This window comes from Sebastes fasciatus, chromosome 13 (assembly GCF_043250625.1).
Source record: "Sebastes fasciatus isolate fSebFas1 chromosome 13, fSebFas1.pri, whole genome shotgun sequence".
Taxonomy (NCBI): Eukaryota; Metazoa; Chordata; class Actinopteri; order Perciformes; family Sebastidae; genus Sebastes; species Sebastes fasciatus.
The window spans coordinates 11,841,232-11,985,410 of record NC_133807.1 but is presented as its reverse complement, the minus strand read 5'-3'; the positions used below and the strand labels follow the sequence as shown (position 1 = coordinate 11,985,410).

The following is a 144,179-nucleotide window of genomic DNA, read 5'->3' as shown; positions in this document are numbered from 1 at the left end:
AGAGCTCTTGTGGTGCAGCGGTCTGCGTATCATGTGCAGAACCTGCAAACAGGTTCAAACCAAAGATGCACATCACAGCACACAGAGACAGAACAGACAACAGTTTCAGTAGTGTTTCTCATATCAATATCTGCATATTTTAGATGGAAAACACTGCTGAAGAGCAGCTCAGAAAAACAAAGACTCAAGTGTTAACAGGCAGAAACAGGAAATGTTTACTTCATCCGAACAGATGAGTTAATTTGCATGTTATGAAATTTGCAAATTGGAAAATCAACTCCACGCACTACCTCCCTCTGCAGCGCCTCATTGGCTGACTGGCTGGAAGACCGTGATCCCATTGGTGGTAAGGAGCTCATCTCCTTTAACGGCAAGCGTTCGAACTCAGCCCACTTTTTCTCTATTTCGTCCTCGGTGCGTAGCCTTTGGTTGGATCCTCCGCCGGTGCCCTTCCTGGACAGCACGGCCTCCCACTGGCTGCTGGTGTTCCTCTCCTCCTGCCACTGGCTGTGCTCCCTCCCCTGCCCCTCCGCTGCTTCTCTCTGGCTGGCCGGGAGAGGGCCGGACGAGGCCGGAACCGGGGACAGCTCCACATAGTCAAACCTGCGATGAGCAGGAGGAGCGGAGGTCGGGATGTCTGACTGGACGTCGGCATGACGCGATGACGGGCGACGAGACGACAGCAGATAGCGAGAATGGGAGTTTTCCTTGTCACTGCTGCCGTCGGGTAATCTAGAGAAGAGTAGAGACAAACAAATAAATTACACACCAACATCAAAATAAATAAATCCAGGCATTATTTCTTCTTCTTCTCCAATCTGATAACTTCATAACACCCTTTTCTAATCAAATAAAGAAGTAATTCATCACAAATAAGTAAATCAGCAGCATAAAAAGCCTCAACATGAACACTCGAGGCACAGCCGGCGGTGAGTCAGTATGAAAACAGAACATTAAATTAGTGCTCCAAGTAACTAATGAAATTCATGAGATTCATCTTCAACAGACAAAGTATACAGTGACTGAAACTCTTCGGGGGCAAAGTTGCTGGTGAGTAACAGAGCCTCTTATCTGACTGTATATTTAGCCAAGGCTGAGCTGCTGTAAGAACGCAAATGAGCCGTACAAGAATGCTGAGTCAACCAATCTTAAAATAATAGGAGTGCAAAAAAGTACTTAAAAACTACTTGTAGAATGAAGCATAAAACGTCCGTAGATGCTGATTATTAGGGCAGGAAGTTGCAAGTTACAATTAACAGATTTTTTTTAAATAAATAAATTCTTAAAGTTGCTAAATGTGAGATTGGGAGCATTTTAATTCCCTCCGCGCGGTTTTCAACATGGCAACGGTTGAGCTGGCGGCTCGCAGCTAACAGTGAAAACATTGGCAACACTGCTGACAGAGCTAACAGTGTTAACCTGGGGGGGGGGGGTGGATGCATTTAAGTATTTTGTTCGTGCTGGAGATGTTAGAACCTTCTTCCCACAACTGTTTCACGTTTACTGACAACCCTCTCTCCACGACTACAAACTATACGACTACACAAAACAATGTGCTACACTATAAAAAGGTAGCTGTGAAGCAGAACTAGTCAACTTTGGTACATTTAATTTGCAATGTAGGCCATTTTGTCGATGATATCAAGATCAAACTCGGTATCTGTGGATACTCAGTATTGAATATGTGATTGGTATTGTAGGAGTGACTCAGCCTGACCAACAGCCAGAGAACTCAGAACATTCAATGGACAATAATATGAAGCAGAGTAAAACAAGAAAACAAGACAAGAAAATGTCTCACATATAAGTGATGAAAATTAATCAGTTATAAAAAATGTAATTAGTTCATTGTCTGTCAATAAACCAACACTACTGAGCGTGAGAGGTCACAACTGACTGCCTTGTAACTAAAGTATGTGAGATATACTTCTTAATTTTAGTCTGAGCAAATTCTGAATTAGTCCAACTTTAAATTTTAGGCCAAAACAATATTTTTACCCTGATTATCCCCGATTGCTTATATTTATATTTAACAGTTCAACTGGTACTTACTGTGTGAGATCCGGAGAGCTGCTGGGCCGGATGCACTTCTTTAAAACCTCTATCCAGTTCCGCCTGATCCCTGCCGTCATGGCCGACAGTGTGTGCGCGGAATCACGCGTCTGGAGAACAAAAGAGGAAAAGCAGGTTAAGGAGACACAAAGATGTGACAGAACTGGGTGAGATGAGATGGAAACGATAAAGAAAAAAACTGAAAGAGAGAGATTGCAGAGAGAAAGGAGGAGGAGATACTGACAGAGATGTGAGTCGTGATAACGGAATAACAAGAAGATGCAGCAGAAATTGAGAACGGGTGTGGTTAACGCTGGTAAGACGGATGAGTAGGGATGAATATAAAGAAGAAAAATCAGTCGCATTGACCTGTAATAGAGATACCCACCTGTACCTGAAACCCATAGTTCTTCTCCACATCAAACTCGCACACCTTCACGCAGGATTTTAGGTCAATCTCTCCGTCGAGGTCATCTTTCTAAACAGAAAACACAGAAACAGGGTACATTTCTCTTACATTTTGTTATTGTCATAATTAATACAACGTGTTGGTTTATGCTTAAAGTACTAATCCAAGTTTTAATGCCATTACTAGGTTCATTGCAAAATTTCATATACACAACAAACACGATGAATTAAAATAACATACCTCCTCTGCACTCGAGTCTCTGTAGTACTTCAGTCCAGCATCAGTCAAAACAAACCAATGCTTCTTCCACTAAAGAAACACAGCGGATATCAATTAATTCCAAGACTGAACTGAGAACAGCAACTCACAGTGACAATATCTGACACTTTTACACCAAATAAAGCACTATTACCACTTGATTTTCAGAGTAAAAGCCTGGTTTGAATAAGAAATGACAACAGGAAGGCCCCATATTAAACAGCAGGCCTACAGTATGTAATGTGTGAAGCTAATTCACTCAAGCATATCATTCAAAGAGAGGAGACACACCTGCTGTGCCTCGAGCCACCAAGCTATTACTGTGATAACGAGGATAACCTGCCGCTATCGCCTTACACACAACCTTTCTAATTAGGAACGAGGGATTGGAAGGAAGGAAGAGGGTAGTGACGACGGAGGGAGAGGAAGATGTGACGTTTCTGAGCCGAGTACGACGTCTGTACCTTACCTCTCCACTGTCGGCCAGTTTGGACATCCATCCCTTCTTGAAGTTAAGGAGGTCCGGCTGTGAGGGAAAGAGTAACACAGCGTCACGTTCACTGACCCTCATCTGAGTGTTTTACAGAAATGTTACAAATACAAAACTTGAAGGAAAGAAGGTACTCTGCTGTCTGTGTCAGTCAAGGTAATTTATTTGTATGACCTGATCACAAGCAAGTCTCAAAGAATTTCACAGGGAGAAAATAACCAGAGAAAGTGAACGGGAACAGAAAAAAAAGTAACAAAAACAGTACAAACAACACTTCAAGCTATATCGAAGGGTGGGGCATACTCTATATAATTATATCTCTATACAAGAAATTAGCAGCTACCACACCCCCACGGGTTTATTTTCTATCATTGTACATGAAGACAACTGATACAATGCTGCGGACTTATTTTGCCACAAAGAACATAAACCAGTTTCTATAGTGTTTTTCTTAAAATGCAATGTTGAAACTGGTACCAATACATTTTTAGCCTATGCTTAAACTTCAAGGGTAAGTTTGGCATTTTTCAAGCTGGACCCTATTTCCTCATGTTTTTGTGTCTAACTCACTAATAGGAACGTCAACAATTTCTGAAATTGGTGCAATATTGAGGGAGAGTGCTGTAGACGGCAGCCGCTCACGGGCTGCAATGTAACTCTATTGGGGCAAGCTGGCACCGTCATGTAGGTCAACTAAAAGTGCTTGTTTTCGCCACTGAAGAGCTCTGATTGTCTGACATTATGGGAAGAGTCTCGCTCAAAGAGAAGTCTTGTTCTGAAAAATCTGGCGAGGTGACGAATACTGTAATACATCCATGGTGGAAAAGTGACAAGTTTCAAATATTGTTGTCTCCATTAGTCACTTAGACACAAAAACATAGGAAAATAGGTTACAGGTTAAAAAATACCAAAGTTACCCTTTAATGTATATACCTGAAACACATGAATACATTTAGATCATTCACTAAATTATCTATACTGCTTTAGCACTTGATATGTCACATGATGTTAATATGTATGCATTGCAATCAATCAACAAATCCCTATATTGTTAATATAGTATCTCAACAACAACGTCACAGGGTCCTGCTCTATTGCACCACAGCATACCACATACATGAATGATGCAATGGTTGCATAGAAAGACATGTGAGGAGTTAAAAATGACAGGAAACTACAAGTATGTCTGTAAAGAATGAGGACAGAAATATATGAAGACAACACAGACAGAAAGATTAGGAACTGGAGCAGCACATCTTTAGTGATGAGAGGAAAGATGTGGAAACTCATGAAATCTGCAGTGGGAACACTGAGTGTCTACAGTATCTTTACTTTTCTCAACACTGTTGCACACACTATCACATATTTTGCATGTCTCTCGCTCCAGCTGGGCGGTAGCAGAAGATGTATTCAAACATGTTTAGCTACTCTAAAACATTTCCAGGAACAGGAAGGTTTTTTCTTTTGACGTGATGACAGGAAGAGGAAAACACTTGCCAGGTACCTCAAGACGTGATGATCCCAGATTAAGATTAGGCAACTTTTTCCGCCGTGCATTCCTCACTTCGCTTATCTCTCTCTCTCTTTCACCAGAATGTACATTCCTCACCTTTAAATCTCTTTCTGCGTTCGTCATCTCATCTCCCACTGACTGGCGCCTCATACCCCATCTCTTTATTCTCTCAAGTGCAGCTACTTATTGTTCATTTATTCCCTAGCTACATCACTTTGCTCCGCTCCCTCTCAGTTTGCACTCTAATATAACTTCTCTGTCTGTTCTGTCATCTCTAACCACCCCCGTTTCTGTATTTATACTCCCTTTCTGGCGTCAGATGTGTTCTTGTAGGCCACAGTACCACACAGTTTTTCCTTGTGTAAGCCAGTTCATCTATGCTACTGATCTGGATGGTGACTTCCAATAGGCCGTGTAAATTAGCAACACCATGTTAAGAAGATATCGATGTATTATTAATTTTAGATAAGCCTGGTGTTCCATTTAAATTCCCTGTCATCATTAATAAATGATGTGGTAATGTCATAAAACACTTTAATTATTGTTGGGTATCCACAAATACATACTGTATATATGCACCAATCATAATAACAAATAACAGCTGAGGTACCAGCTAAACACATTAGGATGTTTTAGAGTTTTAGTTTTTAGAAATTCACAGCTGCATGCAAGCTATGATGTGTCAGACTTCATCATGGATTCATGTTATCATGCCAATATGCGAGGTCAGGGAGCGGCCACAGAAGGATCCAGCAAAGAGGGCAGCATCTGTTATGAATAACCCTGATGCCACAGTGCTTCTCCTTGTCATGTGCTCTCAGATCAGTGACAGAGGGAAGAGGGTCAAACACTGGTGACAGTTTGAGACAACGTCCATTCTTCCCGACTCCTGTCTCCCATCATCACTATAGACGAGTATTGTCTGGTGAGCCTCGTCCTTTAGGCTTATTACAACATGTATGCTTCTCTTCTTCACTTGTTTCTGTTTAGTTAAATAGATTACCTCTCTGAACAGTGTGAAGAAGAGAATACCTAATGCATACACTCATTGTAATGACAGTTCCTCCTGCATTACAATGGTTTAGAGCAGCTATTCTCAACCCCTGGGCCGGGGCCCACTAGTGGGCCTCAAAGAGCCACCTAGTGGGCCGCGAAGGTGCTGCCAATTGGTTAGATTAACCGCTAACCTGTATTTCAGAGGTTATAGCGGGCTCAGTTTTAAAGCTAGACTGAAGATACTGGCATCATATGAAACTAGAAAAACCTAATGAATCCATCGGTACCAACCATGTCATGCCAGCTTGTTGGGAAGGAGGCTAAATAACGCTCCAAAATTACGCTAAATTTTGGTGAGAAAAAACTGCCATGGCCATTTTTTTTTTTAAAGGGGTCCCTTGACATCTGACCTCCAGATATGTGAATGAAAATGGGTTCTATGGGTACCCACGAGTCTCCCCTTTACAGACAAATATGTTACAGATGCAGTGACACAAAATCAAGCAATTTAATTTTTGAAACCAGTAAAAGTGTGTGGTGAGGAAATATGACCCTGAATACTTTGGATTCATAATGGCAGGCAGTGATGAGGTGAGGGTAAGCTGAATATTTATGTGGGTCATTACACCTGACAGCGGCAATAACACATATTTATAGTCCAGTTTGTCAAAAGGTTAAGAAGCCCTGGTTTAGAGTAACTAAACCTCTAGCTTACTTTATAAAAACATGTGTAAGGTTTTCTTGGCAGTGTCTGTGTGCAAACAGGGGATGTGTGTCACAGCTGGCTGTAAAAACTGACAAATATACAGTACAAGCTGCTGGCTAATTACACTTCCTGCTACTGTAAACAACACAGATGAAACTACACCACACATGGAAACCAGCATTAACTTTTTAGACTTGTCACAGGAAGAGAAATGTATAAATATTGACTTAACTGGGTAGATGGCAATACAGACAACACAATAAAATATTTTTTAAGCTAGCTGCCCCACTTAGCTAGCTTTAGCTTTAAAGGTCCCATATTGTAAAAAGTGAGATTTTCAGGTCTTTTACATATATACTTTTATATAAAGTAAGTTTAAGTACTTTATAAATACTGTTAAACTATCAAAATGCTCAATATACGGAGAAATACACACAGCCCGTATTCAGAAATTGCGCGTTTGAAACAAGCCGATTTATGTCCATTTGTGATGTCACAAATATACCATTACACAATTTTAAATGTAAACATTCTAAATGTGTCCCAGTTCATTTCCTGTCGCAGTGAATGCAAATAACACCAGCTTACAGGAAGTAAACATGGACCCAAGCTGTTGCCTAGCAGTGCAATTAAGTTGCAATTCCATTGAAATGCACTAAAACGGAGCGTTTCAGACAGACGGTGAATACAGGTATATTCAGACAGACAGTATGAGGAAAATAAAGTGTTTTTTTAACATTACAGCATGTAAACATGTTCTAGTAGAAACACGAAATACAAGCATGAACCTGAAAATGAGCATTATATGGGACCTTTAACGTGGAGTCAAACAAACACTATAAAAGTCCATTAAAAACTAGCTAACTACATTAGCCTTAGCTTGGCTAGCTCCTGGGCCAGAGTCCATTTAAAAAACACAAGATTTAAGTTAGTTATGTGTAACTTAGCTGTATAACATACATTCAGGAAGGAGTGACAGGAAAAACAAAACAGCTAATAAAGGTGCAACTTACCGTCATGATGACAGGATCCAGAGAGGGGTAAAATAAAGACAAAAGAGAAGAACCGTCACAAAGTAGTCCCCTCTCTGCTCTAAAGTTCAGCACTCAGCTCGGCTACAAACGCTCACTTTCTGGCCGGACTCTGGCGTGACGCGTCACTAGATCAAACCCCGCCATTCATAGCCATGGTAACTGAATCAACCGTCCACCGCGGGCTCCCTAAACCCGGTAGATCCACCCGGGTAAACACGGAGGAACTGTGGGTGTTTAAACGTGATAATTTCACAACTTTGTGACTTCTTCCTCGGGCTGTGTCTCTCTCTGTCTGCTACTTCCTGGGCGGATCCAGTGAAGATCGTTTGAGAAAACAAGACTACCCCGCCTAACCGCTGGTGATGGGGAGTTCAGGCTCTTTTTAGTGATCCAGATCATTTGGCTCAGCTCACCAAGAAGAGCCGGCTCTTTCAGCTCCCATACGGCTCTTCATTTTACCACTTCTGTCTTTTTATAATTCAGCCAAATTTAGTACTGTTTTGACCTATGATTAGTATGTGTGCACCTATATCACTTAAAGGGACTGTTTGTAACTTCTTACACGTATAAATCACCCAGGTCGGTGTCCCATGCACGCTCGCGTGTGGCTTCGCTGTTCAGACGAGACTCCAACACAAACTACACGGAAGCACCAAAACCTCAAAGTTGTATCTAGTGAAGCACGTCTGTTAAACAGTGTTGGCCGCGGTCGGAGGACGCGGGGGAAACCATAGCTTTGGTCTCCAGGCCGGAGTCTCTGCTCCTCTGCTCCGCTGCTCCTCTGCTCCTCTGCTCCTCTGCCTGCCTTCACACAGCTTGCTCCACCTCACGTGCATTCGCGCACACTAAACACTGCAGAAGACTTAGTAGCTCTGAGAATAACTAGTGAATGTACAGTGGACATTTGTGCAGAAATAAATGCTGCAGCTCCACCAGACCAACAGAGGTTTCCCGTGTCTTGTTAAGTGACGAGGCTCCGCAGCGAGAAACGTTATCGTCTCCGACCGGGTGCCAGTGTCTCCCTCCGGCCGCAGTCGGGGGGCTGAAGCAGGAAAAGCCAACACTAGGATCAGCAGTGATTCATGGAGAGACCTTCGTCTGGTCGGCTAACATTACTGCCAAGCAGGTGAAATATAGAGTGATATTGTGGTTTTAGCTGACGTGTGTTGCCTCACTGTTTTGAGAGATGCTCGTTCATGTCTATTTAGAACGAGCACAAGCGCGAACCGGACGCTGACTTTCGTTGACTTAACGGCCACAGGTGTCGCTGTTAACAAACAATTCTGATTCTTACAAACAGTCCCTTTAACTTATTCAACATAATTATACTAAACCTTATAATTTCCAGAATACCATAATTTTATATGCTGCTTCGTTTCCGACTGTCACTCATCTTGTTTGCTATTCGCGTACCGCACTCCTCTTTCTCTCCTCCTCTCCCTCCTGCTCTGTTCCTGTAGACCGTCAGCGCGCCGTGCACCCCCCGCCCCTCCCTGCTTGATGGTATGATCCTTGTCTCTCATCACTTGATTGGTTGAACAGACGTCATTAACACAACATTCAGTCACAGTCAGTGCATGGAGTGCCCGTGGCGCGGAGAAGATCGTCCTATCATTCTGCCTTGAATTAAGTAAAGAAAAAAAAGTGAAAAACGGCTCTAGGACGGGAGCCGGCTCTAATCGTTCACTCAAAAGAGCCGGCTCTTTGAACTGGTTCGTTCGCGACCAACACATCACTACTAACCACACAGCACTGGGCTCTAAAACCCTGGTGTCCGGGGACCTCCAGGGGCTGAGGGGGATCCAGAGGGGGATCCAGAGGGGTCCCAAGCAACACGAGGAATAACATAGCTCATATTAATGACACCCACAACCAAGAAGAAAACGTACAAAAAATGGCTGTTTAATATGAGGTGTCACTCCTTCCCATTTTCTCGGGACCAAATTTGACAAGTTTGATAATCCAGAACTTTCCAAACACACAATTAACTTGCAATATTTATCTCTGACTTGAAATCGTTTGGGCTTGCAAACAAAGTGGCACTCCCCCCTCTAAAATCCTCTCTTTGGTAGCTATTGGTTTCAGTTCAGGAATTTCAACACATGCCCCAGCAGACCACAATTGACAAAGCTCAGTCAGTCTTATGAAATGCCTGCAGGGTGTAGATGAAGTCTGCAGACACACAGCAAGCAGCCGGTAACAGTTAAGATAGTGTAGATATACTACCAGAAGGTTAGGGTGCCAAGTGCATAAAATCTTTACAGTTACAAACAGGATCTGTGTCAACACTGGACAAACTGCCAGCATGTCTAGTAAATATGTAACAGAAAGATACCGTATATTCAAATAGACTGGAGGGCAATAAACTTGTATTGAACCATGTGTCCTATGGGTTTATTTTGTACAAATCAACTGAAACTTTGCCTCAAGGCACAGTGGGAGAGAGGTTATTTACACACACACACACACATAACATTTACTGTAAACACACTGACTGTATCACATACCTGCATTTGTTCTGATCTGTGGTGGTTACCTTTCCAACTACTGCCCTCATCTGCTGTGGGACTGCCAGACCTCTGGAAAGCAACAGCTTGTAGTTATGAATATAATCAACGTCCGACTGAGCGGAGTTTCGCATCCACAGACTTTTTCAAATGTGGTGTACTGTATGGTATGTGGAAGATGTGGTTAAGCATTAACATGTATGCAGGTGAAAGCCACACAGCCACAATTCACTGCTCAAATGCTCAATTCCCAGCCACTTCTATACTGTTGCCACTCTATCTATGCTTTGAAATCTCAAAAATCCAATAAGGGTCTTAGTTAGGCAGAGTGTTTTACCAGTTTTGATAAATGTAATATTCTCCCAGTAATGTTACTCTAATAAAATATGATTTAAGACAGCTACATTAAACAGCTAAGTAAAAAATTCAGCTTACTAATCTGTTTTTTCTTCCATAACATGTCTTCTTTCAGACTAGTGGAAAGAAAACATCCAAAATACACATTTAGGTTTTTATTTGACTACTTTGTCTATTTACGTCTGTAGATTTCTCCTAAATTCACCAAAAGTTAGCATTACATAACACCTCATTTGCATATTAACACATGAAATGCCAGAAAACTTGTAACACAAAAACTAATGGTCCTAATGTAAGCAATCAACTGGGGAACTTTCAAAGTGATATTTATTTGTTACATGTTTTACCCTATTCACCTGTAGTGTCTTGTAAAATTTATGGAATTTTACATTACTTAATTTATTCTCAAACTCTGAGCCAGAAATCTCCACTTAAGTAGCACTTATATACCAAACCTTCCAGTTTTATTCCTATACACTGTATATACTGTAGGTTTTTACAGAGGGGTTTGTTCATATATCATTAATTGCCTGATTAAAAGAACATTTTATTCCTAAAAACATGGCGAAAATTTATATTTTATGACTCAGATTTATGTTCTGGAAATGTATGCAATTTAGCACAATTTGATATTTGATAAGATAATGCCTCATTTGCATATTTAAACATACATTTTCAGAAAACTGTAATACAAAAAAAAATATTGTCTTAATGTAAGTAATCAAACTGGGGAAGTTTCATAGCGATATCTATTAGTTTATAGAATAATAAAACTCTCCTTCGGCCCAACCAGCCTACCTGCAGTGAGGTGGAGGAGTGAGCTCTGGATAGATACCCACTGCCACCGTAGTGCCAGTCTCTCTCAGTGTCCCCTGTATCGTCCCACTCTCTGGAGGGATGCTTGCTCAGGGAGTGGCTGAAATATCACCAACAGGTTATCATCAGTGTGTCTGATTTGGTCAAATGTATTCAAACTGATGAAGTGTAGAAGAGGCAAACGGCATCTAGATAGACAAGGAGTTTGCAATCTACACCCTTAAATACCATGAAAATACATGTAACACAACGGGCCTCATGCAGGAAGCAATATGAGAACAAATGTTTGTATCCACGATTTGTTCTTATTTTGTTAGTAGCTATTGATTTCTGGAATTCACCATTTTTTTCCTTTTCTCTTTGGTAAGCACTCTTACCAAGGTAAAAAAAACAACAAAAAAACATCTTTTCACAGTCTATAAATTGTTCGTCCAACGGAAGGAAAGTTTTACATTTAAGGAGCATAAAAAAACATGAATCAAAATTATATTATTACATGTTTATTAAATTTGGGGCTAAAGAGATACTATTGTTCCATTGATCACATTAAGACTATAAAAACCCTTGGATGATATTGTGCTTCTGAATAGCTAACATGTTGCTCTTTGATGCTTTTTGATTTTGCTGTAACGCTAGTACTGACACTCTCGTTTACTTTGTTTAAGTTTATTTAACAGTACCTGCTCAAGTTTTTCTGACAGCCTTTATTGGTGGCATCTCTCCAATTCTTGGGCATATGTAAGAGTGTTTTGCAAACACCTGCCCTTATATAGTGTTTAGGAGGCATTAACTATGCTAATAATAAACAATCAGCCACACGCCTCCAATTTATGATCAAATGGGATTCATCATCCAGCACACCTGGTATAAAGAGTATAGAAGCAAAGAGACGAAACAACTGCCGCTGCCGAGTTGACTTCTCTCATATTTTCTCTTAACAGAACAGGAACAGTGTGTAAAATTTCGGGGGATCTATTAGCAGAAATTAAATATAATATTCATAACTATGTTTCCATTAGTGTATAATCTCCTGAAACTAAGAATTGTTGTTGTCCGCCATGTTGCTCCGTTTCTACAGTAGCCCAGAACGGACAAACCAAACACTGGCTCCAGACAGAGCCTTTCATGTTTTTACGTTACCTGAAGGCCACCGTCGTTCTCCGACGTGCTTGTGAAACTGCAGTAACGTGAGGCGCAGATTGCAAAACCGTGGTACTGCCAGCCATCGTCTGTTGGTCCTAAAGTAGTGTTATTATTCCTCTGAGCGATGAGAACGGCGTTACCACGGTTTTGAACTCTGCGGCTCACGTTACCGCAGTTGGTTGCAATCTACAATCACACCACTAGATGCCATCAAATCCTACCCACTGTAACTTTAAGAGAAAATATAAGAGAAATGTAAGAGAATGTTGCTGCATGAGGCCCAGTGTAATGTTAACTAACGTGCATAGCATTTCAATATTTTTCCAACACCACTCTTAGTCATTCTTAGTGGTGTAATGCGAGTCTGACCTGGCCGGTTTAAAGAGCTCCTGTCTCCGAGGAGGAGACTGAGGCCGCCCCACGTGACCCGGCCCTTCTCTCTGATGGATCATTTTGACCTTTGGGACGTCGGCCAACAAGGCGTACTCCTCCCTGCTCCGTCCTGTGGACCCCACCGACTGTTGGCCCGACTCTGAAGACTCCATGGAGCTCTGGGAGGAGGTGTGCCTCCGCAGTTGAATCTGAGGTGAAGGAGAAGGTGAAGGGCTCCGTGTGCGGTGGGAGGGCCTCTTGTCGTTAGGTGAAGGGCTCCGTGTGCGGTGGGAGGGCCTCTTGTCGTTAGGTGAAGGGCAGCGATCCTCATGGCCGCGCCTACCAACCACAGATCTGATGCTGCCGGGGCTCCTGGGTGTTTCCAAGGTAACGAAAGCTGTTCTGCTGCCATTCTTGGTCTGTCTGGAGGGCGAAGCGGCTCGAGATAACGAGGAGCTGCGTTGGGAATGAGTCGACTCCCGCCAGGAGCGCGGTGAGCGGTTGGAGTCAGATTTTGCGTCATGGTGAGTGGTTTTTCTCTGAAAGGAATGGCTGGCATCTCCGTTAGTGGCATTTCTGAGGATTGAGTATCCCGGCGGCTCACTGTTACCTTTCCTAGCAGGAGAGGAGTTGCGGCTGTTGTGATTCTTGCTGTTAAGGGAGCTGCTAGTTTCTGTTTTCCGCAGCGAGCGCTGTTCAGGAGCGTCATAGCTTTTCCTTGAGGGCAACAAACTGTGGCTATCACGACTCCTAACAGAACTGTTTACTTCAGACTTGCGTAGCAGGGACTGAGAAGGAGCTTCGTGGCTTCTCCTGGAAGGGGAGGAGTTGCGACTTTCTCGACTACGGCCGTGTAAAGAGCCACTTGTGTCTGTTTTCCTAAGCTGATGCTGAGTAGGGGTTTCATAGCCTCTCCTCCCAGGAGAGGCACAACGGCTGTCACGACCTCGACTGCCACCGACGGGGCTTGATTCAGTCTTACGGAGCACAGACTGACTCGTGTCATAACCTCGTCTGGGTGGAGACGCGGCGATGCTTTCATGTTCCTCGTCATTCAGTCCGTTCTTAGCTGTTGAGTTACGTAGCAGAGCCTGGCTTTCAATATCATATCCTTCTCTTATGGGGGAGCCACAGCGTCCGTGGTGACTACGTCCGCTTAGAGACATAACTGATTCAGTTTTACGAAGGGGAGATTGGCTGGACGTGGAGCTGTAATTTCTCCTCGGCGGTGAGTGTCTGTGACTGTCAGAAGCTCTCCTAGACGGAGACGAACTGTCGCGTCCATGAGAAGAACTGTTGGTGATTTCAGTTTTGCGAAGAGACATTTGGCCTGAAGCGTTATAGTCCCTCTTCGAGGGAGATGAGCTTCTGCTGTCACGACCCCGACTGCTCAAAGATCCACTGACTTCAGTTTTGCGAAGAGACATTTGGCTTGAAGCGTTATAGTCCCTCTTCGAGGGAGATGAGCTTCTGCTGTCACGACCCCGACCGCTCAAAGACCCACTGTCTTCAGTTTTCCTCAAGGCACTCCTAAAATCAGAAACCGTGTTGGACTGGGATTTGACCGAACCAGCCGATGATTTAAAGTTTCTCGGCAGAGTTCCTGACTCGACATGTCGCCCCTGCGTGCCCTGTGAGGAGTTTCTGGATCCCAGCTCTGTCCCATGAGACCGCCCTCCGCCATCGAAGTTATGCCTGCTGAGGGTAGCGGTGGACTCGCTGCGTCTGAATGGTATGCTTCCACGCGATGGAGAAGAAGAACGAGATTGCAGAGCGGAACCTCGCGTTGAGGACTCAAAGCGTCCTGACTGTTGATAGGAGGAGACGTGAGAGGAAGCGTTTCCCCGGCCGTAAGAACCGCTGAGTCCTCTTCGCCCAGGCGAGGCCAGCGACTCCGCTATCTTAAAAGGAGTAGGACTCGGAGAGCGAGCGCCGACTTGTGCCTCAACCTCGACGGCAATTTCATAGGCGTCAGGAGGCGGGCTTTCCGCAGGCAGTTCCCCATTTAGATCATCCGGCGCCTGCCTCTCAGAGGCCACGCCAAGATTAGGGTTCCTGAAGGGGATGGTGTCTTTAGGCTCTACGCCTCTGCCGCTGAAGATGGGATGTCCTCTCTCAAAATGTCGGAAAGGAGCAGCCGGGCTGTTGTCATGGAGTGAACGGGCACCCGCCGCCCTCCCCATGGAGAAGTACCCACTTTCCCGCTTCTGTCTGTCGTCTTTGAACCCTGGAAGAAAAGAGAAGCGTGACAGAAATAGAAAGAAGGAATAAGAGATCATCAAAGATCAACTAGTGAGCAGGTTTCCTGACACAAACTGAGCTATATTGTATTACTGATAATTGCTCTTGGACACCTCAGCTGGTGACATCAAACAGCAATGCCAAGAATAGAACACCTCTGGCTGTAACTGGATATGGATCGGTCAAGTGCAGTAAGTCATAGGTGCACCGAAGGCTCGGTCTACTGGTGCGCAGGACTCACGCTTAGAACTACAAGTGTTCAAATAAGAGATCAGTCTGAACATTTCTCCTTATGTCGTGCATCTTTTCTGCCAAGAGATCAATGAAGCAAACGACAAACGAAACAATGCACGAGGTCGGCTTCCACGTACCCGATTGACCGCTGAAGTTGTCTCTGCTCCGAGCTTCGTCCATCCAGACCCGAGGGTCGGGCCGATGGGGCGGAGGGTCGAGCCGGGTCATGCCGAGCTTGTTCGAGCGGCGACGGATCGGCAGGTATTCGTCCTCAGCGCTGACGGAGCCGCCGAACTCTTGGTAGTCGCTCTGCTCCCACAGACAGCTGCGTGGAAGAGGAGATGGGAGAAGAATGATGAGAGGTGAGAGATTTAGGAGGCGAAAAGTAAGAGAGAGCACTATTAAATAAGTATGATATGAATTCCATAGAGCAACTATGCAAGTTTTAGGTCAGAAAACATGGTGAACAGAACTTATACAGCAGTGTGGTGACACTAGCTCACTAAAACACTAACATTATACATTAAAGTCTACTTTCTAGCTCTCCAAAAATGACTTCTTTTAACGCCTACCTGTCGGTGCTGTCGTCGTCGTCGCCGTCACAGATGTAAAGCTCACAGTCGGTGCTCAGGATGCAAAAAGAGCTCTCCCCATAACCCAGACGGCCTCCGTTGACATCACAATAGTTGCTGCTCACCACCGACAGACCGTCAGAATCCTCCTGATAGGACGACAAGGGAAGCCAATCACAACGTCGCAGCAAACCCTCATCTCTCTTTGATGGACTGAGGAAGAGGCACCGATGACTGTATCTGTAAACGAAGGCGACGCTCACCAAAATAGTAAATATGACTTAACAGATAACAGCTTTTACATTCACACTGTTGGAATGCACGTACATCAAAATCCTAGACGTGTCTGTCCGGCTCCTTGAGTAGAGGGTTTATAGCTGAATAGTATCCGTCCCCTCTGTCCTCTCTGACACACACTCACATGCTCAGTCTGCTGTTCGATTAGGGTTACACCTCTGTAACTCGACCCGGCTCGTGGCTTTCCTCATTAATATTTCATCACTTTTGTTTTCCTGCCATAAAGCCTCCTCTAAGTCTTAAGAAGATGTCTTAAAAAAGGATCTAAAACTGTGTCTGTAAATGTCAGAAACTGGCATACATCCCCCTGCAACCGCCAGGAAACTACAGGTGGAGCTACACTGGTAGAACTCGTGATCCACTGGGGTACTAGAGTACATTACTGTAACCAGACAACTGTGGTTGTGTCATGGAAGCAGAATAAATAGAAAAAAAAGCAGAGTTGTCACATACTGTATAGAAACATGTCTGTCTTTTCTGTACGTGGCCACTCTGTCTAATATTACAAGTGGTTCCCAAGAGGCCAGTAAGTGATCCAGCTTCGTTAATTTATAATAGGAGCCACTGCTTCCACCCTGCTCCTCGTCGTCGCCTCTCATTCTCCGTCTCTGACCTTTTCTTAATTTACACAAAAGCAACAAAGACTAATACATGATCTCATGAACTGTGTTTACACGTGGACTGTGTTAAATTAGAAGTCACTTGATTTCTTTATAGAGAAACACTGACAGTTTTTGAGTCAAGTGAGTCTCTGTTCTACGTAAATAGATCATTATCTATCCTGAATGACATCATGAAACTTTGTGCATTATTTCTGATCTGCAAGAAAATGTTGTTTCTTCTTGATTTAGCTTCTAACCTCTGTGTCTTGCTGGCTTCACCTTTGACTCCTAACGCTCTCACCTTTCTTCAGCTCCAGCTAATCTCATCACTCTGCACATATTCTACCCTGTTACCTAGCAGCTCTGTTCATCTCCCTCCCCCTCTTCTTCTTCTTTCTCACCTTGCTGCTGGTGTCTCTTTCCTCCGCCTGGGATGGAATCGGTGTTAACAGCAACCCTTTGCCCGATCCGATCCCAGCGTCCGTCCCAGTTTTAGCCTCAAAATGAGTCTCTGCTGTGGATTTCTGCTGCGGTGCTGATGCCTCAGCGCTCTCCCTTGCGCCGCCGGCGTGCAGGTGCTTCTGGCGCAGGCAGTCGTGGCAGCGGGAGGGGTCGAAGATGTTGGGCTGGAACTTGGGGCAGATGGGCTCCTCGTTGGTGAGGGGCATGGTGAGTCCGGAGGGGGCCCAATCATCACATCCCCTCTGGGAAAACTGGGAAAACAGCAGCAAGGGGTGGAATGAGCATTATTATCACAATGATATAAAACACTTCTATGAGTATAAATTGAACACTTCTGTGGTGACTTAACCATTAGAAAGATGTGTTGCACCTATGCAATGACTTAAAAAGTATAGTAGTGTTATGTGCTGATGCAAAAAGACATGATGAATGAAATATTTTCAGAGATTAAATAAGCAACTATAACAGTTTTTCTCCAAAATACCAAACCCTTTATGGTGTTGAGTCTGGTTGTGACACTGCATTACAGAAACAGGTGTAAGCACAGAGCAGAGGCTCTGAACGAATGCTTTTATTTCATGTAAGATCTAAAGAGGAACTGTTGAGGTAGGTGATAACTAATCACACTAGAGGACAGTGAAACACAATCCTGTCGGGACAGTGTCAAAGCTCCTCACAGAGTAGCATTACTACCAACCACAAAGCACATGCACTGTCATCTAACAGCATTTACAAGCACCACAGCCTCTTGAAATTTGAGTAAATGTACCTATAAAGATCATAAAAAGTAGGATAATTCAAATATTTTTTTGATATAAAAATGATAATTGATGTGCATTACCTGACAAAAGGCTCCCGCTGTCAGCTCCACTTTAATAGTCCGAGGATACACTGTCCATCAGACCCCCATCAGGCACATGCCTCCTCTTCCCCATGCTCTCTGTCCTCCCGAGCTGCCAAACCCTCAAATCAATCCTATTGGCTGATCTGACAATGAGTGAAACTGAAGCATCCGTGACGGCCATGACGGCTCTCGGTTAACACAGCGGAGACCCTGGAGAACACGCGGGGACCTCAGAGCCAACATGGAGCCAGTGGCCTGCCGGTTCCTCCATTGAGCGCTTGTATTAAATATCATGGGGCTTTAGAAAGCGAGATGAAACGCTCATGCTAGTGACAGCTGGCACACGCTGGCTCGGGTTAACGTAAATAAATAAACACTGGTGAGGTGGGGGTTTAACATACATTCAAACTACTGGCTGTGTGGTATAAGGTTCTCGACTGTGAGAGACATAAGAGGCCGGGTCTCCTTCAGATCACACTCACATAGGTAACACTGAGCTATGAGGAAACACAGAGCGAAGGGCTGATTTCCTGATGCTCTAGAGAGGATGTTGACAACAGCGTCAGGTTTCCTATTAGACAATAGCAAGAAAAAAATTCCACATGGAGGACACTGACAGTTTGTGTGATCACAAGGTCACTTATTAGCAAGGTTCATCTTTTATTTAATGAAAATGTAGGTAAATACAGTTCAGTTTAGAAATAACACAACAAAAAACAGTTTTGAGGACAAGATTTCAAAAGGCAGGTTTAGAGGAAATATTGAGCGATGTCATGATAGACTGAGCGTCCACATTCATTTTTACAGACGTCTCAGCATTTACACGTCCTGCTCAAACACAGAAGCATAAATACTCCAAAGTCCAATCTGTTCGCCTGTTGGATTCTGACACAAGGAGTCTCTTTGAACCCTCCATTATATCTTCTCCTCACATTCCCCCTTTCACTCCCGATGATGCACCTTTTTCCCCGTCAGTCGACGCCTCTGCCACTTGCTGGTCCTTCCGGCTCTGTTTTTACCCTCTGTGGCGCTCTGTTTCTTCTCTGTCTGGCGGCCTCCCTGCTTCCCCTTCCTCTTCTTCTGGCCGTTGAAATTGTTGAGCGACGCATTCAGGGAGCGGATCCTGTAGCAGCAGGGGAGAGAGAAAAAAAGAAATGCAGCTGTTACTGAGAGGAAGACAGGCAGACAAACTGAAGAAACATCTGAAGACAGCGATTACGTCACCAATGTGTTGTTGGGATGTATAGAACATTTAGCACCGCTCATTTAGCCTATAAAAAGGTCAAAAATTATGTCAGAACTAGGGTTGTCAATCGATTAAAATATTGAATCGTGATCGATTGCATGATTGTCCATAGTTACTCGAGATTAATCGCAAATTAATCACACATTTATCTGTTCAAAATGTACCTTAAAGGGGAGATTTGTCAAGTATTTAATACACTTATTAACATGGGAGTGGGCAAATATGCTGCTTTATGCAAATGTATGTATACATGTATTACTGGAAATCAATTATCAACACAAAACAATGACAAATATTGTCAAGAAACCCTCACAGGTACTGCATTTAGCATAAAAATATGCTCAAATCAGAACCTGGCAAATTTAAGGCCAACAGACAACAACAGCTGTCAGTGTGTCAGTGTGCTGACTTGACTATGACTTGCCCCAAACTGCATGTGATGATCATAAAGTGGGCATGTCTGTAAAGGGGAGACTCGTGGGTACCCATAGAACCCATTTTCATTCACATATCTTGAGGTCAGAGTTCAAAGGACCCCTTTGAAAATGACCATGACAGTTTTTCCACGTCAAAATTTAGCGCAAGTTTGGAGCGTTATTTAACCTTCTTTATGACAAGCTAGTATGACAGCTAGTTTGATATGATGCCAGTTATCTTCACTCTAGCCCGCTAAAAGATGAAAATCGCAAGTTGCATTAATGCGTTAAAAAAATTAGTGGCGTTAAAATGAATTTGCGTTAAAGCGTTATTATCGCGTTAACTTTGACGGCCCTAGTCAGAACCCAAAGTGACGTCTGACCAAAAGCCAAAATATCAAAAGTATTCAAGTTGTGACAAGAAAAACAGACCACTCTTATTGATGCTCATATCTAAAGACCTGCATGACGAACATCTTACTTTTTGTTCATGATTGGATTCCCAGCTTTTCTTGGCATTGATTTTGTTTTCTCCTGCTCCTGCTCCGGCTCTTCCCCCTTTTCTTCATCCTTGGACTCCGCATTAGCCTTGAAAGCAAAGATTCTCAGTGTTAAAGGAGTTTTATTGCCATCAGCATCCTTCTTCCTCAATAATTAAAGTATCAATTACTTTCAGGGCGAGCACACAGAGATATAAGGCATAAGTTAACCTGATCATAAATACACATGTAGGCTGTTAAGATCAATCGAGGCTGCACTGTTTACTTGATTTGCTGCGGGTTCAAGCAGGTGACCCATTGTGAGGTCAAGTTCACTGATGGTCGTCACGGTGACGGTGTGGTTGGGGTGATCGTACTGCACAGACTGTGTTGTAGCCGTTATCGCATCTTCCAGATCATCTTCATCCTCCTCTGATAGATGGGATCAAGAGAGGGAAAAAAACCCAATAAGCACAGATTCTCAAGTGGTACGAATCAGTGACAGACTTTTGCTTATAACTCACGGAGAGCGTCCGTCCTCTCCTTCAGCATCATCAAGTAGTCCTTATGCCTCTGAAAGCAGATAGTCAAACACATCATTGAGTACATCCTTTCCTTACGTGCTCACACCAAAACAGATCTTTAGTCTGCGCTCTTTTACTTTAAACTTACTTGTTCTCGGACTCGGATCTGCTCTTCCTTGATTTTCTTTTTAATTTCTGCCAGTGCTGTTTTCCTCCTTTCCACCTTCCGTTTATGGAAACCAGTTAAATATTCCCTACCAGGGCAGAAGAGGAAGAAACCAGTCACATTTTTTAAATCTAAGGTTTGTGTAGCATAAATTATACATATGACAACTATTATAATAAAATCTAACTTGACATTTCTTATATTGAAAACTCTTTGTTTACAATTCCCATTAATATCGTGGTCAGTGAGGATTTTTGAGGTTAGACAGATAGATAGATAGATGGATATAGATAGATGGATATAGATCGATTAATAGATAGATAGATACTGTAGATAGACTTTTTTGATCCCAAATTGGGAAATTATTTTGTTATAGCAGCAAGTTATCCAGGCAATGTACAGGAACAGTAAATACACAGTAAATATACTTTATCAACACTAGAGAAAATATCTATAGTATACACACAATATAAAGAATATATTAGAATACACTATAAATATACCAGACTACTACAACTAGCGTAGAAAAAATATTAAATATGAACATAAAACAGCAATAGCATACTATATACAATAGCATTGTCTGGTAAGTCACCCAAAGGGAACAAATCTAACACATAAACTCATAAGGGAAAAAGAACAAGACACCACAATGCTTCAATATTGTTTTGGAAAAGCAATTATAATTTACATACTGTTTAAACTGGTGATGTTTTAAAAATATCTGCACTTGTTTGGTTTTATTCGGTCATAATGTGGTATTTTGGAGGGATTTTTGAGCATTTTTTATCAATTCTCTGTGGCAAAAAAGGATTAAATTTAGCACTAAATCTGTGTAACAAATGGTATCAACCCAGAGACATAATAAAGCATGGGAATGGCCATCATATACTTCTATCCTAATGTTATAAGCCCTTATACACTCTAAACTTTCAATATTTGAATAGGCGCCTAGACAAAATTATAGATTTATGATTAGAACAACTTGACACACAGTACTGAACTGCATCCCAAATTAATCTTCAGGTTCCCAGCTTTCAGATGATATACACCACTCCTACGTGACATCTACTGTTGACCTGCTATCTCCTCCTAAAGACCCCCTGTACCCCCCTAAAAACAGACACAAATGGGTCTATAATTAAGGGAAAGAACAAGACAACACAATGCTTCAATGGTTCAGTGTTCTGGAAGAGCAATTATAATTTACAATACTGTTTAAACTGGTGATGTTTTAAAAAGATCTGCACTTGTTTTGGTTTTATTCGGTCCTAAACAAACCACGGATAACGTTACAATGTTCAACATACTACAGCTATGTGGTGGAAAGCTGATGCTAACCTGAAGAGCTAACCTGAAGAGCTAACCTCAGTGAGGGCTCGTTTCTGTATAATATATATAACACGTTGTTTATTAGTGGGGTAAAACTTACTCTCTGTCTCTGTCGTCGTACGTTACGATGCATTTGTTCTCTCGTTTCTTGGACCCGGGCTTAAATTTACCCTTTTTGGACACATTGTTGTGTTTTTTGTTATTTTTCATGTCGCACACGTGAGTTCACCAGGGAGTTTATCCAGACTACATCCGGCTTCCGGTCATGAGGAGCACGTCATTTAACTATGTCCGACTAGAAACAGGTAGATAAATAGGGACATAGAACAGGATGATGACTGAATTGTATTTTTTATTTTTTTTTAAAACAATATTAATATTATTGCCAGCACACTTTGCCAGATGTGTAACGTTATTACAAAAAGTGTTATATAGGTGAAGCTTGACTCATGCAGAATTGTATCAATACTTTAATGTTGTCTGCATACTTGTGGATCACCTTACACACGTTTTTGATTATTTGATTATATTGTTATCCAAAGCATCAGTCTGCCACATGGCCTGATTTAGCAGCTGTCATAAAGTCACAGTTTTTGTTTTGATTTGACTCTATAATTACCCAATAGCAATTACAGGTAATTCTAATACTACAACTTGTCATTATATTGATTTTGCTCATCTTACTTTACTGTTATTTTCCGGCAATTTCTGCACATTACTACGTCAAATGTTAAAAGGCCATGACGCTCCAACCTGATTCCACACAAGTTTTTATGAAATGTCAGGTTACATCCAGTATAACTGTTGTTTCAACAGCATTTAAATGACTATATTTCATCATCTGAATACGGTCATTTAATAACCCTGATTCTGGGTCAGAGCTATTCATGATATCATTAAATAATGTTTATGATGACGTTGAATAAACTATTGCATTTGGCCCACTGATTGGTTGATCGGAGATCATCGTCTGTGATGTCATGACTGACGTCATGACAACAGAGACGTCATGACTGACGTCAAAGTCCTCGCTCGAAAAGTTTACTTATAGAACCCGCGCTGCGATCAGGCTCAAATTTCCTACCTAGGAGATTGCTGAAAAGCTAGGTTGTCCGGAGCAGATCCGGCCGGAACCTCTGCTGTAGGCTGACTGGAAGGTCACTGACTGGAAGGTCAGCCTAGAGGACAGCTCCTTTCTGACAACGGGGTCAGTTCGGAGTAGAGGCTCGGACCGGCTCTCCTCTGAGCTACATGAGGACTATCAGCTTTTTCTAAAGGGGGAACCCGTGAAGGGGATTGGCTGGAAAGCTAGGTCGTCATCAGCCCTTCTCACAACAGGAGCCGCGGGGACCAGGTTCAGATCTCCTCTGGAGAGAGAGCATGGTTAGTCTCAGCACTAGTTGGCCGGAATATTGAGGACTCTGGTCCGCCTTTTTTATCCATAACGAGCCGCTCTCTCGTTCCCACTAACCGGGGTTCATCAGGTACCTCGGCCGGTTTGGTGTCAACACAGGACTCTGACACCGGTTCACTCTCCGGTTCTGTCTCTCCTGCAAAGATTATCATACAAACACTGTCAGACAACATGATGTCCTGCTGTTTCTGTGCCTGATCGCGCGTAATTACGCACGAAGGGTACAGCGGCCTGCCTGTAGATCCCTGTGATCGGATAGGGATTGGTGATACCACCGCCACTCCAAGGTAGCTTGTAATTTGTATCATTGCTGGAGCAGGATGGTTGTGAATAGGGAGATAGAATAGGATGATGACTGAATTGTATACAGATTTTTTTTTTAATTGATTATATGTGTTTTGTATGTATATGTACCTCGTGTGCGTATATGTATGTATGTGTGTATACAGTATATATATGTATATATAAATAGATTTAATTTTATTGTTTTTAATTATATATTTTTTTTACTTGTGTATATTCTTTTTACTTATTTATCTATTTTTATATGTATTTTTTCCCCCCGTATCTATACTGGCTTATTTTATATTAATATTAGGTTTGTTAGGTTTCTTTGTACCGAGAATGTTATTATTGAGGACGTTTGTGAATGTTTGTTCTGTTGTTTCAAAATGAACAAAAAAATAAATATAATATTGAAAAAAAAGAAACAAGTAGATAGAAGCCTGATAAGTTCTGCACCCCTTTTAACATTTCTGGTTCAAACTGTATAGTGAGTTTAATATAATCACATCTCACCTAAAATAAACACCCTTGTTTAAAATTGTGCTAATGTTTTTTTAAATTTTTTTTTTTTTTTTATATGTTAATTGGGTTTTCTTATTTTCACAAACACAATAAGAATAATAATAATAATAAAAAAAGACAAAAACAAACAAACAAACACTGGTACAGCTCAGATCAAAACATGTATATAGGAGGTCATAGGAAATAGTCCATAGTGCAGGGAAGTCACAGGATATATGAGTTCATGTTCAAGAGACTCCTTGTGAGATAATGGAGGAGAGATCAGGTCCAATATAATTCAGATAGGGCTGTCAAATATTGTGGAACTGATCTACTTTGGCATGTAGAATATTTGTGAGATATTCCAAAGGGACCATCTGAAATATCACTTTACGCCAGCCTTGAACAGAGGGTTTCTTATCACTAAAGAGGTACTATTGTTGCTGCTATGTACATTTAGACTGCATTATCTTTTGAAAGCACGATGTAAGATAATATTGATATTGTATGAATGAGAATGGATATGAATCCAGCTCAAATGAGGCCACATGTTCTGTATTTTCTGTTTCTCTTGAACTGGGAAAAAAGGGCGTTCAAGTATGCTGCTCCCTCTTCTTGGAATCAGCTACAAAATTACCTTTGCATTTGATATTTTCTATTTTGGTACCAACACTCCCCTGACACCTTTGAGGTGATCAGCTGTTTTCCACTCCCTCCAAGCAGCATTATGTACCCAGATATGCCACCTCTAGCTGGGAGTGTTTCATTTACACTGAGGTGTCCAGTGTTCATCACTGGGCCACATAGAGAGTGTGTGAAAGAGGACACCAATACACTTCACAGAGCCATCGTTATCAGATCTACACTGGCATTCACACCCAGCCAACACCCACGTTCACATGAAACACGCTCTCTCAGTTTTTCAGTGCCTTCCGCATCCACGACCAGCATGATACTTTTGCCACTGAAAGATCACAAACACTCCAATCACTGTCATGTGTTGTTTTATTACAAAACAAACATCAAAATGAACGCAGAAAGTCAGACAATAAAACACATCAAGGGGAAAGACAATTGTAACATAGTTATTGATAGCAAAAACTCCAGCAAGCCGATGGCCGGCTGAGCATTGCGTTCTTCTTTGCACACTTTTACCAGCCAGGAAAGATAATCTAAACTGATAAAAAAGTATTTTCAGGACTCTTTAGGTTGCTAACTTACACCCTGGAAGAATTCTGGACATTTCTAATAGCATACATGTGTCTTTGCCTGTATTTTAAAAACAGCAAAGAAAGTCTAAAATATCAGTGTTTAAATGCGGGCTTCAATAAAATACACATCTTCCTATTAGAGATTATCTCTCTGACCCTAGGCTGCTTTTATCAATATAAAACAATGACATAACTGCAAAACTGTTCCCTTCCACCTGCCCGGAAAAGCATTTATATTAATATTACATTACCATTAAATAAGAAACAGGAATGACAGAAGCGCCTTCTCATGTGTAAGTAAACAATTAAAAACAAAAATTGGACAAAGATTTTTACAAAGATACAACTCCTCCATCATTCCGAATGTGATGACAACATAATAAAATAACTCTTTACATTACATCAAGGCCATTTTGCTGGAGAGCTTTACATCATAGGTGGACATCACATCCGAGATTCCTCACTTTTATTTCACTTCGCTATATCTTAAAGTGACACGCCACCCAACATCTTTTGAGTATCTGACCCTCGCTGCCTCTAGGCTGGAAAAGGCGGCTTACAATGATGCACAGTAGGCACTTTTATGGGTGTTGTTTTTTCTGCTTTGAGGCCACCTTACCGAGGCCACAATAGAGTGTTTGATAGTAAAATGATTTTTGGTTGGAGTATCACTTTAAGCGTGAGGCGGCTGACCTTGCTCTCCTGGTCAGATATTCAGACTCTGACAGGAAACCATTAAACTTTGACGTGTTGCGGCGGTTCTTTGACGAGTGTCTCCTCTCAAGCAGAAGTCAGGGCTTCCTGTTTAAGCTACTTCTGTTTATCTGCCTATATACAACCTATATACAATCACATTGTGAGTTTGTATGCAATTAATTTAATATATATATGCATCTGTGTGAGTGTGTGTGTAGGTAGGCATTTTCAAAATGATCTGCTCCCCTCTGTTATTTAGATATCCCACAGATCCAATCATTGTTCCCCTGTTTCTTGTTCGACAGTAAGGAGCATGTCAGCAGTAGATGTCTGTCATTCTTGCATTCTGCAACAGCAAGTCAAATTCCTAAAGTACTACACTGCTGCATCCTAAAGTCTAAATAAAGCAGCTCAGTAAGGTTTTAGAATGACGCTCCATCACTTCAAATGGCCTCCTAATTCAAATTCATAACTGACGTGATGCTTAAGTATCCTATTTTGCTCCACAGTACAATGCTGGCATTGTACTGTGTATGAGGTAGATAAGAAGAGACACTACTCAGCACTGTATTGTTAAAAGCAAGCTAGTCTATCCGTCTGCATCCTACAGCGCAGCCATGCTTAAAAGAAACTCGGCTATCTGTTCTTGACGCCCTTAAATTGAAGCTTGCAAGTTTAATGAGACATTATTACACAGTTATTGTAGCACTCGCATTGCCGCGTGCCCATAATGATTGTACAGCGTGGTATCCTACAGCTAATCAATGCACTGCAGCATTGCATTCGTTTAAAAACAGCTATTAGATAATGGTCCCTTTTCCCTTTGGGGCCTATTTAACCTGATTTTCCTTGTTGTGTAGCATTGTTAAAAATGAGGCAATAAAGCCAGCGCGGTGCCATTAATGACCAGAAGGTGGCGTGATTGTGCTGCAACAATGAAACTAAGCGTCGAAGGAGCAAATGTGGAGCCTGCGGTGTGGATACAGTGAGCCGTCTGTGTGTGAATTTGAAGAAAAGTCTTTATATTCATGACCCTTGACCAGTATGCGGGTGTGAATGAGTGACAGTTGTTGGTGGATGAGTGGCCTGGTTAACATCTTTCTATGTAGGATAGGAAATTACGGAGTTCATTGTATTGTGAGTAGCCCTAATGTGTGTGTGTGTGTGTGTGTGTGTGTGTGTGTGTTCAGGAGGCAGCGATGGTCGTGCCCCCGCTGAGGCGCAGCAGGATCTGCTGACAGTCCTGCAGGGAGCGTCGGTCTCCCACCCGCTCCAGGGTGCGCTTGGCCTCGGCCAGCAGGCGGGCGCGATGCCCGGGCGGGGTCAGCAGGGGCATGGGCAGGTGGCGGCAGGCCAGCAGGATGGCGTGAGCCCTCTCCCTCTCACCCAGGACGCACTCACCTTCTGACAGCAGCAGAGGGGAGGAAAAGAAGAGGAAGTTGTGTAGGTTAGTGTCCATTGCTTTCTGGTGTGTGTATGTGTGTGTGTGTACATGTGTGTGGGATACAGGGTCATGTTGCCCTCTAGGACTGTTTCGAGTCAGTTTCTCTATTTTGGCTACATTTTGGCGATGTAAAACTTACATGGTCATATTCATAGGAGTCCCTTAACATGTCAGCTCAAGATATGTGAATGAAAATGGATTCTATGGGTACCCCTGAGTCTCCCCTTTACAGACATGCACACTTTATAATAATCACACTCACTTTGGGGCAAAAACCATGCACTTTTTGAATGCAGTATAAATGTGTTATTTACGCCTATTTTAAAATGGTGTATTTGAATATTTCTGCAGACTGGGGTCCCTAAACAGTCTTGGAATTACATAAATTGGGTATCACTGTAAAGCTGGGACTCTTGTGGATCCAATGAGCTCAATTATATTCATGTGTGATGATGTTAGTCCCCATTGTAGCCATTTCATATAGTGAGACCATTTTTAAAAAATGTGACCTCCCTGTATAAAATGACCTGTGGTGACCTCTAGGATAATCACAGCCTCATGAAACTATAAAACCACAAACTAGAGACCTAGAACATTCAGAGGATGGATGGCTTTCCTAGGTAGACTGGCAATAAGGAGGTTTCTAAGCAGTTTCCAGAACATAAGTGCTCGCCATCCAATTGAAAAATTGCAAAAAAAAATGCAATTCTTGCAGAAATCTCAAAATGTCAAAAGCTTTTGATCCGAAATCACAGCATGGCTTTTTCTATGGTGTTCCTCAAATTAATCTTCAGGTTCCCAGCTTTCAGATGATGTACACCACTTCTATCTGACATCTACTGCTGACCTGCTATCTCCCCCTAAACACCCCCTGTGCCCCCCTAAAAAAGACAAATATGAGTCTATAATAAAGAGGGGTGAAGTACAAGAGGTTAGTAGTTGAAATAAAGAGCGACCACAGGGGAACTGATCCTGAGTCAGTAGTCAAGGTAAACTTCCCCTCTTAGTTTGTGTGTGTGGGTGGATACGATTCTGTGACAATGACGTTGATGTCTGCACATAAACCAGTGAGTCTCTCTTACCGGCTGTGTAGGAGTTGTGTGTCCTGCGTCGGAGGTTGTGCTCCAGCAGCTGGTGTGTCCTTGTGGGACTGGCTCCAGCCATCAGCCTCACTGTGGTCTCATGGAGAAACACCTGCAGGGAAAAACACACCCACACACACACATATCAGAGCCGCAATGACTGTCATCATCAAGTATTTATAGGTGTTTGTGTTGAAGTGATGTTGGCGCAGAAACACATTGATCCTCCACATCGTTTCACCCCATATACAGCACTCTACTACCAGGGATATCTACAAGGAGTCTGCCTTCATTGTAAAGCTCCTCACAGCACAGTGAGTGCATATTTCTCAGTCAGCGGTCTCACAACAAAACCTCAGAATATGATGCAGTTCATGTGGTTCTTGCACAAGTCAGAACAGAACAAATGATCCCCAACCCCTGTGAAAGCAGTAGTTGCTGAAGACCCTCTGGCTACGGTAATGACTTCTCCAGTAAATCGTACGAGTATGATTGATGGTCTATTAAACTGCGGTGAGATTTCTGCAGCTGGTAAAGAGCGGGAGAGAATGTGATTTCCAAGACTGATACAGTAAATGGAGTATTATCCCGAACAAGATTAGCAGGTCCCGGCTGATTCCTGGGCTTAGTATCAGCGCGGCGCAGAGTTTTTGTTAACATTATGTGCCAGCAACATATTGTGGGTATTATTACTTTTACTACATAGCTTGTTACAGCTTTACAAATCTGGAGAGCTGCCTGCTTCTCAGTGTTATATCATTATGAAGTGATAATTTGTTTTCTTTGGCTGAAAGCTAGACAATGAAAGCTGATTTAATAACTAATCTAATATCTTGTTATTGGCATTTGTCCATATTTCCGAGATTTAAAGAGGACCTATTATGCTCATTTTCATGTGCATACTTGTATTTTTGGTTTCTACTAAAACATATTTACATGTTTTAATGTTAAAAAAAATGCTTTTTTTTCTCCTCATACCGGCTGTGCTGCAGCACCTCTTTTCACCCTCTGTCTGAAACGGTCTGTTTTAGCTCCTGCCCCGCCCTCCCCCTCCTGAAAAGTCTGCTCTGATTGGTCAGCTGGCCCACTCTATTGTGATTGGTCAACCGAACCAAACTCTTCAGACTCCGCTCCAGCTCCGCTCTAACTGGCTGCTAGGCAGGTATTATGCAAATGTGTTACTTGGTGACATCACCACGTTACGGAAGAAAAGGCGGGACTTCAAGCGAGGTGTTTCAGGCAGTTCAGGAGCAGAGTTTCTGTGGGGGAGAGTAACTCCCTTTGGCGTGGACTTTAGGCTTTGTTACTTTGCAGACCTCTTACATGCACAAAAAACTATATAACACACTAAAGGAAAGGGAAAAAGCACAAAAGCATAATAGGTCCTCTTTAAAAAGCTACATGAGCAATACATTAATCAAAAACATGAATCTACTGGTTAATCCTGCCAAATTGCCACAGGAAATACTGTATGGTCAAGGTCAGAATGATGAATCCCTGGCAGTTATCTAGAATCCCCTTGTTTCTTGTTGTGTTGTTGTCAGTAAGTTTGTCAGTACTGCCACAGCTAAGGATTTTCCACCTATGATGCTCTTCAAAATGTTTCTGAGACTTCAGGGAAAACAACCAGAACTTCAATGTTGTTTCTCCATCTCATTCTACACTTGTTTCTTTCAGTTTTCGACACCTTAGATGATATGAAAGGGGACCGCATCGCCCTGAAGGGGTTTATTTCACAACAATGACCCGCTAGCTGTACATTATCCCGCTTATTGCACGGCTACTTACTTAAGAAATCAATAATTTGACACAAAAACGGTCCGCCAGAGTCCGACATCAGAGTTGCATCCATAGCAACGGTCTGCTATAAAGAAATAACAGACCGTAGAACGCCGTGATTGACCAATCAGTATCGACTATTCAACAAAGCCGTGTAATAAATAAAATATAATGAACAGAGTTCTGAACTCCACTGACTGTAACCGTTTGCTGATTCCTGAACATATCTGATGGATGTACCTTGTGTTGCGCCTGTCTGTGGCACTGTGTGAGCTTTCTGAGCGCGCTGAGGTCCCTCTGGAAACCAGCCAACTGGGATCCAGGGGCCGGGCCGGGTTCTCCGTTACTGCTGCCTCCCCGCTGCCATAAACTGGTCCTCAAGGTCAGCAGAAGGTCACAGATCAGGAGCTCCACCCCCTTGGGAGAGAAGGAAGACAAAGATCAAAGTGTTGTTTGGTGCATTAACATAAGATGCTTGATTCGAGAAGAAAAATAGATTATTGTATACTATGGTTCATTTATATTTTGAAGGGGTGCATTTGAGACAAAAAGGGTGACTCAAACACGGCATTACAACCACAACCCACCACCACCATCATCATCACTGCGTCTCGCCCCAACATGCATGCAAATGAAATTAAAGGTAACAACATGACATTCGGCGTCGTCTAATGTGAAGCGGTGGGGTGTGTAGCGGGTGCGTGCAGATCGGGGAGGCCTCTGTATTGCACTGCAGACACATTGCACTCGGCTTCAGGATCATGCAATGCAACTACAATGCACCACAGCCACCTCCTGCCACCCACACTGCTCACACACACACACACAGCCCCACGTCAGCCTGCCCTCCAACTGAGCATGCAGTGTGTGCGGGTATGCATAATGAAAGATACAGTATTAGACAGGTTTTTTGTGTATGTGTGCGTGTGAGACAGCAGACAAGATTACATAACAAGCGCTCTAACCACAGACCCAGAGCCGATCTGAAGGAGATAACAGCACCAGTGTTTGGAGTGCTGTGAGGGATTCTTTTGTACGCTACCTTGTTCAGCCAGTTCCCAGTCTGAGCGAGGGGCACTGAGATGCTGGAGCGCAGGTAGCTGCTGGCTCTGTCGCAGTGGGACAGGCAGGCTATGGCCCCTTCTCCCTTCAGAGGGGACAGACTCATCTGAACTGCCTTGCAAAGCAGCAGCACGGCCTTGGGCAGCGGGTGGCTGAAACAGAGAGGCAAGAGAAGGACAGTGAGGACGGTTACTGTGGTTTCTTTTAGAGATGAATGCATAATTGACTTCGCTTCGCTAAACCCCTCCCAAGAACGGCCACTTTCCAATCCTACGTTAGCAAGCAAAACGGAGTGCAGGAGGTCTGTCAATTTTTCAGTGGTGTGTCTGGAACCTGCAAGCAGCAGATGTCCTCAAAGTTTAGTGAAGAGTGACGTATTTTTTCGCTTATCCAATGCCAAATACGCAAGTGGAGAGATGTTAGATATGGATTAAACAGTGTGGAAGACCTCACTCACAGCTGAATCCATCCAAGATCAACAAAAACTCCTTCATAATAATGTTAGCTAGCTAATTTGTGAGAAAACGCCATATTGACATGGTCAGGTGCGAAGGCTTGACAGGCCTAGCAACAGTAACCAAGGAGGAGGGGCTTAGGGAAGGGTGAATTGTCTTTATTACCGCCGTTAAGTCAGATGTTTGGAATCTACAGAGGTTAGAGAAGGTTTACAGATCATTTTGTGTCTCTGAATCAAGATTATATTAAATGTATCGGATCTTTGCACCGCATAGGTATCGAGAATCGTGGAATTTCACTGGTATTGCTATCGACCTCTAAATTTCTGGTATCGTGACATCCTTAATTTAGATCTACTGAAACAAGTTTTTACTTCACTTACTCAAGAGTGTGTAGAGCCCTCGGCATCCGCTCTGCTTCTGCCAACAGTGACCTCACTATGACGTCATCGCCCTGCAGCCAATGCACGGCAGCCTTCAGGACCAAAGCCCACCAACGACTCACTGGGTCGCCCACTGGCAGGAGGAAGAGAGGGAAATTATGTAGAAATAAAAATGAAAACAATAAGGACAAACTAGCTCCAGTCTAAGAGCCTGAATGGACTTTTTTTGTGGCCGTGAAAAGCTTTTTTCTTGTAAATCTTTAATTTTGTTAAAATGAGATGATGTGATGGTTAAGACCCCCGTCCTTTTGTCTCCGCTCTGTGTCTCCTGCGAGATCTAAAGCTGTATGTGTGTGATGATGTAAATGCTTTGTGTGCAGAATGTCTCAGTGTGAAAACACTGAATTGATTTAGGCTGTAGCTAATTAACATCGCCTCAACAGATTTCTAATGTGTTCATATCCAATAGTCATTTATTACCACAAATCAATGACTGCAAGTGTTATCTGTGGTAATCCAATAAAAAGTTAATCCCAAAAGCCAAATTGGTTGTCAGTGCACGACGAATGGAGCAAAGAAAATCCGTTCATGTTGACAGTAATAACGCTGATGGCTATCTAGTTAATCTTCACTAAAGAAAGAGTTGAAATCTCCCCCCCCTCTCCCACCCTCATCGGATCACAAACATCTGATGTGATTCATGCTTCATCATGATTGGGCAGGGTTGTTCTCTCCATGCTATTCATACCTGGCGTGGTGGTGTGATTGGGAGGAGTCGAGAAGGGGGGAGGAGGAGAGGGAGAGTCCTCTGTACAGCTGTTCAACAACTGGAGGAACTCCAGGGCGCTGGAGAACTCCCTGAAAGAGTGACAGATAAGAGGAAAAAGAACAGATCCGGGGTAAATCATTAATTCACATCAAACTGTCCAAAACATGGCTGGCACCCCGGCCCTTACCCAGAGTCGTTCTTGCGTTTGCCCACTTCAGAGTTGCTCTGCGGCTGGATGAGGGTGTGAACGGCTCTCTCCAGAAGCTTCCTGCAGAAACAGCGGTGCAGCTGGGCGATGGGGTCAGCTGGAGGAAGATCAAGAGGGAAACAGAGAGGAACCGTGAAATCACAGCACACGGCATTTTTTAGTTCTTTAATACCAAATAAACAGACTACATATTCACATTCATAAGGCGTTTTCAGAAGTTCTGGTGAGCTCCCCCGAGAACTACATACCTTCAAGGGCTTTTTTTTGTTTGCATTCGCACCACCAATAGGAATGCTGAAGTGGCGTAAGCTGGCCGGCGGTTGGTATAGCAACGCTTTATCGAGTCAAAATCACGTATTTCCCCCGTGGCATATATATATATATATATAAATATATAAAGCTTCAATGTTGGTCCATTTTTCTGTGTTTTCTTCCTTTTTTTCAGTTACGAGCTGTTGTTTGTGTTGTCTGGTGTTTACACGGCCAACGTGTTTTTTACCGGCGGTTACCGGCGCTGCATTGGCTCATGTGTTCGACCAATCAACGTACACTACATCACTCACGGTTCCTCTTGTGCTGGGAGAGTACCTCAAAACGACGTTCTAAGAGCTACAATCGTTCCTAGTTCTTGCGGTGTGGACACAATAAAAATAGGGGTTCTTAGAACTATAAAAAAGTTCCTCTGGTCCGAAAACGCCTATAGATAAGGGTAAGACAAATAATATGCACAATAATCGATACATATATTTAGCAAAAAGCTATTAAACTTTTACATGTTGATCCGTTTTTAAGCTTCTGAATTGCCCACCACAATCACAGCCAAAGAATCACAATATTCATTCAAGGTATATCCAGTAAAGCTCAACACAGTGCAACAAAGATCTATAAGCCAACCCAGACAATTTAGCAAACATGATTCCATCCATCCATTTTTCTGACGCTTATCAGGGGCCGGCTCAAATTTATTAAATTTACCATTTAAAAATGTTATGTTTTCTTTTATAGAAAGTTCATCCAGTAATAGGACTTCTATAAAGGAGCTAGATGTAACCTAATAAGCATGATGTTATGAGTTTATCTTGTGTGATTAAAAAAAAGTCTAACAAAAACCACCTAAAACGTTTTGGACTGTTTGTTTTGGAGTTGAAATTAGAAAGAAAAGATGACAGAAAGACATGAAGAGTAAAACAGAGTATGGGCCAGGTCCTGGATTTATATCATACCTGGGTCTCTCTGAGAAGTGTACACCCCGTCGCTGCTCTCTGACTTCACCGACCAATCACAACTCAGGAAGAACTGCCTACCCAACGGGGTGAAGAGCCAGCGCAGGCAGTCGGGGATTGGCTTGGTCTCTGATTGGTTGGCCACACTCTCTGCACAACTCAACAGATAACCCTGGGCGATAGACACGGAGGAAAAGATGCTGATGATGGGAAGAAAACTCATCCAAAGAACATCAGACATCACTGAAATAACATTGAGATAAACTGGATAAGATGTTTAGACGGAAAATGTACCATGTAAGAGACTTACAGGCAGAAAGGCGAGGTGGTGGCCCAGCACGGTGCGCAGGGCCGTTGCTGCAGTGACATAGATCTGGGTGAGCTGGGCAGGGGCCATCTTGCCTTGGGCGCTCTCGCTGAGGTTGACGGCGCTCAGAGACACAGATAACGCCCACAGGCTGCTGCGCTGAGGCAGCTTTCCTACAAAGAGAGAACAGAAACTGTATCACTGTGTTTAAATCTTCATAGCATGTCAAAGTGAAAGTAAGGTTCAATATTGACTTGTTGTAATTAATGTGGAAAAGATTGTTGAGTCTCGTGTATCCGTCCTGCCTGTGTGCCGCATCAGCCCACATTGTTCTCACCTGTGAGCTGCAGCTGGCTCAACCGGTGGTAAACCAGTGCTGCGTCCTTCGCACTAGTCCTAGCCTCCTCCCCCTCATGCTTCCCCCCGACCTGATGAACCAGCCAACCCAGAGGAGTTGGACGATGCAAGACGTAGCGAATCAGATTCCAGGACAGCGAGCAGACCAGGTCCAGGCTAGTTGAGGGAAGAGCTCTGGTCAAGACGGACAGGCAGGTCTCTAAACTGGCCATCGCTGCCGTGTAATCTCCCTGCAAGAGAGAGGAGACAGGAAAAATAGTCAGCTAATCAGTATTCAGTGAAGGCTGGTAGGAATGAGGGGAGTGATGAAGGTCATTAGATCTGAAAACGATTTGAACAAGCGCTAAAAATAAGCCCATGCAGGGAACAGACAAACTAAGACATCAAAACGGTGAGAATCAAAGCAAACTGGGCGAAGTGCTCTTCAATTACTGAGAGATCATCAGATATAATTCTCCGAGCACGTCCAAAACGGGAAAAAAGAATAACTGGATCCAATATCCACACTGTCACATGAAATGTGATTATATTTGGAAACGCTACCTCACCCTTTCTTGAGCACAAAAACATGTTATGCAAGGAACAATAGATATAAATAGCATTCCAAAGACTTCTTCTAAACTGATCTGCACTCACCCTGTTGAGATGCAGGTCGGCCTGTTTGCGATGCCTCCAGAACGACACAGACTTTGGCGAGTGAAGGAGCGTGACGGGCTCCCACAGGTGGAGCACCCTGACACAGCCCCACACCGCTCCCACCCCGCTCAGCACCCACACCATCACCCATGGCAACAGGCACCGCAGCCAGGATGCTGGACAGAGGGGCGAGAAGAGATGAAACGTGGGGTACATTTTAGAATACTTCACAACCAACCAAGCATCCTGCTGCATCACTAATTCAATCATGACGGGTCAGCCCTGCTCACCAAAGTCCTGCGTGTGAGTCGGGAACCAGACGAGCGTTCTAGACGGCCCGTGGCCCGCTGAGAGGCTGGGGCTCCCTGAGGACTCAGAGCCCAACAAAGATGGCAGCGGGTTTAGGGACAGGCAGAAGAAGGTCAGGGCGCAGAGGAGCAGTCGGGAACGATCCATCACTCCGACCGAGGAGGGAGAGTCTGGCTCGATCTTCATCTGAAAGACGGTAAGACAGAACAGGTTCACAATAATGAATAATTAAACTGACAATGTCTGTAGAATAATTCCACGGTTCCTACACATTTTCATGGACAACATTTCCATGACTTTACAAGGACCAGTAATAAAATGTACATAACCATTCACAACCTATAAGTACACAAACAGAAGTTGTGAAAGAATCCAGGGTGGAACCCGACGTACATTATGCTGGGTACATTGTACATTATCCCGCTTATTAAAACGGAGTATTCAACACAGCTGTGTAATAATCGCAAATAATCGCATGATTGTCCATAGTTAATCGTGATTAATCGCTCAATGCAAATGTATGTTTATCTTTATTATTGGATTAAAACTGACATATGATGCCAGTGTCTTCACTCTAGCTTTAAATCTGAGCCCGGTACAACCTCCGAAAGATCGATTGCATTAATGCGTTAAAGAAATCAGTGGCGTTAACGCCTTATTATCTCGTTAACTTTGACAGATTTATCTTTCTATCTATCTATATATACAGTATATATAATTTTCTAAATTTAGATACATTTTTATTTGACAAGAAATTAGCAGTCTCTACCCGTAGTGATAAAATATATGTCAGCACCTCCTGAGCAAACTTCTCAATAAAAGCGTAGTTGTTCACTGATGGAAAGCTTTTACTGTGAAGCAAGAGGAGTTAAGGCTCCTATCGGCTGAATGAACTACTACTACTCTAAAAACTAAGCTGTGTTACCTGATCGTGCTCCATCAAGGGGCTGCCTGGCTCCGAGTCCACACAGTAAGGAGAGAATTGGTGAGGGGAACCAGAACCAGAGTCCGAGGCTGGAGGAGACATCATCACTATTTCCTCTTTGAGCTCCACGTCTTCAGACAGAATCACTGTTTCTGAGACAGACAGAGAGAGAGTGACTCAATGAGATCTCAAGTTGCTACAGATCAGGCTCAGCTTATAATATTCAGTAATGCAAAGCACTCACTGTTCTTCGGATTGCCCATCTTAAGGGCCAAGTTCTCCTGCCGTAGTTTGTGGTTGACCTGTTGCAGGTATCGGATGTAGTCGATGGCCTTCCTCAGTACCCCTGACTTGTGCATCTGGGAAGATTTTTTTTTCTTCAAATTAAACACTGAAACATTTTATGAGATTAAGCTCAGATGTCTTAGTGTTTCACTGTCCCGGTGGACTAACCTTCTGGTCATTGCCCATGACGAGGTCTCTGAGCTCCACGATCTTGTCGTTGATGGAGGACCGGTACCTCTTCTCGATGATGTTGTGCGTCGTCCTCCTCTCGCCCTCCTTCACCACTCCCCCCGGGCCTATCACTCCTCCCATCATACACTCCATGCTCAACCTGGCTCCGTTTGTCATGTGCGAGGAGCCATGCTGCAGCTGCTTGATTGGCAGCTTGTCTCCTCCTCCCATCATAACAGGGACGGTGGTCAGGATGTTGCTGCTCATCAGCGTCTGGGGACGGACATCAGTAGCAGTGCGTTAGTTTTCAGTGTGGGTCCAAAAGTTGTGACAATTATAAACAACCAAATTATAAAGTTTTCTATGCTAGCTGTATACCGGGACTTGTAGAGCTGTGTTCTGCATGGGCGTAGTCATGGTGGACAGCACCTGCGTGCCGTCTGGTTTGAGTGTCGTGAGAACCAGTGAATCTGTCTTCAGGATCTGAGGCTGCTGGACCAGAACCTGATGAAAAGACGCCCAAAAGGTCAATGCGAGGAACATCGTGAATAAAATAATTAGCGTATGAGCTATCTTTTGCAGTAATTAGGGTAAGATTGTCCAGTCAGGTTTGTTGAAATATTGATCTTTTATTACCAGATATCAGCTAATCATCATGTCTATGCAGTGTCGGACTCAGGCTGTCTAAGGGGCAGGAGTGAAAAAAATGAATGCATCACATTTTCTCTACTGGAAAGGCACCCTAGGGGGTACGTTATCATGTTTTCTCCATTTAAGGACACCCTAGAGAACACTGCTTCATGTTTTCTCGATTTAAAGACACCCTGCAGGGCACCTTATCATGTTTTCTCTGTTTAAGGACACCCTAGAGGGCACGGCATCATGTTTTATCTACGATAGAGGCATCCAAGAAGGTGCTTTTGCAGCATTATTTTCCAACATGGAGGCACCAAGGGGTGCGGTCATCCCCTCCAGTAAAAAACTGTGATTACTAACAACAGGGAGGTTACTCACAGGAACTTGCTGCATCTGCTGCTGCATAGTGTGGACCGTGGTGGGCGCTTGGGAGAGAGTCTGGATGGTCTGACAGGTCGGGGTCAGAACACGCTGGTGCTGAATGGTCAATGGCTGGAGCTGTGACGTCATAATGCTCTGCATCTGTGGTTGGAGGACTGGGAATGGGAGACAAGATGAAGGAAGATTTGTCAAATTCAAAACACACTGCAGATGCTAATATTATTGCAGCAACAACATGTTACCATTAGAAGACAGGATAATGTACTGTATGATACATTTAATCTGTGTTCACCCTAATATTGAGCACTTCATGAAAACTCTTTCACACAGAGGGCTGGGCGATGTGGCCAAAATCTTCTATCCCAATATAGATCATTTCATATCTCGATAATGATATATATCACAATATAGCGTGTTTTCTGGTTATTCAATAAATAAATAGTCTATATGAAATAACCACATGGTAAAGCCTATTAAGAACTTTAGTGCAAAATGAACATAACAGTTTCAAGTGAAATTATAGAAAAAAAAATGAATAAATATTTCCAACTACACACTGACTATATTTAAATGCATGATGCACACAAATAAACAATAGTTTGATTGATTGATCAGATTTTCGGAGAATTTTGAGTAAGTATGAGCTTGTTATTATCAATTTACACGACGTAATTGTGTATCACGTTATCTCGATGTATGATTTTACCACGATACGATTCCATTGAAAGACGATAAATTATATTGAATTATCGCCCAGCCCTATTTTCATACGTTCAACAGAACATCCTCCTCTCTTTATTCACCTTGGAAACCAGAAGCATGGTTCTGGTGGCAGATGACGGGGCTCTGGATGAAACGTGACTGTCCGCCGTTGGTGGTGATCATCACAGTCTGGGCCGCCTGGGTCTGGATGGGCATGCCCGTCTGGCTGTGGGTCTGAACCAGGGTGTGGACCGGGAAGCTCTGGGTCTGCATGGGGATCGCCTGGGTGTGCATCTGCGTTTAAATAAAACATAAATTCATCTCACCGGGCATTCTTCCCCTCAGAGATCACTAAAGTTTGATGCTACATAAGACAGTTCATTGCTCTTTTTTGATGTACTGTTTTAGGATTTCACTCAAGACAATAAACTATATCTGTCAGGCTGACTACGGTTTTTGCTGAGACGTGCATTGCTTTTTTATAGGGATGCTGAGCTGGATATTATATTTTACAGTCTGTCAGTACTCTGAAATTTTTCTCCTGTCAGCAGAAGCTTTTTCTTTTACTATGGATGGCACAATAACAGAAAATGGATCCACACTGTCTCCACAACAGACAATAAAATCACAGCTGGAGAAGCAGGCACCTTGAAAACAGCTTGACTTTTTTGTCCATTACTGCAGCACTTATATACAGCCCTTCCAGACCCATGCACAGATCCAGAACTTAAAACGTGTAACCTTGAGTACTGCTTTCAATAAGCTACATAGCAGTGTATAAAACTAACTTACCCTCGTAGAACTAGTAGTAGTATTACAAGTAGTATTCGTGAGTAAAACGAGATGTCAAACTCAGGATTTGAGTGTGAGAGAGGTGATAGTTGATACCTGCATGGTGGGCTGGACCGTCTGTTGGGGCTGAGGCTGGATGGGCTGGATCACCTGAGGCCGCGGCTGGAGGAGCGGAGGGCTGCGGGTCACCTGCTGCTGCACCGAGGTGACGGTGGTGGTGGGGGAGGGGGTCTGTGTGGGAGTGAGTGGAGGAGTAAGGGGCACAGACCGGGGAGACAGTGTGTGGGAGGCGACGAGGCTAACGGTGGAGCTCTGGTAGACAGCGGGGGTTGGTGTCTGGGGAGTCTGGGGAGTCTTGGGAGTTTGAGGAGTCTGAGGGGTTTGAACGGCAGGACGCGGAGTGGCGCTGGCGCCGCCGCTCTGCACAGAGCTTGCTGTGGTCATCTGATCCTCAAACAAGTCTGGGAAGTCCCCCACCTGGTTGCTGACGAACTGCAGCATCTCTGAGGAGACGGAGAAACAGAATGAATTGAATTAAGAAATCAAAATAAGCTTTCGGGACAGCTCTGACATTCATTCAATGATATAAAATATGAAAATAGTTTTAATATAGCATATGAGGTATTTTTCAACACCTTAAATATTCTACAATTTCAAATTGTTAAATACTAATAAATATAATTTTAATTTTACTTTAAATTTACAGGTGCGTTACTAAAAACAGATTGCAAACAATAGGGACCTGTTCAGATATTTATAGCCAAGATATTTCTACGATACAGAAATAGAAACATTTATTTCATCAGAAAGATGACGTGATTGAAGTGTTGACAGGTGCATACAAACAAACCCTTAACTGTACAGTAGTTTACAAAAACGAAACGGAAGAAATTCACTATACGTAAAATTGAAATGGGAACTAGAATTGAACATTAAACATTATGTCGAAGAGTGATTTCATGTGAAGAACACAACAAACTTCCACTAGCTCTAAAAGATGGAGAGAATTCAGATGGAAGAATTGAATCCGCTTTTATATTACAACCCACATAAAAAATAAAGAACTGGGCGAACAGCAGCAATGCTGGAGACAGTGTGGGCAGATGAATGCCGATCACTCACATACTTATTTTCTGGTCTAAATAAAAAATGTATAAAAATACAGACATTCTGGGACAGCCAGGGTTATTCAGATCCTTGAGGAGATTTTATGCTACAAGATTCCCAGGGTCGCCCAGATTGATACCCAGTGACATTATTCAAAAGAAGTATCCTTGAATCCTGATACGCATGTAAAAAAGCCATCACAAGGAGCGGGCAGTGGCTGGACATTGTAGAGGAAATATACTCCATGGAAAAGCTGACTCATTATCTAAGGACTAAAGGTAGGACCCATGAACAACACTGGGGAAGATGGACTACATACAAGAGAAATGATGGGTTGTGTTCTCAGCTGGTCTGAAAAGAATGGATCAAAAGTTGTAAAGAGACAGTAGTGCCCCCCTTTTGTGTATATTTTCTATTTTGGTTGTTGACATTGTTCAGTGTAATAACTGAAAAATAAATAAACAAAAGTTAAAAAAAATCTGCATGCAAATTGTGTGGATATTGCAGCATTATCTAAATCCCATGACTGACAATGACTTGCCTACCTTTCAACTCAGGCCTTAGGTACACCCAATATTACTTTACCAGAGGTACTAATCTATATATTGTTTCCCCAAGTGTCCTTGAGAAAGAAGAACTCTTGGATCGAAACTTAACGCAGGGTGGTAAGGTTGCCCCACAGTTGATCTGGCTTAGATGTGTGAATGCTGCCAACAGATAAGACTGGTAAAGCCTGAAAAGTTTCATGGACTGGCCTTGAATTGGCACACGCAAACACAGAGAGAAGCTACTGTTGTGGTCATAAACCAATGAAAAGATAGCACAGAAAGCAAAAGGCCTTCAAACAGATAGCCTTGAAAACGTGAGTAGTAATATTACTGATGGCCTCAATAGACAATGGCAGCAGGGTAATAAAGCACTTAGATAAAGAGTACGGCTGATGGATGGATGGATGGAACTATAATGATGATGAATGTGCTCCTGTTGTTAAACACGGCTGTACACTAATGTTAAACATAAACACCACCTAACAGCATTCAATAAGTGGTTGCAATGTTTAAGTGAAGTCAGATGTTGCCTTACACATAAAAGAATGATCCCATCAACTTCCACACAGTGAGGCATACAGCTTATTAATTAAACACTGCCCATGTACCGCTATCGGTATCGGGACTGAAGAAGTTGGATCGGTTCATCCTTAATAAACGGTGTGAATTTTTGCACCAATATGATTAAATAATATTTACGTCTGTTTATTTCAATAAAAGTGTACATAGCTTCTAAATTTAATTTCCCCAAAAACTAAATCACAAATAATGAAATATATCATGATAGCACTATAAAACTGTCTTTTTTTTAATGCATTTTATTACACCCTTTTTTGGTGTTAACATCTCTTTAATGTCTTGACAGCTATGAGACAAAAGCAGTTGGCCAAAGAACACAAGTCTGTCCATTACTGTGGAAAACACCAGGATTTTCATGGTCCCACAGGACTTTGGAACGTCAAGACAACGGCTTTACAGGGTCCATGTGGAGGACATGGAGACTGATGTATATCACTGATATGGCATACTGTATGGGTTCAGCCATCAGGGTCAATAAACAACAAGCCTGCAGCCTTGAACTTAGTCTTACTGTACAGTAGAGCGAGACCAGACAATCCAACAGACCACGTTTATCCACTGTTTCAGAGCGACATGAAATCACTGAGCACATCCCCACTGATGAGACCGTTCATAATATTCTGAATGGAAAATGTACCATAGATGAACATCAGCATCGAGAGTCAGAGACACTGGATATCGTACAGCCCTGTTTAACTCTAATAACGTTACAGTGAACGTTAACAATGAGTTTGCATTCCGTAAAAGTTCATTCCACCCACTAACTGTACTTTATGACAACATAATGACTGATTGCATTTGTCATTTCATTCATTCATTAGACTCTAATGATTAGAGGCAAGGAGTGGCGCTCTGTAATTAAATATTTTAATAACTTGTCCACACAATATCAATCATGGTGCAGTGACGCATGCTTTCAAAAAGCTGAGAATGAAAAAGAATGACATTGTCATCTCTTATCTCATTGTAATATTTTGTTTTACCACAAACAACACAAAAGGGCTAGGATACCAGAATAGATGTATGACGCTGGAAAGTTGAGACAGTAGGAGAGAAATAAAACTTTCTCACAAACATTGCAACACCAAGGGTGTCTCATCTTTGTCAGCAACAGCGGCCAACTTCCTGTCACCTCTTCCTGACCTTCTGTTATCACTTGTTGCATTTCAATATAAAACAATAAAAGGTCTTGTTGTCTGAATATATAGCTTTCTTTTTCTGCTGTCATACAATGTCATGACTGGAAAAAGTGATTTGATCGATGGTCACCAAACAATACCAATTGGCAAACCAAGGACGGTAGTTCCTCAGATGGTACTAATGGCTGTGTATGTGAGTTCTGTTGACACTGAGAGGTTGACAGTACTAGACAGTAGGGCTGCACGATTATGGCCAAAATGACAATCACAATTATTTTGACCAAAATTGAGATCATGATTATTCATTGATTTTAGGGACAAAATATTTTCATTGCACTTTCACTTTTAAATAAAGAGTACTGCTTTCACTTCCATGTTGTGCTGCATTTAAGCTAATGTACAAATCTTAGCATAAAAATAAGCCTTATTCACAGTGCATCTCCTGGAAGCAAAATAAAATTGTACCAAGACTCTGGACTGCAGCTGCAACATTCAGGGAAGTTTTTCACAGGCTGTTGCTGTAGGGGTTGCGCGTAGCCGCATGACAGCTCCCAAAAAGTGAAGCCAAAACATCTGGTTGTGTCTAGAAGGTAGCCCACGAGTTGGGAAACCCTCAGAAGATGGTTAAGTTGAGACATTGATCTCGAATAGTTAAGGTTAGCATAGGTCGTCGTCGGGCAGCGAGTCTCGAGAGTTTTTGCAAGTTTTTGTCGGATTTCGCAATTTGCGGTTTACCTTCTAGAAACAACCAATACATCTGTATCACCCCCTGGTGGCTGGCTTTTAGTTTAGTAGTTAAGGAAGTGCTTGATTTGATAAGCAGCAGAATTTTCTATGAGCAGAGCACATATTTTAAATGTCAATGTGGCAGTCATATATCATGTTCATTAAATTGTGGGACGCCAAAATCGTGATCGCGATTCATATTTGATTAATTGTGCAGCCCTACTAGAGGGTCATAAACAGTGAGAGTACCTCCTAACTAATATTCATAATGGCAAAACTAGAATAATGAAGGTTCAGGTTTAAAATATGCAGCCCTGATTAACTGTAGGACACAGTTTCAGATACACAACGCCAAAGAACATTACGCTCAGGAGCTTTTACCAGCCAGTCCTTCACATGTCACATACTGTATAAATACACACATTATGTAGGCAGACGCATTAGCCCATGCACTTATACACCTCCACGGGGGGCAGACTGTTCACGACAGACAGGACAAAGCAGCTCTGAGCCCCCAGAGCTTCAGACAAGCTCACACAAAGGGTAAATCCATCAAAGGGGGGACAGTTTCCTAGGCTGTTAGGCACACAGAAAATAGGTTATATAACCAGTTGCTAAGAGAGTAATTGGGAGAGGAAGAATGTTCTTGATGAATATAGGGTCAACTGCACGAGCCCTTACAGGGGCCTCTAAGACCTTACGCTCAGTGAAACGCACATGGCTCATCTGAAGAACAAAGTTAATAACTGTGGAGGTCTACAGTAAACCAGCTGCTGCACAGAGAGAGCAATGAACTATCACTGAAAAGAGGCTGTGATGATTTTAAATACATAAAATAAGCGTATCATTAGGAAGATGGGGCCTAAAATGTCTGTAACAGGGGGTCAATATTTCTGCAGTTGGCTGCTTTGCCTGATGGGAAAATTGAATTTATCAATTAGCCGCAAGCCAAACAGAAACTGAGTGAAGATAAAAACTCAAGTGTAGGCTGTCGTTGTTGCGGCACGCCTGCGAATTCATCATCAGTCAACGCTCAGTTGTCACTGTCGCAATCTGTGCATTCCTGTCTTTTCACACAATGATTAAGTGGGATTACATAACTGTGGATGGGGAGGGGGGTTGTTGTCTGCTCACTCTGCCCAAGGGCCCCCTTTGAAAAGAGAATCAACAGCAGACACCAAGGGCAGGTAGAGTTTCTGAAATGTTTCATTCAATCAATTGTTACATCTTGTTAAATAATGTTATAAAATCACTGTGGCCCAGTAAACAAACAGACAGGGTTCTCTCTTGAAACACAGTTCATCTCACACTGTCTGACACACACACACAAACACACACTAGCCCATCAGTCCGGTCTGGTGACTTGGCATTCAGTAAAATTCCACCCTAATGGAAATCTGGTGACTCTGCGCTGGCCGGTGTTTCACCAAAATCCCCTTCCTTTCACTATGGGCCTAAGGGTGAAATTTGTTTTGATAAGAGAGAGAGATAGATTGGATTAGGGATGCACCAATACCGATACTGGATCGGATATCGAGCCGATACTGAATCAAATAGCTGGTGTACAATTTATTATTTTAATAATAAATAAAATTAGATAAATTCATATCTGTGTATTTAATGGTCACATTTTGTTTTACAAAATCAGGAAAGCAACGTTTAAGTCAAGCCTGATGTTTTATGTTACATGTAAAAGAATGATCCCAGTCACTTTCACACAGTAAGGCATACATATAGCTTATTGATTAAACACTGGTATCAGATCGGTACTCGGTATCAGCCGATACCCAAAGCCCAGGTATCTCTATCAGTATCGGGACTGAAAAAGTTGGATCGATGTACAGTATATCCCTAGATTGAATCAGGGATGCTGTTTGTTCACTGAGTGCAGAACTGGTTGTTGGTCCACTAACTCAGCTCAATAACTCTTCAGAATAAGCCTGGAAAAGATGCTGCAGAAAGGTTTCCTTCGTTAAATTCTACAAAAAGCTTAAATGTTGACATGGAAGTCATGAAGTCTAAATAATTCATGTTCATGTTATGACCCTTGGCTCACAGTAAAAAACACAGTCAAGCTTGATGAGCAATTCACACTCTTGTGTCTCTCCCTTCACTGCCCACATACACAGCTTCTTGGATGAATGAATGACACCACTTATTCATAACCATACTTCTGCATCATGGAAAATGACACTCTGCCTTCAACTTCACTCAATTACTTTTCCATTGAAGCCATTTCACATAGCATTATGACACATGACAGCTTCCAAAAGTCATAATGCATAAAATATATAAGGTATATTTGGTATAAATCTGACTCAAGTAACAGACACATACACCATTCTACATTGTGCTAAAATAAGAGCAATTGTAAGGGCTAACTATTCTTAACATCCCCTTTAACACCAGCTGAATACTCTGAATGCTAAATATTGTGTCTTATCACATAAATCATAAACAGTCCTCCTCAGCAGGATGAGCATCTCGCAGAGCTCTCAAACTGAACCAACACTAACAAACAACACTTAATTCTAATTTGACTTTGGACTCCTGCAGGCCAGGAGAATGGTAGCTTTGTGTTGGAGAAAAATGGATTTACCTTGGATACATGTAAGTGTGAGATGGCATCTTGTGTTGTACTGGAGAGACTTACATACATAACCAGAGGAAAAGCAGCAGAACTTGAAAATGTTTGGAAACCTTTGTTGGACTTTCTTGGACGTCAAGGAAGCACAGTCACATTGAAACTGCTGTGTGTTGCTGAGTGCTGTTGTTCAAATTGTTGTGGTTTTATTTATTTTTTGTTCTTCTTCTTTAAGGTATTTATTTATTTTGTCTTATCTTTTATTTTATTTGTTTTCTTTGTTAGATATGTGAAATACATGAAATGTCATGTCTCTCTTTCTTTGAAATTCTGACTAAACATTTCATTGTATAATTTAATTATTAATATTAATATTGTTAGTCTGTCTGTATGTGTATATATGTCTATGTGTAAAATTCAATTTATACATTAATTAATGCATGAAATGTAATTTCTCTCTTTCTTTGAAATTCTGACTAAACATTTCATTGTGCAATTGAATTATTAATATTAATATTGTTAGTCTGTCTGTATGTGTATATATGCATATATGTCTATATGTAAAATTCAATAAAAATATTATAATTGTGTGTGGAATAAATCTGACTGAAGTAACAGACACATACACCATTCTACATTGTGCTAAAATAAGATCAACTGTAAGGGCTAACTACTCTTAACCTCCCCTTTAACACCAGCTGAATACTCTGAATGCTAAATAATGTGTCTTTATCTTTATTTAAAAAACAAAACAAAAACAAACAACACTTCAACAGTGTGTTTAGCAGTGACACAAAGACTCACCATCGATGTCTCCCAGGGTGAACTCGTCCCCTAGCTCTGCTAGAGTCGGGTCCATGCTGTCCATGGTGGAGATGTACTCTCCAGTGTCCATCCTGTCTGTCAGCACCTCACCGGAGGGAAGAAAACAAGACCCGACAGGCTCTTCTGAGGCGTCCAGCAACGCCTACAACACCCTTATCTCACCGAGGAGAGTGTTATAGTCCTGAACAGCCCGTGAGACGACGCTAAAGCCTCCAGAGAGGCTGACTTCTGTGTCAATAAAACTACTTCACACAGTATATATGCTTAAGTCGCCGCCATCTTTGTTTCACGCTCATTACGTCATTCACAAACAGACCTCTGTGGCCCAAGGCGGCTTCTGATTGGCCGAAAGCTAGCTGTTGTTGTCATGAGACCAGTCATCGTTGACCAATGACAGGGCCGTATTTGCCGTGGTCTGATAGTACGTCACCGTCAGTCATCTGTCATTTGAATAAACCCCGCCCCCCTGTCCTCATGAAAAGAAGTGGACCTCATGAGACAAATACAGCACCTTAGAAGTAATGATAATAAATTAATAAATCAAATTCAATAGATACTGGAGACATGTTAATTCAATATGAAACATATTTTTCTGTTAAAATACAGTGTCCAATAGGTACAATAAGTATGTTTCACTACTTGCAGATTAAATGTTTTGTGTTCAATAAAAATACAATACCCTATAATAAAATTTACAATTAAACTTACTGTGCATTAAAAAAGTTAATGATTTTCAACACTTTAAAAAAAGATAACTTTTATTTTTACTGTAGTATTTATACCATTTGTATACTGCGTGTGCGCATATGTGTATGTATGTATATATGTATACAGTATAAATATGTATATATAAATAGATTTTATTTAATTGTATTGTTTTAAATTGTATTTCTTTAACCTGTGTATATTCTTTTTACTTATATATCTATTTTTGTATATAATATGTTTTTCCTGTATCTATACTGGCTTATTTTATATTAATATTAGGTTTATTAAGTTTCTCTGTACCGAGAATGTTATTATTGGGGACGTTTGTGAATGTTTGTTCTGTTGTTTCAAAATGAACAAAAAAACAATAAATATAATATTGAAAAAATAAGTAGTTATACCATTCTTTTATAACAACCACTTAAAATATCAGTAATAAACTACAATTCACAAAATTTATAAACATAAATAGGTCAAATTGGAACAATATTCCTGCCAGATTTCACCAAAAAGGAAGTACATTTATTCTTTAAAAATACAATTAATTAAGCTAATGAATAGCCTATTAAAAAATGTAAACATTAGGTTCACCGTCAGTGCCATTTAAAATATTAAAAAATATTAAGAAAAAGTGTTCCTTTCAGTGAATAATATTTTTCATCACTTTCATGCATACAAATAGTATACTTCAGGTCAGGTCTTTTATGAAAATGCAGCAACAGAGCAGTGAAAAATACTCCATAAAAATGCATTCAAGTTTTACTTAAAATGAAAAGTACATTTATATTAGCTGTTTAAAATACTTAGGTTTTAAGACACAAAATAAAATAAATAAAAATACAGTTGAACTATTAATGTGTCTACGTAATCCAACCATGAAATCTAAGGACTTCTAGTGGACTTTAAAAATCTTAAAAATATACTCAAGCACAAGCACCTACAATTGTACTTCAGATGTTCTTGTGGTAATTTTCTAATAAAATGAGGTGACACAGTTGAGGCACTGGCAGAAAAGCTAACTAACAACTCAACAACAGAAGACAACAAACGAGGATAAAATATTCAGTCATGTCTTTATTGTTTATTTCACCGCAACAAAGTTAACACACTAAACTGTGGATACATTTAGAGAAGTTGAAAACCAGTGTGTTAATACATAACTACAAAACTCTTGTCTGGTTTACATATTACAGGATGTGAAACACTGCAATACAACCACTCAGTGACATCTGTCAGTACAAACACTTTAGGATTTAATTATAATACTTCAGTCCTTTTATTTAATTTCAACACTCAGTACTGCAATGAGTAAATTAAATATATTAACACATTAATCTCATCCAGCCAACACTGAAATGTGAAGCTTAGGAAAATGTCTTATTTTTGGGTAATAGTTCTGTGATTCAGCCAAAAGAAAAAAAGTCAAATCATAAACATTTATGAAATACATGTCATTCAACTGAGCTCACACGGCTGAAACTGTGTGACCGACATTTTCAGCAGCCCAGTTTCCAGAAGTAAGTAGTTATTTTCTCTTTATGTGTATGAAGACATTAGGTCTGGTTCAAACCATGCAGCTGTGAGATGAATCGCAACCTTATACAAATTGATTTAGATTAAAATGTGTTTGTCTTTATTAGTCATCCCACACAGCATTGCAAATGTCACTGAACTCATTCAACAGCCTCAAACAGCTCCAACCAATATTTGCAATTATAATGTCTGCTCTCTTTTATCTACTATAATTTGTGATTGAATCTTTGAGGTGCTTTGCATTTCTGTAGCATAGCAATAACTCTCACTGAGGGACGCTACTGTGGAGTCTAACGCTTAATCAGGAGGCGAGGAAATACATTTGAATATGATCTCATTCACTGGGTTATGACTTCAGTCTATTTATTTGTTCCAGTAGACCTCATACGACTTCTTCTCCGTGTAACTGGCTTCTGTTGTTCCTGTACCACATCTGATTTTTTCCTTCACCACCTTCACTACCAGACCACCAGCCAGGGCAATGCCCGCTGCAGCCCTGCCTATCTCAGCCACAGCAGTCAGGATGCGTGTCGATACCACCGCGGTGCCCCAGGGGTCTGACACAACCCTGCTGGCCACTGATGCCACACTGGGCCCTGCTAACCCACATAAAGCACCAGCAGACCCAGCAGCCACTGGGGCAATCACAGCCACCTCCTGAGCTAAGGCTGCTCCAGCTGCAGGAGCCCCAGTACCTGCAGCTACGCTTCCTACACTGGCCACTGCATGCTGCCCTGCTGCTGAGGCTACAGAAGCATTGACTACACCTGCTGCCCCTACTGATGCAGTTTCAGCTCCACAGAGGGCCGCTGTGCTGAAAGCTGCTCCCTCCAGAGCTGCGCCTAAAGCAGCCCCAGCTCCCATGGTGCCTCCCACACCTGCTGCCAACCCCACAGCAGACGCCCCTATGATACTAACCTGCCCCAGGGCATCCAGAGCGCCCTCTCCAGGACTGGCAGCTTCAGCACCAGCGATGGCACCAACAGAACCGCCCAAAACTCCACCAGTCGCCGCCCCCAGAGCCAATGCAGTTTTCCCAGAGGCTACCGCCACTATTGCGCCCACAGCTTTCCCAACACTGGTGCCTCCCGCAACAGACATCCCGGCTAACTGACTTGCAGCAAAACCAACCGAGTTCCCCGCCAAAGACGCCCCGGCTGCAGCTGCTAAAGGGGCAGCCGCCCCAAACACCGCCCCGACGGCCATGCCTGTGGCTCCGGCAGCCACCAGGATCTTAATTCTCCTCAGCACCTGAGCAGAGAGCGCAGCCTCCTTCCTCAAGGATGAACGGAGAGGCTGTCGCCCGCTCATAGCCCTGCGCCTGCCTCTGAACTGGTCCCTACATCGTTCAGCGCTGTCTCTCAGGAAGCTGAAGGCGTTGCCTTTGCTCTCCTCTGTCCACCTCTCCACCCTAAAATCCTCTTCACGTCCTCCTTCCATCTCCCTCCTCCTGACCCCTTGTGATCCTCTATCTGTGCTCTCTGCTCTGTTAAACTCCAAGTCACACTTCCTTCGTTTTGCAAGTTTAGCCTGTTCTTCCACGATGCCATCGTTTCCCCATTGTTCTTCGCCCTCTGGTTGCCCACGCTCCCTCAGCATCCTTTTCTGCTCCTCCATGATGGCAGCCTCTGCTTCTAAAAACATGGCATTGGTATAAAACCCTTCTTTAGCCTGCATCACCATCGTCTCCACCTTCATTAAGAGCTCTTTAACCTGCACCGTGTTGCTGGGGTCTCTGTTGTTGAGTGCATGGTACCTGCCCCCACACCTGTCAATCAGAGCCTTGAGCCCAGCAGGTGCAGTCTCCCTCAGGTAATCCTCAATCCCTACACCCTCCAGGTCATCAAGCCTGGTAAAAAGAACCACTGTGTGGTAACGGACAGCATCCTCCCCAAATATCTTGGTCAATTCGCAGGCAGCCTGGTTCTCACTGTCTGTATATCGTCCTATCGGCACCACCAGGAGGAAAGCATGCGGCCCGGGGGCAGAGAGAGACACACATTTGGCCACCTCTGCATGGATCTGCTCCACACTCAGGTGAGTGTCCCCAAACCCTGGCATGTCAACCACCGTGACTCTCCTCAGCCTCCTCTTCCTCTGTGTGACAGTCTGGCCATCCTCCTCAGCATCCTCTTCCTCTGTGAGCTCGGTGCTCCCAAGCTGGCAAATCTGGGTGACAGAGCTGGCGCTGATCTGTGACAGGAACTGCTTCCGGCCCAGGATGGTGTTTCCAGACGCACTCTTGCCAGATCCGGTCTTTCCGATGAGGACCAGCCTGAGTTCTTCACTCCATCTGGTTTCAGAGTCGTCTCCTTCCTTCTCACCCTCCATGTCAACTGGCTCCTTTTTCTCTCCTCCTAATCCCCCTGGTGGACAAAAAGGGCACAACAGAAAGTGTTTAATTTACTGAGGTTCACTGAATAAGCCAGAGGTCAGCAACCTTTACTATCAAAAGAGCCATTTTAGGCAAAATTAAAAAAAAAAAATCTGTCTGGAGCCGCAAAACATTTGATCATTGTGATCACAGATTATAGTCTAAGTATATAGTATATAAGTCTAATGCAGTGAGGGCCAATTGTAGTGCAAATGTACTAGAGTATTAGGGCCACATTGAGGGAAAAAACATCTGAAATTTCCAATATAAAGTCATAATATTACGAGAATAATGTTGTAATATTAAGAGAATAAAGTCGTAATATTACGAGAATAAAGTCGTAATATTAAGAGAAAAAAGTCATAATATTACGAGAATAAAGTCATAATATTACGAGAATAAAGTCATAATATTACGAGAATAACGTTGTAATATTAAGAGAATAAATTCATAATATTATGAGAATAAAGTCATAATATTACGAGAATAATGTTGTAATATTAAGAGAATAAAGTCATAACTTCAGGAGAAAAAAGTAGTAATATTACGAGAATAATGTTGTAATATTACAAGAATAAAGTCATAGGTTTACGAGAAAAAAAGCCGTAGTATTATGATAATAGTCATAATATTATGAGAATAAAGTCAGAAGTTTACGAGAAAAAAAAGAAAATAACATGTGAAATTACTACTTTATAATATTGACTTTATTCTCATAATATTATAACTTTTTTTCCTCATAAATTTGACTTTATTCTCCAAATCTCAGATTTATTCTTTTTTCCTCAATGTGGCCCTAATACTCCATCATACCATAGACCTACAACAATGACAAATAAAATGAAAATGTAAACACAAAACAGTAATTCATTTCCATGTTTATAACTCCCCAGGGAGCCACTGGAGAGCTGAAGAGCCTCAGGTTGCTTAGAGACCTCTGGAATAACACAATGAAGACAACACAAGTCTTGTTTTGTGTCACAACAAGCCCAGAGAAGTCAGTGTTTGTCAGGAAGCTTCTGGACAGAAACAAAACATCACACCTGAATAGGTTAGCTAACACATTATACTAGCTATATTACATAACAGCTAAGAGTTAGCATCACCCACTCTGATGTTTATAACTCAAACACTACCTAAAGACAACCAACCTTTAAACCAAAAGCAGACATCACATGCAGAGATCAAGTCTTAATCCCAAACGCCCCTCTGCAACCTTTACTACTTATCAGATAGCTATTTTAGTAGCAAGTTAACCTTAGCATGTTGCTAATGAGGACTAAAACAGCAACTATCACGACATGAAGAGATCATCTTACCAGAGTCAGCCTTATTAGACACCTCTCAGGCTCTACAAGAGCTCGTTTCTGCTCTGCATTCAAGCTTCACCTTTGTTATTGTCTGAATATAGCGAGCTAGTAGCTACATGTTGGGTTTAGCTCTGTTCAACCAAAACAGACATTGGACTTTAGTAGTCTAAAGTGAGTTTGGTGCCAGTCTGCCCTCTGTTGGCTCATCTCTGTACAGCTAGCTGAGACACACTGTGTTCACTGTGTGGATATGAAATACATGTGTTTTGTTTTGTACATATCAGAGTCACTTTATTTCATTAAATGTTGATAACAAAATGGCTTGTTCATTCTGCAGCAATGATATTCTTTCTCTGAATATACATGTAGTTTTTTATAACAGTCTTAATACTATTTCAAAATTACATCAATCTCAATTCCATAGATCTAATCCATTAAAATATGTCAATTTCCAGCAAAATGATTTAAACAAAAAAAGAACACAGACACAGGTGCAGGGCTGCAAGATGAAGGGTCATATAATGTATTTCTGGGTGACACATATTTGCGACAGGATGAAATAATTAACTAAGGGTCATTAAACTGAAACAACTACTAGAGAGATCGGTGTAAAAAGAATGACAAATATGTAAAAAGAAAATTAAAAGATAAACAAAATGAACAAATTCTGTCCTTCAGGCAAACAAAACACGAGATGGGTCCTTAAAAGACTTCGAGCAGCAATAAGAACATTAATCTGCCTACTCATTAACAACCCTCGAGACATATCTAACAAGAAAACAAAAATAAAAGTGTACTCCATCATCAATTCAAGCTCAATATAACCAGAACCTGACTCAATTTAATGAGGTGAGGACAAATTTATATTTGGCAAAGGTGTATTTGAAGCATATGGGGTTTTAGACACATTAAATCTAGACTTGACACAGTACAGTGGGGTTTTGCAGTTTTTTTTAAAGATTATACTAAAATGAATTATATTCCAAAGTACAGTTATGTAATCCTCAAGTTATCAAAAATGAGTTTCCCTTATCAACTCCTATTCCAGAGACGTCTTTACCTCCTCTACAACGTTAGATTTTCCAATTATAAATCACTGTAGATGAACAGCAATTCAAGCCTTTGTCAGAAACTGACATTTCCACTTTAACTTTTTTGTGTCACCTTGAGGGCTCCTCTCTTGTTTTCAACAGAGCACCTGGCTTTTGTACAAGTGAGGACAGCTTTTATTTTCTTCGCTGTCGTCGGAGTCTACAAGTCAAGCCACCCCTTGTGGACTGTGCGTATGCTCCTTCCTCTTCTCCTCCTCCTCTTTCTCTGCTCTCCACCAGCACCGCGGTGCAGCGCTATAGCTCGGTGCGGGAGCGGGAGATGCGAGGGCCTTTCCTGATCTCTTTCCTCTTCTCTTCTTTCCTTCTCCTCTTCTCCTCCTCCCTCAGGATCTTCTGGAACGCCTCGGCAGTGTGGAGCACCTGAAGCAGATGAGTGAAGGTTAGAGAGAGGGATTTTTTATTGAGGCTATGTGGGAGATATTGTTATTTTAGGGACTTTTTCTAAAAAACAGTGTGATAAAGCAAAGATCTGTCTGCTCTATTGGTACCCACGAGTCTCCCCTTTACAGACATGCCCACTTTATACTAAAACCATGCAGTTTTGGTAAAAAAACACCGTATTTTGCATGCATTTTAAATGTGTTCTTTTCACCTATTCTAAAATGGTGTATTAGAATATTTCTTCAGGTATCACTGTAAAGCTAAGACTCGATTCAATGAGCCAATTGTATTCTTGCGTGATGATGTTAGTCCCCATAGTAACCATTTCATTGTAGTGAGACCATTCTTTTAAACTTGACCTCACTGTATAAAATGACCTGCGGAACAACATGTATGCATCATACTCACATCGTCTCTCTCTGTGCGGTACGGGTTTATAAAGTCTGGGGATTTCTCCGTTATTCCCAGCTCCTGTGACATCTGAGAGATGAGCCGAATAGACAGATGACAAAGGAAAAGAGGAGGAAGGGGGCACATTATCATTTCTTCAAAAGGAGATAAGGAATGAAAATGAGACACTGTCACATCGCTTATTCCACTCCTAAAAAGCAGAATGAGGCAAGCAGCTGCACACGAAATTGAGTACTATGGCTTATTTTATCATTTCAGCTTTAGACCCTGAGCTAAATGAAATAGAGAGTAGGGCAGTGATACTCAACTTTGGCACAAGATAGGGTGACCGGCCGACAAATGAAAATAAATTGATTCACTATGGGAATTTTTTTTTGTATTTCAAATGTAAATAAAGTGCCGGAGTACGTAAAGAAGCATCAAAATACAATAATAAAGCTTGTTTGTAGAAGTGAAAGTGCCAGGGGAGGATTAACCGCCCCGACAAATATCTGATTTATTTGTCATATATTGTAGGCCTAGTGTCAATCCTTGTGCCAAGATATTTTAGTTTATATGTTAAGTTAACAAATTCATTTTAAAATAAAAAATGTCAAAGAAAGATGAGTTCTGGGCCTTTTAATGTATATTCATTGTATCTATGATAAATATTATTAAAGGTGCTAAATGCGAGATTGGGAGCATTTCTATTGCCTCCGCACGGCTCTAAACATGGGGACGGCTGAGCGGGCGGCTCGTAGCTAACGGTGCTAATAGTGCAAAGTACGACAACAAGTGCTAACAGACATAACAGTTTTAACCTGGGGGGAAACGGAGGGTGGGTGCTTTGCTTCTGTGACGGCGTTATCGGCGTAGAGTGACGCTCTGCCTGAGAATTCTCTGCTCAGGTAGATATAACTCCTCTATATCTTCACACAGCAAATAGTTGTTTGCTGCTATATTAATGCTCTGGATATTGTATAGAGCAGTAGTTCCCAAATATCTTCACCTCCAGGTCCCCTAAAAACTGACACAAATTAGACCAGGGACCCCCATCTGATAAGATTTTGCTTTTAAATTGTTTTATTACAGAACATATATGAAACCCATGACCAAAAGAGTCATACATTCTGTCGTTGTGTTACTTATGGATGGAATTATAGTAAATGAGTCCCCTTTTTGCTGAGGACCCCCTGGAATCCCTTCAAGGACCCATGGGGGTCCCCGGACCCCACTTTGAAAACCACTGGTACAGACAACCTTTAATGTTTGCTTATTATCTGGCCTGTCATTTTGCAATATTGCCCTCCGGGCTAAAGCAATTTGAGTATCCCTGGAGGAGGGGATCAGACACTAAGAGAGGGGTTACTGAGGCACAAGCGAGAGCTGGATGCACACTTTCACTGCCGCTTCCTCGAGTCTCAGAATTAATCCACAATATAATCCTCTTGGCACATTGCTAAGGTCACAGATTAATCCTGCAGGAGTTTAGTTCATTAACCCACACAGAGAATACCATTTTATCTGCTTTGCTCTTTTAAGTTTCAAAAGGCCACAATACATCAGGGACAAATTTGATGACAAATGGCACATTTAGCAGCGATGGCAGAGCGGTATTAGCTGACACTGAGGATGTATTGTGCTCTCACATGAGATCTCCACATCTACTGTATAACCTGAAGCTTTGAAGGCTCTGTCACGTCTATACACCAGTCACATTTACACCACTGTGTACTGTACTGGATGTTCTCACTAGAAAGGGTTTCATTTCATCATGCACTTATATTGTATTCTGCATCTAGACTTCTACAATAGGGAAGCATGAACACATCTAACATTTTATTCAGGATTCTAATGTACAGAAAATTGCAAAAAGAAACTGAATCAGCATCAATATTGTGACTAATTTTCATATTTTCAAGGCATTTCCTTTTAGTCCGTTAAATGTGGTCTGAGTTCACATTTTCAGCAGCGTTATCTGAGCAACACTCTCCTTCTGTTTAGCTCTGCAGAACTTCAAACAGTCAAAAGCAGGTTTTGGTCTATTGCGTTTCATACACTTTTTGTAATAAAACAATTTATAGTTTGCACGCAAAGCTAGAATTATTTTTTTTTTAACTCCCTCGCTGCAGAGGACATCGGTGGATTGAGACAACACTGTTATCAACAGGTAACATTAGTTAGAATAAGAACAGGGTAGGTGATTGTCTAGTCTTACCAGTGTGAGGACATGTTGGTGGGCTCCTCCTGTGAAAACCCCGGTCTGGTTGCAGAAATTCAGCCCCCAGCGCAGCAGACCGTCCCAGTCGGTGTTGCGGTCGTAGTAGTGGTGGACGATACGGGGGAAACGCAACGCCACGTCGCCAAAGAACGCTGTATTCTCAACCACATGGGAATATGCTGCAGAGATGGATAGAGAGAGGGAAGAGAGAAACAGGTAGGTTCAAGTTTTTTTTATTTTATACAATTGCTAACAAGCGTTTACCTAAACTTAAGATACTCTTTATAAACTCAAACATGCACAGTCCTGCTCTAATCTATACGATCTGAAGCATCTGGCCACATGTTCTCGTCCTCTATCGCTGTGCAAAAACGCTTGGCATGCCTTATCCACCCCTGGCACTCTATTGTACACAACTTAAAGTAAATCAGCTATTTTTCAATGTTCCAATGAAAAAAATGATCATCAGCTGTTTGAATATTGAGCTGCTGTTGTTGCAGAAGTAGAGGCTCTATACTATATTTAAGGTTTTCATTTGTGGCATGCTGCGTGCAAGCATTTGCAAAGACAAGAAAGATCCATAATTTTGATATTGGGTAAGCTTGTTTGTAAAGAAAATGTAAGCATTTTAGAAAAGTGTTAATTGACGCATATTCTGGGAAAACAACATGAATTGTGTTAATAGTACGGTCCACAACAGACGGATGTTGTGCTAATTTTGTTTAGGGTTTTGAAAATGTGACTACAGATTTGTAAAAAAAAAAAAAAGAAAAAAGAAAAAAAGAATATTAAAAATATTTGCACTGACAAAAGATACAGAAAATGCTGATAAATAGAACAAAAGGAAGAGTGCAGCTGAAGTCGGGCCATTGCAATAACTGAGCTATTGACAAGCTAACCGCATGGGATGGCAAGCAACCGACATTTATTCGTGACATTCAGACAGACGTTAAAGCTGATATTATTGGCACCCGCTGGCATCAAAAGAGGATGAAAGGGAGAAAGAGTGACACGAGGTTGAGCTTTTAGAAACGGGGTAACGGAGCGCGAGACAAACCAGTCAGAAGTGGTGGAGAGGGAGTCAGAGTGAGAGAGACACACTAGAGAGACGCTGCTAAATAGAGAGGCTTATATAAGTAGAGCAAGAGCAAGAAGACATTAAAAAAGAAATGAAATGATGAAAGAGCAGAGGTGTAAAAGTGAATCAGACCTTCTTTGATCTTATCGTCCATTGGGAAAGGGTCATCAGGCTGCATGTTGGCCGCAACCAGGATCTGTCTCGAGTCCTCCAACACCTTAGGAATGAGAAAAACAGCTCAATAGCCAGGTTTATTTACTCTACAATATCTGCTGGAGATTTAAGTCGTTGTTTTAATGCAGGTGAAAAATACAGTCAAGCTCTTAAAAGGAAGATGTATTCCTAGCATGATATTTTACACATCGCTGCTGAGATCACAGGGAATCTGCTGAACATAACTTCACAGTGGGTTTCATGAGGACTGCAGGTCTCAGACGTCATTCCCCCCTTTGGAGGAAGAAATATTTTTATGCCTGTCAATGTTTCTAAATGTCTTCTTAATTTGTTGGGTACCGTCAGCTGCTAGTTTTCAGACATAAAATACACACTAGTCTCTCCTCATCTGTCATCCTCACATTCACCATGATTTTTGGTTATATAAATGTAATTTATGGTGCTGTTAGATTGCTGCTAGACCGCCCCGTTAATACAGGTGCGTGCGGGAGAGTAAACAGCTTTTGACTGCAGTGATAATTTTGTTTTTGAAGAATAAACGCCAACAAATAAAAATGTAATATATTTTGACTTTTGGACTGAGGCAATTACAGAGACAGACGTCGCTCGCTGGCTCTGTGTGTGTTTGAGAGAGGAGATGGAAGAGAAGGTGGAAGGAAATGTTTCTGTAAGTTATTAATAATAATTCTAATGTCAATGTTATCAATAAAGCTTTGAAGCGTCGAACTACTCAGTGCAGCCCTACATCGTCCTATTTTGTTTTTGTTACCGTCAGCTGATCACGTTGTCCTGTTCGTCTCCAAAGAACCGTCTGTTTTTCTTTTTGTCCCTGTCAAATATCTGTCCATTCTGTAAACCTAGTCTGAATAAAAACACATTGCTATAGCCGATTTATTTACTGTTCCACCATGAAAAAGATTCAGACGTCAAAACATTAATTCCGCATCACATTCCCCCAGGTCACGCGCGCCCCACCTGTCATGCCTCGCCACACACTTTGAGAACCACTGCATTACAACAAGCAATGAGTGGTCAGAACAGATCAGGCATATTATAAGTAGTTCAGATAATCAAGTTAAACTGTGTTTGAAACCTGTCTGACTGTTGCTTCTAAACTTCTAAAGAATCACTTTGTCCACGTTTTTTCTGAGAGAAAAGACTTTATGTCATATAGAGAGGCGAAGTCCCGCCCCTTCCGGTGGACCACGGTGGGACCTTATTTCGGAAAGAATATGTACGGTAGCAAGAGAACATTTTTTTTTTGATCCTGTTTGCATTGTGCCATGAATCACACATATATTTGTCAATTTTAAACATAATGTTGCAAGTCAAGAAAGTCGCAGTTTGTTGTAAAACTGTTGAAGTATCAGACTGTGAAAATACGTAATTACAAAGACTACACACCCAAAAGTCGTGTAGTGACGTCTCTCTCTCTGAAGCTACGATGCCTGTGTGTTTCCTACTGGGATGTACTCACACCAGCAACAGGTCTCACTAGTTCTTTCTCTTTCCGGCTGATAAAAAGACCAGGAGTCGCTGGATAAAACACATCAGTTAAGATAACGTTTCATTTGTGCGTGGGACATAGCTAAGTTAGCTAGCTAGCTTGTGTTGGAGATACATATTGTGCGAGATGAGAGATGTAATTCACTGAGCGGTTTCACACTAAACTAAATGATACTACGACAAACCCACTACGAACTGTGTCTTTCTTAACTTGCAAAATTATCTTTTAAATTGGCAAACATCATATGTGTGATTCATGGCGTAATTCAAATGGAATCAAAAAAATATTTGTCTCTCACCTGTTAACTACTGTTTATTTTTTTCCCTGAAATAAGGTCCCATGGGGTTCACCGGAAGGGGCGGGACTTCGCCTCTCTATTGTCGTTGAAGCATAAACTGAGCACAAAACGACATCTGAGAATCAGAGTCAGCGCAGCGTCTACAAAGATAGTATATGGAAGAGATAAAAGCAGGAGCACTCTCTCTCTCACACACACACAGAGCGGTATAGAAACGCTGACAATGTATTCCAGCCACTGAAAGTTGGCTACGCTAGTTGTCCTTGAGAGGCACGCAGATCTGTCCTCTGGGGAAAATACTGTAAAGCAAAGCTCCGAGCAAGCAGCCGAGACTGAATTAACATTCAAATGAATGCGAGGGAACATGCTGATGAATGTTATCACTGGATTTTGAAGCTTTTGATTCTCTGTCGAGCTGCGATTCTTCTCATCCTTCAATCTGCTGAGAGCACAAGACGGCTGAGCTCTTTGATGTAACTGTTGCTGTTAGTGGCTTTTTTTTTTTTATACTTGTGGCCTTTACTGTGCTTGATTTTTCCGCTGCCCACAGACGAGCATAGTCACACACACACACAACGTACCTTGAAGAGTCCTTTGAGCATGATGTCTATGATCTTGTACTGCTGATTGATGTCGTTCAGCTCCACCAGGTTCTTGAGCGCGTTGAGCTGATCTTTCCTCTTGGTCTCAAACAGACGCTTGTCTAATGAGAGGAGGTCAGGAGGGCAACACGCTCTACATACGGGCATTAACTCGCAGAAATGCTCTCTCATGCATCCATCTGTCACATTAACAGGCACAGGAACGTTCACACACGCAGGCAGACACGTTCTGTGCATTTGGCAGCAGCTCTGCACACTCACAGCAGAAGGATACAGATATCCAGGTTGGAGTCGTGCCTCAATCTGTGCGTGTCGGAGTCTGCCGAGCTGAGGGCGGCAGCGGCGAGCGCCAGGACCACCGCACACACACTTCGCATGGTCAGCAGGGGTCGGCAGAGAGGCGCTCTCCTGGACAAAAGATGACAGATGTGCATCACATTGTTAAACATCTAAATACTGGCACTCGGTTCAACTTGTTTAAGGCCACAGAGGGAAAACTGTACATCTCAAAAAAACTGAATTCTTTGAGTGTCTCACTGAACACATTTGCTCTTGATACAGAGATTTCACTTTCATCTGTAAAACACTGAGCTTTTCACTGAAATAGTTTTCGCATTCGTGAAGCCATTTTTCTTCCACCAGAGCTGCTGGAAAGGCTCGCTCTCTCGTGATACTTGTGGAATACGTGAAATAGAGAGACGCGCTGGGGATAAGTGGTCAATATGGAACACGAGAGGGGAGTCGGCGTTTGAAGAGGCGCTCCTTATGTTCCTTTTTAAAAGACACATCTGATGTCTGGCACTTGCAAAAATCCCCAAGAGGAACATTTACAATCTCTGTAGCAGACTCTCTCTCTGTTCCTGCTCCTCCTCTCTCCCCCCCCTCCGTCCATCCCCTTCTCTACCCAAAGCAGTGGTTGTCCCCCAACATTTTCATTCAGTTGCAACTTCCTTTCCCCCTCGGAGGCTTTTTATACATTCGAAAAAAGGAGGGAGAAGATAAACACGACAGCTAAAAATAGGGCCTCATCAAATGAAAATTTGATGAAAGTCAAATTTTTAAGAAAACATTAGCAGAAAACAGAAGTAACCGGAGGGAGGGGGGGGGCAATGTTGATGAAAAGCTACAAGATATAATTCACATAATTCATGCATAATTTAGCACGATGATACTATCAGGAGGGATGCAGAGAGGTGTGGGGTTTGAGTGGGTGTGAGGGGCATGCATGGAGAGTCGGGTTGTGAGAGCGGAGGGGCGTTGAGACTTTTGGAGGGGAGGAGGGGGAGGTAGAGGAGTGCGAAGGAGAGACCCTGCGGGAAATAGCAGCTTTCCTGGTGAATATTTCATTCATTCATACCTCTGCTAAGACACAGGGGTAGGACTCGCAGATAGGAGAGATAGAGCCCGTGCAAGAGGATAATGAGCACCAGGGACTTGATTCTGCACCGACAGAATTAATCTTTACAAGCTGCCCGGCTGCCGATTCTTGAGTCTGAAGGACTAGGGAAGTGAGCGAACATCTCGGGTGTGAATGTTAATTTAGACTGAATGGGCCCCCTTAAGAATCTCACTTAAATCTGAGGAGAAAAGCATATGCTCCAAGACATGCAGCATCCCTCTTCAGAGTGCTGTTAACATGGACCAACGGCTATCATGTCATACTAAAACTTCCTCCTGTTTCACAACTGCTTTGCTTTTATAGCACATCATGACAACGGCATAGCAACTGGCCAAAGAGAGTAGATCTCAAGATCTTATTCTATCAATGTGACTTTTTGTTGCAGCTGAGAGAAAACTAGACTTCTGCACCTCCTCATGGCTGTTTTCAGGCTTTAAAAAATCTAAATGTGCTCCGGCTGGTGGGCGGTGCTTGGTATTTCCTCAACAGATCTCAACTTGGCTGCCGGGTCACAAATGTTCTCATTTTACAGCTAAACAGTACACTACGGGATGTTTCTGAAAACATTTGGGGGGAGAAATAGGCATTACAGTAACAGAATATTGATTCATATTTGATCAGCGCTGACTAGTTTGACCGTTTGATCGGAGTTCGCGAGTGATTGACAGCTGCTCAGAGACGGCAAGGCTCCAGCTCGGCTCTGATTGGTTGTTTTCCTCCGGTCTGTGAAATCTTGCAGATGCCTCTAGGAGCACTGGAGGACACAGAGGCACATGATTTTTTTTCTGATTACCTGTCTCATGCACTACTGTCAGGATATAGTGACCGTTTTATAAAAAAATAACTTTGTTTTCCTCATCTTTGCTCCAGTTCTATGCACTGCTGCTTTAAGTGGTGGTCTCTGAAGTCTCTTATTTAAAAATAAATCAGCAAGACAACTTTTTCTTCTTACAGAGTCAGCAGAAACGAGTGTTCCCGAGGACAGCTGAGTGAAGACAATGTTCGATTAAGGCCAATTTGTGCATTCTGAGAACATCTTTTGGGTAGCTTCCCAGCATCCTGAGAAAACGCAGCACTAAATATCCTAAAGTGCTGGTCCAAAGCCTCCATATTTCTAGATAACAGCCAAGGGGGAAAAGGGGGCCTTGTCTCTCCCGTGGCAGCGGCTCATCGAGCTATTTGATGTTCCCGTGTGCTCCCGTGCATTCAGCCATGTAGCTCTCGACAGATATTTATGGGCAGAAAGGTTATCGCCGCCAGCACTATTTAATGCAGTCAACACATATATATCCAGCAGCTGCTAATGTTTCCGTGCAATTGGGTAAAGTGCTGAGACTTTAAGAAGTAGCGCAAGAGGGGCATTAGGAGCGGATCAATCATCTCTAATGTGGCATAGGCAGCACAGAAACGAGAGTCTAAATGCATCCATTAACTGTAAGCAGGCAACCCTAATTATACAGGACAGTCATTTAAGAAAGTCATAGGAAAACCTACAGCACTCAACGTTTTGAGATCAGATTACACACAGAGTGACACACTACAATGTGAATCTCAAGTGCTCCTTTGAATCTTATGCTTATACAGAAACATCAGAAAAGCTCACTAGAACCATTATTGCGACACAGCTGCTCTGCCAGAAGTGTGCTTTTGGATGGATTTCCCTTTCAGCTGACTGACCCGCTGATGGTCAGCGTCCAAGGTGGGAGGGCCTGCTTCAGATTTGTTCTGTCAATGTGGCACTCAAGTTGGGCGAGGTGTGTTCGCCGCTGGGAGGTGTGAAGGCGGTGTAGTTCTCGCTTGAAGCCGTGTAAGCCCACGTTAAATCTCTTGGCCGGAGGAGATTTTTCTTCTCTGCCAACAACAATCTCCCATGGTGGCAAGAGAAGCTGAAGTTTGATTTCCTGTGTGGGAAGATCCAGGTTTCCAGCTTTGTCAGATATCTAATCATACACAAGCGTGAAGATAGCTCCACTCTGGAAATTCCCTGTGGTGTGAAAAAACATGCATCAGATATTCTATGATGCAATGCAATATGTGCAATTTTCTCTTAATTCCACAGGGAAGAAGAAGAATGTTCAATCCCGAGAAGGAAACGGTTCAAACTGTTAACCAAAACCAACTCTGTGACATTAATTTCAAGAAGCAAAACTAGCCCTTGAGGTGGAATAAGCGACTCCTGAGGAGGATGGAGTGAGCAAGATGCTTATCAGACGGCTTGGATGTGCAGAAGGAGTGGATCCAGATTCCCCCCTCAGGCATGCCAGCCTGCTGTGGGAAGGTTTGAGGTTCAAGGACTGACACATCATCATCTCTCTCTCTCTCTCTCTCTCTTGCTCTGCTCACATCTGCTGAGGCTCTCTCTCTCCTCCTGTTATCATTCATGCAGAGGCACGGCCACGGACATGCGTAATGGTGATGATGATGATGGCAGAGCCTGGATAAAGACTGTCATGTGGACCATCAATTACAGAATGCCTAATTGATTACATGCACCCTACCTGACCTGGGTTCCCAACAGCTGCTACTGGCAAATAATGGGTTAATTCAGTTCATTTTAAGCCAGTAATAACGCGTTTAGTATAAAGTTGTGATGCAAGACATCTACTGGTGATATGCATCAACTCCGCAATACTACATCACAATTATTTACATACGGTTTCCTCCTTCCTTAAGGGAATTAACCAAGTATTTTGCAGTCGCTCCTCGACAGATGGATCCAGCCAGCTGTGCAGCCAGCGACCAGCTTCAGGTGATCCAGCCGATAAAGCCACAAAACTCACCGGATCACTCACCGTGTGTGTTGTAGCGAGAAACGACGGCGCCACACGGCAGCGATTACAGCGTTTATAGCTCCAAAGTAGTGCCGTCAGACCTTTATTTTGTAATCTCCACACGAGACGATTAAGGTCAGCTCGTTGATGATGAGGATGGGGGTTAGGGACGGTCAGCGTGCTCCTCTAGATCCTCAGGTGACGGCGGTAACACAACACGGAGGTGGAGAGGTGCTCATTTACATGCGGCTCTCGCTGCTCCACTCCGCCAGCGCCACGATCACACCGGCTTGCTTGCCTTGGACGAATGACAGCCAGCGGGCGCTAACCGAGGAGGAGGAGGAGGAGGAGGAGGAGGATGTTGTTTCCGCACGGAGGGTTTAAGGAGAGACACCGCCAGAGGAGCGGGGTGCGTTCCGTTTCCCTCCTGTGATTTTTTTTTTTTTTTATTTAAGTAGAAAATGTACATTAATATAATAATAATATTATAGAGAAAAATAGAATTAAAGTAGAAAATGTAAAATAATATTAAAGTAGAAAATGTACAGTATAATAATAATAATATTATAGAGAAAAATAGAATTAAAGTAGAAAATGTACAATAATATAATAATATTATAGAGAAAAATAGAATTAAAGTATAAAATGTACAATAATATAATAATACTATTATAGAGAAAATTAGAGTTAAAGTATAAAATGTACAATAATATTAAAGTATAAAATGTACAATAATATTAAAGTATAAAATGTACAATATTAAAGTAGAAAATGTACAATAATATGGCAAGTGATAAGTAGTAAGCTCTTAAGAAAACAGAGCACATAATGTAAACATGATTATAACCTAATACAAAAAGAACAGTAATAAAATAGCTAAGGGGTCTCTTCTAATAACTCTAAAGCATCAATAATGTTCAGAAGTTATTTTTTTACTGTTTTTTTATCCTATACTTCAGCGATTTGCAGTAAAATGCTAGTTCTCCCATAAAAAAAACACAAATAAGGGTTGTGTCTTAAAGCAGCAGTGGGTAGAAATGGAGCAAGTATGATAAAAAAATAAGTATATTTTTATAAAACGGTCTCTATATCCTGACAGTAGTGTGTGAAACAGGTAATCTGGAAAAAAAAGTCATGTGCCTCTGTGTCTTCCGGTGCTTCTAATGGCATCTGCAAGATTTCACAGACCGGGGGAAAACAACCAATCAGAGCCGAGCTGGAGCCTTGCCGCCTCTGAGCAGCTGTCAATCACTCATGAACTCTGATCAAACGATGAAACTAGGCAGCGCTGATCAAATATGAATCAATATTCTGTTACTGTAATGCCTATTTCTCTCCTCAAATGTTTTCAGAAACATCTTGTAGTGTACTGTTTAGCTGTAAAATGAGAACATTTGTGACCAGGCAGCCATGTTGAGATCAGTTGAGGAAATACCAAGCACCGCCCACCAGCCGGAGCAAACTTTATCATTTTACAGTACAACAGTACACTACGAGATGTTTCTGAAAACATTTGAGGAGAATAATAGGCATTACAGTAACAGAATATTGATTCATATTTGATCAGCGCTGCCTAGTTTCATCGTTTGATCAGAGTTCATGAGTGATTGACAGCTGCCTCCATGGAATGAACAGCCAATAGAAACGCTCTCTCTCTGAAATGACCTGTGATTGGTCAAAGTCTCCCGTCACGGGCTAGATTTTCTAAAGCCTGAACACAGAGCCATGAGGAGGTGCAGAAGTCTAGTTATCGCTCAGAACACTTGAATTACAATATGCTGAAAGGTTATTATGGAATTTTGCCCAATGATGCCAAAAATATTCTGCCTACTGCAGGTTTAATACATTTACATTCATGGATAAATTTTTTTTAGCTAAAATTAATAAAGTATTCAACAAAAAAAAATATTTTCTTATCCTCCATTATGATCCCAAATGCAACATCATTTCTGGTAAAGTGTTTCCTCTGAATTATGATGAGCTGACATTTTGTAAACCACATTTTTAAAAAATATTTTCAATAAAATGGCAGGAAAAAAAGAGCTTACCTTTTCGGTGATGTGAAGAAGGAATTTACTTTGTCTTTAGATTAAATGAACAAGAGAAGGCCACTTGTCCTATCTGACTGAATCACCACCTGAGAAATAATTAGGAGATTTACTTTAGTACAAAAAAACTACATTTATTTTCTTCCTGGAATACATGAAACTTAATTCAGACATCATAAATAGATATTATAGTTAAAGAGGACCTATTATGCTCATTTTCAGGTCGCATACTTGTATTTTGGGTTACTACTAGAACATGTTTACATGCTTACTGTAAATGTCCAAAAAACAGTTTACTTTTCTCATACCGACTGTGTTCTTTTCACACTCTGTCTGAAACGCTCTGTTTGAGCTCCTGCCCCGCCCTGAAAAGCCCAGTCTTCTCTGATTGGTCAGCTGGCCCACTCTGTTGTGATTGGTCAACCGAACCAAACTCTTCAGACTACGCTCCAGTTCCGCTCTAACTAGATTTGTTTGAGAGCGTGCCAAACTAGCCGCTAGCCAGGTATTATGTAACTGTGTAACTTGGTGACATCGCCATGTTACGAATAAAAAGGTTGGATTCAGGCAGTTCAGGATCAGTGTTTCTGTGGGGGAGAGTAACTCCCTTTGTCGTGGACTTTGGGCTTTGTCACTTTGCGGACCTTTTACATGCACACAAAACTACAGTATATAACACAAAGGGAAAGGAAAGGGAAAAAGCACAAAAGCATAATAGGTCCTCTGATCCTCTACAGGAAAAGTTATCAAAGATATTTGCTCACTTTTACCTGACACTGACACACTCCCAAGGACATCACCGACAGCTGTACCCCTGAGCAGCAAGGCCTTGTTCACCTCACAATCACTGTCAAACACAACAGTTGCCTGTAGGATGCCACACCATCACAAACTGACAGCGTTGTGAAGGTGCCGATGGTAAACCCAGTACTTCCAATGCTCCTGGAAAATTTACAACTGGGACAAAACCATACATATCATCATATCTATCAAAGTAAAAAGAGCTGAGGCTTGAGTTGTGGGGTGAAGATAATCACTGCTATGATCAGGTCAATGACTTCTGTGGATCGTTTTTCATTTTCATGTGTCACATGAATCATTTCTATAAAGTCAAATGTGTCCTTTTCACTTTTGTGTTACAGAATCCATGGAACAGGCTAGGTCATCCAAATAATAAATGGCTGCATTAATGGTGGGTTTCACCTTGACCACAAATTCTAGTAGAGTTTCTCTGTCTGATTGTGTCCTGTAGGTGGCGCAGTGTTGTAGAGACAACCTGGTACAGTGTGCTTATTGGTACTATACCATATAAAAAGTAGCTAGAGTACAGATGTAGGTCTATAATAACGACACAAATGTTTTTTTTTTGTATCTTTTAATGACTAAAGATCACTGTTTATCCAACTTTTTAAACACTGCTTCTAAATACTTAAAAAATACATGCGGTAAATTCTTTCAGTGTGGAATGTAGGCAGGTGCATACGCTGCTTTAAGAGCAGAACGGAAAACACAAACAAGGTATATAGGAATTAAAGGTATGTAACAATAAATGAACAATGAAACAAATTGTTTGCCGAAACATCAGCCTGCTGTCACTGTAAAGTCAGACAGACAGATGGACACGTCTCCAACACGCCTGGGGACAATAGTTAAGGAGCGATGAAGCAGAAAGTAGGTGAGTGGGTGTGAGTTTATATTTGAAAGCGAACAGTCTTAACAGAAACTATAATTAGATTTCACTTGAATACTGTAAGTGCGTAAGAATATTTTTTGTATGGAGCTTCACCTTCAATCACAGCTGTCAGAGTTCCACTGCGTATTTATTTACTATTAATGTGATGTGACAATATTGCTTTTATATGCCAGTAGCCAATAAAGCTAACATAAAGCTGAGCAGACGTAGACTGAGTATACGAGAATGTGTGGGTGGGTGAAAGGAAGAAAGTGTGTGTGTGTGTTAGAGTCAATCAGCACGACAGATGTACTGAGCCTTCAAGTACCGACTCTGACTGAAATACAGTAACGAGTACAACCCTGTGTTGTACAACACACTTTCAAAGAGATTAAGTGAAATGCACAACGCAAGACATTCGATGAATTGCCAGAGAAAATCAATGGAGGCGCTCTGCTGGAGTACAAAATGGGTATCTTTCATGGTGTGCAATGTGTTGCAGCTTAGACACATACAGATGCATGTTTGAGGATGTGTGAAGGTGTGAGATTGGTGTGATTATGTCAGCCCTGTGTGTGTGTGTGTTTGTGAGTGTGTTTCACTTCAAGTGAGGGATACAAGACGTTGCTGGGCAGACTGGGGCTGCAGCTCTCGGATGGCGTCTGTAGGTTAAGGGACTCCATCAAAGCCGCCACTCTCTGCTGGTGCTCCTCTGTGAGTGGCGGCTGCAGGACACTGATCTGGATCTGAATGAGTAAAAGAAATTTGTTGAATTAAAAAAAGGGAGAGGAGGGACGAGCAGCATAATGAGGAAGGGATGGCAACATAAAGGAGATTGGAGAAATGAGGAGAGAGAGGACAGGACATAACGCCAATATTGGGCCAAAAGTTGAATAGGCAGTGAAGAGAAAGACGAGAAGACAAAACCTAAAGTAGGAAAAGAAAAGTAAAATGTAAGAATCAGACAAAAGAGGCTTAAAGGAACAGCGTGTAACATTCAGGGGATCTATTAGCAGGAATGGAATATTCATAACTATATTTTCATTATGGTACTCAGTTGGTTGCAATCTGCTGCCACACCAATAGATGTCGCCAAATCCTACACACTGTACCTTTAAGGCCCTTTTTCCAACGTGGCTGATAACGTTTTCTGAAAACTCTAGATTTTAAATCACTTAGACATCTAGATACATAGCCAAGCTGACAAGAGGCAAACTCTTCAAAGGGGGAAACACACCCACACACACACCCACACACAAACACACACACACACCTGGGATTTGCATAGTGCTACATAAGTAAGCATGACAGGAAGCCTCCACTGCAAAAACAAAACTATTTGTCAGCTGTCACAGGCAACACAGCAGAATTACAACCATGTTAACAGATTCAGATTCATTCTTCATCGTCCTCTACAGAGGAAATTTGCTTTCACAGTCTGAACACAATCAAACACTCACAGGGTATAAACAAACAAGATGACAACAACACAACACAACACAAGACAAGCCTGTCACAGTGTGCCCAGGCTGTAATGGCTGAGGGAACAAAACTCCTCCCAAAGGCGATTGTTTTTGCAGAGTAGTTGCCTATATCTACGGCCAATGTTTTTGTGAGCTACAGCAGCCTGAGTGTTGTTATTAAAGCACCAACATTCCTTATATCGTCACCAAATTATCATCATCTTCTCGCCATAATCATCATTCTCTGCACGACAAGAGAAGGAAAAAAAAACTGTAACTTGAAGAAGTTTCCAGAGAGAGAGAATTTATGGGTCTTCATATACAAGTGAATGTTGTACTCAGAGTTAAAGCTGTTTTTATTTGGCAACAGTTCCCATCAAGTGACTCCAGAGGATGATATTTTGAGGAACAGGCGGGTGGAAGGAAAGGGCACAATAAAAAAAGCTGTTCTAACACTGCACAGTAACTGAAAAGAGCAAAAGGGGGAAATAGAGGTGAATGGAGTGGAGTGAGAACAATTTGGAGAGCAAAAGAAGAGGAGAGAGGAGGCAAAGGAATAGGGACAGAAGCAGAAAACACTAGCAAGTGAAAGGTCAGGCTCTGTGCGCAAGAAAAGAGATAGAAAGAGTGATGGGTAAAAGAGTCCCTCAGGTCTGGGGGGGAAGTTATTGGAAGTCTGCAAGCATTAGAAAGTATGAAAAGGGACTGTCCCCTAAGACCAGCTCCGATCTGACAAGCTAACTCAGTATGCAGTGCAACCCTTAACACCGGATCATGCAGATATACACATACAGTTAGAGACAGGAAGACAAGCACCAGCAGATGTACAATGAGCCTGATTGGAGGACAGGAAATAGCCACGGGCTAAAGCTGCAAAAGCAAATGATGCATGTATGCACATACATGCTTGCTCCGATCACACTGTGTGCAAACAGTATGTGCATACATGCCTCCACATACACACTCGCAGTTGACAGTTATGTCACCACTCATGGGGAGGAAGAAAGATAGTGATATGATAACAGATCACTGCCAAATGTGCACAGAGAGCTTCCTCATGAACTGAGATTTCACTTCAGTCCAAAGGAAGATCAACAGAACCTAAAAACAAAGTTCAATGTGTGTGAGAGACAGACTGGAGCAGAGGAGATGACAAGAGAGAAAACTCATACTGTCTTGAGACTGTTAGGTCTGTCACATTGAACCCTGCCTCCCCTAAACTGCCTCGATGTCTCCAGAAACACACAGCGACATACACAGTACGCATCTACACAAGCAAACAGAAACATGCGCACGCATTCACACAGTTTATGTTTCCCTGGCACTCGCTGCACTGGGAGCTGCAGTTTTGTGCCATCATTCTGTCACTCCTCTGATTCGGAGCTACTTTCGGAATACTAAATGCCTTGCTGGTCCTGTATATGATGCCAAATCTGAGCTAAGCAATCTGATGTGGCTGCTAGTCCTTCTGTGTTTTATAACGTCTTGAAGCGGAACCCAGATGGGCTTTATGCATTTGCTGCAAAGCTAACAAGGGTAACGACGAGGACATAGTTCATCATGTTCTATTTATGCTGAAACAAGATTTTCACAGGGAATACGTGCATTTTACACCGTATTTGCTTCTGGGGATAATCTGTGGGATCTGATAAATGATAAAAATCGACACTTAATGCCGTGATCACAACAGAGCAAAGATCACAGTTGAGCAAAGTTGCTTTAATTAGTTAATCTGCTCAATACACCCTCATGATTTGTGGAACAAAATTATTAATTTTAATTTTTTATCACTCATCAACATCTTTTCTGTTTGCACTTTTGGTACAATGTCCTATATTTCTACATTCAATATTTGTTTATTATAGAGGTACTTTACACGTAAACATGTTTTTTGAGCTGTAAACTAAACAATATGACTGTACTTTTGATGAAACACATCAATGCTGGTGTTAATATTGACATTTCTTACCAGATTCATAAAAATCTGCATTTCATGGGTTGAAAATGGCTCAACCACAGACTGTATATAAAGATGGATAACAAGACAGCTCCCCCAAAATAAAGCCTAAATATCTGAAACGCCTCCTGGTGGCTGGCTGCAACATAGGTCATAAATCCCGCCCCCTCCATGTTAGCGGATGAGACAGGGGCCAAACTAAAAAGCACATGTCAAATAAACTTTTCCTAAAGATGGTTCCTGTCATTTTAGGTAGTTCATATCACGCTGATGTGTGTTCAAGTGTTCATTTTTCTGATAAGTTTGGTTTTAATTAGTTATTTGATGCTATAAAAAGAGGTTGAGACGTCATGATTAACAGCTGCTCTGAGTGAAGTAGTCGCGCCAGCCCAAAGTGTCACTACCACAGATTTTTTTAAATCTCAAAATGTAATTTTCCTGACCTTTTTATACAAATATCGAGGACCTTAGTTTCACTGTCACTTTTTAAATAATTTGTTAAGTTAATCTATGATGGATATGCACAACACAGTATAGTGCAGAGTAACATATAAAAAACAGTTTTAATGAATAATTCACAGAGCAGTAGAGGCCTTTAGACTGACACAAACTTTTTTTATCATCTATGGGTAGTATAGTTTACATCCAACATCAGCAGTGAAAGGCTGAGACTGAGTGTAATCATCTTCAAACAAATAGCCAGCAGCAACAAGATGTCTACTGAGAGCTGAACAGACATTGTTCTGACTTAAAGCTTTATAGTCATCAGATTCAATGCTTGGAGGAGAAGAGACGGGGACTTTATCCTTATAGGATTTGACTGGCTTCCAGAATTTAGACAGTAAGTTCAAATAGTACCCTGACTTGGCAGCTCTCACTGCAGTTATGCAGTAGATTTATTCCTTGAATGCCTAAATGCTAACCAACCGTTTGGGTCCTGTGTGCGTCTTGGCCTTAAACTGCCAAGTCAGGAGTAAACCAAGGACACATCTTAGAGTAATCACAAGAGAGAAAAAAGAAAGAATGGATATTATATCAACATAAAAAATATCAAAATCTATTACAATGATGCAGATTATTCAGCAAGGATTGTTTGTTTTATTTTTCCGTAACATTTTGTTAGCTGCTAGGAGCTATGATTCATTCAATTTTGTATTTCTAAGGAAAACTATTAATAAATTCTCAGCAGAGTCAACCAGAAGCTTCAACTTTATCATTTCTATTGCAGAAATGATAAAAACATGATATAAACTTTAATCTTTTAAATTTGCCCTACTATGGTCAGAAATGAGCTGATCCAAGTTAAAAGCTAATGTTTTCAGTTTTTTCTCCACCTGTATATGCACCCGTATCCCAAGAGCACAACAGTATCTCCTCTGCCCGACATGTAACTGATAGATGCAACTGAGGTCCATGGACCCAAAACAGGGTGCAGCGTCCAGACGCAATTAAAATGTGTGCCTGTGTCAATAGGGGGGTAAATGAGGATTTTAAATTCAGTCTCTAGTTTCCGTGACAACACAGATGAAGAGTCTTTAGCGCCAACATGACCAATGATTCTGGATGCCGGAGGGTATGTACAGCGGGGGTTACTGAGCTAATGACAATGACAAGCACTACTAGATATCAGTAGCAGCTCTTTTCTTTGTGCATATTACCAAGACTATTCATGATACAATTACAAGAGTGGAAGCTGGGTGTGGAGAGGCTGCCCTGTCTCCGAAATATTACATTCCAAACTAAACTGCATTCTCAATTACATTTTGAAGGAAACGTATTTTGTCGCAGATTACGTTCGTCTTTGACATATCACAAATACATTTGTAAGTCCGTGGACGGCTGCAGTAAGTCATGTAGTACAACGGGCGACGCGCAGAGCAGGTGACGTAGCATATTGAGCAACCGTTGGTGAAAGTTACGTAGAATAATAATGCTATTGAAAGTTACGTGGTATAATAACGAGTGTAACAAGCGATAAAGTCCACTACGGGCGGGAGGTACGTGGATGGGTCAAAAAAACATTGGAGATGGTAATTTTAAGCCAAATCATGTTTTTTTACTATACCTAACCCAGTAGTTTTGTTACCTAAACCTAACTAAGAAGTGTTGTTGCGTTTTTTTGTTTTGTTTCAATTTACAATGTTAACTACAAGTTTAAAACTGTTAAATACTGCAACTGTAATCCGGGAGAAAATACGATTCCCTCAAAACCTAATTGAGAATGCAGTTTAGTTGTATGGGAACGTCATTTTGTGGGAAAAAGGGTTGGGAGAGAGCAAAGCACAAGGCTGCTTGTGTGAAATGTCAGCGTGTGCTTGCGGAGGCATCAGCTCCAGATCACAAGTCCCAGACAGCAGGCATAGAGCACACATGAGCTACACCACCTCTCCAACCTTATTGGTGACCTCTGACCTCACACTTTGCACTGGTCTTTGCAAATGCAATGATAAACTAAAGCCCTTAGTCAACCGTTCACGTTCACACTGCTATGTGAAGTATGATTAAGTCCCACACTGAGGCTGCTGTTGTGAGTTGGCATTCTGCTACTGCGGTGCTTCTGTGAAAATAATGGTATTTTTATTTGCATAAACAAACCTGCGTCTTTCCCGTCTACATTTCCCCTGCTGTCTCTGAAAATTTGTATTTATTTGCTGTGAAGACCAGCACAGGCAGAAAAACATCATTAAGTATTATAAGCCCTGCGTGAACCCGGCTGATGCTGATCTTTGTCTGCACTTGATTTATTTTCTAATTCATTTATTCAAGGAATGCAGGTATTCATGGGTAACAGCATGTTAAAAGTCTATTGCTGTGAGAATCCACAAAAATGTTCCCAAGGTGCGTCCATGATTTGATCTGCGTGTGTGCGTCAGCGTGCATGTGTACCTGTGAGAGGAGCAGCCTGAGGGCCTGTGCTGCTTCCTCGCTGAGCTCCTTCACCCCCCTCCTCTCCACCGCCTCCATCACCTGGAGCAGGTCAGGCTCCCACAGCACCACCGTACTGCCGTGTTGTAGGAGCTGCAGAGGACACGAGACATGTACACATACAAGTGCACAATCATGCACTCAGATGCAGTCATCAACAAAAACAGGAGAATTAGAGCGAGGAGAAAGACTTGAACATGTGGGAAAGGTGCAGAGACTCACATCAATCCCCAACTTTTAGTGGTCTCTTAAATAGGCCTGTCATGATATTCATATATTGTCTCAGAAATAATTGCGATAAGATATTATTGTCATTTTAAGACCATTTTATGCCACTGATATAATAATAATATTAATAGCATAATAATGCAAGTACACCTTTTCAAAGAGTAATGAACTTATAATTCTTAAAAATATTCAGACACTGGAATTGTCATGTGAAGAAAAATAATTTAAATATTCGAAATAAATAAAATAATGATTTGATGTGGATGATGATTTCATTGAATAATAAATGAAAAATGTGATAATATTTCCTTAATTTCCACGTGTTGTTCTGTGTCAGCCTGCATAACATTATACTATATCCACTCTCATTACTTATGTGATCCAAATACTTCTACTACTTTTATGTTTTTATTACCTTCATTAACTTTTAATGATTTTAATACCAAATATGTATTACTGCTCAGAACCAGGCCCAATAAATTATACTTGATTTGAGTTGTGTGTGTGTGTGTGTGTGTGTGTGTGTGTAAAACCTCTCACAATTGTGATGAGTCTGAGAATGGCAGGGTGCAGACGGCAGATCTCTCCTGAGCTGAGCAGGCAGTAGACGAGGAATCGAGTCCATGGCTGACACACCACGTACTTTGCTAACACGCAGACAAACGCACAGAAAATACAAATCCAGGGAGAAAAATGACGTCAGGTTGTCTAATTCGGATAAATTTTGTTTAATTTCTCTTGGTGTAATTACTGAAAGTGGTTAATGACATAGAGCAGGAATGTAAAAAACGAAACAAACATGCATGATACAGTGTTGAAGAGTGAGATAATATGAGAAAGAATACTACCTGCATGCATACACACTCTCTTTCATCTCTCTCTCTCTCTCTCTCACATGTACTGATAACTTACACTCGCTCATTCCCAATCTGTCTCTCTGTCTGGTACCTGTAGTGGGACTCTTCCTCTGAAGGAAGCCCAGCAGGGAGCTTAGACAGTTGACTGAGGCTCTCAGCAACAGCTCGTGCTTCTGAGGAGAAAGAGAAACATGGGAGAGAAGTCAAGTATACAATAAAAACAGAAAAAAAAAGAACATCTTCCCGTTCAAAAATGTTAAGTCATGGGAGCCACGGGAATGTGACGTGGACACTATAACACATGCTCACCAACGGACAGAGAAGGAACCAGAAACAAAAAGGGAAAACAAGGGAACACCAGAGAGAGCGACTGAGTGGGGCTTTAATAATGCAAGCCTCTCCCACAGTGGCGGTGCTGGCAGTGAGCACTATGTGGTGTCCAAAAATACTGAAGTAGGCCAGGCAGGCGGATACACAGACTGTGTAGAGTCACACCCTAATCCTGAGGCGGAGGAGAGGAGATAGGAGGAGAAAGGAGTCAAGAGGGTGAAAGGGAGGGAGGTGAATTGGGTAGGGGTAAGGGAAAGATGAGAAGAGGGCAGATGAGGAGACGAAGATGAAAGGATAGGTTCAAATGAGAGCAAAGAGCAGTGAGGGACAGAAAGTGAGGAGGCATAAGACAAAACAGTAGAGTGTTGTCTTCTACTGTCACTAAAGCAGAGTGTCAAGAGGAAAAGAGAGCAAGACAGAGGGGAGAGGAGGGGAATAGGGAACTGTTACTCATATCAGCAGCTGAACAGCAGACTACAGAGCACTGAACCATAGAGCCGAGGCTCAGTTCAGCACTACAGTCTTTTACACAGAGAAGAAACACCACTGGTGTGGAACCAGAAGCTGGCATGCTGCAGCAAAGGCACTGGATAAAAGAGAAATACAACAGGCATGACACCCAATTATCCCATATATATATTTGATCCACACTATTTTTAGATTGTCCTCAGAAATATAAATATCTCCTTTGCAAAGATATGTGTTAATGTATTTGTTTACCTGTCAGCAGTGAAGCATAGCTAATTAACTTTAGAGCTGGTGTCTCTAATGTTTCTAATTTATTATATCATTATTATAACCAGATGGTGTAGTATTGGCCAGTGTGCTGGAGGAGCCGGGTTTCACATCATGGATGTATTTATGCATGCAAATGAGCATCAAAATGAGCCCAGTGGTATTACACTTCATTAGCTGGAGCTTTTTTTTTTTCCAGGTTATTTGATTACCCATTCAAATACATCGCAGGCTCCTTCTACACAAACTCCCCCGACTACTCTGACACCTCTTCTCTAGTTCAAACATCATTTTGATGACCTCTCACCGCTGGTAAGGGCGGCAGCATGCAGAAACATATCTGTGTCCGTGTTGGCTGTCAAGGTTTAATGACCTGCCGCGGCGATACTGTAGCAAAACAAATCACTTAACTGCAACTCATGTCTATCTTGACGAGTATCTATCTGATTTAAGAATTCACCGTTAATCGAAACTCTAAACTATATACTGGATGTGAATATTGCAGTATATATAAAAAGTGAATTTCCAACCCTGTTCACCACTCACTTATCACGTACATACACACACTCTCTAAGCACTCTACTCTTACAACAACTGGCTCCAGAGAGGGTCATTTGCGTTTTCGCGTCGGCCCCCGTAGAAATCCTACACACTTGACACACGGGAGAAGTTGTAATCTGCCAGATCCTACACTCTGTTCGTTTAAAGGAATAGTGTGTAGGGTCAGGTGGCAACTAACTGAAACGTCTCCTGTGTACCAAGCGTGTAGGAGAACTACGGGGGCCGATGTGAAAACGTGAAATCACAAATGCCCCTCTCTAGAGTCGGTGTTTGGTTTGTCCGTTCTGGGCTACTGTAGAAAAATGTCGGCCGGCTCCGTGAAGAAGACCCGCTCCATATGTAGATGGAAACGGCGCATTCTAAGGTAACAAAAAAAACTGTGATTCTTAGTTTCAGGGGATTATACACTAAAGAAAACATAATTATTAACATCATACTCCATGTCTCCCAATAGATCCTCCTAAATGCTACACACTGTTCCTTTAAGACATCAGTGTGTGTAGGAATTAGGGCTGTTAAAGTTAACGCGATAATGACACGTTAACGCAAATTAGTTTTAAGGCCACTAATTTAAAAGCTAGAGTGAAGATACTGGCATCGTATGCAACTAGAAAAACCAAAGAATCCATTGCTAGCAACCATTTCATGCTACCATGTCGGGAAGAACGCTAAATATTGCTATAAAGTTGCGCTAAATTTTGGCGAGGAAAAACTGACATGGTGATTTTCGAAGGGGTCCCTTAAAGAGAGGCCTATGTGAATGAAAATGGGTTCTATGGGTTCCCACGAGTCTCCCCTTTACAGACATGCCCTACTTTATGATAATCACATGCAGTTTGGGGCAAGTCATAGTCAAGTCAGCACACTGACACACTGACAGCTGTTGTTGTCTGTTGGGCTGCAGTTTGCCATGTTATGATTTGAGCATATTTTTTATGCTAAATGCAGTACCTGTGAGGGTTTCTGGACAATGTGTCATTGTTTTGTTTTGATTTCCAACAATAAATATATACATACATTTGCATAAAGCAAGCTTATTTGTCCACTCCCATGTAGAGTATTAAATACTTGACAAATCTCCCTTTAAGGTACATTTTGAACAAATCAAAAATGTGCGATCAATTTGTGATTAATCGCGATTAACTATGGACAATCATGCAATTAATCGGGATCAAATATTTATATCGACTGACAAACCCTGGTAGGAATACTTCATCTTGAATACAACCACAGATATCTAAAGACAAATTCAATAGGCCCAACACAAGGTCAAAGTGACAAAAAATGCATGTGGCTCTTTTACAATGTGTGCAAGCACATTCGATATTCGCCTACACTGCTTCAACTTCAGTTTCAACATGTTCATGTTCCAGTACAAACCTTTCGTCTTTCTTTAAGGTCTTGAATAAGCAAAGTTCTATTGTTCAGCGTGTCGACTGTATAAATGTCAAGGTCTTAATAATAATTTGAACTCATGTTTATTTAATGGACAATGAGTCACAGGAGTGAGCTGTATTCAAGAGGTATCTTCCTGCCATTTTATGGACCCAGTAAAAAATGCATTACCACGACTCACACTGGAGCTGCTCTCATAAGTCCTGCAAGCCTTGTGGTTCATTGATTAACAATATCTTAGCTTCAGTCATACAGAAACAATGCATCCTTTATTGTGTGACTGTTGGTCATTAAGTGAAGGCAGTAAAGGTAGTAGCCAATATACTTGATTGTGTGATTTTAGTGCTTCATATTTATGTACAGTAGTGCGTCTGTGTCTTGTGATGCTGGAGCACTGCCTTGATCGTAATAAGAATTACAAGGTTGAAACAGCTGTAAAATCAAAAGCGTGTGTAAGTATCAACATATGTAGTAGTTCAGTGCACAGCAGACGTTTATAGATACAATTCTTTATAATCCTTTTGGTAAAAGGCTCTACCTTCTGCCTTATTTTGTGCACTGGATGACTCATATTTCGCACCATGTTGCTCTGTGCTGGCTGCCACCCAGTGGAAGAAGTGCTTCACCTATTTATTGTTAAATGAATGCTGGTAAGACACCAGTCTGCCTCTTTTGTAATAAACAACCAGAGTCAATACGGCAGCTACATGTAATAACGTTCTGGGATTGCTCTGGTGATGTGTGCCGTTCCATTATGCTAACTGCTAAATCAATTGAAATCTCATTTTCTACACAACCTTGTTTGTGAAAGGAAGGTTCAATGTCATGCTGTAAAGATTTAAAAGATTTACTTCATGTTATCTCTGTTGCAGAATGAAGCAAAAGAGAGTAAGAGAGGGGAGGCATCATCATATCAGCATATGAACCACCGCTATGTGAGCACATGGTTATGTATCTGTTTGAGGATCGATGTGCACTCTGATAACTCTGATTGAATCTTTTTGTTTTTAATTATTTTAATCAATATCTCTTCACATATTGTTATTCATGTTGAATTTGTTATGATCCTGAATAAGTCAATATGTGCTGATTTATATAATTAAGAATGAAAATACTGCATTAGAGCTCTCTTCTCATTTCTCTGATGTGCTCCTAATGGAATCTGCAAGATTTCACAGACCGGAGCAAAACAACCAATCAGAGCTGTCTCTGAGCAGCTGTCAATCACTTGTGACCTCGGATCAAACGGTCAAACTAGGCAGCGCTGATCAAATATAAATCAATATTCTATTACTGTAATGCCTATTTCTCGCTTCAAATGTTTTCAGAAACATCTTGTAGTGTACTGTTTAGCGGTAAAATGAGAAAGTTTGCTCCGGCTGCTGGGCGATGTTTGGTATTTCCTCAACTTATCTCAACATGGTGGCCTGGTCACAAACTTTCTCATTTTACAGCTAAACAGTACACTACAAGATGTTTCTGGAAACATTTGAGGTGAGAAATAGGCATTATAGTAACAGAATATTGATTCATATTTGATCAACGCTGCCTAGTTTGACCGTTTGATCGGAATTTGCGAGTGATTGACAGCTGCCTCCGTTGAATGAACAGCCAATAGGAACGCTCTCTCTCTGAAATTACCTGTGATTGGCCAAAGTCTCACATCACGGGCTAGATTATTTAAAGCCTGAAAACAGAGCCATGAGGAGGTGCAGAAGTCTAGTTTTCTCTCAGAACACTTGAATTACAATATGCTGAAAGGCTATTATGGAATCTTTGCCCAATGATGCCAAAAACATTCGGCCTACTGCAGGTTTAATGTTTGAAATGGACAAAGAAGATTTAACGGAATTTAAGCAAATGCTGTGAAATGCAAACCTTCCTTTAACACTAGAACAGCTGACTTTGCAACCATCACTTGTTGAAAAACAATGCATTTGGCAGCACTCCACCTTTCATTACAACACAGTGTTTACTGTCATGTTCTCCGTTATTTCTGCCTTCCACAAACAAGAAATGTGAGAAATTAAATGCTGTAATGGCAGTCTACTAGAAAATGTTTCTCATACTGCCTGTTTCAAACAGAGCGGAGGTCCGTTTGTGGACATCCACAGCTCGTCAGGAAAAAAATAACTAAGTACCAGTGGTGGAAAGTAAGTACATTTACTCAAGTATTGTACTTGAGTACAATTTTGAGGTACCATTTTTTGCTGCTTTATACTTCTACTTCACTACATTTTGGAAGGCGATATTGTACTTTTTACTTCATCACATTTATTTGATAACATTACTTACTAGTTATTTTGCTGACTCAGATTATTAATACAAAATATAAACTATTGAATTATGTTGTATTATTATGGATTAAGCTACGCAACAGTATATTAAAAATATATAAATTAGCTCCACTAACCTACCTACCAGCTGCAACATTAGTGATGCTTTCAAATTAAAGCTGAAGTAGGCAAGATTGGAGCAAATATGATTAAAAACAGTTATTTTTATAAAACGGTCTCTATTTCGTGACAGTAGTACATGAAACAGGTAACCTGAAAAAAATCATGTGCCTCTGTGTCCTCCGGTGCTCCTAACGGCATCTGAAAGAATTCACATACCGGAGAAAAACAAGCAGTAAGAGCTGATCTGAGGTCTGCTGTCCAGCTGCCGTCTATGAGAGCCGGCTGTCAATCACCCGCGAACTCCAACCAAACAGTCAAACTAGGCAGCGCTGATCAAATATGAATCAATATTATGTTACGTTAATGCCTATTTCTCGCCTCAAATGTTTTCAGAATCATCTTTTAGTGCACGGTTTAGCTGTAAAATGAGACATTTTATGACGCCGCCGCCATTGTGAAATCTGGTGAAGGAACGCCAAGTTTCGGTCACATGACCGGAGCACTGCCAATAGGAACGCTCTCTCAATGAAATGACTTTTGATTGGTCAAAGTCTCCCGTCATGGGCTAGATTTTTTAAAGCCTGAAAACAGAGACATGATGGGGTGCAGAAGTCTAGTTATCTCTCAGAACACTTGAATTACAATATGGAAATAGGAATTTTTGCCCAATGATGCCAAAAATATACTGCCTACTGCCACTTTAATGCATCAATAATTATATAATTATTAATAACATAATAATAATAATAATAATAATAATAATAATAATAATAATAACATAATCAATAGTGATATAATGTGCATTAGTCTTAAATGGGCCTGTCTGCATAATGAATACTTTTACTTTTGGCACTTTATTACTTAATATACATTTAAGTATATTTTGATGCAAATACTGGCAGGATTTACTTGTAACAGAGTATTTTAACACTGTGGTATTACTACTTTTACTTAAGTAAAAAATCGGAGTATCTTCCACCCCTGCAAAGTTACAAACAACACGCTCAAAGCAGGCTGAATTTTGGGCTTTTGTCTTGCAGGGAGCATTTTTACATGCATCACCTCAAGTATCTCAAGTTTTGGAACTTTGACTATATTTAACATGCACATCTGACATCACAACAATATATAAATGACAGAAAATCACAAAAAATATATGTGTCCCTTTTAATGGAGCATCTTTCCGTCTGTCTCTAGTAATCTATTTTTCCCAAAATCTCCTTCTCAGTTTCCTTTTTCCCAAACCTATATGTGCTTGCACGTACCTTAACACACACACACAAACACACCCATCAACACAACAACACATAGATTGACCCCCCCCCAAGTACTACAACCTGAAGAAGAAGTCCACTGAGAGCAGTCGAGAGGCACTGGGCTCCTCTGGAGCCAAGCGGGTACAAAGCGCCGTCTTCGACCCCCAGAGGTCTTGGCCCGACCAGGCCGGGACCAGTGCTCAGACGCAGCACTGCTGATACCAGGTCAGCATCAAGGAGAGCCTGCAGCAACCTCAGGTAGCTGACTGGAAAGAGAAAGTGAGAGAAGACTGGTAAATGGCTGGAGAAGCAAAAGGAATTAAGAGGGGATGGGATGGATAAACACATTTGAACTCATGTTTAATTAATGGACAATGAGTCACAGAAGTGAACGATATTCAAGATGTATGTTCCTGCCACTTTATGGACCCGGTATAAATGCATTACCACCAGTCACACTGGAGCTGCTCATAAGTCCTGCAAGCCTTGTGGTTCATTGATTCACAATATCTTAGCTTCAGTCATACAGAAACAATGCATCCTTTATTGTGTGACTGTCGGTTATTAAGTGAAGGCAGTAAAGGTAGTAGCCAATATACTTGATTGTGTGATTTCATTGCTTCATATTTATGTACAGTAGTGCGTCTGTGTCTTGTGATGCTGGAGCACTGCCTTGGTCGTAATAAGAATTACAAGGTTGAAACAACTGTAAAATCAAAAGCGTGTGTAAGTATCAACATATGTAGTAGTTCAGTGCACAGCAGACGTTTATAGATACGGGTCCTTAAATTCTCTTTGGTAAAGCCTTATTTTGTGCACTGAATGACTCGGCCTGACCAAGCCAGGACCAGTGCTCTGATGCAGCACTGCTGATGCCAGATCAGCATCCAGGAGAGCCTGCAGCAACCTCAGGTAGCTGACTGGAAAGAGAAAGTGAGAGAGGACTGTTAAATGACTGGAAAACCAAAGGGAATAGGAGGAGATGGAATGAATAAACACACATGAGAGGGAGATGAAGAGGAGAAAGCAAACAAATGTGGAGGGCAAGGCCACAAGAGAAACAGGTGCATGGTAGAAACAAAAGTAGTGAGCGAGCATACAGAGTGGGAAGTGAAAGTTTGAAATAGAAAAAGATGTTAAAAGCAGATAGCAGAGGGAATAGAAGCGCAGAAGAGAGCAGGAGTTAAAAGGAATTGAGGGCAAGTTTTGAATTGATATGTGACAGAAAGAGAGAGGGAGTGTGTGAGGCAGGGAGAGACAGGGTTGAAGGAAGGTCAGCAAGACTGAGGGACCAAAGCAGTGATGGAGATGAAGAGAGAGACACTGCCAAAATGATTGCTAAAACAGAGAGGGATCCAAACTGAGAGCTGCCAGCCGTCTGAATTGCACTTATGCCATGTACACTGAGATTAGAGCTCTCAGAGGGAGGGAGGACTCAATTAGTGGCAGCAGAAGAGAGGGAGGAGAGACATGGCACAGAGATAGAGAGATAGAGAGAGAGAGAGAGAGAGGGATGGTTGTGAGTGAAGGAGTGAAGAGGAGAGGGAGAGAAAGAAAGAGAGATATGCGGGTAAAGGGAGGGAGCCGATACATCACAGCTACCCTGACAGGCCACTTATCCAGCTGACAGACAGACACAGGAGCAGCAGGGATGATCTGTCTCCGAGTGCTGCAGCGGGATGTGGGCCACTTAATATAATTAAAGTGTGTGAAATTCATGCCCGGGATTTGGTTTAACTCCGCTGAGGATAAAACAATGACAAACAGCCACTTCACCTGTGGAGGAGGAGTACATGAAAACCAAACGAAGGCGAAACTCATTAGTCTAACCTGAGGTTTACACAATATATATGGACATATAGAGTTGCTGCAGTAATCTGGGATGCCTGACACTCTCCAAATCTGAAACTCTACTGACATGTATTGATATATCTTGGTTTTACACACCCTTTAGTGTGTGTGTAATTGCACTGGACAGTCTAAAATGGAGTAGCACAAAAATACAGAAGTTGAGAACTAGGGATGCAATGATTTATTGGCCGAAACATCGGTATCAGCCGATATTCGCCTTGTTGACTGGCATCGGACTATCGGCGAATGAGATTACTTTTGCCGATGGCAGTGGCCGATGTTTATCTGTTGTGTCAATTTTGCGGCTAAATGTTGTGTTGGTCATTTTATTTGGAGGTCTCTGACAACAGTAACCAGCTGCTGATTCGGAGAAGAAGCCACTGACTGGACACTACATCACTCTGGCATGACGGCAGGTGCCGTGCGGTTTGTTCACAAATAAAAGTGAAAGAAAAAGTTGGCCGTGTGGGAGTATTACATTGTCTCGCAGAAAGATCAGTAACAAGAATGTTGTTATGTTCAACCAAAAATTAAGCAGTAAAACAAGATTTATTAAAAACACTAACTGCGGTCTGGATGGGAACAAACCTCGTATGTATGTAGAGTGTCACTATGTTTCACTACTATGTCTGTTGTGCTCTCCAACAGATAAAAAAATAACAATGAAAAATGCTAAAATGGGTCGCCAAATATACTTAAGCGGCCGTTAATATGTGGGCGGCCCGCCCAAGTAAAGTCTATGTGTGAGAAACACTGCTTATGTTTCTAATCGCTTTTACATTTACATTTAATTTAAATTTTGTATAGGGCTGTGTACTGAAACATTCTTCTCATTGAGTAGGTAGTTGTATAGCCGCTAAAAATGCTTTCAAAGTAGTTATTTAAAAAAAATACAAACAAAATAAACAAAAACATCAGTATCGGCTATCGGCCAAATTATTATTTTAAACACTGGTATCGGTATCGACCCAGAATTTTGCAATCTGTGCATCCCTACTGAGAAGATATCAAGAGAATGCACAAAACTGGGAGAACAAAAACAAAATGGGAAAGAAAAAACCTGAGCTGTGCACAAATACATAAAATCCTGGAAAATCACTGTTCTCAAGTTACAAACACTTCCTTTAAGCATAGCACTTGCACTGCTGAATAACTGTTTTTGGCGTATACTGTCTGCAAGGGCAGAAGTCTTTCAAAATCAAATAAAAATTCTGAGTTTGTTACCTAGCAGGAGATTGTCTGTGTTTCTTTTCTGAACAAGGAGTCGCTGCACAGCTGAGTCCAGACTCCAGCTGATGCTCTTTTGGACCTTAAATAATAGAGAAAAAAAGAGCAAAAGAACAAGGGAGAGACGGGAGAATCAGGAGAATAACAACATCAAACATCTCATTGCAAGTAAGAATGTATTAGCTCTGCAGCGCCAGCAGGGAGCAGAGAAGAAAGTGTATTGTTTTGTACCAAAGTATTACTGTGATATGTATCGAACGAATCCAAATGGTGTTTTGTATTCTGCGTTCACGTCTGAATCTGTTTTACTGCGTTTTCTGTGTCTTGCCCTTGACTGTGTTGAGTTCCATACGGAAGTTGTGATAAGAGCAAAGCTCGGCTGTAGTGTGTACCTGAGCAGAGTGAACGTGCTGCAAGGTAATGAGGTAGGACAGGAGGAGATGGCTGCAGCACAGCAGGGCTGAAGGAGGACAGGCTGATGGAGAGAGGGATGGAGTAGAGGAGGAGGAGGAGGAGAGGACTGTCTGCAGCTGGTCCATCAGTCCACTGTTGGAGAGCAGCACGGAGACAGCTGGGGAGGCCAAAGCATTATGTCATCACACTTGGATTTGTGCTTGTAAGTCAGTGTGTGTGTGAGAGAATAGCAGTTGGTCTGGAAGACTGCATGGTGACGCGTTGCAGGCACCCACCCACAATTACGCAAACACACATACACACACACACTTTCACTTTTCAGTGGCACCTGTGAGGACTTTGGAACATTACAAATTAATAAACATGTTAAACTTAAAACTAGGGCTGTTGAAGTTAACGCAATAATAACACATTAACGCAAAGTTGTTTTAACGCCACTAATTTCTTTAACGCATTAACGCAGGTTAAGATTTTAAGGTTGTCGCGGGCTCAGTTTTAAAGCTAGAGTGAAGATACTGGTATCATAGAAAATAGAAAAACCAAGGAATCTATTGTTAGCAATGGACAATATTTGCTATTGTTTTGTGTTGTAAAGTGATTTCCAATAATAAATATATACATACATTTGCATAAAGCAAGCATATTTGTCCACTCCCATGTTGAAAAGAGTATTAAATACTTGACAAATCTCCCTTTAAGGTACATTTTGAACAGATAAAAAATTAGTGATTAATTTGCGATTAACATGGACAATCATGCGATTAATCGCGATTAAATATTTTAATCGATTGACAGCCCTAGCTCAAACACATGACACAATCACCCACTCACTTTCACATCACGTGCACGGTGCACATATCTTTTGATTTGACCTAATATGCAATGTAGAAATCAGGCTGTGGCATGCAGCAAAAATGAACAGAATAAAGGGGGAAATCATTTGCATAACATTGGGGTTATATACAGTACATAGGCAGCCAACCAGGTCAATTGTAAGTACTATAATTACATATTATTTAAAGTTATAATATCCTACTTTTTTGCCTTGAGATAGAGGAATGTGTTAGTAATTCTGTCCTATTCATCATCAGTTGAAAGAACATCTAGCCTGAGGCTGAAGTAACTTGAATCTATAAACTCACCACTAGTGATGAAGAAGCAGATGGTGAATGTAGGCAGCCTACAGCAAAAGCAGTAAAGTAACGCTTTGGGCACAATTAGCTTTGCTTCCCAATGGCATCCCTGCTCTCTGGCCACTCACCTTATTAACTACAAACCAGCTCATCGCTGACCTCTGCTGAATTTTTTATCTTGTTCGGGTAAATTATTTAGCTTATAATAAAATCAACGGCAATCAATGAGTCATGTCAAATAATTGATGTCTTTGGCCAGAGGCAGTTTAACATTGTTGTCTTGATTCCTCCTGTTGATGGCAGCTCACTGTAAATTATTCCATTATATATCATATTTAATACTTCCATAGTGGAGTTATTTCTTCTATATTTTGGCTCTAATTTTGCACCAGCTTTGTAGGATTTATGAGTGTTTTCCCTTAAACAGAAATGTCCAATAAACTCTTTGGGACACCCAATCTGTTAGATCTCTTATTTTTCTATTATGTGCAAAAATTAAAATAAACTGATTGTGTCCACCGTTCTGACATTCTGCGTGTTTGAGATCTCTGAACCTACTGACCAGGTTACTGTGTGGGTGTGTGTATGTGTATGTTTGTGTTTGCACGTGTGACAACACAACCGAGTGCTTGTTGTGCAAATGTGCGAGATGCTCTCCCACTTGACGGCATAACTTAAAGTGCACAAGATGACGTGCAGGACTGAGCCGCAGCCTCTCTACCATTATGTAAAGATATACAGAAGGTGTCAGCTTATTATTTCCTCTGTGTCTCGATGCTGCGTGCTCGTCAAGGTCAGCCTCTCACCTCTGTCAGAACGGGGCAGAAGGAGAGACAAATAGAAACAGAGGGACAGAGAGCGAGATAGAAACAGGCAGAGGGTGAAGAGGCAGAGTGTGTGAAAGATGCAACGTCGGGAGAGGGAGAGAGAAAAAGATACACGAGGAGATAGAGAGGCGGGAAGAGAGTGTGTCTAACCTCTGTCAGTGCAGTGTGCAGGGGACAGACTCAGGCAGCAGTACAGGTAGCTGAAGGCAGGAAGCAGGCTCCCTGTGTCGGTAGGCTTCAATCTCCCTGCTATATTACTCACTGACACACACACACACACACACACAGACACACACATATTCAAGTCTGATGGCTCACTTAATATTTGATCTGCAGTGCTCTCAAACACACGAGAGATAGATGTTGTGACAGACAAATAAAATGTAACACGGTGAGCTTCACGTCACGTCTCCCACCTGTCGGTAAAGACTCAATTAATGTGATCTGCTGGTGAAAATGTCAGAGATGAGGAGCTGGAAAATACAACTACCAACACAGAATGATTTCCCACTAATGCAGTAAAAAGTCACAGAGCGATGAGGCCGTGTTGACATCGAGGCAAAAAGAAAAGCAAATGCGACTCTAATCATAATACGCTTAGAGTTATAATTTGCCAGACGTGTCTCGTAAATTTCTGAACAGCATTTTCAATTGCAGATCGGCAGCGAGCACTCCCCTGTTGATGAGGATATTAAATCAAAAGCGAGTGACGCCTCCGCTTAGGAAGGAGTATAGGTGAATGTGGAGGGAGGTGAGATAACCATGCCTGTGTGTTGAATAGAGAGATATGTCTTAGTGCTGTTACTAGATCATTATGTGTCTGTAATGTAGCACGTAAGTGCCTGTGTGTGAGTGAGGAACATACTGAAGAGTGTTTAAGTAGTCTGGATGCACGACTGCAAAGCGTATAGCATATCTGAGTGTCTGTCTTGTGTGTGTTTCTGCCTGTAATCAGCAAGCATCAGTGGCGTAAATATCGCGGCGCACTGGGGCCCAGAAGCTTTCAGGGGCCCAAAAATCACCGTGTCCACACTGAATCCATTATATACACTTCTGTTACGTCATGTAAACAAACCACGTAGGCTACCTATGAGCTGTGCGCTCGAGATCAGACTTGAGACGTAACCTATTATCGTCCTTCGTTTGTTCTTTTCAAACAGAAAACACACGTTTAATACTGTGATATTTACAGGAAATGACATACAATATAGCCAACAGGAGTAGGAAACTTTCAGCTCTCTGGCAATCTCCCTCCAGCCAGCTGCCACCAGCCAGATAACTCCTCATTTCATCTTCACCAATCAGCTGCTCCTGGTCCATTTAGGCGATTTCAAGGCGAGCGACAAGGATAAATAGAAACAACTGGGCGTCTGACAAAAGTTCAGCTCACAAAGGCCACGTTGAGTTGCGACGCTCACGGCCAAGACATTTCAATAAAAAAGGACATGGTTTTTAAGCAGTTTTGTTAATGACTTTGTGAAGCTCAAGACCTGTAGGATAAACTTCTAATGGGTGAGTGTTGGTTTCTGGTTTCTTTTTGTTATTATGGAGTGGGGATCAGGGATTTAAATCTATAGCACTGTAAATGTTACGTCTCATATGTTGGAAAATGTGCACCTACTGAAATCTGTGTCTGTGAAAGCATTTGGCTGCAGAGTCCAGGGCAGGCTGTTAAATTAGCGTTGATAAATTTGGGCGCTCCGGCTGCTGTCCCTGGTGCTGATCAGAGGCTGGTTAGCAGTATGGGAGTTGCATGGTAAGCCTCTCCATTGTGGCATAGCAATTGTCTGCTTTGCACTTGCATCAGGGCCAATCACAATTATGTTACGCTGCTGGCAAGCATCCTATTGAATCTGCCTCTGATGCAGGCCGTGTGTTTGATCATGTAGAGTAATGTAAACAATGTATAGGAGCTGTGTGTTTGTGTATGCTAATAGCTGTGGGGAGTTAACGCTCAGTATGACCGGCCAGCTGCATTTTTCGATCTCACCGTGATAAAGCAGCTTGAAGTGCACTCCGTCCATCTTACTATAGGAGGACGATGAAGGCGGATCACTGGCCTGCATCGCACAAAGCAGCTTCAGCACCAGAGGGAGTGAGTTCACTGCTAAACAAAGAGAGAGAGAGAAACAAAGTACGACTGTAAACACAAATGTGAAAAAGATCCAAGAGAGACAGGCGGACAGATACTGAGACAGAGTGGTTTTCAGCAAAGCCAAAATAGATGACACTGTTCAAACTCACACTGTTCAAAACAGTGAGAAGGAATTTCTTAAACAAGCGAGAGTGTCTTGCAGTGACTTTGAAGTTGTGGCTCACGAACAAGAGGTAGCTGGAGCACACAGTGATCATCAACAGTAGGCAAGAGGACGCACATCTTACTCAGAAATATAACGAATTACCATGCACACTTTAAATAACAATATTCTGGGTCTGAGGGAAACAAGGCGAAACGAGACAAAAAGCAGGAGAACTCGAACAGGAAATAGACTGCAGGAAGATCAGGCACTTCTTTCACCCCTGTAGCGCGTAACATTAAATTGTCTCCCCTTGGGATGCCGCTGCATTGGAGGCTAATATAAAGTATATATTAATGCAAGTTACAGTGGGCTGAACTGGAACGCGTGCCCGGATAACGATGTGTAATCCCCAAAGGGCCCGAGATGAGCAGAAAGCAGGCGGAGGCTAACCACAGCAACGGTTTCTGAATCCCCGGCTGGCACCCTGGTGTTCTGCCCTTCAGCTGTGCTCATTAACCTGGTCAAGTTTACAGACATAATAAAACCATCTGGCAGACACCTCTAATAGAGCATCTTCACTTACACATTTGGCAATGTTTTTTAAACTTTTTATAGTGTTCAATCGTACAAGTCTGTCAGGTTTCATCCTCATCTTTTATAAAGTTTATAACGTCAATACATCAATAAATACCACACTTGTGAATTTAGAAGCCTTTATGTGTCTGTAAAAAGGCGGTTGCTAACAAGTGTCTAAATGAGACTACTAAATGTCATCACGCCAAACACCAGTCCGCCTTTAGCTTAGTGGTGGCGACGTGAAGTAATTCCTGCACCACTCTATGGTAATCTCCTTTTACAAGAAGAGGTTTGTCTGATGTTTGACGATTCCACAGATTCTGTGGACAGGACACGGAGCTGTTTACATGTATAATGTCTCTTACATGAAATGATCTAACAAATACTGCAAATTACCAACAAAACACAGTAGGTTGCAATGGAAGTCAATGTTTGATTTAACCCACCAGTGTCCTCAAAAAGTTGCAATTCCCACTGGTCTTTATATCTGAATACTGAATTAGGATTAATACTAATGAAACAAAGCTGACGCCATTTTCCTCTCTCAAATATACATAAGAATACAAAATCTGTGTATGATTGCAACCTTGTGCACACCGATACTACCGTCTGTTAAAACTAAATCAATACTATACTCTTCATTCGTAAGAGTCAACTAGATAAACAAGTATCTAATTTCCCACCGCCTGTACTAACAAAGGATGCTGGGAGGATTCGTCTTAACAGAGGATTAATGGTTCTTCCCTTCCAACATTAATCAGAAGCGACAAGCATTCTGGGACCTGTTTCGCCATTTCAATCCAATTTAAAAACAACAGAGTTTTAAGGGAGGCTTTGTGATTACACTTCAGTTAAACCAAGTTTGCCTGGCAGGACAGTTAAACGAAATAGCCCCACCGCTGATATAGTAGTATTTCAGGACGCGTAAAGCACATTCACTTGGTGATAAATCCAACATGACCTTTCATGTGGTTGCTCTATGGAAAGCGTCCTTGACGAAAAGAATGAATAGTAATTTTGTATAATTTGCTCGTTGACGAAGAGAAACAAAGAAAGTGCAGAATTTCTCTGTCTCTTAATGTGACTGTAGTCAGCCCGCCTTTAATTCTGTCTTTATAATTCAGTGCTATTTGAACAGTTTTTAGAGCCATCAGAAAGAAAATGCTGGCAGGGAGAATGGCCCAACAAACATAAATCGACATAGGTATTCTTTCAAATGATCCAATATGTGAGAATAATTACACTAAGTGCTTTCCATTATGTTGCAAAAAGAACATAATGCCCAATGGACCTATTAATCCATGCACATTACTTTATAGATGTCGTACTGCCGTGTCTAGTTGCTATTTTCACATCATTATTTAAATTCCTTATATAATTTGTCGGCCTACTCAGATCAAGTTTTTCGAGTTGAGGATGAATACATGTTTATATAATAACTGGAGGATTTTAAAGAGTTCATACCTATAATCTAAATTGCAATATACAAAATGAGAAATCGAAAGCGTGACACAGACAAACACATTTCAGCACATTCATTACCCATTTCTACAAGTTTGCTCTTGTATGCTTTTGGTATGCCAATGACACAAGTTTTGCAGTTTTCAGTGCCAATTTTTAATCCCACTGTCACTCATATTTTATTTATCGCCAGCATTTTCTACTGGGAAGAGTGAAGACATGTAAGAGGTACTTTCAGTTTCCTCAGCCTCTTCTTTTCACCTGCCAGCGATGTGCCTGGGACGTTTGGCCCAGCCAGAGGTCCAAACTCCAAAAACTATCAAGTAGCAAAACTTGGCACCGAATACATATATTTAAATTATCTTTTTATTAAGTTTATATTGTATTTTATTTAGGCAAAAAGGCATTTGTGGTAAGACAACATGAAACACTGATGGAATTTTATTTTCTGTATCAACTAGAACAGCTACTCTCAACCAACTGGGCCGGGGTGAGCCTCAGAGCGCCATCTAGTGGGCCACAGCGGTACTGCCAAATGGTTAGATTAACCTCTTAAAATCCAAGTTAGAGTGAAGATACTGGTACCATATGAAACTAAAAAAACAAATGAATCCAGTGGTCCCAACCTTGTCATGTTAGCTTGTCGAGAAGAGCACTAAATAACGCTCCAAAGTTACGCTAAATTTTAGCGAGGAAAAACTGACATGGCGATTTTCACAGGGGTCCCTTGACCTCTGACCTCAAGATATCTGAATGAAAATGGGTTCTATAGGTACCCATGAGTCTCCCCTTTACAGACACAGTTAACGTTCTCGGATACAGTGACACAAAATGGAGCATTTTTTTAAAAGAATAAGTGATGTTGGAGACAACCTTACATCAGTAAAAGGTTCAGAGCATTATGGTGAGGAAATATGACCCTGAATACTTTGTTTTCATAATGGCAGGCAGTGATGGGTGATGGTAAGCTGAATATTTATGTGGGTCATTATAGCTGACAGTGGCATAACACATATTTATAGCCCAGTTTCTCATTTATTTGGGAAGGTGGTCCTCGGAAATCTAAAAAAAATCAGAAGTGGGCCTCAAGTTACAAAAGATTTAGAACCCCTGAACTAGAATTACCGCCTCGTGGGTATATGCCTCTGTCAACCAGTGAGGCTGCAGCTTACATCCATGTCTGTCCAAAATGACGTCACTTCATCCTTTTATCCTGGTAAACATTTGTGTGAAATTTTCTTAATTTGCATATGAATTCTTGATTGATGGCCAAAAACGTGTTTTGTGAGGTCACAGAGACCTTGACCTTTGACCACCAAATTATAATCAGTTAATCTTTGAGTCCAAATGGATGCTTGTGCCAAATTTGAAGAAATTCCCTCAAGGCGTTTCTGAGATATTGCGTTCACGAGAATAGGTCGGACGTACGTACAGAAAGACGGACGGATGGACGGACAAACACAAAAACATAATGCCAGCACGGAGACATAAAAAGTTTGCACAATGAACTCTGTTTATTTCCAGTCTCCACGGTAATCTTGTGAGTTGAGGTGTGAATTGTTTTCTTGTAATGTCTTGGTCTCATTAAATTTATGTTGTATGGCGTGTGAGGTACACTGTGTAGTGGGAACTCTGTGGAGTGGGAACTCTGTGGAGAGACATTTCACGAAAAGAAAACTTCAGTCAATATGAGGAGATGGCCATCTGAGACCAGATGTGGCTGCTAGTGTTGACTTTTTATAAAGTTAGATTTAATTAGGTATCTCTTTCAGTGTTTACGGTGTGGGGAGAAAAAAAGACTGTCATGGTGCATTTATTCTGCTACATCTCACTGCGTAGGAGTCCACTGGGTAAACCTGTAATTGTATGTATAATGTACGTATGTGTGTGTGTACTATGTGTATGAGCTTGTATTGAGCAGGGAAGAGACAATTTCATTAAAAGCTGTCATTTGCTGTGTGCAAAGTTTGAATGCGACATCGTGAAAGTTAAACTCGGGAGTAAACAGAAACACTTACCTCAATCTATTAACTGTTATTAACTGTACCTGTGCTTTAATGAGATATAACTGGGCGTCAAACCAAATCAGTTGGCATTAATCGTGAGACATGATTGTAAAAGGTGACTGCTGTAGAAAATATTTGCAAATGTGGGTGATATTCTCTTTAGTGTAATGAACTGAATATATTACTGCAGCGGTGGATTCTGTGGCGCTAAGAGTCAGAGAGCTATTAAGGTTATTCAGTGAGCGTCTAAATTTGTCCTCAGTGTGTGACTACAAGCTGAGAGGTTTGAAAAACTGAGAACTGAATATATATTAGTAGAGTGAGGAAAGGTAACTCCTACAATGACGTAACCAGTCAGCGCAGCAGAGGCCTACAAGCTCTCAATGTCAAAAAACAAACATCAATTGACAGTTTTATGGCCCAGAGGAGGTTACCATGTAAAGTGGTATCACTTTGATCAGTGTGATTTAAATTAAAAGAAACAATAAACCTGTGGGTGTGTGTCTGTGTGATTATGCATTTATGTGAGCATGCATTGGTAATGTGGCATTTGATCCTAGACAGACGTGATGAGCTCCAACAACAGAGAGGGTTTGGTTCCCCGTGCAGGTACTTAAAGAGCGTTGTCAAAAGCTGGAATCACGCATAATATATCAAAAACTCCCTGATTAAAGGAATACTTAAAACGATCATTTGTATATCAATTACTCACCGCGTGTTACCTTGGATTCTTGAAGAATACTTTGTTTTCCTCGCACGCCTCCACGGTGAACGAAGAATCCAAAAAAGGAGTGAAGTCTTGATGAATTGAAGTAAATGGGGGCCGTGTTTAACAGCAGCAAAACTATATCAAAACATCTGTTTACAAACTCTCACACCACTTGTGCAGTATAATGTTATATATATAATAATGTTTTGCTGTTGTTAAACGCGGCTCCCATTTACTTCAATTCATCACGACTCCGTTTTCGTCCGTTTCTGGATTCTCCGTTCACCGTGGAGGCATTTTTCTTCAAGAATTCAAGGTAACACGTGGTGAGTAATTGATGTACAAATGATCCTTTTAAGTATTTAAGCATTTTAAAGGTGATGTATTCCTTTAAGGCACATTAATTTGAAATGAAAGAATCCATCATTGCACTGCAGGTGCATGAAGTTATCATCAATATTTGATGCTGTGTGGTTCATCTCTGCATTACCTATGAATTGCTCATAGACGTGTTAATCAAAACCGCTGTTTCAAACATCACAACCTCACCATGAAGCTTTCCCGATAAAAACATCGTCTGACTGATTTTGAAATTCAACAAATTATTAAATTGTAACACTACAGTGTATTTGTCTTTGTAGTATTTTTTCTTTTTACGAGACATGAGATTACGGTACATCTCATCTCATCCATTTCAATAAACTTGAGCAATGGGGTAGTTGAACTCTGCACAGATTCCTTTGGGGATGCAACAGGTATTTCTATAATACTTTTATAAATCTATATATTGTGTGTGTTTATGTCTCTTACCTTGTGCAGTGTGTCCCTGTCCGAGCCCATGGCTCATGTTCTCCACACTGTGCCTCTGTAACGCCTGCAGTAGGGCTGGCCTAAGATCGGCACACAAGTCAGCCTCGTAGTGTCTTTGACCACGCAAAAGAACTTCCAGCACCGCCAGGGCTCGCTCTGCCAGGGGGACCTCCCTGGTGCAAACCATGTCCTGTAATCACACAGACAGACAGACAGACAGACAGACAGACAGACAGACAGACAGACAGAGACAGACAGACAGACACACGCATTAAAACAGATTGATTTAGAATATCTTTGTGTACCAGTATTGTCCAAACATATTAAAGCCAACCAGGTACTAAATGCAGGTTAAAGACAAATATGTGTGTTTTCCACAAACTATGAGACAGCAGGCAGCATTTAATGTGGCCAACTTAAATCCAAGCTCCTGTTTGGGGTCTCTGGTTCTCACCAGGAGGATCAGTATGACAGCTGGGTACTTCTCTATCAGAGTCAGTAGCTCCATAGTTTCTGTGTCTGGCTCCTGATCACTGTTTTCTCTCTTCTCTCCCTTCTCCTGTGTGTCTGCCTGTACCCAGGAATGAAATCCAACCATTTTCATCAATTTAAAAACACACTCTAATGTATCTCTATTTATTGACGAATGCATGTGAGCCTGAGATAAATATGAAATACCTGTTCCCTTACCATGGTCTGCTCTGCCTCTGTGTGCTGTGCTTGCTTGGTCAACCAAAGCTCCAGGACCAGGGGCCCAAATTTCTCTGCTAGATCCGGATATCGACAGATGAAGTGGAGGAGTGCAGGATGGTGGATGTAGAGGGAAGAGAAGCTTTGGCAGGAGGAGAGCGCCTTGCTGATGCAGTTCAAAGGAGCCTTGAGTAGGTTGGTAAAGAAAGATTGAAGAAAGCCAAAGTACTTTCTTTGAGTTGAGCACACAAACACAAGTTAAAAAGTTTGCACTTTTGAAAACAATTTTGTTCACAACAAACATGTGAGACTGCTTTTAAACCCCCGCTGAGGCAGAGCCCTCAGTCACAGCAGGAAGTCCCCTGTACTGCTTATACATATTCATATTCATTCTGTAGCTTTAGAAAAAGGGGTGAGTTGTAATGAATATTCAATGCTGCTGAATCATGTACAGCAGAATATGGATTTTGCATCAAAAGATGAGTATGAGCTGTCAAGCTTTGAGTAAACCGTGGCCTCCACATTAATGGTTTCCATATTAAACTGTACAGAACTCGAGCTCCAATACATGCTGTTCTCTGTCGCTGAGCACAGGAAAAACAACACATTGAACACCTTCATCTCGATGAAACCTTGACACCTTAATGTTGCAGTGCTTGTAGATCAACTGCTCTCACCTAATACGTCTTGAGGATTTTTCTTCACATTGTTAGATTGATTCACTGAACAGGAAATAAAATCGAATATTTAAAAATGAGGCAGACTACTTGCCTCAGCTGTCAAAGTGTATTTTGTAAGGTTGTCAAAGGTAAAGCAATAATAATGCGTTAACTAACGCAAATTCGTTTTAATATCACAAATTTCTTTAACGCATTAACGCAGCGTGCGATTTTTAATTAACCTCTAAAAAATTCGACAGGCTGCCGATTTTTAGGAGGTGGTAGGTAGCGGGCTCTGTTTTAAAGCTAGAAGCTACTAGTATCAATTGAAACTACAAAACCTAAGGAATCCATTGGTACCAACCATACTAGCTTGTCGAGAAGGAGGCTAAATAAGGCTCCAAACTTGCGCTAAATTTTGGTGAAGAAAAACTGGCATGGCCATTTTCGAAGGGGTCCCTTGACCTCTGACCTCAAAATATGTGAATGAAAATGGGTTCTATGGGTACCCACGAGTCTCCCCTTTACAGACATGCCCACTTTATGATAATCACATGTAGTATGGGGGCAAGTCATAGTCAAGTCAGCACACTGACACACTGACAGCAGTTGTTGCCTGTTGGGCTGCAGTTTGCCATGTTATGATTTGAGCATATTTTTTTATGCTAAATGCAGTACCTGTGAGGGTTTCTGGACAATATTTGTCAATGTTTTGTGTTATTAATTGATTTCCAATAATAAATATACATACATTTACATAAAGCAGCATATTTACCCTCTCCCATGTTGATAAGAGTATTAAATACTTGACAAATCTCCCTTTGAGGTACATTTTGAACAGATAAAGAAAAGTGTGATTAATTTGTGATTAATCCCGATTAACTATGGACATTCATGCGACTAATCACATATTTCTATTGATTGAAAGCCCTAATAAAAACTGTTAAAAATACAGAAATATGGCAGATCTACAAAATGGTCTTAAATAATACCTTGATGCTGTTTATCTATTGTACTTCTTTTGTAAGCTACTGAGTGTGTTTTGATTTCTGTGCAGCGAAGTGATCAGAGTTACCCCGTCGAGGTTGGGGCTCTTGTTCTGTGTCACTGCCAGCAGGTAGAGGGCAGAGCGGAGCACAGAGCGAGGCAGGCCACAGCTGCCCTGCGCCTGCACCGAATGCAACAGCCACAGCACACTGGAGAACACCGTCTGGTCTGGGAGGAGTCTGGATCACACACACACAATGATGATGACATTAACTTAAAATATCAGAAGTATTCATATGCACTATGTGGCCAAATATTTACATTTAGATGTATACAAACACACAGACACACATATACTTGAATGTCAAACACAGCTCAGCAGTGTGAGGGAGATAAAGTGGACAAACACACAAACTCTGTGTGCAAAGCAGACAAAGTGCTCCAGGGGCATGTTGATGTCACAAACTTGTTATTTCTCTCTCTCATGCAAAAATACACACATACAGACAGAATGTATGCCAACGCACGGTCCGCACGTACCTTCACAGATCCTCTCCCTGAGTACATACACACACACACACTCAGCCCTCCCACGCTATGTAAATCTCTGGCCACAGCTCCCATTAATCTTGATGAGACCACACGGTGTTGGGGAGAGGCTTTCATCCCCTTCCCTGGGGGGTAATGCACAGCCGAGGCTCCACGGAAGGACAGATTAAACTTTCCAAAGAGGCCGACGTATCTCTGAGGTCATAAAATATGTACTTAAGAACACCCTCGATGAACCGCAGTAGTGCAGCTGGAGCAGAAGCAGCTGGTTTCTTGATAGAGCCGGGTAATACATGTCTATTGATATGAGTCAGATACTCCGACACTAGATATCGCCTGGTACTTTGGTTATTTCAAAACTGTGATGCCGCTCAATTGTTGTACTCTCAAGGGCTGCTTTGTGAAGACATTTTCTCAAGTTATCAATTTCAATAAATGTCTTTGTTTGGTCATAATATGAACATTAATAATGCAAGTTTTTCAACATTACTTTAAGTGTCAAATATTTCTGGAAGCACCGATAGACATCTCTTAAAATATTTTCAGGTTGTCGTCAGTATTGAGTAGTTGTACTATTTGATTCCATCAATCCGTCTCACATCCAGCACTGGTATGAAGTGCAGAGAGGTTTGGAGACATTTTACTCTTTACATTGATTCTCTAAACACAATAAACGTTGCTCTCCCTTCTTACAAAAGCAGTCTGCAGCAGTACCAGGCACAAGTGCTTAGAGTTTGTTACAGCAAAATGCTTTTTTTTTTTTTTACTGATGCTGAAATATTTATTGCTTCGTACCATTTCCATAAGACTACCAACTCAGAACATGAGATATTGAAGCAAAAAATGTTTGCAAAACCAAATGCTATTCTGCTTTTTCAATTGAAATACTGCAACATTGCGAATCCCCAGAGTGATTTAAGCATGTCTGAAATGCGAGTGAAGTAGGTGAAGGTGTGTTTATTTGATATTTTCTGTCGTGTGATGCTATTGTGTGTGGTCCAGACTGTGTGCGTACACTGTGTATTACCTGTCTCCTTGCTGCAGGGCGAGGTGTAGCATGATCACCAGACAGTACTGGGTGGCCCTTGGTCCTTTATATTCACACAGCTGGAGCACCGGCTCCTCGTGCAGCAGAGAGGGCCAGTCTGACAGACGGTAACACAGAGAGGGAAGGTTGTATAGCAGGAGATTCTCCACCTCCTCAACATCTGGGGGATGAGCAAGGAAACAGAACAGAAACAGAAAGGAAAAGGGATTAATAGTCAATGCTGGAAACAGGAACTGGAGAAAGTTACAGAGAGAGAGGGTGAGACAAGAGAAGAGAGAGGAAAGGATATGGATGAAGGAGAGAGATGGGTGGAATAAAGTAAAACAAAGCAGGAGATGCCCTGAGGCCTCATTTACAAAGGATCATTACTTACCAATTTGGTGTTTACGACTAAAACCAGTGGGGTTACACTGTTTTCACACTTTTTCAATTATATATGTTGTACTCAAACATAAAGCCAATATCCATCATTAAACAAGCTATGGATGTCATGCATGCGTAAGTAAAATTCATTCTTTGAAAAGCCATATTATGTAATATGGCAAAGTTAAAGAATATTTTTTTCATAAATGAGGTCCCGAAAGAATAAGAAGACGAGATGAAAAAAGGATGTGGAATGACGGGTGTGGTACGAAGGGGAGCAGGTTGAAGGAAAGTGAAGCTCAAAGGGAGAGGTACGTAGATCAAGACCTGAAGAGGGCTTCCACCTCTTCAAGGACTGAAAGACTGGGGCAGGAGGATAAAGAAAATGATACACATGTAAATAAACAATACTGTATGAAATGGTAAGGGAGGAAAAAGACAGAAAAAAAAGACAGAGAAGGAGGGGAGAACGAGAAGCACAGCAGGGAATTCAGATTTTTTTTTCTGAAACAGCTGAAAGAGTAGGACAATCTGCACCGAGACGGTGCCTCCATCTCCGGGTGGTCTTTAGGGAACCGGAGAGAGAGAGAGAGACAGAGAGGTGGGTGAGGGATTGGGAGAGGAAAATGAGATGCAGCTTATAAAGAACACAGAAAGAGACGCGGTAACCGAGAAGAGGACCATTGAAACATGACACTGAATATAGAACATGGTGCTGTGCAGTGCAGCCTCTTGCAGGTCTGGAGAAAAAGAGGTTATTTTAACGTTTAATCGAGGAGTGAGGGAGGGAGGGAGGGGGGGAAACGCCATCGTATGCAGTATACGAGGGAATCGCAAGGAAGCAGGTTCAGAGCAGAGAAAAGAATGACGAAGAAGGAGCAGTGAGGTTTCAGACAGGGATCACTGATGCATGACTACACAGAGGCTATAAAGCCACAGCAGGGTCTACAGGGAGAGAGACTACCAATCAGCCAGAGAGGAAAACAAAGTGAAGGAGGGAATGGGAGTTGAAGAAATACAGAAAGAGGAGGAGAGATAAATATAAACAGGAACCAAAGGGGCAAGTGGCCAGAGCACTGTGGTCTGGAGGGAGCACTGTGGAGAAAGGGTAAGAAACAAACGGTATTGTTTAGAAAGAAAAAAATGAGGAAAAGGGCACCGATGAAGCCGTCACCTCCAGGCAACTGGGGGGAGAGAAGACTAAAAGGATGTCTCAAAGGAAGAGAGAGGAACACAGCAAAAGACAGACAGATGAAGAAGATGAGATGGGAAACAACAGATGGGAGAAAGACAACAAACAGCCCTACACAGCAGGCTGCAGTGACATGTCGCCTCCTACTCAGTTTTTGATCAGCAGAAAATAATAGAGGAAAAGAAGCTGTTATATAATAATCGGACAGCTATACAAAAGTAGACATGATACACTTTAGAAACAGCAAGAATAAAAGATGTTCAAATCTGTTTAACAAAGCTGTAAATAAAAAGAAATAGCCGACATAAAATGGAATGGTAAAGTTCAAGACGAAGAAAAATGAGACAAAAAAAAGAGGCTGAAAATGAAACGGAAACAGATAAGGGTGATGAAAGGGAGGACAACAGCCAGGAAAAGAAACAAACAGGAGTCTAGCTCCACAGAAGCCATTATTCAAAGCAACAAACACAAACACGGCATGCATACAAACACACCCCTACACTCTTTGCTCGCATAACTCTTACATCTCATTACCTAAAAGAAATATTTTTACTCAACTCAGGTCTCAATGTCACATCATGTCTCCAGGAAACAACTGCAGTTTCCAATAAGACATTTCTTACATTTCATTTTAGGGAATGTTACAGTGAAAGGGATTAGAAAGGGAAAGAGAACTGGATGTTAGCATTTGTTTTTACTCACTTACAACTTCACTTATTTTTCTTTAATATCATTTGCTTCAGTCTCACATAATCTGAAGCAATAATTGGAGGTGTTATCTGTGTTGTCACAAAGTGAATTGGCATTTAAGAGACTTGGCATCAGCTCTTTCACACAGCAACTAAGAACAAACAGTGTTCAGGGTTCAATTCAAGGCTCTTTCACACATTCATGATTACAGTAAACACATCTGGGTCCCTTCTTTTTATTCTAGCTAGAGCTATTGTTTGATGCTTTTGTAAACACGTTCAGCTTGTCGGTTGAATGTGTAAGCCGCTCTTCAGACCCCCCCAGGGTTCATTTAATTTAAGAGAACAGGCATCTCTATTAGGGGTGAGAATTATTTATTTAATGTTATTAATGAATAAAGTCAACATAAAGAGAAAAGAGAGAGAGGGAGTGAGAGAGAGAGCATGCAACACAGAAACTGAACACAAACTGAAACTTTATTTACTTTTTTAGGCAATATCATTTTGTCTGTTTACGCCAGAGATTCTAGAGGAAATAAATATGATTTTTTTTTTATTCATTAAATAAATAAATACCAAATAAAATCAGCTTGATTTTGTTTGATGAATATAACTTTGGTCTATCGATTCAATAGAGCCAGGTGACAAATTGTGAGCACAATAATAAGTCAGCTGGGAATTCAATACACTAATCTCCAGACCAAAATACTAAAGTTACAACAAGGAACTTTCAGTTTGTGTTGATTTTGGCCCCTGTGGACAAAAGCGGTAGTGTTTCCATGAGCACCACCGCTTTGTGGCAATAATAGAGTATCTGGTAAAGATCTGCAGCTGCCAGACTCCCTTTGGAAAACATATCACTTTACTGCAGCAGAGTCTGCCCCGTGTAATCCTGGTTCTCCCAAGCCTCCCTTTCCTCTAGCGGGCCCAGCAGTACGGCCTGGGTCTCCAGCAGCGTGGTGTCAGTATTGGCTCCGCTTCCGAAATTTTAGACTTAAAGCAACAACCAGACAGCAGTAACGAGTCCGCCAACAAAGTACTTAAAAGTAAAACTAAATTATTTCTATTCTATTGTCATAATTTGAATGTCTCTACCGAAATGGCCTGTGTTGAACAATAAAAATATCATAAATATGCATACTATTATAACTATTTACTTACTTACTTATTCATTTATTTATTTAATTTTTTTAACCGGCTTTCCCAGAGGAGCATACAGTGAGCAATAGACATAAATGGAAGTTCGAAAAACCCAGCACACAGATTTTGAGAGCAATCTCAATCTTTTTATGGCAAGGAGCTCCAAAATGGATGTACAATAGACCGAGACCATGGAGGTATAAGAGATTGTGCCCTGTGCATTTGCCCTACGTGTTAGTAAATAGCCTACATCTACATTAAATTCTGTTTATGTCGTGCTACTATCTCTACTAGCTACTGGCCGATAGCCGGTTGTTTGGGATCAAAGACGTTAATACATCCACCACGGTACAGGCTTACAGCATACAGCCCATGGGTGTATTATAAAATAAAGTGATGAATTACAGCCAACATATCCATTATTACAGCACCATGCAGCTAGCAGGAAGCTGGTAGAACCGGACGTGTCATATGAATGTGCAGGGCAGTGCAGTCCTGTGGGTCTGATGCACATTCATTATGCCGAGGAAAAAATCTCTGGAGTCGGCTATTAGTGAATTTTACAGCTTTTATGATATAATGATTTAAATAAGGGTATTTAAGTGTTCGTACTAAAAAGTTGATATACCTCAAAAAGAATATCCTCTGATTTACAGACGTCTTTTTATACATCCGTGGCCACAAACTTATTGGTGTTTTCAGTCCAAAATGGCAGCAGCGCTACCACAGCGTCATCTAGAAGCTGTTGTCAAAAAAGCACCGGAGTTTCGTCTCTTTGCTTTGCTCTATATTCTTTGCTGCTGCTGCTGGGCGCAGAGCTCTCTGCCTCCCGACCGAGCTCCGACTGCTGTTTCGAGGGCGGCAGCTAAACCGGATCTGGGTCTGTCCGCAGTGGGCTGGTCTCTGCCGGAGGCCCCCATGGAGTCTGAGCTGAAGGAGTTTCTGGTGAACCTGCATGCCGTAAATCACTTTGTCTGATGTCGCAGCAAATCGCAATAGCATTAAGAATTTCCACCATCACTACAGAAATAGCCAATCTTCTCGCTTATGGTCTCCTTTGTTTCTGTAGGTTATATAGTGGCATCAGTATTACATTGAGTCTGTTTCACAAGCAGTTAAAAGTTCCTTGTAGTAACTTTAAATATCAATGATATCATTGCTGACAAACGGTCAAGTCAAAGTGTTTCCACGGGTATTTATAGGTGTTCACTGGGTATAAGATGGGCACTTTTCAATGGACACTAAAATTCATGGTGAAACTCACTGAGTTATATTCTAGCTAACTGACCAGACCTGACCTTTGTACACATAACAAACATATCTTGCAAACGGTATCAACAGTTCTGTTTGACACTTCCAACACTCTCAGATGACTGGTAGCATGACATCATTGCGTGTAAACTGACAGGAACAACAGAGTTTCACTGGCGCTTCGTGTAGCTCTGTGAGTGGTGCATGTGTGTGTGTGTGTGTGTGTATTTGCATACCACGCTGACAGGCGCCAGAAGCAGGGTCTGACTGGAACAGCAGACACATACTGAGTTTCTGTAGAAAACCACAGCAAGATGTATTCAGATATGGATGCCTGAAAGAATTGGTAAGAGGGAGAAATACAGAGTGAGAGAAGATATACTCAGATACATAGAAAAGACAGTCGAAACAGAGTAGGAAAACTGCAGAGATAAAGGGAGAATGAGGGAACCTGAGACAAACAGAACACCAGTGGTGGAGAAAGTATTCAGATTCTTTACTTAAGTAAAAGTACCTAAACCACACTGTAGAAATACTCTGTTACAAGTAAAATGCCGGCATTGAAAATATGACTTAATTAAAAGTATGTAGCTATAATAAGGAAAATGTACTTAAGGTATTAAAGGATTACAACTGACTTACTTACAACTTATTTTCATTATGTGTTGGTTATTTTCTCTATTCATCTATTGGGTATTAATGACAGTATTTCTCATTATTTTCTGAATTTTTAGAGCCCAAACAATGCTCATTTTGTCCAAACAATAAGACAAACCTCAAAATTATTTAAAATATATAATTAAAATTATCAAAATAAATAAAAGGAGAAACAGCAAATAATCATTACATTTGTGAACCTGGAATCATGAAATGTTTTTGCATGAAAAATGACTTCAATGATTATCGAAATAGCTGCAAATCAATTTTCTCTTAAGTGATTAATCAACTAATTATTTCAGCTGTACTTGTACTGGTGGGTAGTTAAATTACAACAAAACATATTGTATACGTTTTTTCTTTGTTTTATAGGCAAAAATCTTATCTTTGTAAAGTAACTAAAGCTGTCAGATAAATGTAGTGGAGTAAAAAGTGGCATAAGAAGAAAAGTACAAGTACTGTACAAGTACCTGAAATTTGTACGCAAGTACAGTACTTGAGTAAATGTATTTAGTAACTTTACACCACTGCAAAGCACAAATACTCCACAATGCACGGTCAAAACAATGAAGAGTGAACTGTGAGACACAGGACAGGATGTGACTTGACTTAGTCCTTTCAAATATGCAACACAAGCACGGCTTGGTTCAGTTTCATTACAGCTCAGAGCAGGGGGGCCTAAAGCCTACTTAGTCAACCACCTTTATGACCACACTAACACACACAAAAGCACAACACACAAACAAAAGCATATATGCTTACATACGCAAACACACGCACACACACACACACACACACACAATAGGCTTTGAAGCTGCAGATCCGTTGCTCTGAGACCGACTCACTGCTGAGGCGACGGGCTTATTGGAAAAAAGTACAGAGTGACTCAGAAATGACAGATGCCTCAGTCGAATTATCTGTCTCATTGTTCAATGTGCGCCTACAGGGAATGATAATAAGAACTCAACTCTCTGAGCCACTGTGGTTTTAACACACACACACACAGCTACACTGTTAATTGGTGTGTGTGTCCTCAGGTTATCCTGTTACACTGTACCTGTTTCCCGCACAGAGGAGCCCTTTGTGTTCCAGAGGCAGCCTGTAGAAACCAGAGGACGCTGGAGGGAAGAGGAGGTGAGGAGCAGAATAAAGGAAGGATGAGACAGTAAGAAACGAGGAAGGGGAGAAGGATGGGTAACTATTTACTATTTATAAAACACTTTTCAAAACTAAAGTTACACAGTAGAGAGACAACAGAAATCAGCCACATGATTTGAGTCTCAGTCAATGATGATCCCCAAACCTTCATATTTTAATCTCACATTAGTTTTCAAGCTACACACTATATTCAGAATATACTCTGAAGGATCAGGGGGAAAGCTCATCATTTGGCCACATCGGAGGTAATGAGACAGCAGTGCTATTTTAATTCTATGGGGGACAAAAAGCTATATCGTAAAGCTGTACTTAATGTCTTGGCTGTATCAGTGGTGCAGTGAGAGAGAGAGAGAGAGAGAGAGAGAGAGAGAGAGAGAGAGAGAGAGAGAGAGAGAGAGAGAGAGAGAGAAAGAGAGAGAGAGAGAGAGAGAGAGAGAGAGAGAGAGAGAGAGAGAGAGAGAGCACCCCTCACTTGTTAGAGGGACGTTTTAATTTCATAAAGCTACTATCTCTCTCTCTTGTGGACCTATGCCAAGATACCGCTCAGCCATATCAGCAGAAAATGTCCGTTCTGCTTTGTTAACTGCTCTCAGCGTAAATATAAAGCTAGAGTTTCTTTTTAATGCCCCGCACTGGCTTGACTTGATGCCCGAGGCAAAGAGTTTTCTGTCAATAATTGAGGCTCATCATGTGGATTGCCAGCTTTGGACAGATTGCTTAGTTCTCCCCCTACAGTGATATGAAATTCCATCAAGTCAACATTCAGGCATTTAGCTATATTTTTGATGAGAGCAGAATCAACTATTAGTAGAGCTGTACGGTGTCTTTTTTTTTTTTTTTTTTACATTCAAAGCTTCTACTGAGGTTTTCGAATGAAGCTTCAAATGTCTGGTGTCATATTTTATGACAACACCCCGAAAAATGGAGAAAGAAAATAGATTTTTTTCTTATTGTAGTTATATAAATGTAAGTGATGGTGCTGTAAGATTGCTGCTAGACCGCTGTGCACCTGTCTGCCTCCCTTTGTGTGCGGAAAGCGGGAGAGCAAATGTTTTTTGATCGCAGTAAAAATGTTGTTTTTGAAAGGCTAAACCCCAACAAATATGGATTGAAACAGTATATTTCGTTTGATAAAAACGTGAATTTTGGAAATGATTACATCTATCTTTTTTCAATACATTTTGACTTTTGGACTTTACAACGCTCTAGAGTTATTGGAAATGTTTGGATCACAGGAGTCTGAAACTATCCAACGCAGCCACCACTATATTAATATTATTATATTATATTGATTAAATAATATTAGTGTAGCCTTAATCTTTATCTGCAACTGTGCAGAAATACCGGGTTTAAACAGAATGAATAGACATGCTAAGAAATGCCACGCAGCATTTGAATGTTGATTTAGAATTTGATTGTCAACATTATTATGAATGAAGCTTAGAAGCTTCAAACTCTTCAGTACAGCCCTAACTGTTAGCATTGCTGTTTCTTTAAACTGTATAAAATATTGATTTGATTTTATTAACACAACCTAACAGAAAGAATCAGTGGTTCAGAGGAGAACGCAATCTGTTATGTGATAATGAAATAAAACTAAGTTTATTGCTCTTTGTATAATTAGCTGCAAACTGAGCTTAACAGTATAATTGCTTCTGCCTATTTAATCAAGTTAGACATTTAAGGCTTTAAATGTATTATGAGCAAGGAACTTAATTGGCAAATCAGCATTTAAACCAGCAGGCTTGTTTAGAAATATGTTTGTATTCCCACCATGTGGGCTAGACACTTAGAGACCTCTAGTTTCACAGTGGCATGGGCCCGGCAGTAACAAGACATAAAAGGTGGAGCTAATTTAAAAACATGAGCTGTGGGAAGTCCCTGTACCAGCCATCTCAGTTACTGTTAACACGAATCACAGTTTAACACAACTTTATCTTTAAATTTTCAGTCCACCAGACATCCATCAGATAAACAAATATTTAACCTTCAGCTCCTGACAGAAATCTAAAGAGAAACACTTGGTCCATCATCTTAAAATACAGAAATGTGTCCACCATAAAGTCTTAAATGGCTTATTTACCAAATTCTGTGTCCAGAAAAAAATAATAATTAAAATTTGATGTTGATTATGTCAAATTCATGAAGGCAGCTGGAGATATTATTCCATATTATTACACAGCTTTTTTGAATACTCGATTCTGATTGGTCAATCACTACGTTCTACTGTCTGTTCTTTATAGCAGATCGCTGCTATGTATAACAGACTGTTGCTATGGGCACAGTTTTGATGTCGGACTCTGGCGGACCATTTTTTTGTGTCAAGTTATTGATTTCTTAAGTAAGTAGCCGTGTAATAAGCAGGATAATGTGCAGCTGGTGGGTCACTGTTACAACAACTGGCTCTAGAGAGGGCCATTCGCGTCAGCCACCGTAGCAATACTACACGCTTGGCTCAAGGGAGAGGTTGTAATCTGCAACCTCAACGCTAGATACCGCCAGATCCTACACTCTGTTCCTTTAAAACAAATCTGGTAGGATTTAGTGATTTTACACTGAATTTAACATACTTTATATTATTGGATGTACATCATAATATCAATGTAATCTTTTTTTTAATCCTGAAGTAACTCTCTGTTATTTCATAACCAACATTAAATTAGTTCTGTTGTAGCAGTGAGTTCATAATATTTTTCTCATACACCATCACTATAATATTACAGGGATTGACAGCCCAGCTCTCCAGATATCAGAGAAGAGATTTGTCTCATACTGCACTAGTCAAAGCTGACCATTTTACGCAGAATATTCATAAAATAGCAGATACCAACATCAGGATTGTTACATCCAACCTGGCCATGTGCCAATGCAAAGGAGAGAAAACATACTCTCACACAAAAGTAGAACACAGCAAAAAACACACCAGTTTGATGCCATGAAAGAAGAAGAAGAAGACAGCATCTATGATACTGAAACCAAATCAAATGATGGGACACTTGATGTTGACAGTATTCCTCAACTCACCTAGCTTATTTGCAAAGACAGGCATAAGAGACGGAAGCAGAGTGAACTGGGAGGATAAGATGGAGTAGAAGTACTGCAGTATCTGAGGATTGGGTGCATGCTCACACATCCTCTACACACACACACATGCACACAAACACACACACACACACACACACACACACACACACACACACACACACACACACACACACACACACACACACACACACAGAGAGAGACAGAAAATCACTGGCAAACCACCAAAACACAAACTGTGAACAATTTCTTTTTTGTCTGATTGATTTTTAGCCTGAATAGAACCAAGTTTAGAAAAACACAACATAATGAAACAATTACTAGCACTACTGCAGAGGCACTGATCAATAGACTCAGATGTTCAAGTGTACACAAAACTAATGAAGACAGAGGCTGCGTGGCTGCGCTTATTAATAAAGTAATTCAGAGAAACAGCCAGACAGAGCAAGCTAATCATGGTTATTTCTCAGAAAAAGTGATGTGACGAATCACAAGATAATTTTCTCAAGTGTTTGGTTGCAAGTGTGTCTGACAAAGAGATGGAGGGTTAAGATAAGAAGAGAGGTGTGTGTGTGTGTGTGTGTGTGTGCTTCCAGCTCTCACAATGACGGTGGGTATCCAGACGAAGTCGCAGCAGCGCAGCAGACACTGACACAGAGACTCCAGTGAGTCCTGAGTGTGGCTGTGTTTAGATGGAGCTGTGAACGTGTTCTCCTTCAGAACAGGCTCTGATGCACACTCCTCGGCCAACCTTGGATGCACACACATAAACCCAAAAACCAACACAGTCACTCACATACAGACAAGCAATGACATAAAGAACACAAGAAATACTGGTACTGTACTCCGGTACACAAGCATACCAAGGACGTCGCTAAATTTCCTCAGCTGTATTTCAACTGAATCATTCTGCTGGTAGGCTGAAAATATCAATTTCGATGACTCCACTAATATTCACAAATATTCAATAATATTCACATTTAACACTTGTTTCAATACAATACTCTAACAAGTTGATTTTTTCTAATTAATATGAGAAAACAAATCCTTAAGCCATAAGGTAGAACTTGACTCTTAAGATGGTTTAAATGTAGGATTGATCATCAAACAACGAGAAAACAACCCAAGACTGAACACTTTGTCTGTACATAAGTGAGTCAGTTTATTCACCAAGTGATCCCATTTAACTCCCTGGACATGTGACTGGACAATGTGCTGACCTGCAGGCAGCCTGAAAACAGACCAGGGCCTGGAGCAGAAATCTTTCGGACTTGGTAGTCTGGCTGTTGGGGTCTGACCTCTTCAGACTCCTCTGGAGGATAACAGAGAAAGATGGGAAAAACACAAGAAACAGGATGGGAGAAAAGAGATTATCATCTTAGCAAAGCACATCATCCAAACAGATTTCCCCAAGGGAATAACTAAAGATGTATCTAAAACTATGAAACTTCTCCATTGAAACAGACACAGACAATCCTTCTGTGTAGGGATGTCTCGATCAAGATTTTTTGCCCCCAATTCGAGTCATTTAATATTGAGTATCTGTCGATATCGAGTCCCAATCCGATACTTGTATTTTCCTAGTTAATACGTCTGCACAGTGCCCACTTCAAGTACATTAACGTTATTAAAATGAATCCAATAAAAAAACAGCTCTGCAATGCTTTAAGAAAGAAAAGCAGGCACCCAAGCTGTTACTTTATATTTTTATAAGATAACAAAGTTAACATACTAAAACAACAATGTATACGGCTCTTGACGATTCCACTTAGTGCAACATTGGTTTTCATTTGTTTTTTTCAACTGAATAACCAAGTAAACAAACTAAAAGATGTCTCTATAAATAGCTCTAATCAATTTCCACTTAGTGCAGCAAACTAGAGCACTCAAAATGAGTAATTTAATCACAATTCCACTTTACGTGGTGTAATAGCTCAAACATTCACAGTCACAACAAATAAAAATCATAATGCAGCATCATAGTAAAGCTACTATACTAAAAATGAACAACAGAAATCTCAATTCCACTTAAAGGTGGTGTAGCAGCTTAACATGAACATGGAAAAACACAGTTTCTACTTATTGGAGTAGCAGCAATAAAATCAGAATATCAAAATAACAAAATTGCAAGGCACTCAAAGAATGACGGTTCTTTTAGTGCTGTCATTGGAGCTGCAACAGGAGTTTCTCCTCTTTCTCATTCAGTTACACTCTTACTGTCACTTCAAAATCAAGTGCTGTGCTCTCCAGAAAGAACATGTTTAAGGACCGTTTTGGCAGAGATCACATCAGCTGCAGTTGCAGTCACTGCCCCTGTCAGCTCTTCAAAGGGAGCTAAAAACCTTGACTGTCTTCTCCATTAGTGTCCACTGCTTCGCCGTCAGTGTAGGTGGAAGGTTGTGGTCAGCTGCATCGACACTGAGGCTGCTTCTGCTTCAGAAGGCTCTGCTTCATGCAATGAATGTTGTTCCATCTAACTTGCACATCTTGCTGTAGGCGCTTGGCTGGCATTTTCATATCAATCTGAATTTCTTAGATGTGCATAGGCCTGTGGTGAATGCTTAAAATGCACTATAATCTTCCTTGCATTAGCCGTTGTGTCTGAAGAAAGCAGACCCTTGTATACGAGCTGAAGCTTGTGTGGGATGCAGCCCTCACTTGGTAACTCCATATCATCCATTGCTTTTTTCATATTTCTTGCATTGCCCCTCAAAATGACATGGACCTATTGCTTGTCTATTTCCCAATTGTTCAGTATCTCCTTGATTTTCTGTTTTTACAGCTCCGCTGTATGAGACCTGTTATTAGTAGGATACAGGATGCAATACCTGCATGCTTTAAATCAAAGGTGGAGTCAATCCAGTGTGCGAGAGGCTAAGCAATGACATCGGGCAAAAATCAGAACTCCAAATGTCTGTCACAACCGCCAATAGTGTCTGAAAGGGTGTACCATGGCTCCAAAATACAGCGAAAACCTGTATTCTCTACCAAAGCGATGGGCTGGTCGTCCAAATCAATGAATTCCATTATTCTCCCTGTAATCTTTTTGGCCTTGTCGCTGTCTCAAGGTAATTTCTCTCTCCTTTTAAAAGTATCCTCCAGTGTGTGTTGCTTTGGTGCAGCCTTTGCCTGAGTTACCTGAGTGAACTCACTGTATTCCGTTGAGTGGGAGTATTTTTTAGGTGCTGTATCAAATTGGTAGTAATTAACGCAGCTCTGTTAATACCACCTCCCGAAATGCTCACATTGCAGACATTGCAAATGGCTGTTTGACAGATTTCTTTTTCCGATTTAAAATATTGCCACACTGCAGACATTTTAGCAAAGACGCTCTGAACAGTCTCTGATTTTAGCCACGTCCTGCCACAAATTGAGCTCTCTGTTTAGGACACCTTTATGTGACAACTGACGTAAAACAGAAAATCCGGCATTCAAGCTCAATATAGCCGATACCAATCATTAAAACATGCCTTTATCGGCATCCCTACTTCTGTGTTTGTTCAGTAAAAGTTTATAGGTCCCATTGACACCTAACCTTGAGCGGCAGCTGGATTATCGCAATGTCACGAGATCACGCGAGAATCGTGGGATCTAACGTTATACGAAAATCCATCTTGTGAGGCTTCAAGTAATGCGTTTGTGTCTGGCTCGCCAGACAACGGACCAATCAGCGTCCTGTGAGGAGCTACTGCAGCTACGGGCGTGGCTTAGGTGTGTGACACGGTGAGACCCGAGATTACAGTATGAGACAACACAGAGAAGTGACTGTTGGTTGTTAACAACAATGGCGGCTCCTGAAGAGGTTAGCGTAGAAGCTACTATATAAGAGCTGGAGAGTATTTCTTCATTGAAAGAAGAGCAAAGAACGGCACTGAAGGCGTGTTTCGCTTTCGTTTGATTGACAGATGGTCAAGTCTTTTTTGAAACTGTCTGCACTTTTCCAAACAGTTTCCAATGACGGCCTCTCAGATGGTCCTGTGTAACAAACTGTCTGACAGGGTCAGATTAATAGACACCTGGTATAAAGATCAATCTTAATCTTGTATCTGTATTGTGCCTCAGTGTGTTTAAAGTGAAAGTGATGCTCCAGTCTGAAATAAAAAGGCAGCAAAGAGGGACAGCTATGAAAAAAACAACAGAAACAGACATTCAGTCCTTCATGGAAGAATGAAATTCCACTTGATCGAATGTGTCAATAAAAGAGATACTGTGTGACATGTTGCCAGATAGCATTAAAGGCAGATATGTCAGTGTCGTTTTTAACAGCACTGATAACCACAAAAACACTCTCTGGAGAATCACAACTAGACGTAGTCTCAAACAGACTGCACAGACAGTTCTCTTCATTTTTCTTTTTTTTATATTAGTGGATCTTTATTTTATTTTAGTGGATCAAACATAAAGAAAAACCAACTCACAGAGCTTCGACGATGAGCAGGAGAGGGAAGGGCCAGCTCGAAGAATCTGTTAGTGATGGCCTCAATCAATCCCTCTATCTTCCCGTACTGGACTGGTCTGGACTGGTGGTTCAGTCTGTAGAATTCAGATATACAAAAGAAGGAAACACTTGACATTAAATCACTAGGGCTGTCAATCGATTAAAATATTTAATCACGATTAATCCCATGATTGTCCATAGTTAATTGTTATTAATTGTAAATTAATTGCAATTTTTTTATCTGTTCAAAATGCACCTTAAAGGGAGATTTGTCAAGTATTTAATACTCTTATAAACATGGTAGTAGACAAATATGCTGCTTTATGCAAACGTATGTATATATTTATTATTAGAAATCAATTAACAACACAAAACAATGACAAATATTGTCCAGAAACCCTCACAGGTACTGCATTTAGCATAAAAAATATGCTCAAATCATAATATGGCAAACTGCAGCCCAACAGGCAACAACAGCTGTCAGTGTGTCAGTGTGCTGACTTGACTATGACTTGGCCCAAACTGCATGTGATTATCATAAAGTGGGCATGTCTGTAAAGGGGAGACTCGTGGGTACTCGTAGAACCCATTTTCATTCACATATCTTGAGGTCAGAGGTCAAGGGACCCGCCTGAAAATGGCCATGCTAGTTTTTCCTCGCCACAATTTAGTGTAAGTTTGGAGCATTTTTTAACTTCCTTCACAACAAGCTAGCACCATGGTTGGTACCAATGGATTCCTTAAGTTTTCATATGATGTTAGTTTAGTTTCATATGATGCCAGTATCTTCACTCTAGCTTTAAAACAAAGCCCGCTACAACCTACTGTAAGTTGGTCAGCTGTCACAAGTTACCTTAATGCGTTTAACGTATAATGCGATTTTTACTGAAACAAATTTGCGTTAACGTGTTATTATCGCGTTAACTTTGACAGCCCTATAAATTACACAACAATGTATGATTATCTGCAAGATAAAGGCTGTAGCAGAGAAGTACATAATGTGCATATCTGAGTGTGTGTGTGTGTGTGTGTGTGTGTGTGTGTCTGAATGAGTGGAACTCATGGTATGGGTTTGCCAGAGGCAAAGCTAACATGTGTCCTTGAAAAAGCACCTACATAAATATATGTGTGTTTACTATTTACCTTTGAAATGTGCAGGTGTACGCATATACACGTGTGTACTGTATACGTGTGTGCTCATTGGTTGACTGTGTGAGTGACTGACTTGTACGTGTTTGCAAGCCTTCACAGATTTTAATAAACAATCGTAACTTTGTCAATCGCAAGACAGTGTTCTTGACAATATGTGACTCATTTACAGAGCTACATTATGTGTGTTTGTGTATACCTGAACAAAGCAGACGCAGCGGTGGCGGCCTGTGTGGCTACCAGCAGACAGGAGGAGGAGACTCCACCTAACACAGCTTCTGAAACTGCCACGAACCCTGAACCACTGGGGAAGAGACGCTCGCTTGGGGGCTGCCTGTACACGCACACACATACACGCACACACACACACACATACAGAACCACCCCAAAAAAATGAAAGTGCATTTATTCACAGATAAATCAGTGCCGTTAATAAATTGTAGCCTCGCAGCTCTGGACAAACCGATCCTGGATGAAGCAGAGAAACAGGCATCTATGATAAATTCAACTGGAATCGATGTTGTAAGCAAACAATCAAATATTAGGACAGTTAAAAATGATACGATGCTGTGTAGATCCTAGATGAGTCAGTGAGAACTAAACGTACAGAGAAAGGGAGCGCCCTGCCAGGGTTTTTTGCTGATATGATGATATTTTGACTTAGATGTCAATAAAGGCCCAACAAAAAACTGACAGTCTGTTCTTTTGCCTGATCTATCTGTCATTCTTTGACTCGCTGTGCCAATATAAGGAGTGACTGTTTGCTGAGTCGCAATGAACTCGCCCTGCCTCGGTCTCACTCAGGTACACACACAGACACGCATTTTCTCTCTTTCAGGGCAGGGACACATAATAAACAAAGAGTGCTGACCTATTGGCGTTACAAAGATCACCAGAGTGTGTCTCTGGTCTATGACGCGGCACCACAACAGCTGTGAACTCGCTGCCTGTTGCCACAACAGCAGTCACATAGAACATCCCAAATAACACATGTATGCACATAAAGGTGCACATAAAGGTGCAAACACACACATACACACACACGCTGGTGCTTAACTATTGATACGAACACACACAAAAACAGCCACAAACAGGCATATGCACACACACAAAAACAAGAGAGCACTCATTCACACTGGTCCTCTCTCGCTCTCACACACTTTAGCTTGTTCAGCTTTTAAGAGCTCTGCTCTGGCTACTTTTTTTTACTGTCCCACTCAGCGTAAAGGACAAATTTCCCTTGCCATTTGAAATCTCTTATCCCCTGTATCATTGCCGTGTGACGGGGGGAACATTCCATTAAAATTATGTCAACCTTGCAGAAATATGACAGCGTTTTACTGGCTCGTGATATATTTTCATCTGCGAGCCGGCAGACAGTTAATTCAAATATAATTAAACTTCCCGGTGCACCATATTTAACACATTTTACAGGAGGTCGCTGCTGTGTCGATGTAGCTAGAGTTTGTTTACATACAGTGGTGTAAAATGAGCGTAATTGTGTGCTGTTTTGGTGATATTAACATGCATAAGCTTCACAGCGACTAGCTTCATTAGAACTGCAGTTATAAAGTAATAACTTCTCAAATGCCACAAAATGGAAATACAAAGAAGAGGAATGTCATATATTGTAAATATTGCAATAATATTACACAATAAACAGGCAGGTTTTGAGAAGTGAAATAGATTCCAGGCAATGGTTAAGTCACTTTGTCAATAAACTTAATCTCGTTGCATAATAATTATGTCAAATAACACATCTTTCTTCAGAGGTCAGTGGGCTGTATTATGATACATGAATAAACTGCAAACTGTTTCTTCAGTTGAAAATATTTTCTAATGAAAGCTATTTACTGTGAGGTCTGTGGATCTTCCTGAGTAACCAGGACATGGTTTCTGCTGAGAAAACAACACTGACAGGCCATCCCCTTCAGGCCTCCCTCCAAAGCCACTCCCCCAAAATTATCATTATGAACGTAAACATATCATAATAAACGTGAATAGTGCACATGGCTATTGTTAGTACTCACAGCTGTCAAGCTAGCAGCATGTGGAAGTCTCTGGTAACCGAGCAGAGTGCAAGCAGGCAGACAGGTAGCCCGTCCAATCATTACATTTGGGCCGAATGAAATGATTGGACAGGTTTATTACAGTCCTGCAGCCACAGATACTGGATTTCTTTCTTTATCTTCTTCAGAGCATTTGATTTATTGATTGCTGTCAGGATGTAATGAGAATTTCAACTAATAACAAAAAATGTTTCTAAAATCTTTACAAACCCTGCCTTTTAATACTTGCCTTTGCAAGTAATCGAACAGGGACCTTTAGACGAAAATGTCAGCGTGGAAAACTGCTGCAGCTAACTGGGACGCCTTAATTAAAGCATAATCATTTTTATTTGCTGCCCTCCCGTGATGTGACAGTGCACTTTTGGAAGTGCAGAGAAGCTGAGGTGTAGTGACATAATCTTTAGTTAGTGGTGAGCAAAGATGCTAAGTGTAGGAATATTTCAAGGGAGCTGCAAGTGTGGATGTGGAGGAAATCATTTTGCCACTGAGAAAAGAAACCCAAAACATCACAGAGCAGTCTCACCTTTCCAGTATCTCAGTAAGGAGCAGCAGACCTTGTTTCGGCACGTCCAGGTTGGTCAGCTGCAGAGTCTCCTTCAGACTGCGCACTAGGGACTCAATACCTAACACACAAACACACACACACACACACTCATTGTGACAAAGCAACATTTGACCAGGCAGACAGAGACACATGTGTCTAATCTTGCTCAGACCGATGTCTACTACACTACAGGCTACAGCGACTTCCTGCATTAAAATGGGTGATATGCTCATAAATGTAACACATGCACAGAGCATCATCACACACCAACACACAAAATCAGTGGCAGTGGTACATCTTTCTAATTTACTGCTACACAGAATCTTACACCAGATATCCTGTGTACTGGTAAATTAAGTTTGAACAGCAAGTCTTTTTCAAACAAGTTCTCTGGGGTGGAGTGCTGCAGGATTAAACGCAGACAGTGGAACCTCAAATACATCATATGTAAGGGATAATGTACAGCAAGCCGGTCATTGTTGTGAAATAAACCCCAACGGGGTGATACCGCATGTCGGTGGACTTGCATCGCACTGAAGGGGTTTCTTTCACAACAATGACCTGCTAGCTGTACATTATCCCGCTTATTACACAGCTACGTACTTAAGAAATCAATCATTTGACACAAAAAAGGTCCGCCAGAGTCCGACATCAGAACTGCGCCCATAGCAACGGTCTGTTATACAAAGCAACGGTCTGCTACAAAGAAATAATAGACCGTTGAACGCCGTGATTGACCAATCAGAATTGAGTATTCAACAACGCTATGTAATAAACTGTAATGCAAAACGCCACAGGCATGCAAACACACAATATTCATTACCATTCATTAGGGATGCAAAAAATTCTATGCCATTAAATGATTACTACTGTCTTCTGTGGCCATTTAGTCTGATGTTCTGTCTGATATAATTTATATATAGTGCCATTGTAAATGTAACAGAATATGTTACATTACAATAGCATCATCTGTCTGATTAATAACACAGTGTATAGTAGCTACCTCTGTTCTGCTAGTTTCCCCTGTACACTAACGGAACTGTGGTGCTTGGAGCAGAGCATGTGATCGGAGCACAAGGATTTTGAATTGAGCGCAGATCGTATTTTTCAAAAAAGTTGCCTTATCTCCCACTCCATCACGCTCTGGTACCTACCGCTCACACCATGAGTTCGAAGCATGCCCGAGAGCAACCCAGAAAGCATCTGTGTATTGCACACCACAATATTATCTGTCAAAAATCAGCTTGACAATGGAGTTCATAAAGTACTTTCAGCGGAGGGAACGAACAGCTCCTTGAGCGAGGAGCAGAAATTCTCACCACTCCACTCCGCTCACATGCCCTGGCCTGGAGCAGATGCCTAAAACTCAAACTGTAATGAAGTCTAAGGCAGAGGCTGTCACTGTCAGAAAAATAAGTGCAGACTTTTCCGATAAGCTGTCACATGACCTGTCTGTCCATCAATTATCCATAAGCAATTACTTTCAGATGTTAACATATATACCACGAAACCCAAAACAGAAGTTCTACAGTGACACCCTCACATACAGACCTAACACTCACATATACACACAAGCCAGGGATGACATGATGTTTCTGATCCGTCTGCGCTCTCTCACCATAGACAGAGTGACACTGGGAGAAGAAGAGTGGGTCGTTAGTCAGTAACACCAAACAGCTGTAGGCAGACCACAGCAGCACCTCACTAGTACTACTGGCCAGACGGTCAAACAGAAACTCTAGAAGAGAGATGGAGAGAAAAAGAGAAATTGTGTAGAGAGGTTAAAGAAATAAAGTTAAGAGAGAACAGGGAACAATGTTGCTACACTATAATACTGTTCTATAGCATCATCACAGCAAAACAGGGTGTAATGTTTTCATGCAAATTTAGCCTATGATGAACAAAAACAGATGGTAATATTCTTTTTGAAAGTCCCATCATATTCTGAAGAGAGTTCTGGGGCAAGAGATCAACGCGAGTATAATAGGTAGGTATAAAATCAGAGGGGAAAGCAACAAAGACAAACAAGAAGAAAGCGAGATACACAGAGAGACGGCAATAACAAAAACGTAGATAAAGAGAGGAAGGTCAAAAGGGAACATAGAGGAAGAAAGAGGAAATTATTTGTAGAAGACAAATCAGAGAGGGCAACAGCTTGTATAGCTAGCTTGCATATCTCAGCCGCTGTGTCTGTGTGTCTGTGTGTGCTTTTCACCAGGTACGTCAGCCTTGATGAAGGGAGGACTGTAATGACTGGGAGAATGAACCAGGACGAATGCAATACACCTCGCACTGGTCGCCTGCAACGTCTCGTCACCACTCATCAGCAGCTGGAAAACACATTTTAGGGGCTTTTTTTTTTAGAATCCACCAATCATTGAAGACACACAGCATTCAAACAGTGTACAGACCTTCCACAGTGTTTCTAGACATCAGGTATAGTTTCTTCAACTCTGCAAGGCTGCTGATGATAAAGAGGTGAAGCAACTGTCTGCTCTCATCTTCAGTACACTGTCTATGCTCTGAGTTTATGTTAAGTCAATCTTCTGAACCCATCGGCTATCGGTCTGACGACGAAAAGGCCTCTGGGGACAAGGGACTATATTTCTCGGGTTCCGGTGTAGCCAGCGGATATCCAGGCCAAGACTACCTCTTCCGTGCGCTGCTCATTGTTTACAGTCCAATTAGCAACTTGAGATGCAAGACTGGAGTTGGAGCTGAGAGACGACGTGTACGACCAGATTGTTTCACAAGTAGCCAGTTTACAAGCTAATTTTCAACCAATAAAAAGCTAAACCACTGTCAGACAATAGCAGATGGGTTCCCAGATTGCATTTCGGCCAATGCATTCTGCCTCTTTTGCTCTCCACACGAATTGTTTACCTGCATTCAAACAAAGCCTGCTTGAACGTGATTGGTCAATACTACTGGGACTACAAAGGGAGACCACAATGTCCTGTTGCCTACAGATTAGATTCTGCATGTGAATGCAGACTCTGTTAATAGAGATTAATGTTATACTATTTTATGAATGTGTCAAAGGTAGTCAAATATCAACATCATGACTCTGCATGTAGAGTATATCCATGGCAATTTGTACATGCATGACAACTCCTCCCTCTGAGTGTCAGACACTCCGAGTGTCTGGACCTGGACTTATTCCACCCATCAGCTGCTAACACCCCATAATTTATTATTATTAATACTGACATGACTTAACTCTACAATTATTTGTGCAATTATTCAACTGTGCAGTACCCTGGCATAAATACTGCATTTATACTGTACATTTCAAGAAATATTCTTATTTATACTATTCTTGCATTTATATTTAACAAACTTAATGGATCCCACTTCTCAGCATTTTGTATTTATTTATTTGCACTGTGGTCATATGTTATATATTGAGTTTTTAATGCACATATTTGTACATATTTCTTATATTCTCATTTCTTATTTGTATTATTTACTTATATTTCTCTACATATATTGAGTTATATATTGTAGCATTACATACATAATTAACATGTTACATACTCCTTAATTTATGTTTATATAAGAGCAACTGTAACGCCCCTGGGGATCAATAAAGTGTTTCTGATTCTGACAATAAGGGGCTTGGAAATTATTTTTGAAAAATTATCATTATGAGCCTGTTTTCATACATTGGTCAGATTTATAGGATTTCTGACCTCTGTAAACTCCTATAAGAAATGTCTAGGCCACAAAGAAATGGTTTATTGTCCTTTTATGCCTATGCCAGTCCAACATTGGGTGAGCCAAAAATATCAACATTAAAATTATAAGTCATGATATAAAATGACTGGTTTGTCTTCATAAGTGAGGCTAATGTGATCTATATACTGGAAATTACTAAGGTACACTGAAGCCAAAGTGACGCCTTAGATGAATTAGTTACTTATAGGGACTTTCCATAAAACCTGAGACAGACTTATTGTGCTGTATATGACATAATTTAGTACCAATAACAGCTACAAAACAAATCAACATGCGGAAAATCTCAGAAAAGTAAATTATCTTATTGGCAAGGGACTCAGCGGGGAGAGTTTGCATGATTTTCTTTTCTTGTTTAGTTTTCGTGTAGCACTGTTACTGTTGTTTGTCTTTGCAACTGCAACAACACTTGAATTTTTTTTGTTCTTTTTGCCTTCCAAGTTCCCTGTAGTTTTTATAGTTGTGTATGATTAAAAACAGTAAATATATTTGGTAAAATGGATCCTAAAAACAACACAATAATTGTGTTTTATAAGATAATTTAGATTTGGGTGATTATTTATTTAAGAGTTTGATTTCATAAGAATTCATCACACAATGGTGATCTGCAAAAAAAAATCACTAACGTCAGGAGCTGTGCTGTGATGTGAGTCATAACGGAGAAAATCTAACTAGATGTAATCTACACATTGATTTCCCAGACATGAAGCACAAATATTTGTCCAGGGTAAACCCTCCCTGAACCCCTATTCAAAGGAACATTAATCCAGGATTAGGACTTCTTGTTATGATTATCGTCAGTGTCAGAATGCGGGTCTTGGGGGAGGCAGCAGGATGTTTGGACAGAGACCTTTTTCAGTATGAGAGGCAGAGGGCATTGGTCAGGGGACTGTTGCTCTTGGTTCTGGCCGTTGTTGGTATGGATGTCCTGGTTCTCATGGCACATGATCTGATTGCCGGGGCTGCTCATCAGAACGGACACAGCCTCTCCCAGCTGCACCAGCAGCCACAGCAGACCTAACACATGAAAGACATCTGTTAGGCAGATGAAAGACAAGATGTGAAAACAGATACCGATGACAAAGCTCAGCATTCTGCAAATTGAACATATATAATAATGTTAAGATGTTAATAACAAGGTTTTAGACAAGACATGGGGCTAGATACATTAATGATGATTCATGATGAATGTCAGACACATAGAAATAGAATAGGGGTAGAACGGATATTCCCATTCAAATCAATGTAGCAGGATGGTCAGAGCGGCGGCTATTTTTATGTGTGCCGTTGCCATTGCGATCGTTGTACCAGGCTAACTTTCGTATAAACTAAACCGATTTACTCGTGATGTTTTGCAGTAACGGTTCAAACGCGCAGTGGAATAGTAACGTTACGAAGCATAGAGAGCCAGAGAGAGTAAATGAATGAAATTTAACAATTCAATGCTTCATCCACACACTCTTGTCACAGCGTGGTAAAATTCATACTGTAAATATAAATATAGGTCCGCACACTGTAGCTCCCTAAAGTGAAATTTATTAATTAGCACATCCACGGTCGATGTTTCGAGCAGATACGATTGCACTTAAGGGAGCTACAGTGTGCGGACATTTACTTATATTTTCATTGCTGTCTTCTATTGGTCCAGCACCTGCCTGCAACAGATTTGGATGTGCACAAACCACTTTACATTGTTTGAATTCATACTGTACACAAATCAGAACTCAAACACACAATGCAATAAACAGTTATTGTTGTGTTCTGGCTGTGCCAGCTTGTTGTTGTGAACTGTTGTGGTTTTGGATGTGGTTTATTTGTAGGTATTTCCGGTGTTTCCTGTTTTATTTTGGTGATTCACTCCTCCTGTGTCTTGTCTGGGTTTACTTCCTTCCTTTGTCTGTTTTCCCGCCTTTTGGTTGATTGTCTGCCCCGCCCTGATTTGTTTCACCTGTGTGTAATCTTGTCTGTTATTTAAGCCTGTGTGTTTCCCCTCTGTCCTTGTTGGTTCGTACTTGTCTTCCCAGTCCCTTGTCTTCCGTGTTCCTAGTGTTCCTCCGTGTTCCTAGTGTTCCTAGTGTTCCTAGTGTTCCTCCTGCCCGTGACTCTCGCACCCTCTGGTTTGTAGTTTTGTTTTTGTTCTCAGTTTGGTTTTGGTGTGTTTTCATTTGTACTTTGTTCCCCTCCTTGTTTTGTGATTTCTGGATTTTGTCAGCTGAATTAAAGCTCGCTTTTGTTTAAAGAACTTCCGTTCCTGCTGGTTACTCTGCGTTTGGGTCATATAGAAAACTCACCACACGACAGAACGAACCAACCCTAAATAATGACCCCAGCAGAGAGCTTTTATGCCTTTTTGGGCATCCGGATTCGGCCCGAGCATCAGCCTCAGCCCCGGCCTGTTGGCTTCCTGAGCTTCCGGCCCATGCCCCAGCAGTCAGCTAGCTCTAGGCTAGCATCAGCCCCGGATCGGTTCTTGGGAACCCGCCTTGCCCTGGGAGGCCCACGGAGTTTCCAGTCTGCTCCTCGCCATGCTGGCATCCAGGACACTAGCTTCGAGCCAGAGGTCATGCTAGGGGTGGGATCTCACAGAGGGAAGCGTGGGTCCCAGAGGCGGCGTTCTCCTAAATTGCTCAGTGTTCCATCCAAATCCAAGTCTACTCCTGTGTCGGAGGTCCGGCTGACCTCTGCTCCAAGTTTCCTGTCGGAGGTCAGGTCGACCTCTGCTCCAAGCGTCCTGTCGGAGGTCCGGCAGACCTCTGCTCCAAGCGTCCTGTCAGAGGTCCGGCCGACCTCTGCTCCAAGCGTCCTGTCGGAGGTCCGGCAGACCTCTGCTCCAAGCGTCCTGTCGGAGGTCCGGCCGACTCCTGCTCCACGTGTCCTGTCGGCGGTCCGGCCGACTCCTGCTCCACGTGTCCTGTCGGCGGTTCGGCCGACTCCTGCTCCACGTGTCCTGTCGGCGGTCCGGTCGACTCCTGTTCCACGTGTCCTGTCGGCGGTCCGGTCGACTCCTGTTCCACGTGTCCTGTCGGCGGTCCGGTCGACTCCTGTTCCACGTGTCCTGTCGGCGGTCCGGTCGACTCCTGTTCCACGTGTCCTGTCGGCGGTCCGGTCGACTCCTGTTCAACGTGTCCTGTCGGCGGTCCGGTCGACTCCTGTTCCACGTGTCCTGTCGGCGGTCCGGTCGACTCCTGTTCAACGTGTCCTGTCGGCGGTCCGGTCGACTCCTGTTCCACGTGTCCTGTCGGCGGTCCGGTCGACTCCTGTTCCACGTGTCCTGTCGGCGGTCCGGCTGACTCCGGTTCCACGTGTCCTGTCGGCGTTCCGGCCGACTCCTGTTCCACGTGTCCTGTCGGTGGTCCGGTCGACTTCTGTTCCATGTGTCCTGTCGGCGGTCCGGTCGACCTCCGCTCCACGTCTTCTGTCGGCGGTCCGGTCGACTCCTGTTCCAAGTATCCTGTCGGTGGTCCGGCCGACTTCTGTTCCAAGTATCCTGTCGGTGGTCCGGCCGACTTCTGTTCCAAGTATCCTGTCGGTGGTCCGGCCGACTTCTGTTCCAAGTATCCTGTCGGTGGTCCGGCCGACTTCTGTTCCAAGTGTCCTGTCGGGGGTCCGGCTGACCTCCGCTCCACGTCTCCTGTCGGGGGTCGGGTCGACCTCCGCTCCACGTCTCCTGTCGGGGGTCGGGTCGACCTCCGTTTCGGTTGGGCCGCAACCGCCACCTGCTGCTGCTGTTCCGGTTGGGTCTCAACCGCCACCTGCTGTTCCGGTTGGGTCGCAACCGCCACCTGCTGTTCCGGTTGGGTCGCAACCGTCACCTGCTGTTCCGGTTGGGTCGCAACCGTCACCTGCTGTTCCGGTTGGGTCGCAACCGTCACCTGCTGTTCCGGTTGGGTCGCAACCTCCACCTGCTGTTCCGGTTGGGTCGCAACCGCCACCTGCTTTACCGGTTGGGCCGCAATCGCCATCTGCTGTTCCGGTTGGGTTGCAACCGCCACCTGCTGTTCCGGTTGGGTCGCACCCGCCACCTGTTGTTCCGGTTGGGCCGCAACCTTCACCTGTTTTTCCGGTTGGGCCGCAACCTCCACTTGCTTTTCCGGTTGGGTCGCAACCTCCACCTGCTGTTCCGGTTGGGCCGCAACCTCCACCTGCTGTTCCGGTTGGGCCGCAACCGTCACCTGCTGTTCCGGTTGGGCCGCAACCGTCACCTGCTGTTCCGGTTGGGCCGCAACCTCCACCGTCTGATTCGCCGGTTGGTCCGCAACCGCCACCGGCTGATTCGCCGGTTGGTCCGCAACCGCCACCTGCTGTTCCGTCTGGTTCGCCGGTTGGGTCGCAACCGTCACCTCCTGTTTCGCCTGGGTTTCAGCCCAAAAACCTGGTTCCTGTGACTGCTGGGCCGCGGTTCCGGGACCCCGGGTTCCCCGGCTCTGGCTCTGCCTTGCCCCCGGGTCGTCCGCCCGAGTTTCCCGGCTCTGGCTCTGCCTTGCCCCCGGGTCATCTGCCGGAGTTTCTCGGTTCGGACTCTGCCCTGCCTCCGGGCCGTCCGCCCGAGTTCCCAGACTCTGTCCCGGTTCTGTCCCCGGGCCGTCCGACTGAGTTTCCCGGATCTGACTCTGCCTTGCCCCCGGGTTGTCTGCCGGAGTTTCTCGGTTCGGACTCTGCCCTGCCCTCGGGCCGTCCGCCCGAGTTCCCAGGCTCTGTCCCGGTTTTGCCCTCGGGCCGTCCGCCTGAGATGGTCGGTGCCCAGGGTTCCTGGAGTCCCTCCTCCGGGCCCCCCTCCGCCCACCCGGTTCTGGTTGTGGAACGTCTGGGATCCGTCCCTTGAGGGGGGGGGCTATGTTGTGTTCTGGCTGTGCCAGCTTGTTGTTGTGAACTGTTGTGGTTTTGGATGTGGTTTATTTGTAGGTATTTCCGGTGTTTCCTGTTTTATTTTGGTGATTCACTCCTCCTGTGTCTTGTCTGGGTTTACTTCCTTCCTTTGTCTGTTTTCCCGCCTTTTGGTTGATTGTCTGCCCCGCCCTGATTTGTTTCACCTGTGTGTAATCTTGTCTGTTATTTAAGCCTGTGTGTTTCCCCTCTGTCCTTGTTGGTTCGTACTTGTCTTCCCAGTCCCTTGTCTTCCGTGTTCCTAGTGTTCCTCCGTGTTCCTAGTGTTCCTAGTGTTCCTAGTGTTCCTCCTGCCCGTGACTCTCGCACCCTCTGGTTTGTAGTTTTGTTTTTGTTCTCAGTTTGGTTTTGGTGTGTTTTCATTTGTACTTTGTTCCCCTCCTTGTTTTGTGATTTCTGGATTTTGTCAGCTGAATTAAAGCTCGCTTTTGTTTAAAGAACTTCCGTTCCTGCTGGTTACTCTGCGTTTGGGTCATATAGAAAACTCACCACACGACAGTTATGTAATTAGCAATTAAATGTTGCCCTGCTGCATGGATTTAGTTTTCCTTTCCAGCCATCTGGACACAAAGTAATAAAACAAAACACAAGAAATCATTTTTAAACATTATAAAAAGCATATTTTCTTTTCATGGAAATATCTTGAAAACTCGACATAATACAGCGCTGAAGAAAAATGAATAATAATCCAGTTTAATTCCTCCATGTTGCTGCTCTCACCGGGGCTGGTGAGGGTAAGCCTATTAAGATTAAATCAACTAAAAAATTACACAAACAACGACAGCAAAAGCTCAACTGCAGCTACTCTAAAAGCTGGAGCGAACTGACCTCACACCTCTATTACAAACCCACAGTGCATCCCACCTCTCTCCAAAGTTAATACAGTGATAAAACAATTTAAACTTTCTAGAGGATAATAATGACTTTCCTTTTCAATAACTCCATACTGGTTATCACCCGCTGCACACGCTGGCGAGCTTATTATGTGCTTATTATCCTTATAACTCATAATTTCAACAAGATAGCAACACTCTTTCATCTTCGTATAATCCCTCCTCTTTCTCCATCGAGCCTCACCCTTCAGTAGATTCTGGCTCTTCACTGAGAAAGACGATGATGGACGGGTTATTTTATTGCCTTTTAGCTTATCTAAAACAAACAAACCGCTCTTTTTCATTATTAATAACCCCTTCCAACTAGTGGAGATCTCTTATGATGAAACAATAGTTGGCAAATTCAACTGATGTAAAACAACATAATTGCCACTCTAAAGTCTTTTACTCCTCTTTTAAGTCCACACTCTATTAGTCCTCGCCCTGATGCTCTGCCAGGCAGCTGGGAGTGAGGTTATGTTTCATACATGACTACAAATTCATAATAGCCATCCACTCATTCTGTCACCAAACTAGTTGCTTTTGTGCTCAGCTCAAATTTTCATCCATTTTTAATAACATCCTCCCCTTATCTCGGCTCCATTATTGTATTTTTCATGCTTGCCTGAGCTTAAGCATGCTGTACTGATCTCAACAACTTCAAACCTTTAGAAGATAGCAACTCAATCTCACTTAGTCTATCTAGTGCTCAATAAATTTAAATGAGGCCAATCATTTTCCATCCAGGCAGCTAATGATGCTCTCGAGTATACTTTTACACAGTCATTTTGAAAAAAGTATGTCTAAAAAGTCATGAAAACTTTCAGTTCAAGAAGAATATTTTAATATCGAATATATCTTGGCTTTGCTCCAGACAGCTGAATAATAAAATACGTGACAGATGTTTTTTTCTCACCAACGCAGTTATTGATGAGTTGGGGGGAGCTGGCATTGGCCAAAGTCTGAAGCAACAGGATACACACTCTCTCCCTGATGGCACTGGGCAAGGACTGAGCAACCGAGCCCCCGGCTGTCCCAAACAGTTTGATCCACACATACAGGGCCGAGGCTTTCAGAGCTTCATCTGGGTAAAGCATGGCCGAGCACAGGTGCTCCAGTAAGGGGACTGGTGGACAGAGATGGGAGACAGATGAGTAAACACAAAGACAAACAGAAGGATTAGAAGAATAAAATGAAGGATACATTCATGATCATGAGGGGAACCTGGGTTAGTGCAACCAAAGCAAATAAATATCTTACATATAAATGCAACAAATCAAATAAAGTGTGTTTAATCTAGTTATGTGTCTTACAGATACCCATATCTTAATACTAGGACCGCCATAGCCCACGCCATTTAACGTTGTGGTTCCAAAATTTGAATTACATTACATTGTGTACGATAGCCCTGCCCTGACTTTTCCTAAATACCTACTCTGCACATGCCTGTATTGTCATATTGATCGAATAACATTTAGAAAACAAAATAGATTGTTTTTTTTTATGACAAAAGCCCCCTTTAGTCGCCAGGAATAGCACCAGTTGGTTGTTGGTCCTCTACTCCAACTCTCCTCCGGCAGCTGAATTGATGCATTTGCATAATGGCCCTATAAGCGCATTGAGACAATGAATGGGACACAGATACTCATTTGCACGCCAATATTCACTCACATGCACTTATAACCACTGTCCTCTGTGTGCACTATACGCATATATAATTTAAGGCTTTACTGAATAGCTTGACGCTTCATTCATAACGTTGACATTTGAATCATTATTAATAACTTACAGAAAACATTGCGTGCAGTCCACCTTCTCTCTCTCTCTCTCTCTCTCTCTCTCTCTCTCACACACAGTGAGCTACGCGGTGCTCCGTCCTCTCTCTGTAACTGTCTCAAGTCTTCAGTCCAAAAGTCAAAATGTATTGAAAAAAGGTAGATGTAACCATTTCCAAAATTCACACTTTGTTTTTATCTAATGAAATATTCTGCTTCAATCCATATTTGTTGGTATTTAGCCTTTCAACAACAACATTTTGTTCCGGTACTTTTGCTTCGCCATGGACTATTACTGCATCGGGTGGCGGAGTGAAAATATTTTTTTCTAAAAAATAGATATGATATGAAAATAGCACATTTTACACTGCTAAGAGTATACCAGTAATTTATGTAGGTTCTAGCTGTGTATGGTGTGTGGGGGCTGCGTATTGACTGATGTCATTGCTGTGCTATGGAAACACAGCAGCATAGCCTGAGGCATCACAAAGAGAGGGAGACTGATGAGGCATTAATGTCCCATCACCACGAACAAAAGGATACAGATGCTCTTTAGTGTGGGATTTGAAGAAAATAGTACCCCTAAAGAGCCTGGCAATCCTCGTGTTAAAGGTAACTTTGGTATTTTTCAACCTGGACCCTATTTTCCCATGTTTTTGTGTCCAAGTGGCTAATGGGGACAACAATTTTTAAAACTGATCCAGAATTGAGTGGGAGCGCTGCAGCCGGCAGCCTTGAAACAGGCTGCAATGTAATCCTGGCAAAAGCGCACAGTCAATTTACGTCCACTAAAGGTGATTGTTTTTGCCGCTGACAGGCTCAGATTGTTATTAAAAGTGTCTGACAAGGGGCGCTGCGGCAGCTCACCTGGTAGAGTGGGCGCCCCATGTACCAAGGCTAAGTCCTTATTGCAGCGGCCCGGGGTTCGAATCCGACCTGTGGCCCTTTGCTGCATGTCATCCCCTCTCGCTCTCCCCCTTTCAAAAACGATCTCTGTCTCCGTCAATAAAGCAATAAAAGCCCCCAAAAAATTATCTTAAAAAAAAAAAAAAAAAAAGTGTCTGACAACATTATGGAAAGGATCCTACAGAGGAATAAAAACTTTTTCTTTACCTTTTGCTTGACCCGGTCTGTTTGTTATTGTGTCTAGCCAAGTCTCGATTACTGATTACATTGCAGCCTGTTTTGAGGCTGCCACCAGCAGCGCTCTTGCTCAATACTGGACGAATTTCAAAAATTGCTGCCCCCATTAGTAACTTAGACACTAAAACATGGGAAAGGTTGAAACATACCAAAGTTACCCTTTAAGATAAGGGGGAGCAGACAAAGATATCCAGAAGAGAGTTAAAGGTAATATATTGTGAAAGAAAGCACAGACAACAATGAGAGCAGCGAGATGACAACATGGAATTGGAGCAAACCGCTGGGAACAAAGTGTGATTGTGAGTTTTACCTGAACAACCGCTTTAGCTGTGACAGACAATGGCAGAGCCAACACTGGAGGGAAAGTTGCCATGAAGATTAAAGGATTGAAGATAGGCTATTGAGAAGAGAGCGTAGTGAAATGGCAGGCGGAAGAGAGAGTGAGAAAGGGAGATTAAAAAAATACATAGGCGTAGGACAGGAGTCTCTTCTTCTCCTCTGAGCACAGCAGACAGGAGCTAGAGACTCACGGGTTTGGCTCTCTGACAGAGAGAGCATGATCCAGAATCAAAAGAAGGGAAAAAGAGAAAGACAGATGATAGAGAGACCCTCATGGAGAGAGTGATGGTGCAAAAGAGAAAGATAAGAGGAGACAGGTAGAGGCAGAAAGGGATGGTTAGAGAAAGAGAGAAAGAGTGAGAGAGTATGAGACAGAAGCAGGGAGGGAGAGTCATCCACTGAAGAGTCACAACAAAAGAGGGGAAAAGAGAGTTGAGAAGGACAAAAGTAAGACATGGAGAGAGAGGAATTATAGATACATATACAGAGTGGATTTGTTGCACATGGCCGACAGTATTTGTGTGCATGTACAGTATGTGACTTTAGGATGACAAAGAATTAGTCTCTTTAACATCACTATTGTTTTTGCCCTGAAATGTCCAAACAAACTGTACTAATGAAATGAAGACATTTACATGGTTCACAGTGACTCAAATGGAAGAAGCTTTGTAAATGTAGTTTTTAACTACAACTAAAGCACTCTGATATCATCAACTATGTTTATAACTCATTTTGTATCTCAGAAATTATCAAGAATATACTATAAATCAGTGCTTCCCAAACTTTTATTATGGGGACCCTATTTTTTAAAAATGACAAACCATCGCGACCCAATTCAGAATAGGCTTTATCTATAACTCATGAGAAAAGTGAATTTGTGCATAAATGTTCCTCACCATTTTTACGTGGTTATCTTATGGTTATCTTACTGTGAGTAAGATAACCATGAGTGTTTGCATGACAGCTATAATAAGTACTTCAGAATCAAAGGAAAAATAAGGGTACACATGATGGAAGGTGAGACACAGACAGAGAGAGACAGAAGTGGCTAGAGAGAGGAAAGAGAAGCAAAGAGGGTCTATGAGAACAGAGGAATAAACAGTGTTTAAGTGCCTGGCAGCACTGGAGGTGGAAGCAGACAGAGCTACAGAGAGTCAGCGGGTGTAGAAGAGAGAGAGAAAGAGATGACAGAGTAGGAGAACCAAGCCCGAACCCAGCTGCTCCGTGGAGCTGATGTAAGGTAGGAGAGGCTTCCAGACATGTTTGATTAAACCAAAATATATGAGGCGGCCAAGATGAGAGCCAGGCATAAAGAGAGGAGAGAGCAAAGAAAGGAGAGGGGGAGAGGAGGGAGATAAGACCTCCACAAGCAGAGGACGGAAATGGAAGAACGCAATTTAAGAGTGGTAAAAGGATGGGTGGAAAATAAAAGCCTTACTATTGTTAACACCACATTCTATGACACATGAATACAAACAGAGACAGACGCAGAAAGAACTGAAACAAAAAAGCGTTTTTCTTTTGCTTTCTCTAAAAAGAGAAAAACAAAGGTTAATTTCCGCTTGCCTTGTTTACTGTTTTACTGCCCCACTGTGACGCTGTGAACTACTGTACCACTCTCTGTTCGTCTTGTGATCTGCTTTCTACAGTATTCTTCTGTTGTTTTTCACTCTTTCTTCAGCCTGCTTAACTAAGCCTTTCTATGGCTTTTTACACTTTCAGCTTCCAGTGTTTCCCCCTAATAAAATGCATTCGTTTGGTCCACTTTTATTCATTTTTCTTTCAAATGTCTGCATAGAAATAAAGCTGAAAGTGCAGACTGATCTGCCAAAATGGTGCATTAATGTGTAGTCTGTGTAGAGATATTATGTCCTTAATGACTTCACTGTTGGACTTTGGAGCTTTGATCATCTCAACCTGTGAGAAACACTGCAGCCTGTACTATATTCCTTTCCCCCCTTGTTATCTTTGCCTGCCTTCCTCTTTCCTTAACTCATTAATGCTTCATCTTCCCTCCCTGCTCACTCATTTGTCTGTATCCTCAGTTAGGACCTAAGGGAGTAAGACAATACACAGAGAGAGAGAGAGAATAAAAGAAAGATTCAGGCAGAGAAAAGCAAAGGGGTGAGAAAAACAGAGGGGTTAATCAGTTAGATAGACAGGCAGACAGCAAGTCAGAGAGGGAGCGATATGTGTCGGGTGCTCTGGGCTTGTGTTGTCATTGCCGTGCTGTTGTCATTAGTCCAAACAGCCCCACAGAGACTTGTTGAGTGACAGGCCGCAGACAGGCACACACAGTCAATAGAGGCAGCCCGCATCTCTCATCAGCATCACAACAACCCGCCGCCACCACCATAGGCTGTTCAGGGGAGCTTGTTAAACTCATAAAAATACATGAAGGTGGACACACGTAGCATAGTAAAATAACTACGCTGCCTGCTGCTACATCCACTCTCGCCTGTAAAAATAAGCATTCAGGCATGACACAAACACAATACAACACACACACACACACACACACACACTTGACGTTGATTAACGGCGCCTATTAAACAGAGAGGCGTAATGGTTCAGTATGAGACAAACATCCTACAGGTAGTTGTAGGAGAGATTAAATCGTTATGCATCACTACACTGCAGAATTGTACAAAAACATATAAATATATCCATATATATATGGGCAATTTCAGGGGAAAGGTTGGATGAACATGTATTTGTAACTTTTGTAGCTTTTTTCAGCAAGCTGGCATGGCATTGGCAATGCAGATAGAATTTTAAGTATGTACGCCGCACGGATATCTCAATGCAGCTGGGGCGTAATTGAAAAGGTCATCGCTGCTGGAGAGATTGAATTGAGAAAGTGCAGGGGAAAGGGTATGAAAAATACAGTTTTGTGACTTTTTCACATTTCTCAGAAGCAGAAGGAATATGGATGACTATTTTTAAAAAGTGGACACAGTACAACTATTTCTATGCATTAGGGATGTAATTGAAAAGGTCAAAATAGGCTGTAAATTGTGGATATCTCTGTGCAGAGAGAACAAGGGATGCTGAAAATGAAATATTCTTTCATATCCTTCTCTTACATTCAAGGTGAACTGTAATATTTCTAATATATATGTGGGTCTCAGCTTATGAGGCGAATTGCCCCAGTGTGTCGTATTATTTTTCTATCCAGTTTCTTAGATGGCACAGAAGATAGACATGAGAGGTGTGACGGCATGATGAGCCATCTGAGATCTGACCTGATCCGAACTCATTTGCATTTATAAAACCGACCCAAACCAAATGTCTTTATGGATTTGCTGTTCTCCCCGTAAAAGATATGGTAGTATATACCATGCAATGGTAGAAATGTGTCCACCGGTAGATATTTGGCAATACCGTTTCCACCGCGGTAGCTAATCTTGCGAGATCTCGCAAATCCAGCTGCCTCGCAAGGTAACGTGATTTGGGCAGACATGGAGGAAGAGAGTGAAGTAGAGCTATGAGTAGAGCAGGAGGAGGCATCCCAACCTACCCAAGATGAGGAAGAACTCTGGCTAGATAATTACCAGACAATTGCACGCTGTAGTTTATTTTGACAGTGTCAACTTTTTGAAATGAAAGATGAGCAAATCCTGCAGGAAAGGTCAGAGTCTTTTCTCTTTTGGTACACTCTAAAATACAAATTTGTGTGATTTGTATAGGCTATTGCACTGACTCAAGTCAGGCTGGTATTTATTTGCACCTGTTAACCTTCAAAAGACTTGAAATTATTGTTTTCAGGAACCATAAAGCTTCCATTTGGAAAGAATTTTAGTTTTATTGTTTTGAGTCTTTTGTTTTTAACTGAAGTGTTGTCTAATGTGAGGCTGTTGTTTTTGTTTGTATGGAAGTTCCAAATAAAAGAAGAATATATTCAAATGTGATGACGTATGGTACGGTTATTTTGAGCATTTCTTAATTGGATTCACTGAACAATTACTGTATCGTGATACATACCATTACCGTGACATAAAATGACATATTGTGATAGAATATTTTGGCCATACCGCCCACCCCTATATGCAACTCACTAAATGCCAATATCTCAGTAACTAAATAAATAAATACATCACCCTTTTGTCCAATGTGAAAAGCCTGCCTTTCTCCCTTTCCACTGGGCCCTGTTCCCCGGGGTGAACGGTGTTTTGTGTCTGCTTAATTGTTGATTTCAGTCCAATGTTTAAGTTTATTTGATAAATTGTCAAGTAGTGTGTATGGATGACTCAGGCTTGTTTGGTTTGTTCTGTGGGTTCATGGGATTTTGTTGTTCTGCCTGGGATGTTGGGGTGGATCAGCAGCTCAATCAAAGAGAGTGCAGCCAGGTTTGCCTCGTTATGTCCTCTTAGAGGGGAGGGACTGGTCACTGTTAAGAGGTATGATGAGATAGGTAAGGGGGGAGAGAAGAGTGAACAACTTGCTGAGAGGCTGCAGTTTTCTTTTGTTTGGTGTTCTTTTGATTTAGTTTAAATGGAGTTTCATTGAATTTCCCGGATTTTATTTTTGCCTTTTGTTTCAGTGAACTTTTGTTAATAAACGTCACTTTTTTTGCACTATTTATCAACCTGTTTTTTTCAGCATCCCTTTTAAAAGTTTTCCAGTGCCAAACCACCTCATCTGCCTTTACATGGGGTGGCAGCATGACATCCAGTATCAACAAACTTGACCAGGCAGAATGCTGTGAGCCTCTAACTTGGGCTTTCCCGAATACTGTTTTTTGGGCTTCGAAACTTTGTTGAGAAATATTCAAAGGTATTCGAAGCTTCGCAGAGCAGTCTGTCGGTCTCCATCTCCCCTGTTTCAGTGCCCGGGACAGTGCCGCTACCGCACTACTGTAAACACACACACACCTCTACACAAAACAAACAGCGATAGCCCTCTGAGAATAACTAATAATAACTAATGTTGAATATGAATAATAAATAATGTTGTGTGATTATTCCTTATTTCATGGGCTATTTGGGGATTTATACATTATTATTACATACTTATAAATAATAAATGAAAAAAAATGAAGAAACGAAGCATTCGAATAGATGATATGATTTGTAGGTTGAATACCATGGCAACGGTCGATGCTTCGAAACATTTGGGTCAGCCCTGCCTCTAATAAAGCAATGTTGACACCAAAGTGGACTCTTATATTTCAAAACAGCAGCGTTTGGTGCATGCACGCTGCTGTTTGTACACTAGTGCCTGTATATATAACTGTGAGATGCGACTGTGTGTCTGTTGCAGTGTCTCACCATACTGAGTCACCAGACTGTGGGCCACGTTGGGGACGGCTTCCACCAGGTTCCCCAAGAAGTTGAAGGTGGGCTGGAAACCCTTCACACAGAGCTGGTCACTCAGCTGGACAGAGATGTGCACAAAATCAATTACAATAGATATACAAGAATGTAAAGGCACATATTTATTAAAGCTTCACAGCATATGTCCTATACATCTTATATAGTTGTTATTATTGTAGCAGCACAGCAGACATGAAAAAAATGTGACTTCCACAATTATATCTATGATTTTCATTTTATATTATGTTTAAAATAAATCCAGCTATAAGTACTACAACACCCCAATGTATAATCCAGGTCTCTTACATATTAATCTATAATTCAGTTGTTTTTCAGAACTCAGAAAAATAACCTGCTTCTTTTTCCAGTACTCCAGTATTTTCCTTAAAACATTCTAATCAGGCTCTATTCTAGTAACATATATGAGACCTGTCGGCACCTCTACCTGGTGTTATACCCCTCTGTCATCATCCGTATACACAGCTTTACTATTATCCACCTGCAGCTGAATGGTGCTTTTCCACTACTGCCTCCCCCAGAGGTGACACAACAGCAGAAAGAGGGGGAAAAGCACGCAGTCTGTTTGCCAAACGGCCTTGGGAGGATATGTTGTTAATTTTACAAGCGCTGTTAAATATTTTACGGTGTTGATGCGTGTTCTGCCTGTGCCTGCATGTGTAGATGAGCAGGTGTTTCTCTATATGTCTGTAAATGTGTTCGACTCACCTGTTTGTGTATCTCATCCAAAACAAAGCGATACGACAGCTCACACTGGAGCTCCAAAAGCAGCTGAACCAGCACTGGCACACGCAAACATACACAAACACAAGCGTTTACACAGAGACAAACATCAAACATAAAAAACAAAGAGAAGCATTCATTAAATAAACATCACAGTTCAGTACAGTTTCACACTTCTATAGGAAAATCTCTGCAATTATGAGAAAGAGAAAAAAATAAATAAAGTTTGTTGTATTTATTAATATCAATGAGTAATGGATTTTGTTTAATCAATGTTTATTTTGTGAGTAACAGTGACAACGTGGGTTGTGCCTTAGAGTTTATAGGACTAGATCTGAAGTCATTATATGCTACCAATAGCCCATATTGTTTCTGATGCATAGACTGTATATAAGTGGACGTAGTCACTGTGACATCACCCAATGGTTTGTGGACTATCGTTTTGAAGCCTCAAGTTTGGCATTTTGGTATCCACCATCTTGGAGCTAAGCACAACCGAATGCTGAATAAGACATTTTTAGGCGACCAAAAAGGTTATAACTAACTTTCATTTGTAAGACGAAAACACGGACAACTCCCAATGCCGTGGTAGCGACCTGTCAATCACAAGGTAGCCTGGTCTATTTGACTCTAAATGGGACCATAGTTTACTAAATGAACGTCATGCTGTATTTAAGAAGACTTGAAACTAGCGATTGAGACCATAAACTCATGTTTACAATGTTTACTGAGGTAATAAATCAAGTGAGAAGTAGGCTCATTTTCTCATATACTTCTATACAATCAGACTTCTTTTTGCAACCAGAGGAGTCGCCCCCTGCTGGCTATTAGAAAGAATGCAAGTTTAAGGCACTTCCGCATTGGCTTCACATTTCAGACCCTGGAGTTTCCCACTGTTCTGATGTTATAAGGACAATATGCAGGTTTACAGTACCTCTCAGCTAAAACCAAAGCTCTCATTACGTTGGCTGCTTTACATGACTGCTTAGCTGATGTTAGAAAGGTTCTGGAAGATTCCTGTCTTTCTCATCCCCTTCTTCATTTCTCCTCACATGCACATACATTATGACTGCATTATTTATAGGGCTCAAATGAGTTTCAAAATGGGTTCTTCCCACATTCTCTGTGCAAAGAGCAAAAGCAGTGTCAAATTTCAAGCACTCTGCTAACTATTACAGCAAGTGGTCCCCAAGGCATTTTGAGGCAGCTACCATAAAATCATTCTGTCATTTGTACTTAGCCAAACATTTTTGCATTTTGGAGGACTTCGCTGCAGTGAGACGAATCTGACTGTGCGCTAAAAACAGCTAGTTCACTGAGAGGCCAACATTCAGACAAACAAATCTGCATATAGCAGCCTACACTGATCATTAAATACAAAGAGAAAAGGTACTGCAAAGTGGAGCAGTGAATGAATATCAATGAAATGAGGTCAAAGCCTTCAAAAATGTTAAATTTAGAAACTGGTATGTGGAGCAAATGTAAGATCACCTTAGTAACCAGCAGTGACCATTATCACAGTCATAAAGAGAGTTATCATGTACGTGTCTTTGAGATAAAGAGTGACTCATAGCCTTTGTGCACTCTCACACTGTCTGCATTATAACAACTACATAACAAGTCTGTGTGAGTGTAATGTGAGTAGGGTGTATGGGTGCATACACGCACACACACACATATCATCCAAACCACAAAGAGGCATCTCCTCACCTTGGTCAACCTTTTCCAGAGTGGCTGGGTCCTCCATGGTGTGAAGCATCCCTAAGGACAGAAAAGAAATGACAGGCTAGATTTAAAGAGCATGCTTCATAAAACCAATGAGATGTACAGAGGTCTCACAGAGGTATTAAAAGAAAAAGGAAGCTAAAAAATGAATATTCATACATGAAAAAGGAACTCATGTTGTTGAGTGTTGAGGTCTAATTGATCATACTGTACAGTCTGTGTACCCAAATGGAACCTGTGTGACAGTCACAAATGTCGCATCTACTGCATTTTGGGTTAAAAGCCCTGACATACCAAGCCGACGGTCGGCCGTCGGACAGTTTAGGGCCGTCGGTGAGCGTCTGTCGGTTTAGTTTCTCGCATCGTCACCTCTAGTCTGCCCGTGCCTGAGGTTTTTCAGACGATTCAGCATGTTGATCAGTGGCGGAGCCCGTCGGTGAGAGAAATCACTCTGATTGTCTGTTCATCTTAAACTAATCAGTGCACGAGAAGAGGAACGGACGAGAGGAAAGCAAGCAAACCAGTAAAGTCAAGAGGATACACACAGAAGGCTCTTCTAATTTTTATTTTTTCACAACAACATGGCCATCTGGAATAAAGCTAAATGTTGATTAAGAGTGGTGCAAAGATGGTCAGCAAACGCCGCTTTGTTTCAAAGAAATAGAGGCGATGAAGGCCAACTGCTGCGTCGCCTCACCTCACCTTTGTCTTGGCCGACAAGTTGCATTTGAACACACCGCAGTGACGACAGCCAACGGCCAACTACCACATACGTTATGCGCCTGCATGAGAGGAAATAACTCTCCACAACCGTAAGGCAGAGGACTGTGGATATACAGTACAAGCCCTTGTTATGATACATACATGAAACAAAGCGGCATTTGCAGACCATTTTCACACAACTCTCACTCACCACTTAGCTCCCCGACGGCCCCAAACTGTCCGACGGCTGACTGTCGGCTTGTGTGTCAGGGCTGTTAACCCAAGATGCAGTAGATGTGACTGTTGTGACTGTCACACAGGTTCTATTTGGGTACACAGACTGTAGCATGATCAATTACACCTCAACACTCAACAATATGAATCTCCTTGTACCTTGTATCCTCTGTTTTGTCAAGCTCCCATACTTCTAAACCTAGTTAGTTTCTTTTCCATGTACGAGTATTCCTTTTCTTCGTCGGCTTGGTGTTTCAGGGCCTAGTTTTATAGAATTTCCAACACATGTAGCAGCAAAAAAGTCATGTCACGAAGCAAGCGTGTTAAAAATAGTAAATGATTGTAATGGCTGAGTCTGTAAATACTACCCTACAAGCATGTAAAAAAGGACAATGTGTGGTGGGGGAGATGAAAGGCATACTTTATATTGGATTACGCTCTCATTGGCACATGGTGAAGCTCAGTTCAGCAGACCATCCCACAGGCACTGTAATGGCTCTTTTAATGTCTTGTTATATTGGTCAGAGCTTTTAACGGCTTACCATTTTGCCACATATCCTCTCATTTCCCTAATTTGATTAGAGCTCAAATGGCATAATACTTCATGCTGCAATAACCTCATGAAATTCATTCAGCGAGGAGGTAAGTATCTGTAATATCCTGTGATGAGGCTGGTTCCATAAAAAACACACTGTGGTATACTTATAGCAGCTGTAGAGTAAGAATTTTATAAACTAACACACTAGTGCTTTTTACCTGCCATCCTCATAACATGTCCTATGGGAGACTTAGTAATTCATTGTGGCAAGGATAATGTACTGGGCCTGGCCGAAAAGTACTAACCACAATACAGGACTAGTAAAGTGACTCTCCCTGTACGCAAGCATGATGACTTCACGAGGTGGTTGTCATAATATTGATGATTTTATACATCCAAGATAGATTCAATCATATCATAATATGTAATTATTGCATTGGTATGCAGTTTTATACTCTGCTTATAGCTTAGTCAGCAGAGAATAGTTAGACTGTATTTAGACAATCAAGTAGTTTACATAATTAAACTATGCAATGACAATACAATTTCGCATTTGATTTAATCTAGCGGTCAGGAAAAACGAACATCAATTATATCAACAGGAACTAAATGTAATACCCTGTACTTAATGAATACAATGTATTGGTTTGAACCACAGATGGCAAGAGTGTACTTTCATTATGCCTATAAAATGAAAGAAAAGCAGGTCAACTCTATTATCTGTGTGAATTTATTTTTAATATAACTGTATTATGTTGAATATTGTGAATACCTCTGTGTCGTGCTGCTCAGGTAATGTGATCAAATCTATTGTCTCGGTTGTTCAGTCTGACCTTGCAGAAAATCTGCGATGTGACTGCAGCACGAGCACCACTATGGACTGACCCAGTGGAGCAAGATGGAAGCTCATAACAGCAAACTCAAGCCATCAAGATGTCCAGAACAACCAGTGCTGGTTAGTTATGGTCAATATTGAATGGAGGATCTGTGCAATGCTCAGTCACACTTTCTGTTAAGTAACCTTCCAAACACATACCCACACTATGACTTATCAGCTGTGCCAACAGAGAGAGAACAGGTGAGAGATGAAAGCCCAGTCCTTGCTAATCATTCTTGCTAGTCCTTCCTTCACATCTTAATCCCATGCTGCATGTTCTACTATTTCTCACCCAGTAGGGAAGCTGTAAAATGCAGAGAGACTCTGTGGTCCTGTCGGAGCAGCTCTCTCAAGGCCCCCGGAGAACACTTCAGCACCCCGCTGATGCCAGACAAGGCAAAAGACTTCCTCACTGACTGTACAGCAGAGACAGAGGGAGGAGGGAGGGAGAGAGATGGGAGGGTAAATAAAGCCTGGGCATCAAGGGAAATTAACAGGATGATTTATTTTCCATGAATACTTTCTGGTAAATCCTAAAAAAGTACTTAAGACAGGAAATGCTGGGAGATAATCATTGCACTATTTGGCTGGATGGTGTATTATAAGTTACAGCTAGGTGTGTGTTAAGGAAAGCTTCATATTCAGGTAAGATAAAACAAGTTATTCCTCACCGCCAGGGAATGAAATTAGCACCTGCCACCTGCCAAATACAGGGTAAATGTTGGCTGTGGCAGGTGAACATTTCAGGTAACCTGCCACCACTGCAGACAGGTTTTCCTTATATTAAGAAATATCATTTTTAAAAAGCAATTCTAAAAGCCTAAATTAAATATATGATAACTCTTCATTTTGCAGGTCCGCCATTTCTCAATAGCTGGTAATTTATTTAATACATTTCCAGGAAAAGAATACAAAGTTAATTGTTTTGCTTTATTTCCATGTCTGCAGGGAAAAAGATAATTATTAGCAAATAACTTCATTTCATAAAAAAAAAAAAAAAAACTCCCTGAATCATGACATGAGCTACCAGGTTGCATTTGTTTAGACAATAAGTCACACAATGGTGAGATCTGTGCCTGATGAGAAGAGTATATTAGTTTTGGTTTTCCACCTCGGATGAAGAGCAGCCTCTTCTCAAGCCTATTTTAACCATTATATACTATTTTAGCATATAATTATTAAATTATGTATATAATAAAGCAATTTTCGATACATTTTGAGGTAAATATTGGGGTAATTTGGCAGTATTTCCAAAGAAATTTCAAATAGGTAACTTGCTAATTATCACCTAATTACCATGAAATTTGCAGACCTGTAAAATGAAATGTCATGGATTAAGGTTACATGATATATTCCATAATTCTTCAGTCTGGTACCACTGACTCAGTATTTACAGTTTTAAAGCTTTCTACCTAGATTTCAGAAGTGGCAGCCAGAAAACATGAGTGGCCTGTAGAAATGTCCAGTGACCTGCCACTGTGAGGTGAGGACAAAGGTTAAATTCAGACCCTGCTCACCGCTATATCTTCACTGTCAATCATCTCAATGACACAGGCCACACAGAGCAGCAGCCCGCCTCCCTCTGCGGGCACCAGGCGGCCGCTCCACTTGGGGTCATGCCTGAAATGGATTTTGTCATTAATAATATCCACGCTCGTCATTTTGGTCGTTCCACCTGTTGAAACAGATATCAAATCGTTTTGTAAGTCAGGCAGGTGAGTACTAAAACGCTAGCTATCCCTAGCAGCTTGCATCGTGCTCCTCAAAAACAAACATAAGTTGAAGGTTTTCCCAAAAGGTTTTCCCTAAAATACCTTTAACAACGTTATAACATCAAATACATCTATCCAAGTCAGTAAACTCACCATTAATTAAACTAAAAAGTGATGTAGCAGACAGTTATGTAGCCTAGGCAACGACAGTTTCATGGTTTGCATGGTTTTAGCTAGCAGTTGCGCGCGCTCAGGTCACGGGCACACTTTTTTTTCAATCAAAACTTTATTAAACAATGTAATATGTTGTTTAATAAAGTTTTGATTGAAAAAAAAGTAAATATTCTTTGCAATTATATTTGTTTTTGTACTTACTAGTAATATTATTATAATAATATAATATATTACAACTATAATTGCAAAGAATATAAAAGGTACTGATAATATTTTTTTACATTATGTTATAGAAGTATTTACAAGATAATGGTTTAAGTAAAAATTAAATGAACATAGTAAAAAAAATGCTAATAATTATATAGATACAGATACAGATAGGTTTATTTATCTCTGAAGGGCAATTCAGTTTCTGCAGTCCACCGAGACATACACATTCATACTGCACAATCATCAATGACAGAGGGAACACAGTATAGGTGGCATATGGGGAGGTGCAAGATCAATAAAAGTACAAGAATACAAATATTTGAAATAAAAACAAATACAAGAATAAAAACAAGACGAGATAAAAGAACAAAGGAATAAAGTGCCAAGAGTATTGCACATTGCAAATTACATTCCACGAATGTTCCTAATTGCAAACACAGACAACCATTATATGGTTAGTGCAAAATAACTTTACATTCAAAGTAAATAAAACATTATATTTCTACTAATTCTTTTTACATTCTGCATTCACTTTTTGTTGTTTATAAGTTGTAATATAAGTGAGATCAACTCAGTCAAAACAAATTGATAGGTAAAATAAGAAAATAACATAACATAACATCCTTGATTGTTATTTCAGTGGTCTTCTATAAGAAAGTCCTATGTGGTGAACAATTGTGGATAATTATTCCAGGCTATTACTCCATAATATCCAGGCAATAAGGAATCGCTAATAAAAGTTAGAATAACATGCATGCATACTGCATAACTATTTAAATTTCAACTATGACATTTCATCAGTGTATGGAGCGTTTGGTTAAATGCTTCCCAGTTAAATCACACTAAATGACTAGTACAGATAGGTGTAATCTCAAATAGTATTACTGTTGGCAGTGATAGGGGCACAGGCTGTACAAACTTAACATTATCTTATTTTATAAACTTATTAAAACTTCTCATGGAAATACTGTATTTGCCATATTATCATATTTCCACTTTTTTTTAACCTGAATTGCCTGAAGAGCTACTTAGGCCCCTCATTTCTTCTCAT

At 41.6% G+C, this 144,179-nt stretch overlaps 6 protein-coding genes across 13 annotated transcripts in view; all 6 read right to left on the bottom strand.

The window, feature by feature from the left end:
- The window catches only part of triobpb (TRIO and F-actin binding protein b), a 25,326-nt gene extending 8,044 nt beyond the window's left edge, over positions 1 to 17,282 (bottom strand). Inside the window, exons 1-11 of one of the 2 annotated variants that reach the window (XM_074655500.1) lie at positions 17,001 to 17,282; positions 15,701 to 15,849; positions 15,266 to 15,453; positions 12,651 to 14,880; positions 11,121 to 11,238; positions 9,966 to 10,037; positions 3,189 to 3,245; positions 2,702 to 2,770; positions 2,441 to 2,530; positions 2,053 to 2,162; positions 291 to 732 (exon numbers count right to left, since the gene is read on the bottom strand). In XM_074655500.1, the coding sequence (XP_074511601.1) occupies positions 291 to 732; positions 2,053 to 2,162; positions 2,441 to 2,530; positions 2,702 to 2,770; positions 3,189 to 3,245; positions 9,966 to 10,037; positions 11,121 to 11,238; positions 12,651 to 14,880; positions 15,266 to 15,453; positions 15,701 to 15,849; positions 17,001 to 17,267 (3,792 nt within the window). In that variant the 5' untranslated portion in view covers positions 17,268 to 17,282. Of the gene's footprint in view, positions 1 to 290; positions 733 to 2,052; positions 2,163 to 2,440; positions 2,531 to 2,701; positions 2,771 to 3,188; positions 3,246 to 7,437; positions 7,755 to 9,965; positions 10,038 to 11,120; positions 11,239 to 12,650; positions 14,881 to 15,265; positions 15,454 to 15,700; positions 15,850 to 17,000 lie in introns of those variants that run through there. The other variant, XM_074655501.1, reaches the window with a different exon arrangement.
- Positions 17,283 to 18,541: 1,259 nt separating this feature from the next.
- On the bottom strand, positions 18,542 to 22,336 carry nol12 (nucleolar protein 12). Its single transcript, XM_074655503.1, has 6 exons — positions 22,169 to 22,336; positions 20,719 to 20,824; positions 20,571 to 20,619; positions 20,333 to 20,478; positions 20,049 to 20,155; positions 18,542 to 19,028 (listed from the first exon to the last, which is right to left on the bottom strand). The coding sequence occupies exons 1-6, from the start codon at positions 22,276 to 22,278 to the stop codon at positions 18,848 to 18,850; spliced, it is 699 nt and encodes a 232-aa protein (XP_074511604.1). The 5' UTR covers positions 22,279 to 22,336; the 3' UTR covers positions 18,542 to 18,847.
- Positions 22,337 to 25,255: 2,919 nt separating this feature from the next.
- srebf2 (sterol regulatory element binding transcription factor 2) lies at positions 25,256 to 47,876 on the bottom strand. Its single transcript, XM_074655502.1, has 20 exons — positions 47,569 to 47,876; positions 40,178 to 40,584; positions 39,391 to 39,583; positions 38,585 to 38,742; positions 37,949 to 38,074; positions 37,568 to 37,843; positions 37,359 to 37,473; positions 37,115 to 37,266; positions 36,171 to 36,375; positions 35,881 to 36,056; positions 35,225 to 35,474; positions 34,891 to 35,060; positions 34,581 to 34,752; positions 33,337 to 33,454; positions 33,129 to 33,238; positions 32,381 to 32,513; positions 31,523 to 31,694; positions 30,721 to 30,897; positions 28,702 to 28,813; positions 25,256 to 27,579 (listed from the first exon to the last, which is right to left on the bottom strand). Exons 1-20 carry the CDS (start codon positions 47,657 to 47,659, stop codon positions 27,362 to 27,364), a joined length of 3,531 nt encoding a protein of 1,176 aa, XP_074511603.1. The 5' UTR covers positions 47,660 to 47,876; the 3' UTR covers positions 25,256 to 27,361.
- Positions 47,877 to 49,353: 1,477 nt separating this feature from the next.
- LOC141780321 (uncharacterized) lies at positions 49,354 to 53,672 on the bottom strand. Its single transcript, XM_074655495.1, has 2 exons — positions 53,524 to 53,672; positions 49,354 to 52,196 (listed from the first exon to the last, which is right to left on the bottom strand). The coding sequence occupies exon 2, from the start codon at positions 52,159 to 52,161 to the stop codon at positions 50,194 to 50,196; it is 1,968 nt and encodes a 655-aa protein (XP_074511596.1). The 5' UTR covers positions 52,162 to 52,196; positions 53,524 to 53,672; the 3' UTR covers positions 49,354 to 50,193.
- A 106-nt stretch (positions 53,673 to 53,778) lies between these two features.
- Positions 53,779 to 65,807, bottom strand: ccdc134 (coiled-coil domain containing 134). 2 transcript variants are annotated; one of them, XM_074655497.1, is made up of 7 exons: positions 65,457 to 65,807; positions 61,552 to 61,685; positions 61,257 to 61,378; positions 58,829 to 58,913; positions 57,616 to 57,797; positions 55,416 to 55,487; positions 53,779 to 54,986 (listed from the first exon to the last, which is right to left on the bottom strand). In XM_074655497.1, the coding sequence occupies exons 2-7, from the start codon at positions 61,652 to 61,654 to the stop codon at positions 54,861 to 54,863; spliced, it is 690 nt and encodes a 229-aa protein (XP_074511598.1). In that variant the 5' UTR covers positions 61,655 to 61,685; positions 65,457 to 65,807; the 3' UTR covers positions 53,779 to 54,860. The 2 variants fall into 2 exon arrangements, with proteins under 2 accessions (XP_074511598.1, XP_074511597.1); XM_074655496.1 differs by having other exon boundaries at positions 65,469 to 65,804.
- Positions 65,808 to 67,522: 1,715 nt separating this feature from the next.
- On the bottom strand, positions 67,523 to 143,016 carry mei1 (meiotic double-stranded break formation protein 1). 6 transcript variants are annotated; one of them, XM_074655490.1, is made up of 34 exons: positions 142,898 to 143,016; positions 142,550 to 142,707; positions 141,325 to 141,448; positions 138,667 to 138,717; positions 136,942 to 137,015; positions 136,171 to 136,276; positions 128,560 to 128,769; positions 122,738 to 122,904; positions 120,368 to 120,482; positions 119,771 to 119,890; positions 118,132 to 118,231; positions 115,739 to 115,873; positions 114,371 to 114,485; positions 111,173 to 111,264; positions 110,556 to 110,703; positions 109,935 to 110,046; positions 106,810 to 106,870; positions 105,332 to 105,429; positions 100,440 to 100,620; positions 98,952 to 99,102; positions 97,218 to 97,403; positions 96,982 to 97,098; positions 96,528 to 96,717; positions 90,716 to 90,829; positions 88,876 to 88,986; positions 86,744 to 86,922; positions 86,349 to 86,433; positions 83,355 to 83,539; positions 76,689 to 76,770; positions 76,281 to 76,387; positions 75,474 to 75,605; positions 69,786 to 69,913; positions 68,266 to 69,131; positions 67,524 to 67,584 (listed from the first exon to the last, which is right to left on the bottom strand). In XM_074655490.1, the coding sequence occupies exons 2-33, from the start codon at positions 142,691 to 142,693 to the stop codon at positions 69,077 to 69,079; spliced, it is 3,975 nt and encodes a 1,324-aa protein (XP_074511591.1). In that variant the 5' UTR covers positions 142,694 to 142,707; positions 142,898 to 143,016; the 3' UTR covers positions 67,524 to 67,584; positions 68,266 to 69,076. The 6 variants fall into 6 exon arrangements, with proteins under 6 accessions (XP_074511594.1, XP_074511591.1, XP_074511592.1 ...); XM_074655489.1 differs by having other exon boundaries at positions 67,526 to 67,584; positions 90,716 to 90,832; XM_074655492.1 differs by having other exon boundaries at positions 67,526 to 67,584; positions 90,716 to 90,832; positions 142,550 to 142,652; positions 142,898 to 142,991.
- Between the last annotated feature and the right edge of the window lie 1,163 nt (positions 143,017 to 144,179).

Coding starts and splice junctions, on each gene's coding strand:
- LOC141780321 (XM_074655495.1), bottom strand. CDS start 52,161: ATGGAGGGTGAGAAGGAAGGAGACGACTCTGAAACCAGATGGAGTGAA.
- srebf2 (XM_074655502.1), bottom strand. CDS start 47,659: ATGGACACTGGAGAGTACATCTCCACCATGGACAGCATGGACCCGACT. Junction 35,061..35,224: donor GAGCCAGCTGCAGCTCACAG/GTGAGAACAATG, acceptor CTCTCTTTGTAG/GAAAGCTGCCTCAGCGCAGC. Junction 30,898..31,522: donor CTGGGAACTGGCTGAACAAG/GTAGCGTACAAA, acceptor TTCTCTCCCAAG/GGGGTGGAGCTCCTGATCTG.
- ccdc134 (XM_074655497.1), bottom strand. CDS start 61,654: ATGCGAAGTGTGTGTGCGGTGGTCCTGGCGCTCGCCGCTGCCGCCCTC. Junction 58,914..61,256: donor TGCTCAAAGGACTCTTCAAG/GTACGTTGTGTG, acceptor CTCATTCCTAAG/GTGTTGGAGGACTCGAGACA. Junction 54,987..55,415: donor ACCGCACAGAGAGAGACGAT/GTGAGTATGATG, acceptor CATCTGCTTCAG/GTGCTCCACACTGCCGAGGC.
- mei1 (XM_074655489.1), bottom strand. CDS start 142,693: ATGACGAGCGTGGATATTATTAATGACAAAATCCATTTCAGGCATGAC. Junction 122,905..128,559: donor ACTCATCAATAACTGCGTTG/GTGAGAAAAAAA, acceptor TTCATGTGTTAG/GTCTGCTGTGGCTGCTGGTG. Junction 69,914..75,473: donor TCAGGCTGCTCCTCTCACAG/GTACACATGCAC, acceptor TTACTCATTCAG/ATCCAGATCAGTGTCCTGCA.
- nol12 (XM_074655503.1), bottom strand. CDS start 22,278: ATGAAAAATAACAAAAAACACAACAATGTGTCCAAAAAGGGTAAATTT. Junction 20,825..22,168: donor TACGACGACAGAGACAGAGA/GTAAGTTTTACC, acceptor CTGCCCTGGTAG/GGAATATTTAACTGGTTTCC. Junction 20,620..20,718: donor AGATCCGAGTCCGAGAACAA/GTAAGTTTAAAG, acceptor ATCTGCTTTCAG/AGGCATAAGGACTACTTGAT.